Source organism: Schistocerca piceifrons, chromosome 4 (genome assembly GCF_021461385.2).
Source record: "Schistocerca piceifrons isolate TAMUIC-IGC-003096 chromosome 4, iqSchPice1.1, whole genome shotgun sequence".
NCBI lineage: Eukaryota > Metazoa > Arthropoda > Insecta > Orthoptera > Acrididae > Schistocerca > Schistocerca piceifrons.
This window is the reverse complement of record NC_060141.1, coordinates 631,264,509-631,386,404: the sequence shown is the minus strand read 5'-3', so window position 1 is coordinate 631,386,404 and position 121,896 is coordinate 631,264,509. Positions and strand designations below refer to the sequence as shown.

General features: G+C 43.1%; 1 protein-coding gene across 1 annotated transcript; it reads right to left on the bottom strand.

Moving 5' to 3' along the window:
- Positions 1-1,054: 1,054 nt before the first annotated feature.
- On the bottom strand, positions 1,055-108,559 carry LOC124794908 (trypsin-1-like). The gene is made up of 7 exons (XM_047258610.1): positions 108,376-108,559; positions 45,828-45,942; positions 39,243-39,405; positions 28,926-29,134; positions 17,744-17,943; positions 10,002-10,059; positions 1,055-2,233 (listed from the first exon to the last, which is right to left on the bottom strand). The coding sequence occupies exons 1-7, from the start codon at positions 108,478-108,480 to the stop codon at positions 2,109-2,111; spliced, it is 975 nt and encodes a 324-aa protein (XP_047114566.1). The 5' UTR covers positions 108,481-108,559; the 3' UTR covers positions 1,055-2,108.
- Positions 108,560-121,896: the final 13,337 nt, after the last annotated feature.

The window sequence follows — 121,896 nt, the reverse complement described above, 5'->3', positions numbered from 1 at the left end:
GACTCATGAAGCTCATAGCATGACGCAGCACGAACGTCATGGGGGCGAAATGGGTTGCTGAATGCTATTAGGGTGGTGTATCTAATGCCGTTACTCGTAGAGTAATAACTAGCTCACTAGTAAATCATGTGTAACTCAGATCTAGTAATAAGTTCATCTTTGCAGAGGAGTAAACAATCACTTTTTACTAAGGGTTGCCAATCAGAAGTATAAAAAAGTTTTGTGAAGTCACAGGGGAGATGCACTGCAGTTTTATGGAGATATAGGAGAGATGTGCTGCTAAAGACTCATAAGGAGGATGTATGTCACAAGAAAAGTGTAACTATAAGGGCAGAGCAAAACGTTTTCGTTTGAGGGCGTTGCTGCAGCGTTTATGCTACGCAGCACGACTCCGATGTGGGTGTGGAAGCAGCTATATGTAGGCAACGGTCTAGAGCGGCATTCGTCTCTTTCTGACTTGTGCGCGGTAAATACGGAAACGTGAATTATGGCGACATTATCACCAGATGCTGTTATTCTTCCCTTGGTTGCCGAATGACAAACACCGGCGGGCATCCATTGGAGAATGATGAATGTGTAGGGGGCAGCATGTCTATAAAAAACCACCAAGTGAAATGGAGCGCCAAGGGGTGTTACTGCTTCATGATAACGTATGTGCCCATATGGCAAATGTCGTAACGCTGAAGTTACGCCAACACATGTGGTGGACTCTCCAGTATCCGCCCTATAGTCCTTATCTTCTCTCTGCGACTGTCTTGCCTTCGCTCCCACAAGAAATGGCCTTGAACGGTCGACGATTTCTTTCTGACGAGGACAGCACCGCTTATTGTTAGACAGATACTGGAGAAGAGGGATGTGGGGGGACTGTCCGTGATCTTGTCGGAGGACCCATCCCAGCATTCGTATGATATGAATGATGGGAGCCACGGAAAACTTACTGTAGAATGACGGTTGTCAAGCGATAAATTGATACAGGCGAGTTTTTGCAGCTTTATTAGCCTGGTGTTTGATATGAGACACACAGATTTTCTAATACCAGGTAAAAAAAAAGAGGTTATGCAGAAATTTTATTCTGGTTTTATAAAACGAGACTTACAAAACTGTCGATGCTTCTTTTCCACCATTGAAAACATATACTTGCTGGATGGAAGCACAATGCATTGATATTTTTGTAATAAGTGTCACAGAAATTTGACAGTTTTTTATAAGTTCAATTTTTTTTATTAGTAAGAGGAATGTAAGACTTTCTTCTTAAGATTGCATTATTTTTTCTTGTGGAAGGAAGATGAATTCCGTTATCTCAGTCAAAGGCTGAAACCCACATTTATACCAATGGATTTCCTGACACGTAGTGGGAGGTCAGCCTTGTTTTGATTAAGAGTACTGAAACATGTTTCTCTATTTAAAATATAAAAAGTAAAAGTTCCTTGTGGCCTCTTAAGCAACATAAAAAATTAAATTCACTGACAACGAGAAAGTGTTTCTCCGATATGAATAAAAATCTTCCTTCGCTTTCTTATTTCACGTGTTTTCTGATGCTGAACGTCCGAGAACAATCCAACAGGACAAAAGTCTGTTTTTGGATGACAACAGTGGAGACTGTAACAGCAGTGACAAAATTCTGTCTTGCTCCTTTGGCATCGAGCTGTCAGCATCGTGTCAGCAGTACGTAGTGAGTGATCTCAATGAACGGTTATAGAAGTTTTTGTACTGATGATGTTTTGCTTTGTGGGCTGCTCAGCTGCGCGGTCCTCAGCGCCCGTACAAAGTCCCAATTTTCACAGTCCAATTTTTACACAATCCACTCTAGCCACTTTCACGAAAGATGATGATGGTGATGACGAAATGATGAGGACAACACAGACAGCCAGTCCCCGGGCAGAGAAAAATCCCCAACACGGCGGGGAATCGAACCCGGAACCCCGTGATCCAGAGGCAGCAACGCTAGCCACTAGACCGCGAGCTGCGGACAAAGTTCTTGTACTGGTGGGGGGTGTCGAATCCTCTACTCCAAGACACCGATGCAACTCACAGCGAAGTCCGTTGTGCATGGTGTGTTGTCTCCTTCCCGGATGATCCTCGCCGGTGCCCTTGTTGACAGGGCGCTGTCACCTGTAGTTGCAGTCGCAGGTGTCCCTCATGTTGCCGCGCACCCAGTCCAGGTAGCGGGACACCCTCGTGTACACGCCCGGGTAGCCAGGCCGTCCACAGCCCATGCCCCACGATACCACGCCTGCAACACAATCACACTCACAGCAAACAGTTTCACTTCACATAGTTATGGTCATGTCACATGGATCATGTTCTCAATGTCTTACTAATTATCAAATAATTTGGGATATTCAGGGTGTCCCAGATGTTGCAACTAACTTCTAGTGGAGGTGGGGCACATCTTAAGGATTGAGAATTGCACAGCAACCCATGGCCACAAATGTCAAGGGTAAGTGGCAACAAAGGTCGAAGATCGGAAAGGAAAGAACAGAGTGATTCACTGGAAACATTTATGGGATATAATGAGTACTCATGGTGTACATGTACGACATGAATATAGCTCTAACGTTACAACAGGTGCTCGGAGTTTGCCCCATCAGACGCCATGAATGCCAGACACCGACGAAGCATGACTGCCAGACACGCTAGAAGACACCGACAGTTCTCTCATTGTAGTTGCTGCGCAGACGATTCTTGCGACGAGATCCATTTCAGACTCCGCAGGATCGCGATACAGGAGGGATTTCAGGGCTCTGCACACAAAAAAATTCAAGGTTCGATAAATCCGGTGAGCGTATGGACCAGGTGACCTTTCCAAAACGCCCAATCCACCGATGCGGGAATGACCTGTTCCCATGTCTAGAAACAGCCAGTCCAAAATAAGCAGGCGCTCTATCATGTTGGAGCCACGTGCTGCGCCTCAGATTTTCTGGAACATCTTCAGACTGCCGAGAAGAATCTGCTTCAGAGAGATCTGATAAATCGCGATGGTCAATCGGGATAGTAAAAATTACGGCCGATCTAAGTAGCTGGCGACCAAACCCGACCACACTTAACTGTGAAGTGAAGTGACGTTGTACCGCTCGGTGTCGCACATCACGGGGGTTTTCTGGTCGTCGAAAATGCTCGTTGTGATGATTGATTACGCCATGTCTAGTGAATGTTGCCTTATCAGTGAACAACACATGTCGTTGTTGTTGTGGTCTTCAGTTCTGAGACTGGTTTGATGCAGCTCTCCATGCTACTCTATCCTGTGCAAGCTTCTTCATCTCCCAGTACCTACTGCAGCCTACATACTTCTGAATCTCCTTAGTGTATTCATCTCTTGGTCTCCCTCTACGATTTTTACCCTCCACTCTGCCCTCCAACACTAAACTGGTGATCCCTTGATGCCTCAGAACATGTCCTACCAACCGATCCCTTCTTTTTGTCAAGTTGTGCCACAAACTCCTCTTCTCCCCAATTCTATTCAATATCTCCTCATTAGTTACGTGATCTACCCATCTAGTCTTCAGCATTCTTCTGTAGCACCACATTTCGAAAGCTTCTATTCTCTTCTTGTCCAAACTATTTATCGTCTATGTTTCACTTCCATACATGGCTACACTCCATACAAATACTTTCAGAAACAACTTCCTGACACTTAAATCTATATTCGACGTTAACAAATTTCTCTTCTTCAGAAAGGCTTTCCTTGCCATTGCCAGTGTACATTTTATATCCTCTCTACTTCGACCATCAGCAGTTATTTTGCTCCCCAAAAAGCAAAACTCCTTTACTACTTTAAGTGTCTCATTTCCTAATCTAATTCCCTCAGCATCACCCGACTTAATTTGACTACATTCCATTATCCTCGTTTTGCTTTCGTTGATGATCATCTTATATCCTCCATTCCGTTCAACTGCTCTTCCAAGTCCTTTGCTGTCTCTGACAGAATTACAATGTCATCGGCAAACATTGAAGTTTTTATTTCTTCTCCATGAATTTTAATACCTACTCCAAATTTTTCTTTTGTTTCCTTTACTGCTTGCTCAATATACAGATTGAATAACATCGGGGAGAGGCTACAAGCCTGTCTCGCTCCCTTCCCAACCACTGCTTCCCTTTCATGTCCCTCGACTCTTATAACTGCCATCTGGTTTCTGTACAAATTGTAAATAGCTTTTCGCTCCCTGTATTTTACCTCTGCCACCTTCAGAATTTGAAAGAGAGTATTCCAGTCAACATTGTCAAAAGCTTTCTCTAAGTCTACAAATGCTAGCAACGTAGGTTTGCCTTTCCTTAATCTAACTTCTAAGATAAGTCATAGGGTCAGCATTGTCTCACGTGTTCCAATATTTCTGCGGAATCCAAAGTGATCTTCCCTCGAGGTCAGCTTCTACTACTTTTTCCATTCGTCTGTAAATAATTCGTTTTAGTATTTTGCAGCTGTGACTTATTAAACTGATAGTTCGGTAATTTTCACATCTGTCAACACCGGCTTTCTTTAGGATTGGAATTATTATGTTCTTCTTGAAATCTGAGGAAATTTAGCCTGTCTCATACATCTTGCTCACCAGATGGTAGAGTTTTGTTAGGCCTGTCTCTCCCAAGGCTGTCAGTAGTTCTATTGGAATGTTGTTTACTCCCGGGGCCTTGTTTCGACTTAGGTCTTTCAGTGCTCTGTCAAACTCTTCACGCAGTATAGTATCTCCCATTTCATCTTCGTCTACCTCCCCTTCTATTTCCCTAGTATTGTCCTCAAGAACACCGCTCATCTCGTTGCGATGATTGATTACGCCATGTCTAGTGAATGTTGCCTTATCAGTGAACAACACATAACTTGGGAAATACACAACTCGGCCAGTTTGTTGCAGAAACCGTTGTGCGAAACGCACACGTGCAGGATAGTCATCACGATGTAAAAACTATACCCTTTGGAGATGAAAGGCTTGTAAGGATTTGGCGACGAAAACGCTCTGCACAGTGCAGCGAGACATTTAAAATCCGAGATAATGGCACGTATGTTGGTGTTTGGATTGGGCACCACGGCATCCAAGACACTTTCTTCCTTTACGACCGCCCGCATCTCGTGGTCGTGCGGTAGCGTTCTCGCTTCCCACGCCCGGGTTCCCGGGTTCGATTCCCGGCGGGGTCAGGGATTTTCTCTGCCTCGTGATGGCTGGGTGTTGTGTGCTGTCCTTAGGTTAGTTAGGTTTAAGTAGTTCTAAGTTCTAGGGGACTGATGACCATGGATGTTAAGTCCCATAGTGCTCAGAGCCATTTGAACCAATTGAACCTTAACGACCGAACGCGCCGATCGCGGTGTGCTCTCATTATCCCTGCCACTTCCTACTGACCTATAATCACACAAATTTCGATGCAGACTGGCAAACAAACCTTGGTGCAGTTGATGTCTGCCTGGGAAACGTTGTCGATTAATACGTCAAACGACTTGCCCATTGAACTCAGCTATTGCATACAAAAGTGCATATATGCAATCGCATCGTCTGTGTACCGAAATTCTCACGTTCCCGTCCGGTAGTCTCGTGTACAGCACCCCCTAGCGGCGTACGACGACGTCTGCAGCCATAGGCCGCTATACATTTCTCATACCTTATGTTGTGCACTGCCTCACATATAAGGTGACTATCCGTCCCGTTTTTCTCCCACACGGCTCCTGTATGAACTGATCCCCTTCCCCCACCTCCTCTTGTTCCTCCAACATCTCCGCATCCTTTACATTGTTCGCAGGGTTGATCCCCCCCACCCTCTGGTTTCCTCCTTCCTCTCCACCCCTCGCCCGTTGCCGCGCCTCTGTCGCTGTATCCCTCCCTCTCTCCACCTCCACACCCTCCATCTCCTTCATCAGGGCAATTTCCAACGCCTCCCCCTCCCGGATGACGAACTTCGCCGTGACCTATACCCTTCCTTCCAACTATAACCCGGCCTTGTTCCCCCCCCCCCCCCCTCCCCAGGGCCCCCTTCTCCTCTTTCCTCCTTCTCCCCTGAGACCCTGCACCCCATACTTGCCTCTCTCCTTCCCACATCCCTCCCTACCTGGCCCTCTTCCGAGCGACCCCCATTCCCCTCCCCCATCTCTTCCCCTCCCTCCCTTCTTCAGGTCTCCCTCATCTCCTTGAACCTGGCAGATCCTCTGTATTGATCATCATCAGTGTGCCACGTCAGTGTTGTGTTTCGTGCTATTTCTCGTGTGCGTCCAGAGGTGTGATTTTAATTGTGTACTGCCTTGAGGTTCGCCGTCAGTGTGCTATGCCATCCGTCAACACCTTCATGCTCCAGTCATACTGTGCCTTGTGTTCTTTTAATCGTCGCAGAGTGTGGCTTTTTGTGTGTGCTACTTTTAAACAGTTTTTTTATCTCCATTTTACAGTCACCCCGTTTTTTTTTTTTTTTTTTTTTTTTTTTTTTTTTTTTTTTTTTTTTTGTATATTGCCTTCCATGATGTTCTCCCTTTTGTATATCTATGTTCGCCTTCTTCTCTCCTTTGCTGTCTTTAAATGTCTTCTATTGTTTTGTTCTATGTCTTTCGGCTGAAGAGCAGCGCATATGCTGCTGCCAGCCCGCCCCGATAGGGAATTGAAATACAATAAAGAAAAAAAAAAAAAAAAAAAAAAAAAAACCCGTTTTTCTCGGGACAGTCCCGATTTTTGTGTGTCTGTCCAGAATTTTTTCAAAGGTAATTTGGGACACCTGTTTGTCCCAAAATTAACAATCATGACCCAATTTGTTCCGAATTAGACATTCATTTCACCCCTATCGGTCGTCAGATATTTTGATTACAAAACTGGTGTAAAAGTAAGATTATTACAATTAAAATCGTTGCCTAGGGAAACATCTACTATTGTGAGTGGCTTTTTAACAGACTGCCTCAGAAAAAAACAGCCTAGAAGAAAAAGTTGTAGGACTGTGTGCTGATAACACTAATTGCAATTTTGGAGGCGCCGAAAGGAAAGGTCAGAATAATGTTTTTACTAAACTACAAGTGGAACTCGGTCATTGGCTGATAGGGGTTGGTTTACTGATAACGCTAATTGCAATTTTGAAGGTGCTGAAAGAAAGGGTCAGAATAATGTTTTTACTAAACTACAAGTGGATCTCGGTCATAGACTGACAGGGGTTGATTGTGCTGCTCATATACTGCATAATACTGTTCGATATATTGCCTGTAGATACAGAAATGGTAGTTTCCAAAATATTTCTATATTTCAAATCATACACTGTGAGACTTGAAATTCTGAAGGACTTTTGCAGCTTTGTTGAAACAGATTTTGCAATGATTTTGGGTTATGCTCAAACAAGATGGTTAGCACTGTTGCCTGCTGTTGAGCGAGTCATAAAAATGTTTAAACCACTAAAATCATACTTTCTGAAAATAAGTGTCCATTGTTACTTCAAAACTTCTTTCAAAACCCTTTGTCTGAAATATGGCTATATTTTGTTCACAGTCAGGCTTCATCATTTCATGAAGCAGTTAAAAAAGTTGAAGGACAGACAGTCACTATATTTGAAGTGGCTGATTGTATTAGTAATTTGGAAACGACATTGCCGTCCAAAATTGAAGACCAGTTCCTTCCCTCAAGAGTTAAAGCAATTCTTGAATCTCTTGAAACAGAGGTAGGTCTGCTTCCAGGAGAGGTAAAGAGTTTTCATGGTGCTGTATTATTTTTCTATGAAACTGCTCTATCCTACTTAAAAAAGTTGACTGAAAAAAGTTTCCAGAACGTAGACTGCTGCAACTGGGTTACCTTGAATCAAATACCTGTATGCGATGACATTGAAAAAACTTCTTCTCTAGTTAGCGAAACTGTGCCATATGTTCAGTTTGCAGAAAATGTAATGTATGATGAGTATGTCAGTGTCAAACAGTTTGTAACCACTGAGAAAATAATTGAATGGACTGCTAACAACACTGTTCCAGGTCAAAGATGGGTTGAGATGATTTCTCATTTCAGCCAGAATCATGTGCCATTCTGAAATGTACTCAAGCTAGTGGAGTTTCTTTACTCCTTTCCTGGCACTAATGCTGCTACTGAAAGGGTATTTTCCCACATAAACAACATATGGACAAGTGACAAAACACAGTTGGCTGAAGAAATCATGAAAGCAATGTTAGGAAGTAGAATAAATTATGCTGAAACTTGTGTCGAGTTTTTTCATATGTTCTTGAAAAATACAGACTTGATAAAGAAAATTCACAGCACTGATAAATACAGTTGCACTGATCACACTCATTCATCTTAGAAGGTATTAATAAAATGTAAATGTGCTTTTCTTTGCAACAAATTTAATTGATATTTTGTATTTATTACATTTAAGTGAAACCTTCTTCTCATATAATAAATAAATAAATAAATAAAAATAGCCTATTTTGGAAAATTTTTAATGTGTCCCGGATTTGGGCCTAGGAAATATGTTAATGTCCCGAATTTGAGTGTAGAAAATATGGTCACCTTATCACATAGCAGTCGGTCGCAGCATTTGTAGGACACCCTGTGTATCGCCTTTTTCGAACGCAATTACGTAATAAGTCTTAGAGCAGATGCGTTCCGTTTTATGTTAAGCATATGCAGTGGTCACTTTAACAATGCGGTTTTTCTTACAGATCTCTTTGGTGAGATCGTAAACTATTCTCATGTTTTAAATTACTATTATCAAACAGTTTTCATGAAACTAACTGTAGCAAAACGTGTCATTAGGCGTTATTTGTTTTCTTTCCGAATATATTAAAAAAATCATCCCCGAAACACAACTTACCAACCCAGTTCGATAAATAAGATGTTCTACCAAACGTATTTTCACAGTTTACATGATAACCGAAGCCCAGAACGATCTCGTTATGGAAGAGTAAGCCGTAGAATGCCCTACGAAGATACAACGCCAGCTATAGCTGAATTCTTGGGCTGCGAAAGGCGAGTGTGGTGATCATGTTCCAAGCACCTTTCATACACTCTGACTGTGGCATACCAGTGTAGGCTTTGCCCCCTTGCCAAGGTTTTCAGTAGACTCTAGCTTTCCGCAAATCCGGATAATCCTTTATGAGAGCCTTTTATAAAAATGTTTACTAGCAGAGGCCAGAGGGGACTCCTAATGACAACACTGTCAATTTGTTCAAAATGTTCATCAATATAGAAGATTCAGTGACATGAATTGGTAGCAGTACAAATGTATTTATAGTTGGAAACATCAGTGACACGAAAGTTTGGATCAGGGATGCTGCAGCATATTGGTCAATGCAGCTGTTCGCAATAAGCAGGGAATCAGGGCCCCAGCCGTTGTCTAACACAAATGTTGTATAGTCACTACAAGTTTCTTTCAATACGAGCACGAGTGATTCAGAATATTGAAAAGGGAATTCATACAAAATTGAAGGTGCTGTAGTATACCAACCTCGGTAGACTCTCATCATCTATAATGACTACTAGCTGTTCGGTATGAAGTGTGCCGTGTTCCTTTGTTATGGTTCGCTTGAATCCACTTGCCACAGAGATAGGAAAAGAGTCTTCCTGCAGGAAGAAACAATATCTGTTTGGCTATAACCGATGCTGGTGCCGGATCCCAGACTGACTGCTTGGCTGATGGAAGGGACGATAGCTTGAGGCACAGGTTGCTACAGCGAAATTGATAGCACACAATGAGAGATAAATAAATAAAATTAAAACAAAGTGCAACTATGGAACGTGTGTTCCTAAAACAAGTCTCGCAAATGTCTTGTTATAAAATCATATTCTCAGTAATTTCACGTTCTCCTCTGCAAACATCCTCTCTCGCCAAATTTCGTGAGGTTAAGTATCTGTACTCGTAAAGAAAATGTAATTGCTGTTTAACTTGAGATCTGTTCATTTGTATAAACCCTGCAACGCATCTAAGTAACACTGTGATGTTTCTACTTGGGTTACCAAGCGTTTCAATACTAACATACATTTCGCACCCGCTAAGGAAATGCAGTTGTCTTGCCTCTATCAGCTACGGTAGATATTTACCCTCTCAAAATTTGCTTTGTGACTTACCAACTATTTCATGACGATCGTCAGTTCTGGTCACTAGCAGCGGACCTCCACTGTCCCCCTGTCAACAGAAATAAATATGTTCAGTGCACATTTCACAGTTATTTTAGCATACGTTGCAATTGGAGAACAATGTAAAATGTAATCTCTTATCAAATAATAAGACACCAGTCCACTCACAACTGTATATGAGACCTGAGTTTGAGAATTCAGTAAGGTGTGAATCCCCTCGAGCTACAATTATGTCATGCGTGGTTTGAAAAGGTCTCTGAATATGTTCTTTGCAATACATTTCCACGAAGTTTCTGTACGAGTTCACTAACGATCAACACACGTTTTTGGAGAACCGTGCCAAACAACATGCCAACCACTAGGGTTTCACGCATGTACAGTCGTGGACAAAACGAGCGAGACCTCTTGCCTTTTCGTTATGTTGATCCGCACAGCTATGAAGTCTACTACACAGCATAGCAGGCAAGGCGACGAAGTGCTACCAACATAATATGCACAGGCGTGAAATTGAGAAACCATCCGAACTTTGTCAGACTATTTTTAATCATGTCTAAGACTATATTAATGCTGATTAGCGTGTTAACACAACACGTAAATATAAGATATAAATGAAAGAAGAAACTCTAATTAGTATGAACTGTACTAATAAAACTAAATTCAGCTTATCTAGATAACATAACTGTTTTAGTAAGACAAATTACCCCAGATCGTTACGAATTAGCAAATTATTATGTACATTTGGCCGCGAAACGGTCTGTGTCAACGTTCAGACTAATCATACTGGATTACCGTTGCATAAATTTTCCTTACATAAACATCCGTATCTTTAGATGGCATTCACATAGAAGCTCACTTTTTTACACCACCAAGGGACCGTATACCGCAGGAAGTGCGATACATTTCCGCTTATTATGTCTGCCAGTACTCGAGGTAAACGGGTTTCAAGGGTTGGGTAGACACGCAGATGGTCAAGAAAGTGAGACTAGTAGGGTTCCATTTTTACCTATTTAGGTGACTAAATCCTAAGAACGAAAATAGCTACGACAGTTACTGAAGATGAGGGCCGCATAGATAATTCCACCTACTCTTTATTCGAAATGTTCTAGCTGAAGTCGATACATCAGCATATTAATCGTAGCTACGCTTTCGATCCAAATCACGTTTACAGGAAAGCAAATAAAATCCATTTGCCTGTACACGTGGTAATTCAGATCCTAGGATTAATGCCACCGCGTTTTAGAAGTGTGATCATTCCCATAGCTTAAGAAAAACTTCGGCTAATGAACGTTTCCTGGCTGTGGCGAGTCTAGTGGAGAATTCAAAACATTGTAGAATACGTTTGGCAGCTATGTCGCCGTTTATTTCCTGGGGTGGTGCAGAATTATCCTACTAAATTTACTCGCTAAGAGCAGTATTTGGTATTTCGATAAACATCCCGAATGATTGTCACATGAGCGGTGACATAACGGTAGAAAATTCATGTTTTCGAATCCAGAAAGCTCTGTGCAACAGAAAATGCAGATCATTTTGCCATTTTCATTGCGAAATTGCCGACTTATTCATGTCTGGGGTAATAATAGAGGGTTTTTTGCCTGGGCTGTCTGTTAGCGTAGTGAAAGGTGTTTGCTACTGCGAGGGATGTTTGGATTGTTTTCGGTTCTAATCTCGATGGAGGCAGATAGACTATCAATAAAGCAATTTTAAGAATTTCTCGCGCTACCTTCATTCTGTACTGGCGCCCTGTGGATGTCAATATGAAAATTTTGTAGAATTTCATACTTGTTACTGCCTACTTTTTCCGTTTCTGCCACTAATTGAATTGATTTTTAAATGAATTTCGCTAAGAATATTCACGCATTGCTAAATTTGCACAGTTTCATGGTAGGTCAGCAACGATAATCCAGTATGACTGGTCTGAACATTGATACAGACCGTTTCGCGGTCGAATATGCATAATATTTTGCAAAATCGTATCGATCTGGGGTACTTTCTCTTACTAAAACAATTGTGTTATCTCGATATGCTGAATTTATTTTTATTAGTACAGTTCATACTAATTAGCGTTTCTTGTTGCATTTATATCTTATAATTACGCGTTGTATTTAACACACTAATCTGCATTAATATAGTCTTAGACATGATTGAAAACAGTCTGACAAAGTTCGGATAGTTTTTCAATTTCACACCAGTGCATAGTATCTTGGTAGCACTTCGTCGCCTTGCCTGTTATGCTGTGTAGCAGACTCTAAAGCTGTGCAGATCAGCATAACGAAAAAGCGAGGGGTCTCGCTCGTTTTGTCCACGACTGTACTCTCAGCGTCAGAGACAACCCGGGATAACGTGCAGGCCTGTAAGGCAGTTCTTGTTTTCCACATTTTTCTCTATAAGGGACCGCACAATGGCGTGCTGGAGAAAAGCATTAGGAGAAGTATAGCTCCAAAATAATATGACGTACCAGTCGCTATTCAGATAGTCCTCAATACGTATATGTCGAGATGAAGTTCTGTACCATTACAGTACGCCAAACCATCACACTTGTCATTCATCTTTCTTTTTGACCATTATTGTTTTTCGTTGGCTGGCAGAGGTATGATACGGTGAATTTCAGTCAGAACCATTTTTATTAATATAAATAGTTTAAAACAGTAGAAGAGGTAACGAAATTCCATGGCTTTCAAAATTAATTAACTGTTTAATGCACACTGATGAAACTTAACTTAAAACTGATGAAGCACTTTGCTGCACTAAAGCTGGAATGATATGCAATGTGAGGGGGCAGTTTGCGAGAGAACAAATTGGGTGGTTCTGGTAGTGTAAGGTACTCGGTGTGCATGGAGCAGCACAGCTTGCATTTGGGAATGGATGTGGTATGTGGGGCGGAGTGGGGGGATATTGGTTGGGAAACATGGGATCTGGGATAGGTATAACTACGATGGACAACAGGTTTGGATATGAGGAGATGAGGGCAGGAACAGAAGAGGGAGCACATTTGGGGCTTAGATCTGGTCAATAGGATAAATACCAGGACAGATTTCATTGTCAGGGTGTGTCTGTTAAAATTGCATAGGGAGAGGGTAAGGAATTGTGTAGATGTAGGTTTGGTGGCATGTACTACTATAGGCGTGACTGTATTCGAATATTCGAAATTAAAAGGGAAGAAATGGGGTTTTGGAGTGGAGTATGCGGGATGCACAGCATAAAACAGGTGTTCAGTGTGTGTGCGAAGGGGAAGAGGAAAGTGATGAGTTGGTAAAAGATTCGTACAGATATGAGTAATGTGTGCGGAAAACAAACGGGGTGCTTGGCGCTCAAGGATTTCAAGAGAGAAGTCTGGTGAAGACGATATACAGGCTACAGAAGCATACCACAGAATGGGACAGATCAAGGATTTGTAAGAATGGGAGATGGGGGAGGGATGCAGTCTTAATCTTCGGAATTTTGATCAGTTGTGCCTTTTCGTTGGATAGTTAGTAGGTGGGGTTTCCATGTTAATTTACTGTCGTGGATTAGACAGAGTACTTTACTATGTGCGGCCGTCATATTTGATTAGGAAGATGTCATGGAAACAAAAACTGCATTTGGTTTACCTGTAATTATTACCAGGGTTTTGGTCAGGTTTATGTTAAGTAGCAACTGGAGAGAGGAGAGATGAGTGAGGTGGAGCTGAAGTATCCTTAGAATTGCCGGCGGAGAGGATAGACCTCTAGGAAAGCGCTGTTTCGGCATACTAGAGGATTCAAACAGGAGGAAATGGCTTGAGCACGTGAGTAATGTAAATGACATAGAAATGGAAAAAGATTCAGTTCAGTGCGCCGCTCACGAACGTAGGCTTCAGCCAGCACGGTTGCACCTGACAAGCGCGGAATAACTGTAGAAAAAGTTCAAACGGAACTTGTCCAAAGATATCAATCTTTCTACCCGTCCATCTCCCTCCCCCCCCCCCCCCCTCTCTCTCTCTCTCTCTCTCTCTTACGGTAACGTTGAAATAATTGATATCGGTGAAGTATAGGAACTAGCGTTTCTTTCAGCGTTTTCACTCCGCTTAACGGTTCTTTGTTAAATCAATGTTGCACAACACTGACTTTTGCACTCATTGAAGGGACAGCTGATTCTATATGTGCGACATTTCTCTGGAGTCTCAATCGGTTGTTGGTTTACGCTGCTGCACCTATAGCCAGAGTTTGGATTTATTCGACAATTCTGAGTGTTGAAATTTTCACATACCTAAGTGCATAAATGAGTAATGTGTTACTGTGAAAGATTCTTAGCCACTCGGAGGATCTTCCGTATAAGATAAAAGGAGCGTACGTAAGGTAAGCAGTGCGGCATGTTTCCCCAAACTCTTCTTAGCATGTTCGTGTCTCCTGTCTTTGAGGGCAAGAATAATAATATTGTACTTTATATATCCATGTTAGAAATAAAGAAAGTATTATAAATTTATCTTGATGGTGGACAACGTGTAGGGGCCTTGAGGAGGTCAGTTGGACGTTCAGTAGAGCGTCGAAGCAAAGGAAATCACAGAATTTTATGAACTGAAAATTTATTGATCGTCATTGTCATTAAATTTTGACAAAATTTATTAATATTGTAAAATATATTACTTATCATAGAGACATACGCTGTTTGAGAAAAGTCTATCCAAACAGTTTATTTCTAGAAGAACAGAGTGTACTACAGACTACAGATTGACCACAACCTTAACTGGAAAAAATACACCTGCAAATAAAGCGTTGTAGTTCTGCTACATCTGCATATTTCCCTCCAGTAACGAGTTACGTAATCATATTGGGATAACGCGTTCAGAGTGCAGAATAGCGTTGTACGATATATAACAGCAATGTACAACAGATACCACCAGAAAACATGATATTATGACAACTTTTCTCTCTGTGTCATGGGTGCAAAATATTAACATTAATTACATACGAGAGGTCTAAAGGAATGTTAGAAGCACGTGTGGAGAAAAATCTCTTTGGTTTCAAGACAAACGTAGGAACGTATAAAACAATACTTACTCTACAATGTATTTTAGAAGATTTTTGAATAAAACAAAACCACATTTATCACATTTATTGATTCAGGAAAAGCTTTTAACAATGTTGATTGAAATGCGTTCTTTAAATTTCTAAAATTACCAGGGATACGATGATGGGTGAGAAAAGCTACAAGCAACCTGTATATAAACCTGTCTGGTACCGTAAGAGTCGGACACTAAAGGGCAGCAATAAATAAGAAGGGAGTTAAGCATGATTGTAACCTATCACAAATGTTATTCACTGTGTACATAGATCAAGCAGCAACTAGCAGAAACAAAGGGGAAAATTAAGGTGCATGGAGAATAAAACAATTTCTCGGTGGCATTGTGAAATTGGAGAGAAATTCCACCTTATGCAAAACTCTGTTTAATTAGATTTGTTTCATTCAAACCTATTTCAGCACTTTCCGTTGCTTCTTAATATTTTTGAGATATTAATTAGATTAGGAAGTTAATTAGATTAGGAAGTTAATTAGATTAGGAAACGAGACATTAAAAGTAATAAATGAATTTTGATATTTGGGCAGAAAAAGAATTGATATTGAAGAGAGTGAATATAAGCTATTTGAGAAAAGGTGAACTTCTTAGTCGCTTATAAAGAACCTTGATTGTGGATTACCGGTTTACGGTGATCTCCAGATCACGATAAAAGTTTATTACATGTCTCCTATAGTAGTTGTAATAACCTTTTATCGAGATCTAAAGATGGTAACCATGCTTATCGAAACCAGCAATCGGCAGTAAATGTTGTTTACAACAAATCTTGGCTAAGAAATTCACCTTCTCTCAAATAATTATTACAGATGGCACCTTAACACTCAAGGTGGGTTAACTAATAAACTCCAGAATGTTGACAGCGTGAAAAGCGATTCTGAAAAAAAGATAAATTTGTTAACATTAAATATAAATACAATGTTATTCGTAGGTTTCCCCAGGGTTTCTGAAGACGACTGCCAGAAAATAAAACATACAGAAAATGAACACATACCAGTCGAGCGAGCATCTATCGAAGTTTTCAACTTACATTATTTCAATCTGGCTTGAAAAATGGCTGCAGACTGGCTGAACCTTGAGCAAAGAGAGCTCATTCTGAATTACAACTGGAAGACTGAGAACGTAAGTGAAGTGCAAAGTCAATTCAGAATGATGTTTCAACGAGATTCATCAACACGACTGACAATTACTCGTCTGCATCACAAGTTTGGCGACGGAGGAACTGTACAGGATACCAACAACAACAATTCAGGAAGGCTACGATCATCCACAAGAGAAAGAGAAGTCATCGAAAAGTTCCAGCAATCTCCTAGAAGATCTGCGCTGCAAGTAGCTTGTGAACCGAAGATCCAAAACAAGCGTGTTCAATGGAAAAGTTTTATTCCTAGATTACTCCACGCTGTGACTGAGGATGATCATTGAAATATAAGCGTCTACTTTGACAAATATCTACCAGACAGATAGATAGAACGACGGTGCTGTTCCGAGTACCCTCTGCACTCACCAGATTTGGCCCCCACTGTTTTCTTTTTTCTCCAGGGGCACGTGAAGTACAATGTTGGATTCATTTGGTCAGTGTTATCAGCTATGTCTGGGCCACAGTGGCCAACAATTTGAACATATTCGATAAATGGATGGTTTCTACATTTGTTCGCAATATTCTAGATGTTGAAACTTCCCCGTATCTTATTAAATATTAGTGTTACAATCATAAAAAGAGTGTACACTTTTTGGGACACGCTGTGTTACATAGAAGGGAAATATGGATGATAAACAGTAGAGGCAAGAGATCAGAACAGAAGCTTATGATATGTGATACTGTACAGCAGTGCTGAAATTTAGATGGGTAGATCAGATAACTAAAGAATAGGTACTGTTTAGCATCGGGGAGAAACGAAATGTTGGCAGAACTTTTCCTTAAAGTTGATACACCACATCCTAAGTCATCAATGATGAGTTAATTTGGGAACTGACGTAAGTATGAAGGACAAAATTTGTAGAGGCAGAAAAGAGCTTGACCACAGATGTAGGTTGCAGTACTTATGCAGAGACAGAGAGATTTGGTGAGTTGCTGGGAACATGCCCTTCAGAGTGAAGACCACGATAAGAACGATCTTTCTTTCTTTCTTTCTTTCTTTTGCTTGTGCCTTTTTTCCCGCAATGATGCAGGGTCGGTATGGGTAATCGGAATTGGCAAGGTTAATTTAAGGGTGGCCGGATGCCCTTCCTGTCGCCACTGCGTACCCCCCCGGGACAGAATTAGTGTACCCCAACTGTCTGTGTCCAGTGTAATCCATGGAAAAGAGCAAATGTGTTCAGATGTCTGTGAGCCGTGTAACTGAGGCGGAACGTGGGGACCAGCCCGGTATTCACCTAGTGGGACGTGGAAAACCGCCTAAAAACCACATCCAGGTTGGCTGGCGCACCGACCACAGTCGTTAAGCCGCCGGGCGGATTCGATCCGGGGCTGGCGCATTTACCCGAGTCCAGGAAGCAGCGCATTAGCGCTCTCGGCTAACCTGGCGGGTCACCACGATAAGAACGATGCGGTGTAGTAAAAGTGTTGTGGGTAGTATACGTGCCAGGAGACTTGTGGTGGTGGTAGTATTGTGGGTATTGTACCTGGCAGGAGACTTGTGGCAGAAGTGTTGTGGATAGTGTGCCTGGCAGAAGACTTGTGTCAGAAGTGTTGTGGGTAGTTTACCTGGCAGGAGTCCTTGGAGCCCTGGCCGGCACAGAGCATGTTGTCGGTGATCCTGCCGGCCGGATAGCGCGAGGCGCGGCACTGCTGCAGACTCAGGATGGGCACCTGCGCCTCCTGCACCACCGACGCCAGCGCGCCGTCCTCTGCGGTGCGCCCCCAGCCCACCACCGTCCCCGTCCGGCCCGCCGGGTCGCCGCCGCCTGTAGACACGTGTCAGTGGCTGCACGAGATGTGTTTCGCACCGGGAAGATGTGTTTCTCACCTTTCTCGTCGCGTATACAGGGCATAAGCTATAGGAAAAGCGGGTAATATACAAAATGTACACGAAGGCAGAGGGAACAATAAGACAGGGAGACTGAAGCCCGCTCCACACGCAACGATCTGTCTGCGCCGATATCGGCGCAGATGTTTGTAATGAAAAAGATCGCTGCGAATGTGGTGTGTTCACACGACACAAACCCCAATCTACTACTCGCCTGTCATCTGTCGGTGTAGAAAAGAAATATCAGTGGCAAGCGTCTCTGCTCCCCGTAAACGTCAAAAATTTAATTCAGTTATTTTGAAATATAGAAATGGAGGAAGTACTGTTGTGGTCTGTGTTCGCAACTTGTGTTGCAAAAAAACATTCATACCAACCCCAGGAAACAGAGAAAGCGGTCAAAATGGTGTAGACAGTGACTGCTAAAGCGAAAGCAGTTTTCTCACGTAAATTTACTGCGAGAGTTGCAGGGTGAACCTGTTTTATTTTACATTACCTCGTGTTCCATTTCCTCGCACATTGACACTCCAATTTCATCTTCAATTGTACTCCTGCTTGGTCTTGGCGTTTCTTGATCACTGAGAAAGCCAAGCAGATCAAAATACCATAACGTTGGCTGCTATACACCTGATCTTCTAGATTTCTGAACTTTGGATAACTCTTTTCGGTAAACAGTTCGCTGACAGACTCATTTTACTTGACTTGCCTTCATGAACTCATCCTTCAGGACAGCGTAAATAACTTCACATGTGTTGGGTATTATTTCACTCAACGCTTGTTTCGATGTTGCAGTTGAAAATTCCAAATCCTTGTAGCTCCTTCATGTAGCTAGGAATCTTAATGTTACCGCCAGCCGTTCATGAGGAGAAACTGCCCTTCTCATACAGGTATTTTTTCTCATAATACGAGGGGTTACAAGTTTTAAGAGATAATTATAAGTTTCGACATCCATCCGCAAATAATTTCGCCAGTTTGCAACGAAATTATTTTTTTTATTACCGTTTCCCTGTTTGCCGAGAGGTCAACTGCCCGCAATTTTTCAATTAGAGCATTGTATGCTGCTGTCTTTTTGTCTCGGTCACTATATTCTTTACTTTTAATCTTCCACAAACATGGGTGGTTTCTATATATTTCAATGAATTCACTTACAAACTCTCGAGAACACTGACGAGTATCAGCCAAATTTAATGTCCTGTGCGCACAAATACATTTTAAGTAAAATAACCATCACGATCTACACTACTTTTTCACAAATTTTATATAGCATACAAGATCTCTTTTTCCCAAAAATGTTACTAAAAATATTCAATCTAGATCACTTTTCAGATGCTGAAGCACTGTGAACGAGTGCTAGGTGTATCATTATGACCCTAAGACAAAGAAGCAAAACAGGCCGTGGTAACATGTGGATTCATGACCAACCATTCACCACCCAACCATCATTGGGCAGGTTGACACTGAGTTGTTTGTGGGACTGCCGTGGTTGATGCCAACAGATTATGCCCATAAGGGGCACACTACCTCAGGAGCATACTACTGAAATATCCAATGAGGCCATCAAGGTGATACAATGTGGACAGCTATCCAAAGGAGGTATTTTCGCCTCATGACAGTGCCCCAGCTCATTCTGCACAAGGCACAGTTACTCATACTGTTTCTACGGACTGTCATGCTTTGGCTGACACCCTGTTTCTCCTGACATGCGACCCAGTAACTACCTGTCCATTCTTCGTGTCATGTGGCAACTTTTCCCCAAAATTGTCTCGAAACATATTTCATGATATTATACAGGGTGAATTCGTCCGCCGTGTACAAACTCTTGGGGTTGATCGATGAGAGGATACGGGACAAAATGTTCAAATGTGTGTGAAATCTTACGGGACTTAACTGCTAAGGTCATCAGCCCGTAAGGTTACACACTACTTAACCTAAATTATCCTAAGGACAAACACACACACCCATGTCCGAGGGAGGACTCGAACCTCCGCCTGGGATACGGAACAAAAAAGGTCTAAGGACGTATGTCTGGAATTGCATGGTTTCCATGCTAGAGACCATTTATTCAATTATACTTTGCTACAGAAACTGCGGTATAATACGGGCAGTACCACGCAGCCACACTTACAGTATGTGTGTTTTCCTTCTAGAGAGTGGTACTGTTCCTCACCCTCTCCTGTCATAGTAATTGGTGATGTTTGTCCGATTCACTTCTCTTGCTGATTCAACTTGTATTGGATGTGCTAGAGCGTTGTACACAGTGGTTCCGTATTCGAATCGAGAGCTTGCCAACATGATGTTTACGTACGGAAAGGCTAGTGGCGAGGGGTGGCGGGCGGTAAGGTTGTATCAGGATATCTATCGCCGCCGACAACAACCACCGCATTCAATGTTCGCAATGTGGTTTCGCCTTTTATTTGGGACAGGTTCGTTCAAAGAAGCAGAAAATCTTGAAGAACATAACCGAAATGTTCGGACATCAGACTTGGAGGAAAATGTGACTAACACTTTGAAAGGTGACCGCTGTGTCAGTACCAGGCAGTTGGCTCAGCAGAACAGGCTAAGCCAGACGACATGTGGAACATTCTCCATGACAATCGTTACCATCTTTATCACTTACAGCGTGTGCAGGGGTTACTAGCGACAGACTTTCCACATCGGGAGCGTTTTGTCACTGGCTTCTTCACCAGGCAACCACGATTCCGGGATTTGTGTCGTCCGTCCTATTCACAGATGAGTGGTATTTTCAACTTTCATACATTATCTGTGGGATAGTATGCAGAACCCACATGGTATGGTGACAGCACATCATCAGCTTCGGTGCAGCTGGAATATGTGGGCCGGGATAATTGGCAACAGTATTTTGGGACCAGTCTTCCTTCTAAGCCGTCTAACAGACCGGAAGTATCAGCGTTTCTTGCGGGTTACTGTCTCCCCTGCTGGAAGAAGTGCCATTGATGATTCGAAGGTTTATATGGCTGCTACATGATGGTGCTGCAGCCCACCTCGCCACGTCCGGACGCCTCTCAGTCATGTCTTCCCTGACCGATTTATTGCACGAGAGGGTCCATTTGCATGACCAGCTCGTTCACAGAATCTCAATTCGTGTGATTTCTGATTATGGGGCCATCTCAAAAGTATCGTGTATGCAGAGCCCATTTCAGATGTGGAGACGAGCAGCGTATTCATGCCTCACCGATGTGAATATGTGACACAGAACATGCTATGGTGCGTACAAGCATGCGATGAGGCGCATGGAAACCACTATCAGCACATACTGTAACTGTGGCTGCGTGATAAGCGCCTATTAGACCGCACTGTCTGTAACAATGTATGATTGAATAAATAGTCTCTAGCATGGAAAACACGCATTTCCGGAGATAGGTTCGTTGGACCTTTTTTTTTGTTCCGTATCCTCTGATTGATCAGTCCATAGAGTTTGTACACGGTGGAAAAAATCACCTGAATCTAGTCGACCCTTCATGCTGCATCGTAACTGCAGACAGTATTCAGCGCCACCAGTGATTGCCCAGCTGATTGCTTCTTCTCTACCTTTATGTTATTATGGCGAGGATCTTGTTATTTTTTTGTAGAGTTGAAAGCTTCCATGTTGGCTGGGCCGACATAGAAGTTTACGTAAAAGGACCAGGAGAAGCCATAACCGTATTCAGGGCTGAGTCTGGCTTCAGCACATGTTGTCGAAAGCGGAATTCGCTATGCCTACTCCCGCACTCCGTGTGGTAAAGAGGACAGCTGTCTGCCAAAAAATAGTATTGTTCAGGACACAGGGAAGAATACTTTTAGAAAAAATAAAAATCTGAGCCAGGTGCAGCCTTCCAGAGATGGAACAGCGTGAGAACCGCCGTTTGCCTCAGCAGGCGTGCCACGGAAGAACCTTGGTTTCAAAGTTTTGTGACATGGTTTCTTATTGGTGCATAGTGTTTATTTCTGTAGCGTGCACGCTTTCTCATGCACGTCTAGGTGAAAGCCTTTCTGTTATCAGCTTTAGAATGGTATCAAGGGGTGGGGAATATTTTCTGGCTTCCTCCTCACACTGGTTACTTACAGCAAAATCCGCAGGAGTAGGAGTTTCTTCTGCCTTTTTACAAAATTATTACTGAAGAAATTCACAGTGCTTACTGATATTGGCCGGCGAGGTTCCTGCCCTGGGAGAAACTGCTAAATTTCAAAGCGTTAAGATAGAGAATCACTTGCTGCTGGGGGACTGAAGGGGAAGACTTGCTGATGGGAGACTGAGACGAATCTTGCAACCGTATAGAAGGATGTCTCTTTTAGTACTCAGTATAGAGGCTGAGCTGGACTCGGAATCTCTAGCCATCGCTGCTGCTGACTTCCACATTCATGCTGTATGTGTGTCAAATGTTTTTTATTCCAGTCTTTGATCACAATATGGAGTCCTTCGACGATGACCGGTTTCAGTCTGTAATGACCATCTTCAGATCTACAATATAAAAATATACAACTGCTGGGCAGTCTATCTATCAAAACAACCCAGTATTTTATATCGCAATATACTCTCATACAAACTGGGAATGTACAGATAAAATAAAGTAAAGCGTACCTGTTCTACACCATGTCGTAATGTGATAAAGCTGCAATGGCGTAGTAAAAACATATAAATACACTCAGCAAAGCATCGTCACGCAGAACCGTATGTGTGTAGTAAGAATAGGTCGGCATTGCAGGCGCCTATTCGGTAGGGACACAATGATACTTAACCCCCATCAGGAGCTAATTGCGCAATTTTAACGTTTTGCACCCAGCTGGTTGCTTCCATCATGCATTTTGACGATCTTCCTAGCTTTCATACTTATTTTTCCGAGCTATTTCTTTCCGCAAATTATTCTCATAATTGTGCTTTTATCATGCTCACACACCTTTTCCAGGGTTATATTTCACAATTAGTAGCCTTTTTCTGTTTATTAAATGTTCATTTGCTTATCTCAATGGGTAATTCATATGTTGACGCTTTTCCGTAATAAACCTGATATTTACAACGACCACTCTTTTCTGTTATAGATAAGATGATACCTCTTCCCATTAATATATCCATGTGTGACGTGGTACCCATACTTTCATACTTGATTGGGTCATTCAATGAGGTGTTTCTGTTGTGCGACGTTGTCATTTCCACAAAATTCCCGTGTTGTTCTGGGGAGCTTCCCTTCTCTGTAGGAGGTCGCCATACGTCGCACTATAGCATCTTACGTGTGCACTTAACTGTTCAACTGACACTCCACACTCGTACAAAAAAACACTGTCTGTCAGGCATTTTCAGAATGACGATGTGTTGATTTTCGAGACTGAACGTTGCTGAATATCGAAAATGCAGACTGCTATGTCCGAGATAGCTGCGAGGTCATTCAACATCGGGAAAAAATGTGTCGTATCGAACGGCGAATATATACGAGTAGTTCACGAATAATGTCATCATCAGTTTTGAGCTTGATTTGTTCCCAAGGATATAATTTAAACTTTATGACTATTCTTATAAGCAGCGTTAGTGCAGAAAACAGGAAACAAGTGCAGTACTAAAAACTACGTACCATTTGAAGTGTAGAAAAAACATAACAAATTTCATCAATATATATCAGTAATGTTAAGTATGTAACCACTGGGCAGGAAAACTAGTTCGAATAGTTAAACGTATGTGAACAAAATGTAGCTACGGAAGGCCTCTATAATTTTATTAAAATATATTTCTCAAGACACTTTTCTTATTCTGAGTTACTTTCCAGCTCACCTCAAAAGGAGTCCCAGCACTTAGAATTTCTTACAAGCTGAGAATACACAGACTGGCCCGAGCACAAATGACATTGCTTTTGTACAGTGCATATGACAACAGTCTGGAATATTTGTAATTTAATGCGTATATCTGTGTTTGAAATGATGCTAAAGCTGGTGCATGCAAACATAACATTATTCTCAAATTTCGCATGTTTAGTAAATGAGAGCATTTGCATTAAAGATTATATTAATGGAACCAATGTTTGAATCTGATTGTGAACTCAAATCCGTCCCTGCAAACATATCATAATTTTCATATTTCATCTTGTGTTCTAGTTAAGACCTTTTGTGTTAAAGAAAAGATTAAAATTACATAAAAAATCAGTCAATACCTTCAGATACAGTCAGTATGACTAATGCCACGAGGTTAACAAAATATAGATACAATTTTAGGAACTGCTTTTGACATAAAGTATCGAATCGAATGTGGTATTATAAAGTTCCTGCGCATGACCAGAAGAAACACCTTAGAAACAGGATATTTAGGGTTTTAATATCTCCTCCCGACAGTCACCTGAAATGATCTAGGGACACCACAAAAAGCCTAAATCAAAACTCCCAGCTGTGAACTTTAACGACATTCTTCCAGAACGCGAGTGCACTGTCGTAATTAAATGCAGCCATTGCAAAGCAGGACATCTGTGCGCGATTAGGAAATGTTCTGCAAAAAATGAATACAGTTTGCGTGTTTCGTTTTCGATATGACTTCATGTCAGTGTCACCAGCGTGAAATTTTGTGATGCATTTGGGAACACAAGGTTCTAGAACTGTTCCACCTTCATTTATCATTGCTTTTGCAGTTGTATATTTTCACTTTTTTATCATGTATCTTTTTGATTTTTATCTAGTTTACTAAAACACGGGGAAAGTACTATACAGTACTGGAGTCTGGAGTATTTCCTAACTACTGGAACACGCTGGTTTCAGGTAAGGCTTTTTAGTCGTGAATATTCGATATATTGAACAGAATTCTCCATTTCCTCCTAATACTTCAAACTGAGATTACCTGTTGAAAAAGTAATAAAGTAACTACTGATTTGAGAATCGAAGTAGTAAATTAAATAATGAATTTAAATCGTTTTTCTCTGTGGTCTTGTGTCATATTTCTGAAAAATCGTATCGTCTTAATAGAAAGTTGGAAGATTGGCTCATGCCAATGATTCTCGACTCTGCAAAAATTAGTTAAACAACGATCTTAAACAAACATGTAAGCCACTTTCGAAATAAAATGAAATGAGAGTATGGCATTGATGGCCGGGAGTCCCCAGCCGGGGAAGGTTGCCGCCGCGTTGCAAGTCTTTTCAGTTGACGTCAAATTGGGTGACTGGCATGTCGACGATGATGAAATGATAATGAGGACAACCCAACACCCAGTCCCCTAGCGGAGAAAATCTCCGACGCGGCCGGAAATCGAACCTGGATCTGCCGCATGGCAATCTCACGCACTAACCACTTAGCTAAGGAGGCGGACTAGCCTATCCTGACAAAATGAAGTATCTCGACTGTCTCTTTATTTCACATTTACTATCACATTCCTAATATTTGATATGAGGAATATTTTGAAGCCAATCTCATTAGAATACCAAAAGTTGAGAACTAGTGACAAAATGTTAGGGCAACTTTGAATGGTACAAGAATGCGTTCACCAAAGCGAACGTCACAAACAGCCGAGGGTCAAATGTTGTCGGCGGCCCATTCAGAAGTGAGAGCTAGTCCTCCGGATAATGTCGCGCAGCCACTAGGTTTCCTACTTTCACATGTTTTCCTGTTTATTGCGCTTCAACCGCCTCTGAACGGAGAAAGAAAGATACTTTTGTCCATCACTCAGAAACATTTTCTCCCAAGGGTTCTCTGAGTGGTAAGTACGCTGCAGTTGTCACTTTCTTCAGCCACTTTATTTCGAGTTTCACCCAGATTTTTCAGGTTTTCATTTGTGAAATGTTGACTACAGCAGAGGAGGCTCTTAATATGGTGCTATGAAAATGAGATTCAAGAGAAAGGAAATGCGAAACTGCTACAAGTTTACGAAATGTCAGCGCATAAGTGACTCTGTAAGTATGTCGCATAAAAAATATTTTCCACGCATTTGGCAAAAATGGTTCAAATGGCTCTGAGCACTATGGGACTTAACTTCTGAGGTCATCAGTCCCCTAGAACTTAGAACTACTTAAATCTAACTAACCTAAGGACATCACACACATCCATGCCCGAGGCAGGATTCGAACCTGCGACCGTAGCGGTCACGCGATTCCAGACTGTAGCGCCTAGAACCGCTCGGCCACCCCGGCCGGCCGCATTTGGCATCTAAAGTGATATATGTCACATACAGAAGGAAACGAAGAAAAGCGCCTAAGAATTGTTTAAAAGACAAAACACGTATCAAAGCGAGACCTATTCGTCTGGGTTTGAGGAACTTAACTTTACACAGATGTTTATTCAGTAAGTTAAAAAAAGGACACCAGACAAAAATTGGTCACCTTCAGTTGACAACAGTTTTTTACCGTGCAATACCGCCTCTAAACTTCAAACGGCGTCAGTTAGGAAAGGACAGATTGCGTAAGATACTCCTAACTCCGACCGAACAGGCCTTGAAGGCTGAACGGTACCTCCCGCCCCCCGTGTCATCCTCAGCCCATAGGCGTCACTGGATGCTAATACGCACACTGCTCTCCTGGCCATTGTCAGTTTTCGTGACCGGAGCCGCTACTTCTCAGTCTGGTAGCTCCTCAATTGGCCTCACGAGGGCCGAGTGCAGCCCGCTTTCCAACAGCAGTCGGCAAACCCGACTGGTGACGCATCCAAGTGCTAACCAAGCGCGACAGTGCTTAACTTCGTTTATGTGACGGAAACCGGTATTACCACTACAGCAAGGCCACTGGCTATAAGATTCTTCAGGAATGCCAATATTTAGCTGAAGGTGCTCTTTGATGATGAGATCTGTTGGAGCTACGAAACTGTGGGGATGTTGATTGCAACGTGTCACTAACTGTTCCAAAGACTATCCGACATTTCCTGTGGAATTCAGATCAGGCAATCTAGTAGGCCAATCGATGTGCGATAGAGTGCCTGACTGTTCGTCACAATAGTAACATATCATACGAGAAGAGGCAAAACAGTGTTTCGTCGTAACACGCTGCACGCCTGTAGTCACCTACTGTCCAGTATCTGTATATTTTGGCCCGTTGAAGAGTGCGGGTCTGTGTGTCGCTATGAACCCTGGCCTTTTACGAGGTAAACTTCAAATGTCAGTAACATGCTGATCCCTTCGCAATTGTCGCTCGGAAAGCGGCTGAGATGGGCACGCACTCTCCGACGGCAGCAGTTCTTGTAGGGGTTCAAATGGTTCAAATGGCTCTGAGCACTATGGGACTTAACATCTGTGGTCATCAGTCCCCTAGAACTTAGAACTACTTAAACCTAACTAACCTAAGGACATCACACACATCCATGCCCGAGGCAGAATTCGAACCTGCGACCGTAGCAGTCGCGCAGTTCCGGACTGAGCACCTAGAACCGCTAGACCACCGCAGCCGGCTGTAGGGGTTCAAACAGGTTGTCAGTGATTAGGCATGACACCCCTCTCTGATTCATATTGGTTAGGATCTCTGACGATCACTGTTCTTACGCCGTGGTCCATGGTTGCGTGTGGTACACCATTCGTTACAGACAAATTTGACAGTAAATGTTGAAACGCGAACAAATAGGACAGCTAAACTGCCAATGCGGTCATGGGCACGTCCATCACTATATCTCCCTTTGTCCATTCTTTTTCACGTTTCCATGTGAAGCTGATTTATGACAGGGTGCACTGTCATGCTAATAGGACCACAGTCTCCGAACTGTTCCACTACTGTCGGCAGCACACAACGCTATAAAATGCGTTCATACTCCTACGCATTTAGAGTTTTCTTAAACGAAATAATGGGACCAGACTATAACCAAAAGAAACAACCATATATTGTAGCATCCGGCAAACCCAAATCTTTCCATCGGATTGGCACAGGGTCCAGCGTGATTCATCACTCTAAATCCCTCATTTCGAGTCATCCACTGTTCAGTAGCGTCGCTTTTTACACCAGATCAAACGGCGTGTAGCATAGACTACAGAGATATGTGTGACTTATGAGAAACTGATCGACTATTGTACCTCATTATTTTTAACGACCTATGTATAGTGATTCTGCTAGCTGGACTGCTGTAGCATTTGGATTTCACGAATGACTCTTTCCATTAATTTCATGCGAATTTTACAAACACTCTCCACAATTTTCGATCGTCCCTGATCGTCAGTATATGCCTAGTCTAGATTTAGTCGTCGTTATTTCTTCGCGTTTCCACTTCATAATCACAACAGCTTTAGATTGGTTGCAATGTTCCTGATGCATTTGTTACTCAGGTGACAATCAATGACTAGTCCACGTTCGAAGTCACTGAACCCTCCTGACCAACCCCTTCTGCCGTTATTGATTCCCTACTGACAGCACAATATTCCTGGCTTCCTTTAGTACTGCTGGGTTCGCCTCTCGTGGCATCTAGTGTCCACTTCAGCGCTACATACGATTGTTCGGGTACTTTTGATCAAATAGTGTACACACTTCACTCCCATGACTTACCCTAAGCAATGAAGGGTCATGTGAACACTTGTTGGTTGGTTGATTTGGGGGAGGGGACCAAACAACGTGGTTATCGCTCCCATCGAATAAGGAAAGGGTTTGGACGAAATCGGCCGTGCCCTTTGAAAGGAACCATCCCAGCATTTGCCTGAAGCGATTTAGGCAAATCACAGAAAACCTAAATCAGGACTGCTGGTCACGCGTTTGAACCGTCGCTTGAGACCAAATGCGAGTCCAGTGTGCTAACCACTGCTCCACCTCGCTCGGTGAACGCTTGTTACCAGTTCTGCGTTCAAAAGCGACCAATTTATCCTTTTAAGGGAGTGACTAATATTTCGTTCTGTAATCTTGGCTGGAAACGATCGAACAGTTCAGAAGTAGCCATTTTCTGCTGTTGATTTTTGAATTCATAGTTGACTCTGAGGTTTACGGCTATTGCTCGTCGCAGCTTGCATGAATTATGAGTGTAGAAAATTGCTGGTACCTTCTCTGCGCTCAACCTTACCTTTGGGCGGCAGACAGACGGGCCGGATGCGCTTGCTGAAGTTGACGGGTTTGCGCAGACGCAGCAACGCGATGTCGTGGTTCCATGTGTTCTCGTCGAAGTTGCGGTGTCGGATCACCGAGGAGACCGCGCGCATTATGGCCGGCGTGTCCGTCGTCGACGTCTGGTCGTGGTCGCCCAGGAAGATGCGGATCTTTGACCGCTTCAGTCTGCAGAATACGTGACACCGACAGATAAATCTCTGTAGCCATGTCTCAGCAAACATTCGTTGCATGATTCTCATCAAGAGCAAGGCTTAACGAATTTTCAAACAAAAATTAAAAAGTGTAACTACTCTTGACAACAGATATTTGTCTCTTACTGAATATACTATGTTCTTGTCGAAAAATAACTTAATTCTATTGTTTCATGTACAAAGCACATATTTTTGTTGTAATGTTTGGTTTCTGCCACATTGGGCCATCTTCATATCACTATGTAGAGACGAAGATACCAGTTACCAGAATCAGCTGTTGCGCATCCTGAAAACTGAGTGAAATTATAAAGTAAGATCAATGTTTCTCCTGCTGACACACTGCCCCTTTCTGTTAATTATTTTGTGTATTGTTTCGTACAAGCACGAACGCGATTCACACTAGCAACTTTTATCGAACAGCTTTGGTGCAAACATAATTTCCCAGAACTGTCATCATTATTTAGCTTTAAGGTCTTTTGCATGGTGATAATGGCCAAGACTTCATTCGTGATGTTAGTTTGAAACAACAAATGGAAACCCATGTTCTTCGCACGAAAAGGGAAACCGAAGAAAACAGTTATTTCAATCGTGTGCAGGCAGTTACAGAACACCTTTGGCGACAATGTGTGGAAACTATTTGTGTGTGTGTGTGTGTGTGTGTGTGTGTGTGTGTGTGTGTTTGTGTGTGTGTGTGTGTGTGTGTGTGTGTGTGCGTGTGTGTGTGTGTGTGCGCGCGCAAGACTCATCAGCCATTTTATTACCGTTTTGTTTTTATTGAAATATTTGGAGAACTGAAGTATCAATCGTTGTGCCATTTTTTCACATAAGGCGTTTACAGTGCTGTTATGTTCTCGGCACTCTGTTGCATGATTATAGACTTGTTTTAAGCCGCTACTCATAGAGAAAATGTTTCAAACATTCATTACTAAATGACTCATGGTCTTCGTCCCAAGCAGTTCTGGAGTTTTAAGTGCCATGAGTCAAGATATCCTTCATTTAGTTTGTTTGGTAAGCAGAGTGCATGTAAGCTTTTGTTTGTATCAAAAAAACAAAAATGGTTCAAATGGCTCTGAGCACTAAGGACATCACACACATACATGCCCGAGGCAGGATTCGAACCTGCGACCGTAGCAGTCGCGCGGTTCCGGACTGAAGCGCCTAGAACCGCACGGCCACCGCAGCCAGCTATCAATAAAACATCTTTGTAATGGAAGGAAATAATTTGGGTTTCAAAAGGAGGGTAGAAATTGAAAGCAGTGTGATCAAAGTGTGTCATATCGATCCATCTGAACTATTTATCAAAAATTCTTAGTTTGAAACAGAAGAAAAGAAAAATGTCAGGCCGGCCGCGGTGGCCGAGCGGTTCTAGGCGCTTGAGTCCGGAACTGCGTGACTGCTACGGTCACAGGTTCGAATCCTGCCTCGGGCATGTATGTGTGTGATGTCCTTAGGTTAGTTAGGTTTAAGTAGTTCTAAGTTCTAGGGGACTGATGACCTCCGATGTTAAGTCCCATAGTGCTCAGAGCCATTTGAACCATGTGAAAAAAGTCAGTGTATTCAAATGTGGTAAGACCATGGCTGATGTCCGCCACGCCAGCATTGTTTATCAGTTAGCAAACAGAAGAATCTGTTGTAGGAGTTGTTATTTCTTCCTTGGCAGAGCCGGGAATTCTACAGTAAACTTTGCAGCATCTGATCCCGGGAATAGTATTGTGTAAGGAACAGAAGTTAACATCATATTTTTTCTTGAATTTAATTTTTTTATTCTCTTGTAAAAATTTAAAAGGAATAAGAAATAGTTTTTATTGACTACATTTCTACTAGTGAACATATTACTACTGTTTTTCAGTGTTTGTATTATCATAAATAAAACGTAGAGCCCGGTATTAATGTCACCTGAAACAAAAATATTTTTATTGGCACATATAACTAGTCAGTTGCCTCGTGTGGCACCAAGGACATTTTTCATGAATAATTTATTCTCTAATTTGTAAACATATTTCTTTACAGTGAGGAGGTGAAGAGCATAATTCTCTGCCATGGGAACACAGTCTTTTTTTTTTTTTTGGTGCAAGTGAGTAATGTGCAGAAGGAGATACTTTTTTTATTCTCTTGAAAAATTAGAGGTTTGGAACTTGTAAAGGTTGATTTTTCCACTCAAGGCCCACTACGCATAAATGCGAACGCTTATGATGTAGTCAATGCGCAACATTATCGCATTAGACCACGGCTAGGTCATTTACGCTCGTTGTGAAGGACATCCCATCTCCCAGGTCGCATTGGAGTCGGATTTTTCACATGTCATATGTAATTCGTTTCTGAGAAAGTTCTCAGCACCAAAGTGAACTGCCGTGTACAATGGCATATTGATGGAAGGGACCATCTCGGAATGTATCTGCGGACAGGAGGAACACGAGATGGCAGCTCATTTGTCAGTTCAGTGCTGGACAACAAAAGTTCGTGAGCAGCCACTTATTATGGAATAGAAAAACTACAGCTAGGTACGTGTGCAGCGTCACACAGCAAATGCGTTCCGGACGCACCATCAATGGGAAGATTAATGTTTCGGTAGGCTAAGGTTTAAAATCTGTGCTGCACCTCTAGTCTTGAGTTTCATATTTAATGATCTGAAACAACACGTCATTGTTAACGGAGAAAAACCTTCAGATGTAAAAGCAGCTTCGGGTATACCCCAAACTTTATGCGAAAGTTGCCCTTGTTTATAGAAAAGTAGAAACACTAGGAAACTGTAGCGAAATGTAGGAATATCTTCAGAAGACCGATGATCCGTGCATGAATTGTCAGCTGATCATGAAAATAAACAAATGGAACATATTGCGTATAAATAGACGGAAAAGTTCGTTATTGTTTGACTGCACAACTTCTGAATCAGTCACTGGAATCAGTCACATCCATTAAATGTCCGGACGTAAGCTTGTAACGCCGGAAATAGTGATTTGGAACAGAAGAACCGCATAAGGCTAATTAGAAGAAAGACGGATGCTAGACATAGATTCATTGATAGAAACCTGTGGAAATATGGTTCACTCACGAAAGACGTAGCATTCGACCGATATCTGCGTATTGCTCCTGAGTCTGAGATGCTTGCCTTGTACGGATGCAGCAGAGGTCTACAGAAGAGTAGAGTGTTTTGTGACGTGTTCGATCAGTAGGCGGGACCGTTCGGAGGTGCTTATCTAACTCAACTGGCAGACGCCACAGGAGGGACAATAACCATCATGGTGTGCTTTACTGCTAAAATTGCGAGAGCGTGAATTTCTACAAGTTTCACCCAATGTATTGCTGCCTCCCACATATATCTCGCTAAAAGGCCATGATGGATGGAAGATGCCAATTACTATGCGGGGAGGAGCTGAGCCCCTTCTGCTGCTTGTTTCTACTAATAGGCCAATACAAGGGTCTCCAGATGCGTGAGTATCAATTATTAATTCAAAATGAAGGAACATATCCTATGGCCTTTAGGCTGATCGGTAGCTATCTTTTATTTAAAAGCAGGTTTGCACCACGGAATTGTTAAAAGAAAACCGTCTCTCACATGTAAATATATCTGATGGCTGTTGCTAATATGTATTTATATGACATGGGATTAATCAATTGTCGAAATGATAACAAAAAGAATTCGTTTACTATACACTTATAAAGATCTGTTACATACATGGGAGAAGCTAAACATGGGGAAAGTCCTAGTACAAAAGTAACAAGAAACACATGAAGTATTAAACTGTCTCCGTTATAAGTAATGTACGTGTAGTGGGTCTGCAAGATATTGGGACGGGCAGCGTAAAATGGGCGTTGCTTCCAGAGATAGTGTCTTTAAATGATGTCGCAGAAATAACTGCATTACCCTTAGCATTATGGCGAGGTTAGAAATGCACCAGGTTAATACGGGCACCGAGCAAGTTATCGAGCAAGTCATGGTTACTCGAAACTCCCAGTGACAAATGTTCACTCCCGGATAGCAAAAGAATTGAAACGAAAAATTAAGAATCATGACTACGCCTGTGAAAGGACTCTAACTGGATCGCAAGGTTCTTAACCGTCACACGATGCCGATCTCCGCTACTTCCTACAACTGCAGCGAGAACGCTCACCATTTTGGCTGCTGCCTCGGATCTCGACCGAGCGCCAAGTGCTCTCCATCGATCTCAGGACCAGACAGCTGCTGTCCTTAGACACCGAAAGTTCTCCCCGTTGCTTTCCAACAGTTTAATACTTTATACATTTCGTGTCATTTTTGTACGAACACTTTCGCTGTGTTTATTTTTTCCTATGTCATTTCGTTAGTTAATTAATCCCATGTCGTTTGAATGTAGACTAGCCAAGGCCATGATGTAGACTAGCCAAGGCCATCAGCCATACTTATGTGTGAAGGACATTGTTTTCTTTTGACGATTCCGTGGTAGAAATCATCTTTTAAACAATAGATACCTTCCGATCAACCTAAATGCCATAGGACATATTTCTTTATTTTGTGTTAGTCATTGATGCTCAAGCACCTGGTGACCGTCGCACCGTCTCATTGACAGAAACAAACAGCAACAGGATGCTCAGTTCCTCCTCACATAGTAACTCACGTGTTTCAAGGTAAATTTGGAGTGATATAAGCCAGGACGAACGCGTACCATGATTCGTTTATTCCGCGAAACACTCGCGACAGGATGTTCCAGGTGAAGGGTAAACGATAGTGTTGCCCTCTGTCACACAGCGGAAGGTGGCTTGCGGACTGTCGATGTATATGTAGATATACAATCCTCTCCTCCGTCAGTGAACCATCATTAAATCACTCGCTTCTTGAAAGAATCTAACTCCCGTGTATAAACAGCTTCAAATGTTAATATGTTACATATTTGACGTAAAATACATAACGAGAAAAAGGTTCGAAAAGGTTTGAAGTTAGGTTTCAAGTTCGTTGGTAGTAGCTAGTGCTCTCAGTCTCAAATACTGGATTAATATATACTGATCAGCCAAAACTTTATGACCACTGTCTACCCCTATGTTGAATGCCTCCTGGGGCGTTGCCGGCACGTGACGCGGTAGGAAAAATAAGTATTCCGAGCGGAAACGGACGTGGGATCACCCTAGCGAAGATACGGGCTGCAAAAGGGGAAACATATTGAGATAAGCGACTCTGATAAAGGGCAGATTATTATTACACAAAATCTGTGAACGTGTATCTCGAAAACGGCAAAGCTGGTCGTATATTCAACAGCTACTGTCGTGAGCACCTACGAAAAGAAGTAGAAGGACGGTGAAACTTCCAATAGGCGCTAATTGGTTGGACGTCCACGACTCTTCACAGAAAGTAGGGTTCGGAGGCTTGTCTGCTCTGTAAACTAGGATAGACGGTGATCTGTGGCATCTCTGCTGGAAGAGCACAATGTTGGTTCACGCACAAGTGTTTCGGAGCACACAGTGCATCGTACATTGTTGAACATGGGCCTCTGCAGCAGACCACACATACGTTGTTGACCCAACGACGTCGTCAGTTACGATTGCAGCGGGCACAGGACCATCGGGATTCGACCGTCGATAAATGGAAACGTCTTAGCTTTCCGGGTGATTCACATTTTTGTTACACTAGGTCAATGGTCGTCTTTACAAACGCCGCCATCGATGTGAACGGCGGCTCGAAACGTGCAGCGCGCTAGGGACACACGCTGGTGGGAGCAGTATTATGCTATGGCAGACATTCTCCTGCGCTTGCATGGGACCTATGGTAGTAATCAAAGACACGCTGAGAGCTGCAAATCACCTACATCATGCTTGATGTCTTCTCCGACGTCTATGTCATCTTTCAGCAGTATAGTTGTTCGTGTCTCGCCGGCCGAAGTGGCCGTGCGGTTAAAGGCGCTGCAGTCTGGAACCGCAAGACCGCTACGGTCGCAGGTTCGAATCCTGCCTCGGGCACGGATGTTTGTGATGTCCTTAGGTTAGTTAGGTTTAACTAGTTCTAAGTTCTAGGGGACTAATGACCTCAGCAGTTGAGTCCCATAGTGCTCAGAGCCATTTGAACCATTTTTGTTCGTGTCTCGGAGCCAAAACCGTGCTACAGTTATCTGAAGAGGATTATAGTGACCTGTGCGTAGACATCTAGTGCCATATGCCTTCACAAACCTACCAAAAAACTTTCGGATCCCTGATTCGCAGAACCAATTATGTATTACTTTCCAAAGACGGACAAACACGCTAATACGCAAGTAGTCATAATGTTTTGGCTCACCAGTGTATTCTGGATATTTGGTGCCGTCAATTAAGCTGCTTCAAGTCAAAGAGTTTCTAACTGTAATATTTGTCTTACCGTGTTAGAATTTTAACGCAAGATGAAGAAACAGTATTGGTTGCAGAGATGTATTTATTATTTCTAAAGTGTTGGGTACCTAGCTTTCTGTCTAATATTCAGAAAATCAGCTTGAATCAGACGAAACGCGTCATTGATAAATAAGTAATAAATTCAGCCCTGCAACCAGGACAGACTGTTTCTTCGTCGTATGTTGCCGGTTGATGGTACACCAACCAGTACTGTTTGTTAGAAATCGTTTAACATAAGGGTATACTGTACATCTTAATGGGTAGATTACGACAGCAATTTAAATTCGATTAATAATTACAGGAAATACTGCAAATAGAATTTTCGTTGCCGCTCGAAGCCGTTAGATACGCAACCTCCAACCGGTACCGTGTTCTGGGATAGTCGCTTAGTAATATAGATAACAATTGTCTTCTCAGTAAACTCTTCTTTCGATAACAAGTTTGTTTGTGTGGCCATCGTCCGCAGCAAGCATATAAATACGTGGCTAAATGGTTCAAATGGCTCTGAGCACTATGGGACTTAACATCTATGGTCATCAGTCCCCTAGAACTTAGAACTACTTAAACCTAACTAACCTAAGGACAGCACACAACACCCAGCCATCACGAGGCAGAGAAAATCCCTGACCCCTCCGGGAATCGAACACGGGAACCCGGGCGTGGGAAGCGAGAACGCTACCGCACGACCACGAGATGCGGGCTATAAATACGTGTTTTGTAAATAAAATTGCCTTTTCCTTTAGCATACACAACAGACAATTCTATACAAAAATACACCCCAAAACTGACAAAAACAGAGACATATACCAGAAAGCAGGTATATATCAACTACAGTGTAACACTTGTGAAATGACATACATAGGACAAACAGGTAGAACATTTAACGTAGATACGAGTACAAAGAACACATGAGAGCCTAGAAATATGGGACAAACCACTCCACATTTGCAGAACACCTAAGAGAAAATGTCCACAAACCAACCACTAGAGAAGATGACATGAAAAAATTAGAATCAACAATAGAAACACCTCCTATCCATGCGAGAAAATTGTCACATACAGAAAACCAGCCAGCCGGAGTGGCCGAGCGGTTCTGGGCACTACAGTCTGGAACTGCGCGACCGCCACGGTCGCAGGTTCGAACCCTGCCTCGGGCATGGATGTGCGTGATGTCCTTAGGTTAGTTAGGTTTAAGTAGTTCTAAGTTCTAGGGGACTGATGACCTCGCAGCTAAGTCCCATAATGCTTAGAGCCATTTGAACCATTTTGAACAGAAAACCAAAGCAGAAGGGAAAATCCTGTTGAACGACCAAGTACACATGCCAAGCAATTCATTATTTACACTAATAGATAAAATAATAGAATAACGTTCGCAAAAAGGATTAATATAATAATACTGTCCAATATAGTAATAATAGAACCCAACATCTTTACACTCACTCATCCATGACCCCCTCCACAAAATGATGAAACGAAAAGCCAAATCAGCTGTCACAAAAGTTTTCAACCACTCACTAGCAGCTAATCAACCCCCCCCCCCCCCCCAAAAAAAAGAAAAATCTCTTGGGTTCTATCCCCCTCACTCTCACTCATACGCACACACGGTATAAACATCATAAATAGAAGTTAGTGTCGAACATAGACTTCGTTAGGTTGGCACGAAATAGGTAAACATTCCACAGAAGATGAAACACGTAATGGAGTCGCAATATTTACTTTGTGAAAAACAGTGTACGGAGAAATAGTTCTATCGAGTGACAAAAGAACAATAGTACACCACAAAAAAGAGTGAGAAACATGGTGAACAGTGTGAGGACGGCCAGAAAACGAAGATGTGATTATATGGCAGTGATAAAAGTGGTAGTGCGATTCTCCAGACCAGATTTGAGGAAATGCAGATCAGAAAATCGTAATTACTTTTTTACAAAAAAATCGCGAAGTGAGCTGTTTAATAATCTAAAACTAACTAAACTGTATCGTGATAGATCCCACTGATGATGCCTTAGAACAGGAGAAGGCGGAACGCGTATGGGATAAATAAAGTAACTAGCAGCAGGAAAAGGCAGTTTTGTAAATAAAACAAATATCTTCTTTCGATGCCTCTCAAACGCCATGAAAAAGGAGAAATTTCCATATTAAGAACCGTTGGTGCCTTATTATCCCATTAAATGAAAAATGTGTATAAAGCAGTTACATCCTTTAACTAAACAGAAAATAATTTGTCTTATGCAGGGTGTTTCCGTAAGAGCATGCAAAAGTTTTAGAGGGCACAGAGGATGCTCCACTGAACAATTTGAGGTAGGGAACCTGGGGTTGCAGGAGCCACCTTAAGGCGTTAATAGGAATAAAATCACATTCTCTGTACTTTATTACTTACATTACTTAATTGCAAATACCATTATTGACACAATGAACGTACCGTTTGTACTGTACGTCACAAAATATGCCGAAACTGATGGCGATCAGCGTCATTGCAAGTACGACAGCGTCGAAAAAGTTTCTGGCGTGCCGTGACAAATATCCCTGGTATGTTTCGAATCACACGACAGGCAGCTACAATTCTGGCAACTGATTCTATCTCCGTGTCTAATACACAAGTAACTTTAGATATCCCCATAGGAAATAATCAAGAGGACACAGGTCAGGTGACCTCGCAGGCCATGGAGTAAGACCTCACTTCCAATCCATCGACCAGAAAATACAGCAATGGGAGGGTTTCGAGTATCCACAATGAAATGAGGCAGTGCACCGTCATGTTGTAGCCACATCATCTCACGAACTGCCAAGGGTACGTTCTCCAACAAGCAAGGTAAAACTCTCTGCGCGAACCTCAAGTACAGGTGGCCATACACACGGCTAGGTAGAATCTATGGCCCAATTAGATTGTCGCCTACAACGACGGCCAAGAAGGTGCATGTAAATAAACAGGACAGTACGTGTAAACTTGTACACATGTTAGTTGTAAATAAGCTGGGGAACAGTAATGCTTGACCAAAATAAAAAGAATGGTTCAAATGACTCTGAGCACTATGGGACTTAACATCTTAGGTCATCAGTCCCCTAGAACGTAGAACTACTCAAACCTAACTAACCTAAGGACATCACACACATCCATGCCCGAGGGAGGATTCGAACCTGCGACCGTAGCAGTCCCGCGGTTCCGGACTGCAGCGCCTAGAACCGCACGGCCACCGCGACCGGCGCTTGACAAAACATTAGACAATTTTATTTCCATATCTCCTGAAGCTGGCTTCTCCGACCCCAGGTTCCCTACAGCAAAGTCAGTGGCGCATTCTCTACGTCCTTTTACATTTTTGCACGCTTTTACACACAACCTGCGTGTTGTATTACCTGCCCAGAACTAGTGCCGATGTACACAGCAGCTCAGCAAATATAGTCGGAGCCGGCCGGAGTGGCCGTGCGGTTCTAGGCGCTACGGTCGCAGGTTCGAATCCTTCTTCGGTCGTGGATGTGTGTGACGTCCTTAGGTTAGTTCGGTTTCATTAGTTCTAAGATCTAGGCGACTGATGACCTTAGAAGTTAAGTCGCATAGTGCGCAGAGCCAAATATATTCGGTTGTCAGCTTTGAATACCATAAGGGATAAGAATATCGAATAAATTCATGGCGTTATACGGAGTACAGGAATGAAATGAAGTAGCGCTCTTCGCAGAAGACGAAGCCACATTTGGTTAACCAGGCACCCCGATAGTGAGCTGGTGAAGTATGGCATGGAGTGTAGTGTGCAGCATACCTGCGGAGGCAGTGTGCGGCGGTGAGCACGTAGTCGCCGTTGAGCAGCGAGGCGCCGCACTGGAACCGGCCATCGTAGACGAGGCGCGCCACCCACGGGTAGCGGTTCACGCCAGTCGGCCGCCCCCCTACGATGCGCACCTCGTGGTTGGCCACGCCGCACTCTGCAACAGCCGGCACACATACAGCTACTGTACAGTAGCAGCGCCACGGAAACCTACCCGTGTCGCTAGGGACAGGGCAGGCGGTGAGGGCGCACCACGGCAAACCTCTGCCTCACCCCTCAACGCTCCACCGGTAATGCCGTCAAGCTGGTACTAGGCAAAGCTGCGTTATTGCTAAGGTCATATGTGGCGGTGAACAGTTTTACTTCTAAAGACGTAAATATCGAAGACGTTACACAAGCAGTGCTAGGTAATCGTTACTTCTTAGTTTTTGTAACAAAAAAAAACAAAAAAAAAAAAAAGAAACTCGTGCTCTGAGAGTTCCTTACTAACTTAATTATGTATACAGACACTTCATCCAAATATTGGCGATTGCTTGCTATTGACATTGATAGTGGCAAGATATCAGTCCCGGGAATGTTTTAATTTTAAGTTTCAAGTCGGATTACAAGTGACAAAAGAAAATTTTTTGTGTGATATATCCGAAAATTAAGAACTTCCTGATTTTCCCCCCTTACTTGCAATGCAACCTTGTTTCTTGCCAAATTTCAGGATGTAAGTAAACAGTAAGTATCCCACAGGTTTCAATGAGTGTGTTTGCAGATATCAAAACATATGACAAAAGCCCGTATCTTTTAATTGCGCTGACTTACAAGCTTAAAATTTTTACACAACAAAAGGACTATAGACCTTAGTATGTAATTTCAGCTTGATACATCTATCCGTTCCTGAGGAAAAGGGGTCTCAATAGACAGTTGGAGAGACATATAGTCGGATAACAAAGCACAAAAAAATTTTCTTATAAAATAATTACGAAGTCACAATGTCCGGATTTTTTCTTTAGTTTTACTGTGAAATGCTGATTCCTGCTAAATTTCATGCTTCTAGGTCAACGGGAAGTACACTACAGGTTTTGATGAGCTAGTTTCTGAGTTTCAAAATATGTGATATAAATGGCCGTATCTTTTGATGCATTGACTTAGATGCATCAGTTTTCACCACCGCTAAGGAATCGCAGGCCTCAATATGTGACATCAATTTCAACTTGAGACATCTACCCGTCTTTGAAAGAAACGGTTTTTAACAGTCGGAGAGACAAACAGACAGACAAACGGAAAACAAAGCGATCCTATAATGGTTCCGTTTTTACCAGCTGAGGCATGAAATCCTAAAAATTAAGTAGATATCAGTAAAATCTAGTAGTTCTGTCGTTTTTGAATCTCTTAATTAATCCTTCCGCGGCCGCATTTTTTCCCCCATCTAGCGACGCAACGAAGTTAATTTCTTTTGGACCGTATTAGGATTGTGATCAACTGACTTTATTAAATTCTTGACAATTTAATTTTTATATTTTAGTACAAAAAATTATGGTGGTAAGTATTTTTCCCACTGCCCTTTTGTGAGCTGTTATGGCTTGACCTTATACAAGCTTCGAAATACCCTTGATGACGCTAAACATCAGTATCAGGCGACTTGCTATGCGCTGGTTTTAAAATTTGGCAACTTCCGCTCGTTCCCATCAGTATATTAATACGTAGCAAGTCACAGTACAGTAGTATGTACTGTAGAAACGAAGTAATGTGTTTCACTTTCACAACTGACAACAGCAGTGACCTCAGGAGAGATAGGTGCAGATTGCTGCAAATTTTTTTAAATAGCTGGTACAGTGTACTACCACTAGATGTCAGGCACATCCACAGGTTGTAACACATATTCCCATGAGCGCAGTGAAACAATTAAATAGGTTCTAAGTTTGCGTACCGCAGTCCACATAAAGAAATATTACTTTTGAAATAAGTATACTTCTCTTGTCTCGTGCAAAAATTACTTTGGTGGTAACCTTACTAACGGTAGCCATACTAGCACCTGGCCTTCAAAACAACATTATTCAGTGGTATGTATACTTCCCACTAACCTCCCGGATGATGCCCTCTCTCCCTCCATTTATCGCTTCTATCAACTCTGATCTTCACTTCCCCCTCACTTTCTCTGTCATTCTCCTGGACTCGCTCTCCCCCCCCCTTTCCATCCTGTTTTTTTCCCTGCCTACCCTCTCTCTCCCTCCCTTCTCTCCCCTGACTCCTTTTGCATTCCCCTCCTCTGCCTTTCCCCACTCCCTCTCGTGTCTGCCCTGCCTCCCCCCCCCCTCCTTACGAGTCCTCTCCCTCCATTGCCCCCCCCCCACTTCGATTTTCCTCTCCTGCCCCCCTTTTTTTCGCCTCATCTGTCCAGGTCCCCCCCATCTGCCCTTGGCTGTGGTGTGTCATCTTTGTGCCAACCTTTTAGTGCAGTGTTTCAAGTGAGTGTTAAGTGTTGTGTGTGTTATCCGAAGTGTTGCGAACAGAAATCATACTGCCGCTGGGTGTGATTTTTATATCTCTTGCGAACAGAAACCAGACTGTCGCCGTGTTTTTTAATTGTCTGTTATTTTACCTGTCTGCTTCCTGTATTTTTTAATTAGCATTGCCAACCCTTTGTTTTATGTTTTAACACAAACACTTGACAGAACTACAAGATCAAACTTTAAACACATAGATTTAACAAAATCACTATATTTCAAACCTGAAGTGAACAGATAGTTTGATCAGAAGCTCAAGCCAGAGAGTGTGCTTGATGAAAACAATACTAACGAGGACCATGAAGTGTGGGGACAGCTCATAGTTGAAAGGGTGTAGTGCATGTCTCATCATTACATTCTGATTCTAGTTTCACATTAATTAAAAACTGTACAACAGTAAAAAAGACATTATCGCCACTACCCTACATATGAAAATTTTGTCGATTAACATTTATAACAATGGTCCTAAATATTAACGAAGATTTCATAAAGTGAGTTCATTATTTTTTTGTAGACAGCTAGCTGTACTGGTTTCCACTTTGCTGTGGCTCAGTCTGCTTAAGGGGGGTAGGACGTCAAATGGGCCATCTTGGAGCAGGAGAGACACCACAGGACATTTTAATTTCCACTGTCTATACTTTAAGGAATAAATTCATAAAACTTTATCAGCATGACCAGGAATTATTCAGGACTCACAATCATAGCAGTGGAAGTTAAAAAAATAACAAAATAAATTTTTTTTACATGTGAAAGTTCATCATTTTTTCACTTCTATTGGCTGCGTTTGTTGCTATAGGTACACGTTTCTTCATAAGTAAGAGAGATTCTTCGATGAATTTTCCACAGCATACAAACCATACCTACAGGTGTATGAAACTCTAGTAATTATTTAATTTATGAAAAAAGGAATGTGCTGTTACATTTTAAACTTTATGTTTAGAAAAAACTCAAATATTATAGTTAATTATCTCAATTTTTACCACAGTTTTTAATATATTTGGAAAATTCTAGAGTTTCATACACCTGTAAGTATGGTTTGAATGCTGTGCAAAATTAATCGAAGAATCTCCCTTACTTATGAAGAAAAGTGTACCTATAGCAACAAATGCAGCCAATGGTAAGTGAAAAAAGGTGAAATACAAATGCAAAAAAATAAATTATTTTCTTATATTTTTGAACTTCCACCACTATAAGTGTAAATCCTGAATCATTTTATGAATTTATTTTTAAAAGTATAGATGGTGGAAGTTAAAAATTTCTGTGGTGTCTCTCCCACTCCAAGTCATCCCGTTTGACGTCCTACCCCCTTAAATGGAAAAGAAAAAAAAAAGAGAATACGTTTCTAATATGAATGGCAATTGGGTGTATGTCCTAATTTCCTTGTCTCCCCCTGTCTCTATCCATTTCCTCCCCTCTTTCTTTGTCCATCTCCTACTCCTACTCTTTGACCATCGACTCCTCCCCTCTCTCTCTGTCCATCTTCTCCTAATGCCCCATCTCTCTGTCTCCTCCCCCTCCTCCTCCATCTCTGTGTCCATCTTCTCCACCTTTCTCCCCTTCTCCTTCTGTCCCCTCTATCTGCCCATTTTCTCCCCCCCTCCTTCCATCTCCTCTTTCTCCCATCTCTCTGACCTCGACCTCGTTTATTGTTACTGAAAATTCAGATTCTGTAGTAGTATTCTAACCATAAACCTATTACAACTTTCCTGTTTGCTAACAACGTTTCTCTACTGTATATTTTATATATAATTTGTATATTAATGAGAACATAGTCAGTGTGTGTCTAAACGTTTATTACATTAATGTGTAAAAATTTGAGGTAAATCGGAAAGGTACATTTTGAGATTTTTAATAACAGTGTGTTAGCCATAAAATGCTTTATAAAAACAAAGATAGTTTGGTGGCGGCACAGAAGGAGTTTCGATAATTTAGGACATCATGATGCCGTTCCGTCGAAACACGCGATAAAATGTTGGATTAATAGCTTTGAAAAGACTGGTTCTGCCCTCAAGAAGAAACCAACAGGACGACCAAGAAGTATGCGTTCTCCAGCGAACATTGATGTTACACGCGAGTCTGTCTTACAGAGCCCACGGCGTTCAATTCGTAAGCAAGCAGCAGTGGTTGGAATGTCCCGGGAGACTGTTCGCAGAATTCTTCATTTTGATTTAAAATGTCATCCGTACAAACTACAGATGGTGCAACAAATGAAGGACAACGATTACTGATTACGATTAGGATTCTGTGAACAACTGAATATAAGTTGTGGATGTCAGATGAGGCACATTTTCATCTCACAGGTTATGTGAATAAACAGAACTACCATTACTGGGCAAACACAAATCCTAATGACGTTCATGAGCGCCCTTTACACGATAGTAGAGTGACAGTATAGTGTGGTGTTTCATTACATGGGCTTATCGGAGCGCATTTTTTCGCAAATGAACAGGGAAACACAATAATTGTCAATTCCGATTGTTACGTGGAGATGTTACGAACATTCCAAACGTTCAAGAAGCCTGGTTTCAACAGGACAGAGCTACATCGCACACTGCACGGCAGTCAATGTCATATGTGCGAGGATTGTTTGGCAACCGTGTGATCTCACTATTCGGTAACATTCCCTAGTCCCATAGATCGCTAGATTTATCCATTTGTGATTTTTTCTTGTTGTGCTACCTCGAGAGCAAAGTCTACATGACTCGACCAAGAACCCTGGATGAATTAAAACAGAGAATTCGGGATGCAATACACACTATCCCAGCTGAGAGGAATCTCAACAGGAGATTTCAGGAATGTATTCACACAGGAGGACGCCATCTAAAGGACGTAATTTTCAAAAATGATAACTGCCATCAGTGTTTTGTAAATGGCAAAGATGTAAGGTTTCAATTACTATGAATACAATCTCTGTCCTTCATCGCTTCTAGTTTTATTGGACTGTGGAAATGTTCCCTTTTCTTGTGTCACCCTGTATTTTATATATTTATTGAAAATGTTCATTCATTAAAGAATTCTTTTTCTTCTTTTGCTTGTGCCTTTGTCTCACAGGTTTCGCTGGGTCGGCACAGTTATGGTCTAATTTGGCATAGTTAATTGAAGGGGTGGCCGGATGCCCTTCCTGTTGCCACCCTGAACCCGCTGGGATGGAATCAGTGTTCCCCAGCTGTCTGCATTTACTGTAAACCATGAAATAGTGAGAACATGTTTCAGATGTATACGAGTTGTGGAACTGAGGTGGGACTTGGGGACCAGGCCGGTATTCACCTACTGGAATGTGGAAAACCGCCTAAAAACCACATCCAGGCTGGCCGCCACACCAGGCCCTAGCCATTAATCCGCCAGGCATATTCGATCTGCGGCCGGCTCGGCTATGCGAGTCCAGGAGGCAGCACATTAGCGCTCTCGGCTAACCTGGCGGGCTCATTCATTAAAGAATAAAGAATCTAAATACACACCCATATCAGAATTCATCTACATCTACATCTACATTTATACTCCGCAAGCCACCCAATGGTGTGTCAAAATTTCAAGGCAGTCTTTTAAGAAATTTCGGAGATTAATGTTGAACAAATCAACATTTACGTTTTTATTTATATAGATAAAGGAGACTATGGGTAAAAAACAACTCAAACCTGTGAGACTAGTGGTTTGCCAAAAAAACTGATTTTCATAAACACCTGTTTTTCTCAAAACTTTGTCTATGTTTTGGGGGCGGGCGGGGTGGCCGAGCGGTTCTAGGCGCTGCAGTCTGGAACCGCGCGACCGCTACGGTCGCAGGTTCGACCCCTGCCTCGGGCGTGGATGTGTGTGATGTCCTTAGGTTAGTTAGGTTTAAGTAGTTCTAAGTTCTAGGGGACTGATGACCTCAGAAGTTAAGTCCCATAGTGCTCAGAGCCATTTGAACCATTTTTTTTAATGCTTTGGGCGCTTGTGGTTCTCAGTGCCTCATATGATAAATAAAGTGGCTAGACTTGCAACTAGTCCTCCACACTTGTGTGATTCCTGAATGGTTAGTCTGCAGTCGAGCAGTAGCAGCTGAGCCGCTCCCTAGAGTCGTCTGTATGGAGGAGCGAGTACTCACGGCAGGAGCAGTTACGCAGTAGAGTCTCCTCATCGTCAGAGTCGGACCCGCCCAGGCCGAACAGCGACAGCAGCTGGTTGAACAGCACCCGGCCACCGGCTCCACCTTCAATGGCCTGCAACAGATGATCTTGCTTAAGCAGGCTCACCGATCAAGGACAGCAACTTCGTTCAAAAAGCTCAGAGGAAAAGTAATTCACTGTCATAGACGTCTTATGTTAGCTGTTGCCTCTCATTCCTGACGTTATTCCCATTTCCAGCGGCTACGCAAGAATCGCTCTAGATCATCCCAGAAATGACATGGAAGGTTTTCGCGGTCGAACATTCGAAGATAATCAATATCTTCTTCGTCAGGACATGCCACTCTGCCAGAAGCAAAGCTTGTATCTGTCATAGCGGCATACAAGCTTGTCACAGGTCAGATGAAGTCGCTTGGTACTCCCAACTTCCATTAGCTGTATGAAATCATCTCCAAATCCACAGCAAGACAGAAAGCTCCCCACCAGGTGGCGATTGAGGGGTGGAAACGGAATAGAGACCAAAGGGTTTTATTTATTTGAAGAGGTTCAAGTGTTCATATCCAGGCACCAACGCGATTGTCGCCTCCAGGGCTTCCAGGAGACGAGCACTTGAACGTCTTCAAAGAAATAAAGCAACAAAAATGTAATTCTTAAGGTGTAGGTGGTATCAATTCCCCTACCATCCATCAGTGGTTGCCCATTGGGGATTTCCCGCATTTCCACATGCGAATCCCGCACTACATGTGACGTCACTCTGCCAATTGGAGATGGAACACCAAGCTGCTTCACTCAACCAAAGACAAGGCTGAATGGCACTATATGGGAGGCTGACTTTTATCCTAACAGTCAGTCATCTCCTGAAGAAGGTGATGATTATCTGTAAGTTCTTCTTCCTACAGAGGGTGTCTGCCTGCTTAGCTGAGTGGTAACGTGTTTGCCTACCATGCCGTGGGCCGGGGTTCGATACCCAGCCACGTTAGAGAGTGTCTCCACTCGTGGACTGGGTGTTGTGTTGTCCTTATCGTCCTCTCATAATCACTGGCATGCAAGTCGCCCAATGCGACGTCACCTGGAATAAGACTTGCAACTCTTTGGCCGAACTTCCCCGAAACGGGCCCCCTGGGCATCAATGACACACGATCATTTCATTCCATTTTTATACATATGGTTGTGGGACCCCGGCTATTCAGTACAAAATGTCAAATCTAAACACCTTCATCCATCTAAATTTCCAGTTGTTATTTTATTTGAGCAACCAGTTTCAGCACTACATTACGCCATCTTCAGGCCCCCTGACCGACATGTGGAAGGATCCCGCCTCTGGTTCAAACAAAATAGTGGTGGTCCAGTCGGCAAGTGATGATCGAAAGGATCGTTGTGATAAGAAGAAACCTACGGGTACCAGGCACTGAATGCTAGCCTCTATTTTGACTGGGCCAGAAGTGGGATTCTTCCTACACGTCGGCCAGGGAGCCTGAATATGGAGTAAATTAGCGCTGAAACTGGCTGCTCGAATAACATAACAACTGGAAATTTAGGTGGCTTAAGGTGTTTTGATTAGACATTTTTTGATATTAATTATCTCCGAAAGCTCGAGTTTTAATTCAGATTTGAAGTTTTAATCATCTTATAGATTATTGTTTTATGTAAGTGGAAGTCCTGTCACCACATCCTAAATTAATCAGATGTAAGAGGGAATGACCTTGACATCGTCTCTCTGTTGTAAGAAACATTGACTCCTCGGAATTTCGCATGTAACCGAAATGTTCGATATCATAGAAATTGTGGCCAGTCTTCGGTTAATTTTCTTACTTACATTACATATTTCTTTTCTGAAGATATCTCTGAACAGAGAAACTGTTTTTCTGATGAGATATTTTCATCATTCATGTCAATCCATTTCGTAATATCGAGCTTGTACGATGAAAATTATTAATCACAACTGTCAATTTAAATGATCAAAAATAGTAATTCATAGTAAATATAACACTGTTATGCTTGTTTTCATGTAAACAAAATTTCTGACATCATTTATAATTTTTTAAAATTTTATTTTTGATAGTGAAATCGATTTTATAAAATAACAGAAAGCTATTATTTTCATGTCATCAAAATCTTCAGTTTTTGTTATTAAACACTAAGGCTATCACTCTTCTATTTTCAGACAAGACTTAAATTAAATCCAAAAAGCAATTTCAGTTAAGACAGTCATTTTAATACTACGAGTTTCCCAGAAAGTAATACACCGCATTTTTTTCTCAGCCGGAAACCATGCCACGAATGCGGAACGTAGCGTATGTGTTATTTGAAGTCTCCTGACTGAGTGTACCAAGTTTCCGTCACTTCCGACAGATATCGTGTCTACAGGACAGTTTCTAAATGGCGTCTGTAGGTGATGTACGTTACAAGCAACGTGCCGTCATTGGATTTCTCACTTGCGGAGAAAGAAACTGTGGGGAATGCTCATAAGCGCTCGTGCGAAGTCGGAGCGTCTGCTGTCGACAGAAGTACAGTTAGTCGCTGGGCACGGAGGGTGAGGTCATCAGAAGGTGGTTCGGCGGAGCTCCACGATTTGCAGCGGTCGGGGAGACCATCCACAGCTTTCACGCCAGGCATGTTGCAGTGGTAGACACTTTGAGGACGACGAGGAGGTGATTCACACAGTGAAGCACTGGCTCCGCCACCAGAACAAGGGTTGGTACCCACAGGGCATACACGCCCTTGTTTCTCGCTGGAGGAAGGCCATAGAACGGGATGGAGATTGCATGGAAAACTAGTCTGACTAGATAAAACACCATTCTTTCGTGTGTGTAATTCTCATTATGTTCAATAAAGAATTGTTGAAGAAAAAATTCGGTGCATTACTTTCTGAGGAAGCCTCGTCATTTGAACTATATCCTGTTCCAGAAATGATCGGAAGCTGGGTTCATGATACTTATGCAAATGTTTGGCTCAAAGCGCATCAGAAAGGGTTTTCCATCTACTGAGTTAAGTACATGTTGTTCTCTGATCGATTATGTTCCTTGTATGGCTCAAGCAAATTCCACAACGTATATTTGAAATGTGTCAAATATATGGTGATAAACTGTGTTTCAAGAACACGTAGATAAAAGAAGAAAATGATTAAAATCAACATAATGTTCCAGTGATTTTTCATTTAAACATCCCTGGACATAATGTTTTCAACAGGTTATACAGGAACAAAGGAACCAGCCCTTGCACTGAGGCCAACTTTGCAAGAAAAGTACCTTACTTATCCGCAAATGTAATGCATTTGCTGTTACTGTAAATTGCATAATAATTGTGCTTCATAATATATGGACGGGTAGTAAGAGTGTACATTATCCTATCTTAATGCAAATTTTGGTCTGGTTGTATGTCTTACAAAGAACTGCTTACATGTTATGAAAGATATAACAGCTGATGTCATTTTCAGTGAAACATCAGCAGTTAATGTCGCCACAACATTTTGTGTTCAGTAGCGTACATTACCAACCATTTAAAGCTTATTATAATCCGCCGATGGTTCATTATTTAATGTTTCCATAGATAAATGACAAATTAAATTAGTTTCTTAAGGTCTGGGGGGTGTAACGTCCATTGTCACTACTCATCTTGAATAATCTAATACTTGCATGTTAATCCTACGGAGCGAGAAGTCCGTCTCACGTTAGTGTTTAACTCATGTGGTATTTTATAAACATATTCGGACATATGAACCAAAACGAAACATTCGAGAAATAATCGAAATAAAACTTTATTAGTATGGGAAATCACATGGCAGCTTATTGCTGCACCCCAGAAACATACCCTGGGTAAATATAAAATTTCTGAAGTCCATCCTTGGTCAGTGCTGAGCCAAGGCAAATTTGTGCACAATGTTTACATCAGAATGTCAGCCAGATAGGAAAGTTGATACTGCAGACAGCGTGGCACACAACGAACGCCATTGTTATAAATCACTAATTATAGCTGATTGAGTCGCCAGTTCTGCAGTATGTCAAACAGAAGGGAGCATAATGCCATTCTGTCAACCATACATCATTGAGTAACAACTCCTAAATCATATGCAAGAACGACTTTTAGTACACTGACGCTGCAGGAAGTAACAAGCTGAAACCTGAAACTGAAATTGGATGCACTGAAGTATGGTGAAGAATGTTGATGGGCTCAGAAAACCAGACCGCATTCAGTCGTCTTCACCAGAGGATAATGTCATTGCTTCCACTGCTACTAATCCTTAGGCCTCTAATGCCTTCTGCTGTTCAGGTGCAATGAGCCTGTGTCTATCAAAAGAAACCTGTGACACTGCGCCTATCATACGCCTGATGACTACCTCCTTCGTGACAGCATCTAGTATGCCCTGCTGGACTTAGCCGTTGTGAGTTGCCGCCTCGTCCTCCACTGACGTGAAGACTTGGAACCTTCTACCACTTGCTCACTTGGGGTCAAACTGATGTTTGGCATATTGTCGAACTATATTTGTTTTGGGTAGGCACACTAGGTCCTGCTCCTCCTCCGAACTGCATCTGTGAGTGTACCCCACTGTCTATGGACTCCTCTGGTGAAGATGCGGTGACATAACCCTGCATGACTACCACCGTCCCGTGCACATTTCCTGGGAGCTTACGAGGGTGTTACCTTGAAAGCCCACGAGTGCGCCCTGGTAATCTGTGTCGTTATGGTGTTGTGCATCGCAGCCAAACTGACAACGCCTGTTGCCCAATGGCCCAGTGGGTCGGCTACTCTGCAGCTTCTGCTGCGTTTTTGAACCTGATCATGCCACTATCATAGAGACTGCTGAGTGGGTGTGTCAGCACGTCCCAATTCCGTGTGCCTGCTGATGCAGACGGCGCTGACACGAAGATGACTCAATTCTAAAACCAGGGGCGATTAACGTACAAACCACTAATGGGACAGCCCCAGGGCAACCGAAAGATGCCCACCGCCGCACCCCACATTTCGCCATTCTGTACCCGTAGGGGTTATGCTTCACCGATTCCTGTAGTAGGGTTACATATCCAGAACATGGTTTCGATCAATGGGGCATCAGTTTTTTACATCCCTAAATATACTGCTGATTTTTCGTGTTGGATATCTATTATTGTCTCTTTCGTACTGGTCAGGAAACAACATGAAAGCTTATGTAGCCCAACTTAGGAAGTATCCAAACATTGGATTTCTCCTCCATGCTTATTTTCGCCCTTTATCATTACAACACACGACCTGCCTTCGTTGGTCTGTTTATCTTGCCCTGTAATAGCAAAGACATTGTGTAACATGGCCATGTAAGCCGTACCAAAGATCCCAAAGCACTCCTCTACAAGCATTGATTGGTATAGTTGATAAAATCACGATCTTTAAATTTAATTTTTTAAATGCGAGCTATTGGCTGATGAGATAACTGACATCCTTCAGTCCATGATCACAAGTTTAACCGTTGCGCAAATTCAGTTAACAACCCGAAGAATAAGTGTGGTTATAGTAGCGCGATGCAGGGTGGTTTTAGGTGACGTGTAAACGTTACTTGGTAGGTTCTAGGACGCTCTTATGCAGAGATCCTGCCGCCGGGATGAAAGCACTGGGTACACATCTCTTGTAAGAATGGACTCTTCCAGAAAAAGTAGTGCAGCAGTCGCCAGGAAAATATTAATTGGCTTTAAAATATATTTTACAGCATATTTCCTTGCGAAACGTGATCACAAATATTCTGTCGCTTTTGCCATTAACGGAGATAGATAAAGAATTAAGACTCAGCAAGTAAGAGTAATAACAAATATTACGTCTCTAAATAAAGGACAAGGCGAACCTGTAAGTAAGAGTTGCCCTGGGTATCCTGTGGGTCAGTGCGCCTACGGTGCGTTCAGCGAGGTCAGTAGTAAAGTAGAGGGAATACTCCATGAATCCAAGTCGTGACGCAAGACGTCACAGCCGCCATGATAGGTTGGGGTAAGTAGTCAGATCGTCCTATTAAACAAGGGGACTGAAACTGCTGTTTACTGATACTACGTGATGCTGTCGTAGTTCACTGAAAGGGCCCCCAGAAGTCGCAAACACAAGCAGTGCCAACAACCACGGATGTCCGTCGCCAATAAGAAGTACCCGCCAATCAGCCTAGCGGTTTTCTACGCAAAGACGCCTTTGAATAGTCTCCCCATTTTAGTACCGAGCTCACTGGATGCACGTCACCAATAGTTCAGCGTTCTGCAACAGTCCTGCGCTATGTGATGTGTGCAGTAAGCATCTCTGGATCTCTGAGCCAGATGTTTCTTACCAATCGATTTTTTCCACGTGACCATCGGCACGTTTTCCGTTTCTCATTTCGAAAAGTCCTAAACGTCTCACGCGCTTTTTTGAAGACGTCCTCTCTTCTGCGAAGCAGTACCTCTGCCCCTTTAGAACTACCATTCTGCAGTTTTTCTGCGATCCTATACTCACATTCGAGCGACGCGATCATATAGGAACGACTGGCAGTCACAGAGAAAATACTGCCCAATGTGATTTTATAAAATAACTTAACTGGGTTAAATGTTGATCTCAGTGGTTAGCAAAGATACTTAACTTTACAGATGCTTTAGCGTTTGTCAGTTTCATTCGCGCTAAGTTAATAGAAAATAATACCTTATACGTAAGTGAGACATACTTCCATTGATATCACGACACCAGATGCTTGACAATTGCAGCCGATGACCACTGGCAGAGCACACACTTGTTTATACCATGGTTCAACTTATTGTTAGGTAAACAGAGCATAGCTATCTATACGCACGTTCACTGATAATTTCCATATTACAGGCACACAGGCACTGCGCGGGGGGAAGGGGGGGAGGGGAATTATCCTCGAATTCTTTTATAGTTGCTCAGCAGATCGTGCCAACCGAAACTTCGGAGAGCAGGAAAATTACTTACTGGAGGGGCAAGTAAATTAGAGGTCCCCTCCACCTTTTTTGCTTGCTTCCTCCATCTTCGCGTTACGCAGCAGCCTCGGCTAGCAGACCTCGACAAAAACTGGAAGCCTTCAGTCAAACGGCGTATTTGTTTCAGCAGTCAGTACCCGCTCGTCCGTCTTTGAGATCCTGCCATACTGTAACCAATTAGCAACAAGAAGTGCATTGTTGAACGTCAGGAAGTTGTTTAGGCGGCATCTGTGTGAACCAAGCACACTGTTGCCATATAAACTATGTTAGCGAGACATGTCTGTTCACAAGCTGAAACAGCATGGATGAAATGACACTGTGACAACAGCGTGCGTTGTAGATTAGATTTACTTTCATTCCAATTGATCCGCAGTGAGGAGGTCCTCCAGGATGTGGAACATGTCAGAAAAACAATAATACATGACAAATATTTACAACTGAAACAAATAAGCTAATGTACCTTCCACAAGTCCCAAGTGGAATGATCGTCATTTTTTTAATGAACACTGTATGAAAGAATCATTTTGCACTAATCCACTGATTTTAAAATAAAAAAGTTTTTTTTATTTATGAGGTAATAAACATGTAATATATATAGCCTTTAGGCTTCTGTTAAACTGAATTTCATTGTTTCATTGGCTGTTAAGCATTTTATGGCTGCTGGAAATTTATTGAAAATGTGTGTTCCTGGATAATGGACACCTTTTTGTACAAGAGTAAGTGCCTTTAAATCCTTGTGAAGATTATTCATATTTCTAGTACTGATTCGATGAATTAAGTTGTTGGTTTGAAAAAATTATATATTTTAATGACAAACTTCATTAAGTAATAAATATATTGGGAAGCAGTAGTTAGTCGAGGGACAGGCTTCTCCTCGTTGATAGAAGATAGGAACACAAAAACTAGCATAACTCACGTACCTCTTCCGATTGGTCTTTTTTTTTTGACAGTTTTTGATCATTGTATTTTTTTTTTTTTTCAAATAAAGGTTGAAATGTATGGTTCGTTCTTCCGACAGTATATGACCACAAAAACAAACTGCATTTGTTCATTGTATTGATACCTCCGTAACGATACATTCAAGTAATGGGCTTTTGTATTTTTTGTTTTCAAGTAAAAGATGAAATGTGTGGTTCTTTCTTCCTATATGACCACAAAAACAAACTGCGTTTGGTTAAAATGGCTCTGAGCACTATGGGCCTTAACATCTGAGGTCATCAGTCCCATAGAACTTAGAACTAACCTAAGGACATCACACACATCCATGCCCGAGGCAGGATTCGAACTTGCGACCGTAGCGGTCACGCGGTTCTAAACTGAAGCGCCTAGAACTGCTCGACCACTCCGGCCGGCAAACTGCGTTTGCTCTTTGTATTTGATAGCTCCGTAACGACACTTGCGCCCGAAGTTTGTCCTTAATCCATTGACACACGGATCTTGCGTTAGAACGTTGAGCGTTGAGTGTACCAAGTTTCTGACGTCATAGCGTCGAAAAACCACTTTGGAGAGTTTTTTTCCGAACTTGCAGAGCAATATCTAACAGAGCAGGTATATATCTCTCTCTCCGAGCGGGTCCACATCTCGTGGTCTAGTGGCTAGCGTTGCTGCCTCTGGATCACGGGGTCCCAGATTCGATTCTCGGCCGGTTTGGGGATTTTCTCTGCCCGGGAACTGGGTGTTTGTGTTGTTCTCATTATTTCATCATCATAATTCTGAGAGTGACTAGAGTGGACTGTGTAAAAAATTGGACTGTGGAAAATTGGGACTTTATACGGGCGCTGATGACTGCGCAGCTGAGCGCACCACAAACCAAACATCATCATCATTTCACCGAGCGGGTAGTGCAGTGGTTAGCAAACTGGACTCTCATTCGCGAGAAGACGGTTCAAACCCGTGTCCAGCCATCCAGATTTAGAATTTCCGTGTTTCCCTAAATCACTCCAGGCAAATGCCAGGATGGTTCCTTTGAAAGGGCACGGCCGATTTTCTTCGCCGTCCTTGACAAAATCCGAGTTCTTGCTCCGTCTCTAATGGCCTTGATGTCTACGTAATTTCAAATAAAATCTTCCTTTCTGCTATATGTCTCCAGTACAGAGCGGCAAAACGCCGTATTGGCTTTCAAAAAAAATGGTTGAAATGGCTCTGAGCACTATGGGACTCAACTTCTGAGGTCATCAGTCCCCTAGAACTTAGAACTGCTTAAACCTAACAAACCTAAGGACATCACACACATCCACATCCATGCCCGAGGCAGGATTCGAACCTGTGACCGTAGCGGTCGCGCGGTTCCAGACTGTAGCGCCTAGAACCGCTTTTTTTTTTTTATTCTGTTCGCTTTTGTTCGTTGCATCTGCTCGGGGCGGACGTCGTAAGACATCCTTGTAAGTTCGTTGTTGATCGATTAACTCAGTTTTTTTACTACAGAGGGCAGCTAGCCCTCTGACCGAACACGCTGAGCTACCGTGTCGGCTGAACCGCTCGGCCACCCCGGCCGGCTATTGGCTTTCAGTTGGAGCCGATATGTATATAGTCCGTTTCTAAGCACCGGCAAAATGAGGCTATCGCGAAAACCCGTTGTTAATTGTATGCTATGTTCCAACAACATGGCTGAAAATGTTATATTGATGGATAAAGAATTGTTGTAGCTTGCATCTTATGGAAGTATGCCGTTTCAAGGCAACGGCACAGTGAGGATCCATCGAAAAACGCTTTGTTCTTGGTACAATGTGTTATAATTAAATGCCATTTAATAACACATCTTCGATTAAAACTTTCAGGAAAGGGCAAGATTCCAAATATTGTCTTAAGACATTCACACTTGGTGTTGGTAATGAGCAGCGTTGTAGAGTTGTAACACAGTACGTAATGTGTTGCTGGTTCGTGCCCCACCGGATCCAAATAAATTTAACTGAAATTCGCGTTTTATGATGGGTTTTGATACTTTCGTATTGGTTTTTAAATTTATATTCTATTACATTCGATGTGACGTAAATACACTCCTGGAAATGGAAAAAAGAACACATTGACACCGGTGTGTCAGACCCACCATACTTGCTCCGGACACTGCGAGAGGGCTGTACAAGCAATGATCACACGCACGGCACAGCGGACACACCAGGAACCGCGGTGTTGGCCGTCGAATGGCGCTAGCTGCGCAGCATTTGTGCACCGCCGCCGTCAGTGTCAGCCAGTTTGCCGTGGCATACGGAGCTCCATCGCAGTCTTTAACACTGGTAGCATGCCGCGACAGCGTGGACGTGAACCGTATGTGCAGTTGACGGACTTTGAGCGAGGGCGTATAGTGGGCATGCGGGAGGCCGGGTGGACGTACCGCCGAATTGCTCAACACGTGGGGCGTGAGGTCTCCACAGTACATCGATGTTGTCGCCAGTGGTCGGCGGAAGGTGCACGTGCCCGTCGACCTGGGACCGGACCGCAGCGACGCACGGATGCACGCCAAGACCGTAGGATCCTACGCAGTGCCGTAGGGGACCGCACCGCCACTTCCCAGCAAATTAGGGACACTGTTGCTCCTGGGGTATCGGCGAGGACCATTCGCAACCGTCTCCATGAAGCTGGGCTACGGTCCTGCACACCGTTAGGCCGTCTTCCGCTCACGCCCCAACATCGTGCAGCCCGCCTCCAGTGGTGTCGCGACAGGCGTGAATGGAGGGACGAATGGAGACGTGTCGTCTTCAGCGATGAGAGTCGCTGCTGCCTTGGTGCCAATGATGGTCGTATGCGTGTTTGGCGCCGTGCAGGTGAGCGCCACAATCAGGACTGCATACGACCGAGGCACACAGGGCCAACACCCGGCATCATGGTGTGGGGAGCGATCTCCTACACTGGCCGTACACCACTGGTGATCGTCGAGGGGACACTGAATAGTGCACGGTACATCCAAACCGTCATCGAACCCATCGTTCTACCATTCCTAGACCGGCAAGGGAACTTGCTGTTCCAACAGGACAATGCACGTCCGCATGTATCCCGTGCCACCCAACGTGCTCTAGAAGGTGTAAGTCAACTACCCTGGCCAGCAAGATCTCCGGATCTGTCCCCCATTGAGCATGTTTGGGACTGGATGAAGCGTCGTCTCACGCGGTCTGCACGTCCAGCACGAACGCTGGTCCAACTGAGGCGCCAGGTGGAAATGGCATGGCAAGCCGTTCCACAGGACTACATCCAGCATCTCTACGATCGTCTCCATGGGAGAATAGCAGCCTGCATTGCTGCGAAAGGTGGATATACACTGTACTAGTGCCGACATTGTGCATGCTCTGTTGCCTGTGTCTATGTGCCTGTGGTTCTGTCAGTGTGATCATGTGATGTATCTGACCCCAGGAATGTGTCAATAAAGTTTCCCCTTCCTGGGACAATTAATTCACGGTGTTCTTATTTCAATTTCCAGGAGTGTAGAAGTACGCTCTTTTTAGGGAGTGAATTTGTTCGATTGGCTTAATCTACAAGACAGCTTGCGCTACTTGCAGTGACATATTTTGCACTTTGTTGTTTTAAGTTTTATACTTCACATGCCATGAAGACTCTGATACTGAATAGGAACAGTGCTCAAGTAAGAACGACCTTACCATTTTACTAAATAGGGAGAATGATAAAATAATTTTTGTCTTATGTCGACAACTATTGTAAATTTATATCGCAGTATTTGTAATGGAACTTTTATATGCCTTTGTCCTTATGGCTGGATATGGTACTTTCCTTTTTGCTTTATAACTTGTTTGAACGTTTTATGTGAACTACAGACAGAACAACATGACTACTATAGGGACAATGGAGGAAATGTGCGTTTTAAAAAAGCGAACATAGGAATTTTACGTACGTCCATTTCGCAAACACTGTGATTTGTGGCACAGATACATCCGACAGCTGCCGCTGGAGAGATCTGCGATCGCATATACCACGTTGTGGCACACATACCGTGTGCACAAGTAGCGTTGTTTCTGAGGCTTCAGCAGAACGTCGAAATCGGAACGCTGAACGTCGACGTTGGAAAGCACGGTCTGTGTGCCGGCGACTCCACGCGGCGTTGAGTTCCTGGTTCCGGGACGAGAGGGCGTGTCGGGCGCTGGTGAAGAAAGCAAAGGGCCAGCGCATGCGCGTCGTGGAGAGCGCTGCTACAAACGAGGACACCAGTGCAGAAAACTGTGATTATCTTTCTGCTATCTTGCGCTCCGCAATCCTTGACATTGTGTTATCTGGTTACTGATTACGTGTGGTGGTTGTACGTCGTGCTAAAGGGTGCAGACGTCGCTCTGTCCTTGCCTAAAGCTAACATTGTGCTGAACAAGGGATAGAAATCACTGCGGCTGATATATTATTCTGAATCCTAAAGGTGATTCCCTTACTACGTCCGTTCACTAGCGTCGTTCTCTTAGCAAATTAATGATGCAGCACTTCTCATCGGGATACTGAATAACTGTGTTGATTTTTCTAACTAATGGCATGATAAAAAGACAAGACGTTTGCCTTTAGAAACTTAAACCTTGCAGAAATCTTTGGGTGTGCTAATTTTTTTTTTAAATTGGTGGTCAAGTTAAAAAAAAAGGCAAAAAATTGCCGTTGGCTAATCTAACTGTGCAGCCTTTCTTATCGGTGCACCGAATAACTTTTTATATGATAATGCTTTTAAATTGCAAGGTGGAAATTATGCAGCACGTAGCCTCACGTTTTGTAAAGTGTTTCTGGTAATGTGCTTCTGTCGTAGGCAGTACTTTCTCAAAGAGTTACTGATTGATTTTCTCTGTTTTAGAAAGTTGTATTTTCCTACTGTGACGCGCTCTGTTTGCAGGCTTGACTGGCTGTGTGTTTAGTTAACGCCTTGTGGAAGCGTGAGGTGGGGTTGCCTGGATCTCGGTCGTGCCTGCCTGTTGGTCGGCCGATGTATAGTCGTTATTGTTTATGTGGTTTCTGAGACTGTTGAAATGGGTTCTCCTTGGCAAGAGGGTAAATGCTAACTGATTTAGCAGTGGTGCAGTTGCTTCTGATATTTTTATGATTTTTCTGAACTCTTCTTATACTTTTTGTAGAAATATTTCTAAGAATAATTAATTTTAAGGTTTGGAATTTTCTTAAGAAATGCTTTTTTAATTAAATAGCTTTTTTAAGTTGGGCCCTTCCTTTAAGATACATCCTGGCCAGAATCTTGGGTCGTCCGTTGTGGCCGAACGGTTCTAGGCGCTTCAGTCTGGCACCGCGCGCCCGCTACTGTCGCAGGTTCGAATCCTGCCTCTGGCATGGATGTGTGTGATGTCCTTAGGTTACTTAGGTTTAAGTAGTTGTATGTTCTAGGGGACTGATTGACCTCAGATGTTAAGTCCCATAGTGCTCAGAGCCATTTGAACCATTTTTTCAGAATCTTGGTTTAAAATTCCCTGTATTACACAGTTTCCTTAAATGCAAACGAGATTATTGCTAATCACTCATTTATTGTGTATGTGACAGGATGAACGTAAAACAGATAAACTGCAGGGACTGATTCGTGACTGGAAATGGAAGAGAAAAGTCTTATGATCATGTGTCCGGAAATGCTTCGTTGTCACGGTAGATGCAGTTGACGAATGACAGTTCCTCTGACTGTATGATTGACGCAGTGTACTGTGAGCAGCAGAATTGTGCAGTATTCATGTCGGGTAGAAGCCGAGATGATGTCTGTGTACTGCCAAGCAGATGGAAACAGCTGAGAGGCAGCACGGCTGTAACAAAACAAGTACTCTCAGACATCAGTCATATCACACAACATTTCAAGCCCTACGCTGTTTTGTCGAAAACTGACATTCTGAGCCCGTGGCTGTGTACGAAATATAGATTAACTCATGCATAGAAGATAACAGCAACCAGCCACTTTTTACAATGCTATTTATTTATTTAAATAGCGCCGTTACCGGTTTTGAACCGACGACATGTTCATTTCCAGACGGCTGGTTCAAGTTAAGATACATTTTACATTAACTTTCGCCTTTCATTTTCCCACCTGACCAGATTTCCTTGGGGTGGTGGAGCCGATGAAAAATATGCGCCAATACATTCCAGTGCAGACTGCTTGTGATCTTCCAGCAGCGAAAACTGTATGATGCACTTTTTTATGTATATGTACGCACATAATATAAAGCACCACTCACTCACTAAAAAGTTTCACCACATGGAGATATGTATACAAAGATTGCGATGTTACAACCACCTTTGTATACATACCTCCATGTGGTGAAACTTAGTGAGTGGTGCTTTGTATTATGAGCATTCATATACATAAAAAAGTACAACATACAGTTTTCGCTGCTGGAAGATCACAAGCAGCCTGCACTGAACGTATTGGGGCGGATTTTTCATCGGCACCACCACCCTAAGGAAATCTGATCAGGTGGGAAAACAAAAGGCGAAAGTTAATGTAAAATCTATCTTAACTTGAACCAGCCGTCTGGAGATGAACATGTCGTTGGTTCAAAACCGGTAACGGCGCTATTTAAATAAATAAATAGCATTGTAAAAAGTGTCTGGTTGCTGTTATCTTCCATGTAAGAGTCAATCTGTATTTCAAGGCATTCTTGGGCGCTTATGTGATCATGAGTCTTTTCAGACAGGCGAACTTTCAGGAAGGCGGCGGACTGTGCGCTGTGCTTACGCCAGATTTGGAGGACGGGGTTCCAAAGTATATCGAGACGAACCCAAATACAACCTCCAGGCAAGTCGCCCGCCAACATGGTGTAAGCGAAAGAGTGCGGCAGTCCATGATGCGATGTGTGAACGCGTGCATTACATGCTATGGAGGCCACTTTGAACATCATTTGTGACATGGATGCGGTGCAGCTCTGTACTGAGTTCCAGGTCGATTTGTTGTTGCACACACAACGTCCATTTCCGGACACATGTGCATGGGACTTTTCCTCCTACATTTACAGTCAGGAATCCGTACCTGCAGTTTTTCGGTTTTATTAATGTTCACCCTGCATATTATTGCGGTTATCAATTATCAAGTGTACTTATTACTGGCGTCTAAAGGCTAAATATTGTGTGAAGTAAAGATTGTTAACTGTCTCTTGCTTCTATAGGCTCCGTGGTCCCCACTCTCGGATCCCCATGTCCCTTTATCACATCCCTGTATCTATATTTTCTTCTGTTTTCGAATGAAGTTCATTTATTTTTTGTGAAGATGACTTTCACATTATTTTGGCTCAATATTTTATTCAAGATCTTTCAGTGCTTTCGTTCTCATTCAGCCAGCAAACATGTTTCACAGAAGACACAAGCATTTATACACAAACACACACACACTGGCTTGCTAACAGAATTATAAAAATGAATTTTGATATTTCTTTTCTGGTTTGGAGAGCTCTCTACATTTATTATTTTAATTTTTAATAATAACTTTTTTGTTATGTAAACATTATAAATGGAAAAAGTTTTCCAAGCTATGGAAACACAAAAGAAAGCGCTTTTCTCTATAAGTACCAAATACGTTTACCAGTAAAAATTATTAATATCGTTATTTCAAGCAAAACCTTACAATATAGAAGCGCCATTGGTCACATAACTAATAAAAGTCTTCGTCAGAGTGTTAGTGCACCACTGATGTTCGACCTTGAAGAGTATCCAATTACTGAACGTTCAACTTGTGCGGTTAACTGAGTGGTGGTGGACGTGTAGTTTTCTAAGATGAGTTCCTTACCAAAAGTGGCGAGGCTTCTGTAAAATTTGGAGGAAAACAACACGCAAAAAGTTGTGAACAATGGAAGGATCTAATATATACTTATGTGGACTCAATTAAGAAATACTTCTAAGGCTATCGCCACTAATTAAAGTCAAATGATAGGTACACAAGTTTGCAGTACACATCTCGATCCTTTGTGTTCATACTATCGGAGGGCGAAGCCAAGTGTCAGTTTTTCTGACTAGCGTCCTACCTACCTAAGACTTTCACTTCCAAGTTTGCATGTAAAATCAATTTAATTGCTTGTTTTCTTTTTTCTTAAGACATACAGCCTCTGGAGTCATTGGGAAGTGGCTATGTATTTAATACCAGATGGTTGCAATGATCCATCTGGGAAATCTATCAGATAAGTCTAGCGTCGGTATGTTCCGCTGAGTCGAGGTGACAGAACGAGTTCTGACACAGATACACAGTTGAGAAAGCGAAAGAGAGCGGAATACATCCACGGGTCCCTGGTTCCTGGGAGGATTTTCCATGTCATGCACACTCAAACGTTTTACCATTTCCGCTTACATATCCGGCACACGCACGCATGTTCGTTGGTTACTTATCAGTAATTTTACCTGTTTACTAACGACAGCACATGCCAACATGTTGTTTCTAACCTGGATAAGAATGCAGTAAACACCTCCGTAACCGCGGGATATCGATTTCAGTTGTGTTTAGTATGTTTTCAATAATTTTCATCAAACTGATCAAGTTCCTGGAAAACTTTTTTTCGAGGTGGACAATAAAAAATACGGTTTTTAAAATGAATTAATTTTTTAGTGAGTGGAAAATTAACGTATTTAATTCGAGTAGTAATGTTCAACGGTGAAGTCATCAACAATTATCGTAAAACACAGACACACACACACACACACACACACACACAAGAAGACTTAAGGAAAGTAGTTGTTGACATTCGCTCTATGAACCGGTTCGCTTTAAATATGTAAATCTTGGATTTACCAGACATTTGGAATAGCGGATGTTTTTCTAGAAGTACGTTTTGGGCATTGATTTGACTGCGGTAGTGACATTAATTCACCACCACTGTGTATCTTTCTTACTTCTTGAGAAGGATGAAAATCACAGCTTTCAGAGGAAGAAAGTTCATGAAAGATAGACCACAAAAAAGTGAAGAAAACTTCCATAGAATTCTCAGTTCCATGGAGAAAACTGATCAGAAATGTAATAAAAGTAATATGAGGATTTTACCAATATTTTAGGTTGGACTCCATGAAACAGCACATTTACATTAAAGGTAAGTGATTTCTCGGAGTCTCGGGAGAAATGTCTGTACTTTCTCTGACTTAATTTGTATGAGGCATACAAGTTATAAGCGGCAATAAAAAAGTTCCCGTTTGAGGGCGTTGCTCCAGCATATATATAACATAGCGCGACTTCGATCTGGGTATGTAAGCACCGACATGTACCGTAGGTCGGGGATCAGTGAGGCATTCGTGTCTTACCGACGTGTGTGCGGTAAAGACGGAACGTAAACTATGGTGACGTTATTACCACATACGTTCAAACAGAACCCACGTGTGGTTATTATTTTCTTAGTCGCCCAAGGACAAACACCGGCAAACAGCCATCGGAGAAGGAAGAATGCATATGTGGCATCATGTCCGTTGAAAACTGCGATAAGGCGTGCTGCTGCTTCATGATAACAAACTTCCGAAATTTGACAAATGTATCGCAGAAGTCCTGATCTTTCCCCAAGCAGCCGCGCAGAATTAAAATGGTTCAAATGGCTCTGAGCACTATGGGACTTAACTGCTGAGGTCATCAGTCCCCTAGAACTTAGAACTAGTTAAACCTAACTAACCTAAGGACATCACACACATCCATGCCCGAGGCAGGATTCGAACCTGCGACCGTAGCGGTCGCGCGGTTCCAGACTGTAGCGCCTAGAACCGCTCGGCCACTCCGGCCGGCTCGCGCGGAAATAATCGAGCGGTTTAGGGCGCCGCAGTCATGGACTGTGCGGCTGGTCCCGGCGGAGGTTCGAGTCCTCCCTCGGGCATGGGTGTGTGTGTTCGTCCTTAGGATAATTTAGGTCAAGTAGTGTGTAAGCTTAGGGACTGATGATCTTAGCAGTTACGTCCCATAAGATTTCACACGCGTTTGAACATTTTGAACATAATTCTTGGCAGCGTGGGTCAAGAGAATGTACGGGCTCAAGAAGACCGGTCTCCGAACGGCCACGTAGCACTACTGACAGGGAAGATCATCGTGTTCGGCGTATGGCTGTGGCGCATCGCACTGCATCTGCAGCAGCAGTTAGAGCAGCAGTGTACCAAAGGGACGCAACGAACAGTTACAAATCAGTTAGTTAAAGTAGAGTTCCGAGCCAAACACCCTGTAGCACGCATTCCACTGACCCCAAACCATCACCATTTGCGACTTCAGTTGCGTCGAGATAGAGCTAATTGGAGGGAAGGATGAAGGTCAGATGTGTTTTCTGATGAAAACTGGTTTTGCCTCGGTGCCAGTGATGATCGTTTGCTGGTTAGGAGACCAATTGAGGGCCGGCACGCAATCTGTCTTCGTGCTAGGCACCTGGAGTCATGATCTGGTATGTGACTTTGTATGACAGCAATAGGAGTCTCGTGGTTATGACACGCACCCTGGCTGCAGATTTGTACGTCAGTCTGGCGATTCGACCTTTTGAGTTGCCATTCATGAAAAGCATTACAAGCGTTGTTTTCCAGCAGGATAACGGTCGCCTACATACCGCTGCTGTAATGCAGCATATTCTACAGAGTGTCGACATGTTGCCTTGGCCTGCACGATCACCAGATCTTTCTCCAATCGAACACATAAGGGACACCATCGGACGTCAACTCCAGTGTCATCCACTGATAGCATTGACCGTCCCTATGTTGGTATACCAAGTGCAGCAGGCATGTTTGCAGATGACGCTGTTGTTTATCGACTAATAAAGTCATCAGCAGACCAAAACAAACTGTAAAACGATTTAGAAAAGATATCAGAATGGTGCGAAAAATGGCAGTTGGCCCTAAACGACAAAAAGTGTGAGGACATCCACATGAGTACTAAAATGAAGTTAAACTTCGGTTACACGATAAATCAGTTTAATCTAAAAGCCGTAAATTCAACTAAATACCTAGGTTTTACAATTACGAACAATTTAAATCGGAAGGAACACATAGAAAATGTTGTGGGGAAGGCTAACCAAGACTGCGTTTTATTGGAAGGAACACATAGAAAATGTTGTGGGAAAGGCTAACCAAGACTGCGTTTTATTGGGAGGACACTTAGAAAAGGTAACAGATCTACTAAGGAGACTACCTACGCTACGCTTGTCCGTCCTCTTTTAGAATATTGCTGCGCGATGTGGGATCCTTAGCAGGTAGGACTGACGGAGTACATCGAAAAAGTTCAAAGAAAGGCAGCACGTTTTGTATTATCGTGAAATATGGGAGAGAGGGTCACAGAAATGATACAGGATTTGGGCAGGACATCATTAAAAGAAAGGCGTTTTTCGTGGCGACGGAATCTTCACACGAAATTCCAATCACCAACTTTCTCCTCCGAATGCGAAAATATTTTGTTGACACCGACCTACATAGGCAGGAACGATCACCACGATAAAATAAGGGAAATCAGAGATCGTGCGGAAAGATAGAGGTGTTCATTCTTTCCGCGCGCTATACGAGATTGGAATAATAGAGAATCGTGAAGGTCGTTCGATCACTTAAATGTGATCTGCAGAGTATCCATGTAGATGTAGATGTAGATGTGGATCCCACAAACTGACATCCGGCAACTGTTCAACACAATACATGCTCGCATTCAACATTCTGGCGGACACATCCGTTATTAAGGTAGCGTCATTTCACATTTGCAACGGCTTATCTTGCGCTTACATTAACCTGTGATCTTGGAATGTTAATCAATGAAGTATGTTACACAGACAAATGCATTCCTGATATTTCATTACTGTACAGTAATTAATTTTTGGTGTTGCGATTTTTTTTTCTCAGTGTAGCTTCCGATGGAGCTCCGCAGCAGACGGCAGCAGTTGTCCTGATGAAAAAGTAAGTCCTGCGTGCGGCCAGCGCCTCCTGCGGTGCGGAGAAAGCGAAACCTACTTCTGCCTGTTGCTGCCGACCTACGTCACGGAAGCTGCCGGACGCGCTGAGCGACCTTGGCCGCGCCCGAGGCTGCCGCCTCGACACTGGACAGCATGTGGGGCCATGTGTCTGACAACTGGCTGTGCCTTCCATCAGACAGGTCCCTCACTGCACGAAGCGCACGGTTGCAATCAAGATAATCACCATGCTTTCGGCCGTTTTAATGCTGACTTTATCCCTCCCTCGGCGCGGATCCAAGGTTAGATTCTAGGAAGGAGGTCAGATGTTCGCTACTGCCTTCCCTCCTCCCACCTCCCAAATACAATCGTCACCAAAACTTTTCCATGCCACTGATGTATAGGATTCTTATAAAGACACTAAAACATATCATTACTATAAAATTAATACCCCTAGCTGCACACAGACGTTGATATAAGTCAACGGGGACAGTTGAAAAAATGTGTGCCCCGAGCGGTATTCGAACCCGGGATCTCCTGCTTACCTGGCACACGCTCTGTCCATCTGAGCCACCGAAGCAGAGACGATAGTGTGTCTGCAGGGACTTATATCTGGCACACCTCCCGTGCGATCCACATTCCCAACTTATTGTCCCGCACTATATTCATAGTGCTTCTGCCCAGTATACTCATTACTCGTGGCTTTTTGCCGATTCCCGTAAGAGTTCGGACACTGTTTGTGCATCTGCACAGAAGAAGATGGTCAAACGCTCGGTCAGCCATAACTATACAGGGTGGTGCATTGATAGTGACCGGGCCAAATATCTCACGAAATAAGCATCAAACGAAAAAAACTACAAAGAACGAAACTCGTCGTCTACCTTGAAGGGGGAAACCAGATGGCGCTATTGTTGGCCCGCTAGATGGTGCTGCCATAGGTCAAACGGATATCAACTGCGTTTTTTTTAGATAGGAACCCCCATTTTTTAGTACATATTCGTGTAGTAAGTAAAGAAATATGAATGTTTTAGTTGGACCACTTTTTTCGCATTGTGATAGATGGCGCTGTATTAGTCACAAACGAATAAGTACGTGGTATCATGTAACATTCCGCCATTCCGGACGGTATTTGCTTCGTGATACATTACCCGTGTTTAATGGACGGTTTACCAATGGCGGAAAAGGTCGATATCGTGTTGATGTGTGGCTACTCTGATCAAAATGCCCAACGGGCGTGTGCTATGTATGCTGCTCGGTATCCTGGACGATATCATCCAAGTGTCCGGACCGTTCGCCGGATAGTTACGTTATTTAAGGAAACAGGAAGTGTTCAGCCACATGTGAAACGGCAACCACGACCTACTACAAATGATGATGCGCAAGTAGGTGTTTTAGCTCCTGTCGCGGCTAATCCACACATCAGTAGCATACAAATTGCGCGAGAATCGGGAATCTCAAAAACGTCGATGTTGAGAATGCTACATCAACATCGATTGCACCCGTACCATATTTCTATGCACCAGGAATTGCATGGCGACGACTATGAACGTCGTGTACAGTTCTGCCACTGGGCACAAGAGAAGTTATAGGACGATGACAGATTTTTTGCACGCGTTCTATTTAGCGACGAAGCGTCATTCACCAACAGCGGTAACGTAAACCGGCATAATATGCACTATTGGGCAACGGAAAATCCACGATGGCTGCGACAAGTGGAACATCAGCGACCTTGGAGGGTTAATGTATGGTGCGGCATCATGGGAGGAGAATAATTGGCCCCCATTTTGTCGATGGCAATCTAAATAGTGCAATGTATGCTGATTTCCTACGTAATGTTCTATCGATGTTACTGCAAGATGTTTCACTGCATGACAGAATGGCGATATACTTCCAACATGATGGGTGTCCGGCACATAGCTCGCGTGCCGTTGAAGCGGTATTGAATAGCATATTTCATGACAGGTGGATTGGTCGTCGAAGTACCATACCATGACCCGCACGTTCACCGGATCTCACGTCCCCGGATTTCTTTCTTTGGGGAAAGTTGAAGGATATTTGCTATCGTCATCCACCGACAACGCCTGACAACATGCGTCAGTGCATTGTCAATGCATGTGCGAACATTACGGAAGGCGAACTACTCGCTGTTGAGAGGAATGTCGTTACACGTATTGCCAAATGCGTTGAGGTTGACGGACATCATTTTGAGCATTTATTGGATTAATGTGGTATCTACAGGTAATCACGCTGTAACAGGATGCGTTATCAGGAATGATAAGTTCACAAAGGTACATGTATCACATTGGAACAAGCGAAATAAAATGTTCAAACATAAATACGTTCTGTATTTTAATTTAAAAAACCTACCTGTTACCAACTGTTCGTCTAAAATTGTAAGCCATATGTTTGTAACTCTTACAGCGGCATCTATCACAAAGCGAAAAAAGTGGTCCAACTAAAGCACTCATATTTCTTTGCGTACTACACGAATATGTAATAAAAATGGTGGTTCCCATTTTAAAAAACACTTGATATCTGTTTGACCTATGGCAGCGCCATCTAGCGGGCCAACCATAGCGCCATCTGGTTTTCCCCTTCAAGCTATACAAGTTTCGTTCTTTGTAGTTTTTTCGTTCGACGGTTATTTCGTGAGATATTTGGCCCGGTCACGGTCAATGGACCACCCTGTATATAGATGGTAACTGTTCTTTCGGACATTCACATATATATAAAACATATCATATACTTTAACGTAACATTCACGAAATTAAAGCTCAGGGTAATACAGGGTGTCCCAAAAGTCTTTCTGTGATTACAGACGTTTGTAAGGCATAAAACATAACACAGATAAATACTTTTTTATCTTGAATTGCATGTGACATGTTAAAGTTTAAGTACGTACTTGCTGTTGCTTTCTTACAGCGCCCAGTGACACCATCGCCAAATAACGTGTACTCAAACCAGGTGAAGGCCAATGTGTCGTCTGGTATCTCGGGACACAGTCATCAAAAGCAGTCCAGAGAAAATTCCAGGAACCATACCAGAGACCGCCACAAGATGTTAAAAGCAACAAGATGTGGAATGTAAAGTTTAAGGAAACACAGACCGTCTGTGATCTCCCTAGAACAGGCAGGCCGGGACCTAGTACGCAGACAATTCAGCAGTGAGAGATGCCTTTGTGAGATATCCAAAAAAACAGTCTGCAGGCTCTCGCGTTAGTTGCAGATTCCGAAGACATCAATGCAACGCACTCTGCATAAACATTTCTTTTCCGGGCATACAAAGTCCAACGGATTACAGTGCTCGTTACGACTTTGCTTTTGCTATGCTGGCTGAGACTCAGGAAGGTGACGATTATCTGAGACGTGTCCTTGTCTCATATCAGGCCACATTTCATTTGAACAGGTTTACCAACAGACACAATGGTAGGATCTTGGTATCCCAGAATCTCCACGCTGTGTCTGAGATGGTCAAAGACAGACCTAAGCTGAACGTGTGGTGCCCAACAAAGAGTGTGCACAACAAAATCATACGTCCTTTTCTCTTCAGTGAAACAGTGAAGTCAATAACTATCGTGATACGTTGCAGTTATTTGTTGTGGATTCAGAACATTCCGGACTTAATTTTCCAACAAGATTGCGTGTCACCTCATTGTCGGTTACTTGTTCGTGCCTATTTGGATACAAAATTTCGTGGAAGATGGATCGGGCGTGGTGGTCCCATCAAGTGGCCTCCGAGATCACCCAACATAACTCCACTGGATTTCTTCCTTTTGGGTTGTGTCAAGGATCAGGTTCATCAAACACCACTGAATGACATCGTAACATTACGGTGCGCAGAACTACAGACATCATAACATCCATCCCTCACGAAATATCAACCAACACATGGGTGGAATTGGAATATCACCTGGCTGTCATTCGGGCAACGAAAGGAGCACACGACGAATTTTATTAATTTTGTGTGTGTGTGTGTGTGTGTGTGTGTGTGCATACACAGAAATTTTAATACGTTTCCTGCACTTCAAGATAACAGATATGTGTCTGTGTGTGATATTTCCTGCTTTATGCATGTCTGTAATCTGGGAAAGACTTTTGTGACGCCCTGCACATCGTTTGTAAGAAATTCGTCTAAAAGATGGAAAAGTGTATGTGTCGTGCAATTGGTCTAAGATACGTAATAGCAACAAATTGTCACGACTTCGATATCATAATAATGTACACGATATGAAATCGAGGTATGCATTCACGTGTCATGTTTCACGTAGCACTATTATAGTGTACAAAGGTCTGCAGACTAATGTTAGATGAGCGTGTAAATGGAGTAATGTTGTTTCTTTCAGACATTTCCATCAACGTTCGGTAAGATCATTCTTCCTTTTATTTCTTTTTCCTTATTGGAGGACATTTTCCTATTTATTTTGTATTACTCAACTTGTGATCTGCCTGTCGTACTTGTGGACCTACGAATCATGTCAGATTTATTGTTGATATCAGGTGTCGACCAGTACTGGCTCTTCCCTTGAATTTATAAAGAGGGGAAATATCGCTGTAAAACAAAAGATAAGACAACACCACTTTTTTAAATATATCCACTGCTATGATTGTAAATACATGTGACATATTGCGAATACAAACACAGAAAGACCCTTCATTGTACGAGTACACGATCGCAGAACAGTCCATGGAAGCAGTTAATTCCATAAAATATCTAGGAGTATGCGTATGGGGCGATTTGAAATCGAACGACTTCATAAAATTAATCGCTGATAAGACAGGTACCAGAGTGACATTCGTGGAAAAATCCTCAGGAAATGTAATTCATTATCAAAGGAAGCAGTTTACGAATCACTCGTTTCACCAATACTTGAATACTGCTCGTCAGTATGGGATCGACACCAGACAGAACTGATAAAGGAAATAGGGAAGCTCCAAAGAAGAGCAACACGTTTCGTTACGGATTTATGTAGTAAGAGCGAAAACATCACGGAGATGCTTAGTCAACTCTAACGGCAGGCGCTGCAGGAGAGGCGTCTTGCGCCATAGTGTGATTTACTATTAAAAATCCCCAGAGAATAAGTTGCTACAAGAGTGAACCAATGTATTGCTTCCTCCTACGTACATCTCCCGAACAGAGTATGAAGATAACATTAGAGAGATTCGAGCTCATACAGAGGCCTACCAGCAATCGTTCATCCTGCGAACCATACGCGACTGATGGATGTAGATGTAGACTGTTGTCTCCCACCCGTCTCCCAGACTAAGTTATTGATCGCCGTCAAATATCATTCCATCCATTGTCACAACAAGAGACCGTTTGATTCGTTTGAACGCAATAATGAAGGAGGTGAAATGTCCGCAGAGACTTATTAACGTAACCAAACTCTTACAGAAACTACACTGTGTGATCACTAAATTATGATCACCGTATAACGTCCACTGTACGGATGCATATTACCAGGTCGCGAATCGGTGGTAAACATCTTAACCCAGCACCTCGTCACTAGGTAGTGAGCATTAAAGTATGAAGTGTAAACGAAATGAATATTGTTTGGTTACAGGTAAGTAATCGTGGGCTATATTTTTAGTACCCTGATCTCACATGCGACTTTACTAACGTTCTCTGAATGATGCTTTAAACGAAGTTCTGTGGGAATCAATTCAATATGAGGTAACGAAGTTTGCGATATTTAAAGAAGCTTGGTAATAGGTTGACAATCAAAGTGAGCCGCGATTTCGGCGACTAGTGATTATCTAATGACGTAGCATTGTATGTAACTGACCAGACAGTTGAACAGCAGTTCTCGTAGTCAAATATCTGTGATGACAATGCGCCACTATTCTAACGTACGGGACATAACAGTAGAGGACTATTATCTCACATGCTGCTCATCAGTGAAAGTTAATTTTGTGCAAGAGACTGAGTGGATGGTCATTCACTTATGGTGTTCTTTATTTCCTTCATTTAATGTGAGGCTATATGTGTCTTTGCCGTCATCTGCACTGCGCTGTGGGTTAATGGAGTCTTCGTACTGTAGATAACTGGAATTGTCTGTTGTGCGACACGTCTACGTAGTAAGAGTTTGAATGTTTGAGACGTCTACAGAGGAACTCTTGACTGATTTCCGGTATCGCAACCTCCTGGAGGATTTAATATTTCCTTCAGTTATTCGCTAATGAAGATGGCACTTACTCAAGACTTTTATCGTCGTTGCCTTTGTCCAGATTCAATTTAGAAATAATCTGTCATCCTCCCCCCACTAATCAGTTGCGCGACTTCATCGTGCATAACATCCCGTTATCACGTCTACGTACGAGCCACAGCTACGTTATCAAACTGAATGTTGGTTTTAGCAACCTCAGGAAATGTAGTGAGAAATTAGTGTCGGCACCTCATTACAAAACAGTTGGCCATTTTTAATTTTCTTTTTGCTGAACACATAAGCCTACATAGGTATAAATAGTCACAATTCAGTAGTACAATCACTGTTCACAGAAACTAAAGCACTTGAAGAGTTTCTCCTGACTTCTGCGAAGTATGGAAGGCAGGAGCCGGCCGGTGTGGCCGAGCTGTTCTGGGCGCTTCAGTCTGGAACCGCACGACCACTACGGTCGCAGGTTCGAATCATGCCTCTTGCATGGATGTGTGTGATGTCCTTAGGTTAGTTAGGTTTAAGTAGTTCTAAGTTCTAGGGGACTGATGATCTCAGATGTTAAGTCCCATAGTGCTCAGAGACATTTGAACCATGTGAGCTTTATGAACGTTTACTGAAAACAATGTTCTTAATCATTCTTACAATAACTGAAGAATAGTTTTTGCATTTTGCACTCTCATTGTATAGAGACAACAAAGCTGTATAATCCCACGGAGGTGAAACAGCCGATAGAAAATAAAGAAAGCTTAGAACTTTGAAATTCAATGAAACTCAAGATACAAAGTGCCTGTGTAATGCATTAAACATATTTCATTCTTGAAACTCTTTATTAACTTAACCATACCAAAACATACCCTTGAAAGCGCAGAAGATGAAGCATACATTCTTTACAGGTAACTTACGCCTCAGAAAAATTCGAACTATAAGAAATCCAGCTGGAAGAACCATTGAACGTTATGTGGAGTACAGCAAGCGGAAATAACTGAAAAAAGTGATGAAAGGAAAACTTGAATATAATGACTATGTTACTCTCTCATTGTGCGAGATGTGATAAGAATGTTATTCTAAAAGAAGTCATCCGCACATTCACCCCAAGCACTTCAGGTAAGCCACGGATACATCTCTATGAGTGAACGGAGCGAGGATTTGAAGACAGTGTCTGCCGAATTCTCTACTAAGTACCAGATATGAATTACCTCCTGAGCATTACGAATGTTACTTGGTTCAGCGACAGCTCTAACGCTTTTGTCTGTTCGTCCAATGAGTATCTAATATAAAAAAGCTCTGTTAAATGCAATGTACGAGTAAATGAAATACAGTATGCAGACGACACATGACGATAATCGGAAGAAAACTTATATTCTTCAGTCAATAACGTCTCCACCACCCTAACCACTAAAAATAATTACACAGGATATTTAAACCTATGCCCTGACATAAAAATTGTAATGGCAACTTAGGAGCTACCAAATACGTGTAACAAAATTTAGTATTACAATAAATCATGAAGTATTTAAAACCTTGACATACTGACGCTTTTCACGATGAAAATATTCAGTGCCATTCAAATCGACGGTTAATTAAGCTTTCAAATTTCTTCAAGCGTCAACTGGAAACATAAATTTTGTCCATATGTGTCCTGTGCCGCGTAAAGAAGGCGGAAAACGTGAATCTGCAAAAAATGTTTGGAGTTTATTTCAGATATCATTTCTCAGGTTGCTGATTGTATTTGTTTTCTCTTGATACCCGTCTTGGATCGCCTGTTTACGACTAGAGGGACGCTTTCAACATCCCGCAGCAAGTGGGTTAATGACTGTGATGGTCGTCCTAAATTAGGAGTAACCATTTTCTCCCGAGATGAAAAACATCTGCCTCCGATTCAAGGCTCTCTCACGTTCTCCTCCTCTCAGGCTCTCGCACAAAACTGCAAAAGTGGCTCTTCTTGTCACAAGGATAAGATGGTGTGTGGTTGAACGGAAATCGAAATATGGTGTCCAGTGACAGAATATATTGTGTAAGATTAATTTTCACAAATAGAATTAGCTGCCTTAGTAGGCGTCTGCGACAGAAGCGTCATTATACACTACTGGCCATTAAAATTACTACACCAAGAAGAAATGCAGATGATAAACGGGTATTCATTGGACAAATATATTATACTGGAACTGACATCTGATTACATTTTCACGCAATGTGGGTGCATAGATCCTGAGAAATCAGTACCCCGAACAACCACCTCTGGCCGTAATAACGCCTGAGCAATGAGTCAAACAGAGCTTGGATGGCTTGTACAGCTTCAAACGATACCACAGTTCATCAAGAGTAGTGACTGGCGTATTGTGACGAGCCAGTTGCTCGGCCACCATTGACCAGACGTTTTCAATTGGTGAGAGATCTGGAGAATGTGCTGGCCAATGCAGCAGTCGAACATTTTCTGTATCCAGAAAGGCCCGTACAGGACCTGCAACATGCGGTCGTGCATTATCCTGCCGAAATGTGGTGTTTCGCAGGGATCGAATGAAGGGTAGAGCCACGGATCGTAATACATCTGAAATGTAACGTCCACTGTTCAAAGTGCTGTCAATGCGAACAAGAGGTGACCGAGACGTGTAACCAATGGCACCCCATACCATCACGCCGGGTGATACGCCAGTCTGGCGATGACGAATACACATATGCGTTCGCCGCGATGTCGCCAAACACTGATGCAACCATCATGATGCTGTAAACAGAACTTGGATTCATCCGAAAAAATTACTTTTTCCCTTTCGTGCACCCAGGTTCGTCGTTGACTGCACCATCGCAGGCGCTCCTGTCTGTGAGGAAGCGTCAAGGGTAACCATAGCCATGGTCTCCTAGCTGATAGTCCATGCTGCTGCAAACGTCGTCGAACTGTTCAAATGGCTCTGAGCACTATGGGACTCAACATCTGTGGTCATCAGTCCCCTAGAACTTAGAACTACTTAAACCTAACTAACCTAAGGACATCACACACATCCAGGCCCGAGGCAGGATTCGAACCTGCGACCGTAGCAGTCGCGCTGTTCCGGACTGAGCGCCTAGAACCGCTAGACCACTGCGGCGGGCTCGTCGAACTGTTCGTGCAGATGGTTGTTGTCTTGTAAACGTCCCCATCTTATGCCTCAGGGATCGAGACGTGGCTGTACGACCCGTTACAGCCATGTGGATAAGATGCCTGTCATCTTGACTGCTAGTGATACGAGGGCGTTGGGATCCAGCACGGCGTTCCGTATTACCCTCCTGAACCCACCGATTCCATATTCTGCTAACAGTCATTGGATCTCGACCAACGCGAGCAGCAATGTCGCGATACGATAAACCGCAATCACGATAGGCTACAATCCGACCTTTATCAAAGTTGGAAACGTGATGGTACGGATTTCTCCTCCTTACACGAGGTATCACAACAACGTTTCTACAGGCAACGCCGGTCAACTGCTGTTTGTGTATGAGAAATCGGTTGGAAACTTTCCTCATGTCAGCACGTTGTAGGCGTCACCAGCGGCGCCAACCTTGTGTGAATGATCTGAAAAGCTAATCGTTTGCATATCACAGCATTTTCTTCCTGTCGGTTAAATTTCGCGTCTGTAGCACGTGATTTTCGTGGTGTAGCAATTTTAATGGCCAGTAGTGTACATATTCTGGTTTGCGGCATATGTCCTTACCTGTGGCACAGCCCTGCTCCGCCGGAACAGCTAATCCAGCAAGGTCAGACAAGTGTCTAGGGACTCTAGAAGGGTGAGTGATACGTAGTTGCCAATTGAAGCTTTGATTTCGATGACAGTGAGTTCACGAGCAGCTCCCTTGGCAGCGCTCTTGCCGCGAAAGTGGGATCAGGATTGGGGTCGCCGTCCGAGGCAGAGACTTATTGCGTCAGCGTAATGTTTATGTCAACGGCCTGTCAGATCACTGGGCGCGGCTGGCACTTGTATGGGTGACCACCCGCGCCCCATGCGCTGTTGAACTACAGGGATGCCCTCATCCTCTTGATGCTAGTTGAGGAGTTGCTTGACCGAGTAGTATCTGTTACAGTTCACGAAAACTGATAGTTGGCGGCAGAACGGTGTGCTGGTCCCACGTCTCTCCATACCCACATCGAACGACGCCAGTCGGTTGTGGTTCACACGGCGGTCGGTCGGTACCGTTGGGCCTTCCGAAGCGTGTTCGGACGTTGCTTAGGGTATGACATTTATGAACAGTTGTATTATCAACAGGTGTCACGATGGAAAGATAGCTGCCGTCTCACCTACTCCACTGCCGTCTGATACACACCTGGAAAGGGCAAGCTACTTATTTAGCTTCTTCTGTGGTTTCCAAGTAGTGCAGATCTTAAACATCGTGTGCGTTTTTTCTCTATTTAAGTGGTTTACTCTCGCGTTTTGTAACGACGTGTAAATTCTGTCAGTCAGTAATCACTTGTTTGGCTTGAAAATCAGGGGTCGTTCGTTTTGAGCCTAATAAGTGTCAGTCTGGCTCCCACTGTGTCTGGTATACACCTCTGAAAGGCAAGTTACGATTTAGCTTCGTCTTTGTTTCTTATTAGTGTAGTTCTTAAATTTCGTGCGTGGTTTTTTCTCTGTTTAAGATGTTTATACTCACATTTTTGTAACCGTAAAGCGTTTTCAGACAGTCTGTAGTGGAGTTTTCATTTCTGCTGAACAGCCAGCTTCACAGCTCTTAAGGCATCAACCTCCATTGGCGACACGTCAGGAGGTTAGCAAGTTATGTATCTAGGTTTCTGTCTGCTCTTTCATAGCCAGTTTTTAAGTTAGTACTGGTATGGGCAGAACGTTTGCAAGCTGTGTGCGGACGCAGTAGGAGCTGGCCGAAGTTCTCGAACAGCTGAATATGCTACGGGCAGTCGTCTTTAGCCTTCTTCCTCGGGGTGTAGCGGTGACGGAGGATCTGGCACGTCGCTTGAGACACCTCAGATGTCGCTTGTTTCGTCCACAGGCTCTGCTGCCGAGGCATCTCAAAGTGTAGTCGAGGTGGTGGAACCATCCTCACAGAAGGATGAGTGGCAGGTAGTAACACATTCGCGTCGCTCGAGTTGGTGGGCCAGTGTGGAAACTGGCAGTCTGGCCTCGCCCATTCAACCTGTGAGAGGACACGTGGCCGCTCCTGCAGCAGGGTTCGAGCAGGCACACGGGGGATGAGTTTAATAGTTATTGAAAGCTCCTACCTTAGGTGCGTTATGGAGCCCCTTAGGCAGATAGCGTTCAGGGCCGGAAAGAAACCCAATGTGCACTCGGTATGTCTACTGGCGACCTTATCCGAATGAAGCCTCGCCTGTGGCTATTGAGCATGCAGGGTCCCGTCATGTGCAAGTCGTGAATTTAAGGAAAGTATAGTGCCGTCATCTGCAAGTTGTGAATTTTCGGAAAGTATAGTTCATTTGTAGACAGGTACAAGACACTAGTGCGGATCACTGTTGAGTACTAATCGAGTCCGCACTAGACCAGATTAAATGAATATACAGAAGCAATTTAGAGTTGGGCTACTGGATTCGAACAACAAGCAAGTGCGGCGGAGATGCTTCGGGAACTTAATGGAAATCACTGGAGGAAAGGCGACGTTCTTTTCAAGGACCACTATTGAGAACGATTCTACTGCCGCTAATGAATATTTCGCGTAAGGACCATGAACACTAGAGAGCTTAGGTCTCGTGGGAAGGCACACACACACACACACCCACACACACAGACACACACAGACACACATACACACACACACACACACACACACACACACACACACAGTGTTTCTTCCCTCGCTCTATTTGCGAGTGGAACAGGAAAGGAAATATCTAGTTGTATTACATGATACCCTCCACCAAACACCATACGGTGGCTTGGGGACCACGTATGTATGTCCGAATGTGCCTCGGAAGGCCCAACGGTAACGACCGACTGCCATGCCATCCATAACTGACTCGCGTCATTCGATGCGGATATGGAGGGCGTGGGACCAGGATAGCCGCTCTGCCGTAAAATGTAAATGTAGTGCTAAATGTATAATGCAACAATTCCGGGTCATACGTCAGTGTGATGATGGCAGACAGTTTACTGGTCGTGAAAGTTGCAGTCGCCCACCAGATAGGCAAGAAATAATGTCTCACAAAATCTCTGTGCGGTGACGTCATCCGTAGCAAACACGTTGGGCTATTCATCTACGACTGCCAAGAGGTTGTCTTCCCAAGAGCCAATATGTCAAACAAATATTGATCGATTTGAGTAAGACCGCTGTCTTCTGGAGTGACTGTCAGTCTGATGAACGTGAGGATGAAACGGGTCATCATGGCTTCCTTGTGTCGTATGTAGGACATTAAGAAAGTTATGTCACACATGTCGTACCACGCTAAGAATTGTCAGAAGAGAGTACGTGTTGCTCGTTTCCTGTTTATTCAGTTCTGCCACTGTACAACACGTGCATCACAGCGGCACCTGGAAACGTATTCCTGAGTTGAAGTATGAGGAACAGCATTTTTCTTGTGAGCAATCATCCAAATTCCATATGGACTCACCGTGAAATTCGGGCTATGTATGGACCAAAAGCAGTGTCGTATCCATCCGTAGTGCAATAGTGCCAACAATTTGACCAAGGCCGCACAGACATTAGTGATACTGATCAGAAAGGGAGGCCATCTACATCGACAACAGGGAGCACTGTACAGGCAATCCCCGAAGAACATGTGGGGATGGGAGAATAGTCTCTAACCGTGTGGATGTTCACACAGCAGTTATCGGATGATTCCGTGACCACCGAACGGACTCTTACTATTGAGGAACCGAATGGCTGGTAGAAGGTTCAGAACGTTGTTTACAGAGACTTGTGCAAAATTGTGTAATTGATTTGTGTCATTTTGAAGTGTAATGAAACATTCAATAAATGTTACTTGGTCTGACATAACAATGTGTAACTTGCTTTTTGAAGTCTCCTTGTCACAGTGTACAAGAGTAACAGTCTGAGTTGACATTTTAGTTCTGGACAAGAACATCTGATTTGAGATTCTAGCCACAGCCATCTGCTATGTAATGGACAAGCAGTACATTATTGTATTTGTGAACCTCATTTAAATTCTCATCACACGCGGCGCAAAAGTTGACATTGTTACAGAAACTCACCCGACTGGCGTTCGAACCACGGAAAAAGTCTCAGTGACTGACGAGTCACTTTATATATTATCTGATGATAGCAGAGCGCAGGCGGTTGTGGATTCACTTAGTGAAGAGGAAATAGTAATTTGAAGTAAAGTAAAATGAATTGTTGGTGATGAAAGAAATCTTCCACAAAGTTTTGTTAATACAGTCGTTAGTGGTAGAGGCCGTGAGTTATTTCGAAAGTTCTCTCCTTTGAAGCATGATAGTATTACTCTCCCTCTATTCTAAATTCACATCTTCCGGCAGTGTCATGAAGGACATAAAGAGAACAAAAATGCTGATATGTGGAGTAAGTTTAGGTACAGTGGAGATTACACCAATTTCAAGTCCCAAAACGCCTGAAAACTGGAACGTAAATGGCAAGCAGAAGAACTCAGCAAATGTATGAACAAGTTAATAAGGAAATAAAATAAGTCCGGTAGTATCGTACATTTTTGCCCTCATTCATATTGTAACACGGTCTGCAATGTGATGCGCGATGATTTCAGAGCGGAAAGAAACACTGGGTGCTTACAGTATGGAATATACTAGCGCCTTAAGCATGATGTCTGAATAGGGAACAAGGGAAATCTTAATCGTAAGTCATGCAGTATATAACGATCTCCAAAGCATGTAATTACAAAACTTCTGAACTTTTTATTTTTAAATGAATAAAAAAACTGGCAAATATATTGTAGAATAACAAAACAGATGGAATAGTATATGAAAACGCCTAGCAACCACATACGCTTGGGAGCTATGTGACACAATACATGTGAAGTAGTTGGATGTCCATTTGGAGTTGCTGAGAAAGAGCTGTGTGCAGGTATGTGAGAATTCCTGGGGTGGCTCGTGCGTTTCAATTCATCTGTCCACTGCCTTCCAGGAGTGCTCCCCAAAATACAGGGCCATGGTTTCCGTAATTACTTAATCTCATTTTTATCACTCCTTTAAAATTTTGAGAAAAAAATTCAGAGTAAATGCAGTCTCCTCAATGTGAAAAACAAATATTTATATAAATTTGTTTTTGTTGAGAAATGGCATGGCAAGACAATGGCTGTGTGAAAATACGGGCATATTCTCTAGAAAAAGAAAACCACAGCGTCCAGCCACTGTAGCTGTTTCATTAGGAATAAATAACATTAATAATTATGAGTGACAGCTGTTTTCATCTTAATGTAAAAATTAATATGTAAACATAACATAGGATGTTCTCGATCACAAGAAAGTCTACTCAGTACCTAAAATATTCTTTCTTTTGATGAAGGATTCTCGGGTCTCCAGCCGGGTGGCAGCGTTGATATCTCGCGACGTTTCAGGAAGTGTCAGACTACCCATCTTCTTCGCCAGAAGATGGGTAGTATGACACTTCCCGAAACGTCGCGCGATATAAAGACTACATCCCGGCTGGAGACCCGAGAAACCTTCATCAACAGTTTACGCCGGGAAAGCCTAGAGTCACATTCTTTCAAATGACTCTGAGCACTATGGGACTTAACATCTGAGGTCATCAGCCCCTAGAACTTAGAACTACCTCCAGCTTGCAGTCACTTGTTGACAACTTGGGTTCATAATTTCGTCGGGTCTGCGCCACACTCGAACCCTACTATCAGCATTTACCAACTGAAATCGTTTGCTGCAATAGGCCATTAACATCATCGTCCTAACAGATACATTCGGTGTACGTCCCACACTTATTTCAGCCGATTTTTTAGCTTTGACAGCTCTCAGAACTACCTAAGGACATTACACACATCCATGCCCGAGGCAGGATTCGAATCTGCGACCGTAGAGGTCGCGCGGTTCCAGACTGAAATGCCTAGAACCGCTCGGCCACTTCGGCCGGCGATGATAAGATTCGCTGATGACATTCCTGTTCTTAGTGAAAATGAAGAAGAATTACAGGATCTGTTGAATGGAATGAACAGTCTAATGTGTACAGGTAGGGGCGAGAATATGTTGAAGAAAGAGGAAAGCAATGAGAAGTAGCAAAAATGAGGTTAGTGAGGAACTAACATCAAGACTGTTGCTCACGAATTAGATGAATACATTCTGCTACCTAGGCAGCGAAATAACCCATGACAGACGGAGCAAGGAGGACATAAAAATCAAACTAGCACTGGCAAAAACGGCGTTGCTGGCCAAGAGGAATCTGTTAGTATCAAACGTAAGCCTTAATTTGAAGAAAAAGGTTTCTGTGGATGAACTTTTGGAGCGCAGCATTGTATGGTAGTGAAACATGGGCTGTGGGAAAACCGGAACAGGCAAAATCGGCGTGGAAAGGAACGTATGGAAAACAGTGAGAAGAATAAGAGGCAGGATCATAGGACATTTGTTAAGATATCATGGAATAACTTCCATAGTATTGGAGGGAGCAGTAGAGGGTAATAATTGCAGAAGAAGACAGAGATTGAAATACATCCAGCAGATAATTGAGGACGTAGGTTGCAAGCGCTACTCTGAGATGAAGAGTAAGGAAAGGAATTCGTGGCGGGCCACGTCAAACAAGTCAAGAGACTGATGACTCAAAAAATAAATACATTAAGAGGAACTGAAGCAGGGTGATTAATAACATTCGGTTTCTCACACAGGTGAGAGGATCGCAGATAGAACTACATAGGCCGCCTACCTTGTTAAGGCTTGGAGATACAGTTTTTGTTAAAAATTTTTGGGCCAGATTCCTGCCAAACGTTTGCCGCATTTCGTTGGTCGATGTGAAATTCTAAAGATATCCACCACGGTAAATCTCCAAATCAAGATTGTAGCTACCGGTAATATCCACAGAATTCATCTGTTATGGTGACAAAGTCACGGGATAGCAATATGCACATATAAAGATGGCATCACTTACACAAGATATAAAAGGGTAGTGCATTGGCGGAACTGTCATTTGTATCAAGTGAGTCATGTGAGAAGCTTCTCAACGTGATTACGGCTGCTCTATGGGAATTAACAGAATTTGATCGCGGAATGGTAGTTGGAGCAAGACGCATGGGCATTCCAATTCGAGAATTCTGTATTCCGAGGTCCACAACGTCAAGAGTGTGCCAAGAGTACCAAAATTCAGGCAGTACCTCTCAGCACGGACAACACAGCGGCCGACGGCCTTCACTTAATGAACGTCATAGCGGGGTTTGCTTAGATTTGTCAAAGATAAAATATCGGCTGAAATGTGGGACGTACACCGAATGTATCCGTTAGGACAGTGCTGCGGAATTTGACGTTAATGGGCTATTGCAGCAAACGACTGACGTGAGTGCTTTTGCTAACAGCGCAACATCCCCTGCAGCACCTCTCCTGGGCACGTGACCATCTCGGTTGGACCGTAGACGGGTGGAAAACCGTGGCCTGGTGAGATGAGTCCCAATTTCAGTTGGTAAATGCTGATAGTAGGGTTCGAGTGTGGCGCAGACCCGACCAAGTTATGGACCCAAGTTGTCAACAAGTGACTGTGCAAGCTGGTGGTTGCTCCATAAAGCGGTGGGCTATGTTTACAAGGAAGAGACTGAGTCCTGTGGTCCAACTGCACTGATCGTTGACTAGAAATTGTAATGTTAAGCTACTTGGAGACCATTTGCAAACTTTCATTGACTTCATGGCCCCAAATATCGATGGAATTATAATGGATGACAATGTGCCATATCACTGGGCCGTAATTGTTGACGATTGATTTGAAGAACATTGTGGAGAATTAGAGCGTATGATTTGGTCACTTAGATCGCCCGACATAAATCCCATCGAACAATCATGGGACATAATCAAGAGGTAAGTTTTTGCACAAAATCCTGCTTCCAACATTTTCGCAATTGTGGACGGCTATAGAGGCTATACATTTATGCAGGGGCTTACAATAACTATTTGAGTCCATGCCACGTCGAGTTTCTGCACTACCCCGGAGAAAAGAGGAGGTAACTCAAGACTTTTGTCACCTCAGTATATTACTCAAGTTAAACTGGGATGCTTATCTTGTGCTGATGATGGTGAGGCCAGCCAAGAACAATTAGGCTGATTCATTCACTCGATCCCTTCCCCCTCCTCCCCTCTAGAGTTTGACGTTTAGGAGAGGGGGGAGGGGTCCGAGTTGAGCCTTGCACACTTTCGAGATGTGATTGAAAGAATGATAGAACCTCTCGACCAGTTGCCAAGCAACATTCTGCACAGCGACCCTCGTGAATGGGCGCACGTGGTATGATACTCCACCTAAGCCCCTGAGAGTCGGCACGTTCTTGCTGACCATTAAACGGAAGATGGCCATCAGGCAGCGAACAGTGTCGGGTGAGTGTGTTTGGAAGGCTGCAAGAACACACCAGAATCGAGCCCCGTTCTGAACAGGTTGTCTGCACTGTCAAACTGCCGTTGATGGGAAATCGCAATACGTCTTTCCTTCGACCCTTCATTTTTCTCCTGTGCATACACAGACAGCGAGAAGCGGCGGCGACATACGGATTGGTTTGATGAGCATCTTATTCTGTGCTGCGGTGTGCTGCACTCTTTACTTTACTTACCACACTTGCTAACAAGAGTTTACCGGTAGCTACGCTCGTGGAACTGATTTGATCTTACGCTTATGAGCGTCTGTTGCATTTGCCTCTTGTGTATTGTGGATGATTTACAACGATTGTGGGTTGGTTGTAAGACGGGTTAGCATGCAGACGAGGCAAATTTCCTTATTTTTACTAAGCTCATTGTGGCGTCCTGCTTTTGATTGTATCCCTGTTATTTTTATCAAACCGTCTAGAATGGAAGTGTATTTTAGTAAGAATCTTATCCGGCTGTGTTATACTTTTTGACTGGGGTTCGAGCCTGATTCTAATTTGAACTATTACTTGTTCTGTCTTGGATAAAAATATTATGTTATTGGAAGTCAGTTGGTGCGTTTGGTTTTAATTTTTTGACACCGTTGCCGATTTTTTAAATATTTTTTTAACTGGAAAGTTAATTTCAAGTGTAACCGTGAAGTGAATAGTCGTTGCTCAATTGCGCGGCAGCCCTTGAACATACATGTTGTATCAGTGTGAGCGTCTGGCTGAAGTTAATTATTCGTATCCGTAAGTGTCACTGCAATCAGTGGGTTCTCATTTGTTGAACTGCACTTGTAAATTTGCTTGTTATCCACCGTTCTTGTAGCTATAGCCAACTACCTGATCTGAACCGAAGACTAAACTTCCACTTGCGCTCGTTTCACTAGTACAAATTGTCTGATAAAGATTCTTTTCTCTGTTGTAATGTAGATGTGTTTGTGTAATACGAGCAAAGGATGGATACTGTAGAGCTTGAAGTTCTGTTCTGATCACTTAACCCATCTGCTAAGAAGAGTTTTTTTTTTGTTTTTTTTTGTTTTTTTTTTTTTTTTTGAAAGGTGGATGAACCTTTTGAAGAACAGTGGTAATGGAGCGGATGATGCCTCCAGCAGGGGCAGCATGGCTTTAGGGAGTTATGTGAGTGAACGATAGCGATGCAACAGCCAAGTAATTTATATATTAAACACATATTGCCTTAACATGACGTTGTGATTATAAAAGTCGTATTACATCTCATAATTACACGTGTCCGTTTCATAAAAACTTAGTCAAAAATGAACTAAAATATTCAGACTTGGAATTCAGATTACAAAGAATAAATAAATCTGGGTATAAAGTTAAAATATTATTGGAAGGCAGCTCCATCTTGCGGAAGAACCAGTAACTTGCTTCAAAGCAGATCGGTCGCCGCTCAAGCACTTATTTTAGAAGTTTTATGTTTCCGTAAGTGAACTTTTTAAAATATTTAATATTTTCTAACCTGATCATATATAACAAAATCCTGTTGTTCCTTTAATCTTAATTATATGTCTGATGATAGCAATAGCCGAAACGACATTATAAAAACACACATATATAAAGCGATCTAGACCATCTGCATACTTTTCATCTTTTAATACGAAGGCTATTCGTAAAGTAAGTTCCGATCGGTCCCGAAATAGTAATCACTGTAAAACTCAAAAATATTTTATTTGCATCATTTAACTACACCTTCCAACCATTTCTCTACATAGTCATCACACTTACTTAAACGTTTGTCGTAGTTTTCCAACATCCTCGTCATAGAAGGCAGTCGCCTGTGCTTTCCACCAATTTTCTACGCTTACGTATAGCTCGCTGTCTCTGACAAAACGCTGTCTTCATAACCAGCAGTTCATGTAAGCAGAGACGAAGTTCATGGGGACCCAATTACAGGCTGTATTGCAGGTGATCAAACACTTCCTATTGAAAACGCTGCAGGAGCAGCCTCATTGCCCTTGCAGAGAGCGACCGAGAACTGTCATGAAGAAGGAAATGCGTGACAGTTACGTTGTGTGGACCGCATGACATCAGGGGAAATCTCTCACCGGGCCCTCATACTTGCCGGGAGATGCTATTTCCTTGGCATCTTTACGTGCTCACTGTACACCCATAACTGAAAAAGAACGAATTAACACGTTCGACAGGCATACTAGAGACACTGCCCAACACATCTGTGAAAAGTTTCAGAGAATTTTCACAGTGGTTTCCATTTTGTGAACTTACTTTCCGAATAGCCGTCGTATTTGGTTCGCGGTTGTCTATATTTTCAAAAGCTCTTGTCTGAGGCGTAGAATGTTAAGCTGCTGGTAGCCCAAGCTCCGCCTATATGGAGTGAGGGGAATGGAAAAACAACAAGAAAAAAGTGATCTAGGTGGTTTTATTCAAAAAATATTCGCAATGATCCCGGACTCACCGAGAAAATTTATTTCCTTTGTTAATATCTTTCTGCGAAGATATGGACATAGTTTATTTTGCTATTTTCTAGAGAATTACAGCAAGGAGCTGTAATCTGTTAAACAGGAGATTTATTCTATCATGTAGCTGACGTATTTAAGCCAACCGTATAGAAATTAAATGAAATCAAATTTCTACCAATTTTAGTCAGAGCGCCACAGAAATTCAAAGTCTGAGGGTGAATGCAACAGGCGCAATGAACTGGCTGGATTCGGATGGATGTTATGTTGGCAGGATATTCATTTAAGTGGGGAATTCAAACGAAAGCCCATTTTCTTGAGTACAGTGCTGCTCCTAAACAGTCTGCTGCTGATGCTGGAGTCACGGAACAAGCTCCTTCTATGCGCTATTTGGACTTGTGGGTTCGATGACGTAAACACGATTTTTTTTAGAGAGAAGAAATATACAGGTACTAAAATTGGGGACTGTGCGGGCCATTTCTGAGGGCCAAGGCGACCTAACCATCTTCTGGGAAATCTGTTGCTCAGTTCTTGTACCACCCACGCGCAGAATGGGCTATGTGACCATCGTCTAGCATAAACATACGGTCTCTAATGTCTAGACCAACTTTCCCGACGAGAGCACTTCGGTTGTCAACAAATGTAACTTCGTATGTTACTTGTAAGTGTACCGACGAAGTAATATGTACCGATAGTCTCGTCTCAAGGGACTGCTTACGACACATCCATTGATGATTGATATGACGTACCCACCTAGAATTTTTTGTAGTCCAGTTATCATTATGGTGATATACAGCACCATGGTTTGTTAACGTGAGTTCTTCAGGGGACAAGCACTTTGAAAGGCGTCCAGAATGAAAGTAATCACGGTTTATTCCTAGAAAGTAACTCTTCAATTTATTGAAATCGATGCATTGCAGTTCATTTGTCAGAGACACTTGGTACTGGTGAAACTGGTGACCGTGTATTACATGCTACATGAATATAAGGCTCATACCAGTGACTGCAGCAACATTCTAACCTGACAGGACGTCAAAAGAAACACCTTTCAGTCGTCTAGTTTCAAACATTATTTTATTTGGCAACCAGTTTCTGCGCTTTACTGCGCCACCTTCAGGCCGCTGGCCGACGTGTAGAAAGATTCTATCTCTGTTGTGATTAAAACAGGGGCCAGCATACAGTTATTAGTAGATTTTTGCTATAGAGATCACTTCAACCATCGTCTGCCGACATTCTGTGCCGAACAGCCGGGTCCCGCAACCATCTCTAAAAAGATGGACATACAGAGACTTCTAATCTGACATCGAAGCTGTTGTTCTGCACGTAAGAACGTAATGGCTGTTGGAGCTCTATGACCGTGACATATTGTGGCATAGGCCATGGCTGCTTCATTAGCACCGTGTCGGCAGTCATCGAGCATCAGCAATATGTCAACAAACTCATTCACGTGTATACCATTCCTAACTGCCTTGGTTACTGCAGCGTAAGGATGCACTCTACGATCTAAACGAGCATAACTGCAAACAGCGCATTAAGAAAGTTTGACACCAGAGATCTTTACATATGGCCCACACGTCGTTCATAAGGCGCATTAAGGTGTGCAGTCATGAAAATCACTCATCTGAACACCTCACTTAAAAGAACATTCCGCCACCATAACATCCATCTGAACACAGAGAGTTATGTACGGCATGTTCCATGCAGCACTAAAACTTTGAACGTTTCTATCTCTGTACTTAAAACTGGGTTTAAATTTATTTGTTATCTACTGCTTTAAATACATCAGCTACATGATAGGATGATAATATTAGAAAGATATAATTCACTGTTGGAGCTCTCTGGAAAATAACTGAGAAAACTATGTTCATAAATCTACAAAAGAGTGTAGCTTCTTACACTCACTTATCTAAATAAATATTCCTTCAACTTATTATTTTGTAAGTTACGGAGTAAAATTCCTATTATGAAGCACCCTGTATGTTGCTTTAATTTTTTAGTCTGTGCAAGCGTATTGCACCTTATGGTCCATGTTGTATTGACACGCGCAGTAATCAAATACAGTAATGGAATTTCGTTCCGTCAATTTTCTTATCAAAGCGAAAAAATGACTAATTTATTGATATAATAATGCGACACAAATCTGTGGTTAGATGTTTAGCAAGTAACAAGTAATTTCACAAAGATTGCATACTGAAGTGTCTGTAGTCATTTAGACCAGGAATGTGACAGAAACACATAACAGGTCCTACCACGCGCTCTGAGTTTGATGGAGGATCAAAACAGAAAAACCTGGTGTAAGCTGGACGAAAAGTGTTGACGGAGGTAAAAGGAAAAGAGTGGGCTCGGACTCGTTCCCTGACCCACTTGCGGTCGCAGGGACGGCCGTCGCGTGCGGAGAAAGTTGCGTTACGCGGCTGTGATTGCTTTTTAGGCGTCGAGGGCTGGACTCGGTGAAACTAGCGGGCACGTGTTTACTTTCTGTTTCAGGGGGCCGACAGCGCATCCAAGCCCACGTTTCAGTATGGGGCTCTGTTTGCGCTTCCCGACGCCGAAAATGTGAGGCTATCAGATACTCTCATTTAATTCGTGTGATAGTAAGATTCTTTACGGGATTCTTAGAGAAGAAACAAGGTGAAAATTGAATTGTGAATAATAAACGACACGTTTCAGTTCTGTTGAGACAAGGTACTGTTTGTACTCTTATAGTTTCAGACGAAATCATCACTGGCCAAAGACAAATATCTGTCGCTAATAGAAATGAATCTTGAAGTTAAAAATCATCACGTCAGCCTCACAGAATATTTAACAGACTGGTAAACTCTGTGTAACTATTACTTGCTGTTGGATAGGGGCAAACATTTTTCTATTCCAGATGTACTACAGTTTATAATAAAAAATACTGCTTATAAATGACAAGCACAATGTTGTGTGTATTCTTTAGCCTTAACTTATTTTCCAGAACGAATTTTCGCTTTGCAGCGGAGTGCGTGCTGATCTGAAACTTCCCGGCAGGCTGTGGCTAAGCCAAGTCTCCGCAGTATGCTTTCTTCCAGGAGGACTAGTCCCGCTGGGTATGCAGAACTTCTGCGAAGTATGGAAGGCAGGAGCCGGCCGGTGTGGCCGAGCGGTTCTAGGCGCTTCAGTCTGGAACTGCGCGACCACTACGGTCGCAGGTTCGAATCCTGCCTCGGGCATGGATGTATGTGATGTCCTTAGATTAGTTAGGTTTAAGTAGTTTTAAGTTCTAGGGGACTGATGACCTCAGAGGTTAAGTTCCATAGTGCTCAGAGCCATTTGAACCATGGGAGGCAGGAGATGAGTACTGGCGGAAGTAAAGCTGTGAGGGCGGTTCGAGAGTCACACTTGGAGAGCTCAGTCATCAGAGTATTTGCCAGTGAAAGGCGAAGGTCGCTGTTTCGGATCCCCATACAACACACAGATTTAATCTAACACGAAGTTTTAATTTATCTTGTTTAGCGGATCCAAACTTACAAAGGCATCATCGTACTTTAAAGTCTGGTTATGGACTTGTAAGCCGAAACTTGTTTACAGAATAAATTAATACTGTTGGTCAAACACAATATTTATAAAGATGGACTTCTATCAAGAAATGGTGGAAGAATACTTTAAAATCTGAAACGGAAATTTTCTCAGCTGTGATACTGGATAAGAGATGCTTTTCAAGTACCGATAAGGCAGTAATAATAGTTCTAAAGAAATTAGTTGTGATATTTTAGAGTTACGTGTCATCTTTGTTCATGTATGAGCACTACCCCGTTTCCGTTGTAGAGTCAGTGACACAATAAGATTAAGTTAATGAGGAACTTTGCTTTCAAAATATCTAATGTCAGGTTTGAATTCCAGTACAATTAATTAATATAGAGGTTATTGTGAAAGGAGTAACGTTCAAACAATGTTCCAAGTAGTTCTGGTTTAGGCGTAAATGTTTATCTCCTACGACAAGGACAAAACGAAACCTTAGTTGTGGGCCGCGCCTCATTCAGTTAAACATCCTGCCTAGCAAGTGTTTCTTGTTTGGCACAAATTAATCCAATAAAACGAAGCTTGTATATGTTAATGATAAAATTGTTTTCGAAATGCAGAGCAGGCAGCCTCAGCCGGTGAGACATAGACTGATCATAGAAGACACCTACATCATACCCCTAAGAAAGTAAAATGCTTAGCTCGCTGGTAACGTGCTTGCAATCGGGCCCGGGTTCGATTCTCGGCCAGTTTGGAAATTTTCTCCGTTTGGGGAGTGGGTGTTGTGTTGTCCTCATCATCATTTCATCCTCATCGGCGGCGCGCAAGTCGCCCAATGTGGTGTCGAATGAAATACGACTTGCACTTGGCGAACGAACTTCCTCGAATAGCGGCCTCCCGGCCAACGTTTCCATACGCTTATTTCCATTTTTTCCATTAATAAAAAAGTGTTGTGAACCAATTTTAAGCAGATAAATCCATCATCTATCATCTTAGAAAACGAGGAGAGCGTACAGCACCTGTTCAAGTCTATTTGAATATTGTTCACAAGAATAATCTCGGCAATGTGACTGTATTTAATGTGCACAAGTGAAGGATTTTTTCATCTTAGTTTTTACATCGTGATCTTGTGCGTCTTCCACCTTCTGCCATAACTGAAAACAGACCACAACACAACAAAGAAATCTCAGTGAAGATATAAATGCTCTGAACATTCCAAGTTAGAAACTCTGAACTGAGAAATAAATATTGTTTATAAAGAGAAAATATTTGCCTTTTTTTCGATCTGTCGGGAGAACTGGTAGCTTGAGAGAAACTACTGTTGCTTTCATTCTATACGTTCTTCACAAGTGTCAACAGGAACGAGTGCCTTGATGAATAGCAACGTCAAGAAAGCAAGCGACAAGGTGAGAGCTTGACCGAACGGAAAACAGTCACGTGTTTCTAATTTGCATCACACAGCGTCTATTTCACACTTCGTGTCTTTTCATCCTCTTGTTACAGTTACTTTAGTATTTGTATCTTTACATATTATGTTGATATAGATACAAATGGGATTGACAAGTTACAACACACGAGCAAATAATCGATCTTAATCGTTTGACAATCTAGGCATAAGCACGTTTCGCAGGGAAAGTAGTGAATGGGGTCAAAAGTGAAAGTAAAGCCACGCCATACAGTTCTGACTTTCAGTTTTGCGTTTTTGTTTCTAGTAGGAGTGGCAGAAATGAAAAGCCCCACGTTTCATTCCCAACTGGAAGCTTATTTGCTCCTACGACAATGCGCCCTCGTGTGATTCATAATTTTGAGAAGCCTTGCCATTCCACCTTCATAGACTATTAGTGCCATATCCAGTAAAACTTTGGTTAAGCGAAACTGCAAAACGACAGACTCAAAATTCTTAGAAGAAATCCATTCAAAACAATGGACAGCGACTTCACTGTTGACAAAACTGGAAATGTTTACTGTTTGCTTCCATTACGTCACCCATCGATGACTCCTGTGGACCGAAAACGTGGTAACGTATACCTTTATATGGGTAACCCATTGCCAGCACAATGGATACCCACAGTCGCTCATGTCATAAACTAAAAATGGACGACAATCTAAAGGCACGTACACCAAAATTAAAAACGTACTTTTCCTCGATTGAACACGAGTACACCCTGGAAATGTGCAGGAAATGACCAATGTTCTCTCTGTTCGTTAAACTGGCAATCAGTGCCTAGTAATCAGTGTTCAGTGCTCAGTTACAGAAGTCAAACACCAACTCTGATTCCGTATCTATTCGTTGCGACAGGTATCCTAATTATTCATAGTTCATCATTATTGTAAGACAGAAACGCAGGGGAAATTATAATATACGAAACTTTGTACATCCCTTAAACCAGAGGTGGGATTTGTTCTCGCTCAGAGATATCACAACATAGACAAAGAAAAGAGAGACATAGGTAGTGATTCACTATCTGAACATTTGTGAATATAAATTTGCTCTCCATAACGGGGAATATCTTTGCCAGAATTTTGCTAAACAGGTTTCGGAATAGTTTCTAAAATCTATTCCCTGCCTCTCACCGTGGCTTCCGCTACTCCAGAGTTACCATTGGCATGATAGTCTGTGCCAGACAACTGCACCAAAATGTTGAATAAGGAGGACCCCTGCGACTACAAAAGTCTTTATTCAAATACACGACCGGTTGCGTGAACTATATTTGCATTGTCAGCTACCTGTAGTCAGTTTAGAGAAGCGATCTGTTTAAAAACCGGAGAAGGCACTATTTCCTCTTTTAAGCAGATTGCTTCTATGGAATAACAACAAACACCTGATAATGCATATATAGTATGTGAAACCGTTCTTGTCCTTGAATAAAAATTTTTAGCAGTCACAGCGATTCTTTTTTATTCAAAACGGAATATTTAGACTGTGGATGGCCTACAAACAAAGTGTCATGTAATAGAAATGTTAACGATAACGCAAGCCTCTCTTCTTAGTGTAGTATGATCTAGAAAAGGCCTTTGCCACCGTACTTAGAGATGAGACAGGGATGGTTTGTAGGTTTATTGTGTGCCCTGCGTATTTTGTAAGACTGATATAAGAACTCCTTGCAGTATTATTGGTCAAATTCCGAATCAAATAGACATCTCCGAGAACATTCTGGTCGAGAGTTAGGTCTCATACAGACTGCGTACTCATACCCCCGTTCACGGCCCTATTTTTATTGGCCATGCTCTAAGAGACATAATCTACAAACAACGTTAATGTTGAAATTAAATAATGTGCTGACAGAAGACTTCTTAAACTAGCTAGACTTCACTCAAATAGATCGGTCAAACTCGTACAGATAACAGAGGTGATTTCAATGATTCTGCAGCCCAAATACGTGAAAAACTGTTTCAAGAGTGTTCACAAGCAATTTGGCCTGACTATGAACTTTCAGAAAAACAGTGTCGTACAACCTCTCCATGAACCCCTCTTTAAGAATACAAAATCGCCACCGTAGGAGGTAAATCACTGATCCTTCGATGAAAGTATTTCTTCGGAACATTGCACATCTGAAAGAGAAGTGGAAAACAGAAACCTTGTTTCCTCCACTTGCTTTGGACACTACTCTCAGTAGGCCCTTCTCAATAAAGCACTAAAATGAAGGTGACCCGGTGAGATGCAAACGAAACGCAGTCAGTTGCAGAAGCTTTTGGGAAGGAAATCATCAATGTCCGTTTAATGAAACCATCCCCGGTTTTCGCCTTAAAAAGATTCAGGAAATTTATGAAAAGTCTAAATATGGATGAAAAGTCGGGGTAATCCTGAGACAACACGAATAAGCAGTATAGATACCTTCGTCCTTAGCATCTTAAAAGATAGGAAGCTGAAGCTCGGCGAATGCGGAATATGGAGCAAATCCAACCACTACCCCCACGTAAAGTTAGGTGTAAAATCTGTGGGTGCAAGATTGTGCCTGATTTGTTTCTTAAACTGTCAGTTTCACCAACATCAACAATTTTCACACGAAAATACAGAAGAAGAAGGGATACTCGATATCGAGTGGCAATCGACGATGTCTCTGAATGAAGGATTTCTTCCAAGGACTTTCAAAGGCAGTATGCAGACAGTCAAGTTAATAGGAAATAACATTTTCTTTCAACACTAAACAAGAAAGAGAAAGCTGAAAGGTGGAAGGAATGTATAGAGGGGATGCAAAAGGGACATTAATTTCAAGGCAGAATTGCAGAATGGGGAAGCGGAAGTAGATGATGAGATGGGATACATTATACTGCGAGAAGAATTTGACAGAGCACTGTGAATCCTAATCCCAAACAAGGCCCAGGAGTCGACGACATTCCCCCAGAGCTGGTGATAGCTTTGGGAGACCCAGCCATGACAAAACTATTCCACCCAGTGTGAAATCTACACGAGGAAGGGGAAATGCCTTCAGACTTCAAGAAGATTGTAGTAACTAAAGATCAGAAAAAAGCAGGTGCCGATAGGTGCGAATATTACAGAACTTTCAAATTTGCAAAATATTGACACGAAATCGTTACAGAAGAACTGAATAACTGCTAGAAACCGACATTGGGGGAGATAAGTTTGGTTCCAGGATACATTTTGGAACACAAGAGGCTGTTCTGACCCTACGACTTAAATAATAAGCTAGATTAAAGAAAGGCAAAGCTAAGCTGTGGACTTAGATAAAGGTTTTGTCAACGCTGTCTGGAATACATTTTAAAGACTGCAGCGGTAAAATACAGGGAGCGAAAGGTTGTGTACACTACTGGCCATTAAAATTGCTACACCAAGAAGAAATGCAGATGATAAACGGGTATTCATTGACAAATATATTGTACTAGAACTCACATGTGATTACATTTTCACGCAACTTGGGTGCATAGATACAGAGAAATCAGTACCCAGAACAACCACCTCTGACCGTAATAATGGCCTTGATACGCCTGGGCATTGAGTCAAACAGAGCTTGGATGGCGTGTACAGGTACAGCTGTCCATGCAGCTTCAACACGATACCACAGTTCATTAAGAGTAGTTACTGGCGCATTGTGACGAGCCAGTTGCTCTCCCACCATTGACCAGACGTTTTCAGTTGGTGAGAGATCTGGAGAATGTGCTGGCCAGGGCAGCAGTCGAACATTTTCTGTATCCAGAAAGGCCCGTTCAGGACCTGCAACATGCGGTCGTGCATTATCCTGCTGCAATGTAGGGTTTCGCAGGGATCGAATGAAGGGTCGTAACACATCTGAAATGTAACGTCCACTGTTCAAAGTGCCGTCAATGCGAACAAGAGGTGACCGAGACGTGTAACCAATGGCACCCCATACCATCACGCCGGGTGATACGCCAGTATGGCGATGACGAATACACGCTTCCAATGTGAGCTCACCGCGATGTCGCCAAAGACGGATGCGACCATCGTGATACTGTAAACAGAACCTAGATTCATCCGAAAAAATGACGTTTTCCTATTCGTGCACCCATGTTCGTCGTTGAGTACACCATCGCAGGCGCTCCTGTCTGTGATGCAGCGTCAAGAGTATCCGCAGCCATGGTCTCCGAGCTGATAGTCCATGCTGCTGCAAACGTCGTCGAACTGTTCGTGCAGATGGTTGTTGTCTTGCAAACGTCCCCATCTGTTGACTCGGGGATCGAGACATGGCTGCACGATCCGTTACAGCCATGCGGATAAGATGGCTGTCATGTCGACTGCTAGTAATACGAGGCCGTTGGGATCCAGCACGGCGTTCCGTATTACCCTCCTGAACCCACCGATTCCATATTCTGCTAACAGTAATTGGATCTCGACGAACGCGAGCAGCAATGTCGCCATACAATAAACCGCAATCGCGATAGGCTACAATCCGACCTTTATCAAAGTCGGAAACGTAATGGTACGCATTTCTCCTCCTTACAGGAGGCATCACAACAACGTTTCAACAGGCATCGCCGGTCAAATGCTGTTTGTGTATGAGAAATCGGTTGGAAACTTTCCTCGTGTCAGTACGTTGTTGGTGTCACCACCGGCGCCAACCTTGTGTGAATGCTCTGGAAAGCTAATCATTTGCATATCACAGTATCTTCTTCCTGTCGGTTAAATTTCGCGTCTGTAGCATGTCATCTTCGTGGTGTAGGAATTTTAATGGCCAGTAGTGTACAACTTGTAGAGAAACCAGAGAGCAGTTATGGGACTCGAAGGGAAGCGATGGTTGAGAATGAAGGGAAGCGGTAGTTGACAATGTAGTGAGACAGAGTTGTAGCCTATCGCCGGTGTTATTCAATCTGTACTTTTGAGCGAGAAATAAAGGAAGCCAAAAGAAAATTTGGAGAATGAATTAAAGTTCAGGGCGAGGAAATAAAAACTCTTAGTCTTGTCTGTGACATTGCGATTCTGTCTGAGATAGCAAACGATTTGGAAATGCAGTTAAACGGACAGGATAATATCTTGAAAGGAGGATATGCGATGAATATTAACAAATGAATGGCAATGGAATGTAGTCGAATTAAATCAGCAATGCGAAGAGAATGAGATCGGGAAATGAGACAATAAAAGTAGTAGATGAGTTTAGCTGTTTGGGCAATAAAAATAACTGATGAGGACCGAAGTAGAGAGGATGTACGCAATGCGTCCCAGCTCCGCTAGGACTGCTTGTATGAAATTCCAAACTCCAATGCTATCTCATGGAGAGTTGCGGCATTGCGATCCTTGGGTTTCAAGAACAGCCGTATAGAAGGTGATCGGCAACCTGAATGAGACTGTAGCAGTACCTGTCTGGTACTCGTTGGAAAGTGGTGGTGGAGCAGCTAGGCAACATCATGTTAAGTTAGTCAAATCACGCCAGGGAACATCTGATATGACGAAATGTGTTTATGCTTATGACTGTTTAAGTTGTTCAACTGTTTTTCGGTGGTATGCTCTATTTAACGACTGGATGAAGGACATTAAGGACGTGCTACGAGCATCAAAGCCGCTAACAAGTCGCACAGACGAAAATGTGCAAGAAATAGCCGACATCATTACATCAGATACATGTGTTTCTGCACGACTCTTCGAAGAGCTGTCAGGAATATGGAAAACTATTGTGCACACAATTCTGGCCGAGGACTTGGGCAAAAAGAAAGGCTGTGCGTGGTTAGTGTTGCACGCACTTTCAGGTGATGAAAACCAGGGCAGGATCCAATACTGCAAAGACCTGTTACAAAGAGCCCAGACTGATACTCATTACACGAAATAGATATTAACTGGCGACGAGAATGCTGTTTCCAGTACGAGCCTCTTAAAAAGTGGCAGTTGAGCCCACAGAAGCCAAAACCAAAGACAGTCCGCTTGCAGAAGAACAGTGTGAAGTCAATGCTAACAGTTTTCGTCGATCACAGGGAGTCTGTATGAGAAGGGCAGACGGTAAATTCTAGTCGCTTGTAAGCGAGAATTCATCGAATTCGACCGGAATACCGATGGGCAGGTTCCTGGTAGCTCTCGCCCATAAAGCCAAGACCTTGCGCGAGATTTTGGCCAACAAACGGATCACAGTCTACGATCATCCGCCGTATTCGCAGGATTTGGCCCTTGCCGATTTGTAGTAGTTCCGCAAAGTGAAGTTGGCAATGAAAGGACACCGCTTCGACGCAGTTAATGACATCCAAGAAAACTGTGTTGCAGTATTAAATGAAATTCCAAAAAAGGACTAAGTGGCTGTTTCAAATCACTTCTAAAGCGATTTCAGCACCCTTGCAACTGCCAAAGGTTTGCCACCGCACTATTCACCCCGATGTCGTTTCTATTTTGACGACTACCCCTCTTCAGGGGTTTGATTTTCGACTATGACCGTCGGGGGCATCTGTGGTGCGTTAATGTGGCACTGTTTTCACCTGAGGATGCTGCTTTAATGCAGCGAAACCAGTTGTCGGAATAAACACCAAGTACAGCTACCCTGAGGTTCATTTTACTTCCATTCATTATGAAGTTTAACGGCTGTGGCTGCCCGCATTACAAAGCCCTATGCCTGAGATTTAGGTTTGAACTCCGCAGCACGCCAATCAGCGATGCTAACCGCAACTTTCCGCTGCTTGAACCACAGGTCGCCGCATATTTTAAATTGATACCCCGCCGCGTTTTTGTGTCTTTATGTGAAGGTTAGTGTTAGGTTTTTCTATTAGACGGACTAATTCACGAGGAATGTTTGTTTGCATTATAAATAAATCTTACGGCTATAAGTACTGATTGGCTATAATTAAAGTGCAGCTACTGACGCATCTGGCTGAGAAAATTGTGAGATATGCTACTTCGTTCATGCAAAAGCGATTTACGCCGAAAGAAAAATAGTTCCACTTCTGGACACCAAGTGTAAATCTGGTGGCGCTGTACACCGTTTGTACGACAGTATGACATCCATGCTGTTACAATGAAATGAACACCCTTAGCTGCTTACAGGCGTTGACATACGTCAACGGGGACAGATGAAAATGTGTGCCCCGATCGGGACTCGACCCCGGGATATCCTGCTTAAATGGCAGACGCTCTATCCATCTTCTTCTTTTTTTTTTTTAAATCTCGTTTTGTTCTATACTGTTCGTTGAATTTGTTCGTGGCGGACGTCCGACGACACACGTTCAGGTTGGTTGTTGTTCCGTGTACTCAGTTTTTTTTATTTTTTATTTTTTTATTACAGAGAGCAGCTAACCCTCTGACCGAAATCCATCTGAGCCACCGAGGACACAGAGGATAGCGCGACTGCAGGGATTTATCTCTGGCACATGTCCGAAAGAACAGATACCATCTTAGTAGCCGGCCCAAGTGGCCGAGCGGTTCTAGGCGCTTCAGTCTGGAACCGCGCGACCGCTACGGTCGCAGGTTCGAATCCTGCCTCGGGCATGGATGTGTGTGATGTCCTTAGGTTAGTTAGGTTTAAGTAGTTGTAAGTTCTAGGGGACTGATGACCTCAGTTGTTCCGTCCCATAGTGCTCAGAGCCATTTGAACCATTTTTGAACCATCTTAGTATGTATATAGTTAAGGCTCACCGGCCACTTGACCATCTTCTTCTTCTGTGCGAAAGCACAAACAGTGCCCGAACTCTTACGGGAATCAGCAACGCACCGCGAGTAATGAGTATAATGGGCGGGGGCACTACGAATGTAGAGCGGGACAGTACGTTGTGAATGTGGGTTTCGCGGGAGGCGTACCAGTGATAAATTCCTGCAGTCGCGCTATGCTCTGTGTCCTCGGTGGCTCAGATGGATAGAGCGTCTGCCATGGAAACAGGAGATCCCTGGTTCGAGTCCCGGTCGGGGCACACATTTTCAACTGTCCCCGTTGACGTATGTCCGAAAGAACAGATACTATCTTAGTATATATATCCATGCCATTGTTCGACAAGCCGTGACGTGAGTGTACAGTATGGCTATTGAAAAGAGAGACGTGTGCTGTAGTGGAACTGTTTAATGTGACCGGCAGCGGTTTCAGTGCTGCACTGACAGAGTTCGTCGACTGAAAGGTCTGAGAAAAGGGCCGATGTCACTAAATCGATGAAAGAAGATGATAATGAAATTCGAAAACACAGGTGATCTCGGTGTGGCGCCTGTAAGAGGATCGGGTCCTCTCCCTTTGGAAGTTACTGAAGAGGTTGCAGTTGCTGTAACTGACCGTACAGCATGTGCTGCGGGTTGTCATAGTGCCTGCGTATGTTACGACTTGCGCATGTTACGAGAATTGTCCATCCCATGTTCAATAGTACGGGAAGTTTTTCGATTTATTTTACACTGGTACCCGTACAAGAACCAGACGGTGCAGCAACTGACACCTCGTTATACGCAGCAACATTCTGCATTATTGCTCTTCGGTTTCTGGTACGTATTGAAGTTTATGATATGTGATCGGGCAGTGTTCTGTGGAGTGAGGAGGCACAATTTACACTAAAGGGTGCCGCGAATTCACAGAAAAGCGAAATATGAGGTACAGTTAAACGGCGAGTTAGGCATTGTCATTCTACTCGCCGTATGTGACTTTTTGGCGGGTGCCGGCCGGGGTGGCCGACCGGTTCTAGGCGCTACAGTCTGGACCCGCGCGACCGCTACGGTCGCAGGTTCGAATCCTGCCTCGGGCATGAATGTGTGTGATGTCCTTAGGTTAGTTAGGTTTAAGTAGTTCTAAGTTCTAGGGACTGATGACCTCAGAAGTTAAGTCCCATAGTGCTCGGAGCCATTTGAATATTTTTGGCGGGATGCCAAAGCACTTTTACTCTCGGTCCGTTCTTCTCTGAAGAAAACGCAACCAGAGGGTTCAAAATGGCTCTGAGCATTATGGGACCTAACTTCTGAGGTCATCAGTCCCCTAGAACTTAGAACTACTTAAACCTAACTAACCTAAGGACATCGCACACATCCATGCCCGAGGCAGGATTCGAACCTGCGACCGTAGCTGTCGCGCGGTTCCAGACTGTAGCGCCTAGAACCGCTCGGCCACCCCTGCCGGTGCAAACAGAGTCTGGAAGGTGTACCGTGAAGTCTGCATGTTTCGAGACCACTTTGTACAGCAGGTGATTGCTGCTTTGGAAGAGCACAACTGTGCGCAAACCAATGTTTTCCTTGCAATACGGGAGAACACCTCATGTCGCTCGCCCAGTGAAAGATCTGGTTAAACCTGCTGTCCAAGACCGTGTTATTTACATAGGTTTTTCAGATGCTTCGACAGCAAGATGACCTAATGTGAATCAGTGTGACTTTTGACTCTTGGGGATATCTAAAAGAAAGCGTTTACTAGGAAAATGTTCTGTCTCTACCTGATCTGGTTGCCAGTATAGAGGAAGACGTTTCTCAGATTGCAGATTGTTGATCAAGTCATTTTACAAATACAGCATCTCGCCGCCGTTTCGGGTGTTCATATTGAACAAATTGTGTAAGTAGCGGGTAAGAATAAAATCAGCATTGTGCCTTTCTCACTTTTCCTATCTTTTCTGCTCACGACCCGTTCCTCATGCTTTGCATATGGGAACATTTCTATACGTCTTTCTTCCATTCACAGCGCCAGATTTGCAGCTAGAGGGTACAATCGGATTTTTTTTTTCAGCGTAAATCGGTTCACATTAACGCATTATAATATTTACCAAGTTTTTTTGTAATACGAAAATTACTGCTCACACTGCTGTACTTTCATCATACCCGTCCGGCACTTAGTTCTACCAATGTGAGGTCGGGGTGAGCCGCTGGTGTTAATAGATGAAGTTTCAGAAAGCAAGATTAACCAGACTTACATGTGGCTGACTTTTGACTTGTCCATCACCAACTGCAAAATCTTGGGTTGTTGAGTTTCGCTGGGCTCGTAACGTCTGGTCGCGGAGGATGCCGAATTTATTGCAAATCACTCGAAAGAAGTACGAGGAAAATTCCCTTTGTGATACGTTCTAGCAAGCCTGATGCCAAGATGAAACGTAGTTCAAAATTATGATTGCAACATATTCAAATAATTCTTGTTGTTTGTAGTGCGTTAGGGCCAGTCAGTTTTTATAAAGTGAATTTAGCGTGGCGTGTACTCCTTATAGTGTTTCTTTGTTATAGCAGCGAAAACGTCTAATGAATTTTCAGAAACATTAACGAGGTAGATAATGAATTCTTGGCGTGAAACAACACGAAGTAATTTTGAGGCGCCAATGGCTCAATGGTATACTGTTATTGTCGATTAAAATATTGCTTATCTCTCAGTACATATTACTAAATTAATTTTTGTTTCTGTATGTGAAAGTTGGTCTCAGAAATTACTGCAGAGATTTTGATGCGATTTAGAATAATAGACAAACAGATTCACAAGTAAAATTTGTGTATACGCCAGACAAACTGTCTGGCCGTGCATATGCTTTGTGGTACCTTTGTGAATCCTCCTCTTCTAGCCGACCAAACACTGGCAGTGAAAATTCCAACCACCACCTGGATTCAAATCCGTTACCTCCTAGTCGATCGTCACCGCACAGACATGCGTTACGACCTCGGCAAAGTGCAGTTTGATGGCAGTATTCTCCGACACAACAAGTACTCCAAGAATCTTGATATCACACTTGACCGTAATATAAGGGTGTTACATAAAGGTACGGCCAAACGTTCAGGAAACATTCCTCACACACAAAGAAAGAAAATATGTTATGTGGACATGTGTACAGAAACGGTTTCTTTCCATGTTAGAGCTCATTTTATTACTTCTCTTCAAATCACATTAATCATGGAATGGAAACACACAGCAACAGAACGTACCAGCGTGACTTCAAACACTTTGTTACATGAAATGTTCAAAATGTCCTCCGTTAGCGAGGATACATGCATCCACCCTCCGTCGCATGGAATCCCTGATGCGCTGATGCAGCCTTGGAGAATGGCATATTGCATCACAGCCGTCCACAATACAAGCACGAAGAGTCTCTACATTTGGTACCGGGGTTGCGTAGACAAGAGCTTTCAAATGCCCTCATAAATGAAAGTCAAGAGGATTGTGGTCAGGAGAGCGTGGAGGTCATGGAATTGGTCCGCCTCTACCAATCCATCGGTCACCGAATCTGTTGTTGAGAAGCGTACGAACACTTCGACTGAAATGTGCAGGAGCTCCATCGTGCATGAATCACATGTTGTGTCGTACTTGTAAAGGCACATGTTCGAGCAGCACAGGTAGAGTATCCCGTATGAAATCATGGTAACGTGCTCCATTGAGCGTAGGTGGAAGAATATGGGGCCCAATCAAGACATCACCAACAATGCCTGCCCAAACGTTCACAGAAAATCTGTGTTGATGATGTGATTGCACAATTGCGTGCGGATTCTCGCCAGCCCACACATGTTGATTGTGAAAATTTACAATTTGATCACGTTGGAACGAAGCCTCATCCGTAAAGAGAACATTTGCACTGAAATGAGGATTGACACATTGTTGGATGAACCATTCGCAGAAGTGTACCCGTGGAAGTGAATCAGCTGCTGATAGTGCCTGCACACGCTGTACATGGTACGGAAACAACTGGTTCTTCCGTAGCACTCTCCATACAGTGACGTGGTCAACGTTACCTTGTATAGCAGCAACTTCTCTGACGCTGACACTAGGGTTATCGTCAACTGCACGAAGAATTGCCTCGTCCATTGCAGGTGTCCTCGTCGTTCTAGGTCTTCCCCAGTCGCGAGTCATAGGCTGGAATATTCCGTGCTCCCTAAGACGCCGATCAATTGCTTCGAACGTCGTCCTGTCGGGACACCTTCGTTCTGGAAATCTGTCTCGATGCAAACGTACCGCGCGACGGCTATTGCCCCGTGCTAATACACACATCAAATGGGCATCTCCCAACTCCGCATTTGTAAACATTGCACTGACTGCAAAACCACGTTCGTGATGAACACTAACCTGTCGATGCTACGTACTGATGTGCTTGATGCTAGTACTGTAGAGCAATGAGTCGCATGTCAACACAAGCACCGAAGTCAACATTACCTTCCTTCAATTGGGCCAACTGGCGGTGATTCGAGGAAGTACAGTACATACTGACGAAACTAAAATGAGCTCTAACATGGAAATTAAGCGTTTCCAGACACGTGTCCACATAACATCTTTTCTTTATTTGAGTGTGAGGAATGTTTCCTGAAAGGTTGGCCGTACCTTTTTGTAACACCCTGTATATATGGGAAACACAACAGCCAAGATAAAGACTCGCAACGGCATCATTGAGAGGTTGTGTGGCACGATCTGGAGGATTTCGATGGAGACACAATACACAGTTCAACAACACGATGCCTATGACTTCTGGTACAATCACACCAACTCCTGTCTACTGGCTTCCCCTGCTAAGCAATATCTACGCGCCATGCATTCGCACGATATACAAGAGAATAATGAACTACCCAGTCATCACGACATACCCGTCTCCCAAAGAAATAGGCTTCGTTAGAGACACCCCCCGCTGTTGTACGCTGAACAGCTAGCTACAAGTAACACCAATGTAAGAGATCTCTGGAACAGGAACTGCCAGTACATCGGAAATGACCGAGAACGGAAATAGTTCGAGAGATATAATTCTGATTCTGTGGGTGTCGGGCTTGACAGGAGACTGTGAGTCAAACTGAATAGAATTCGCACGGAACGTGCTCGGTGCTTTGACTCACTCTATAAATGGGGTATTGTGGAATCTCCGCATTGTTACCGTGGTGCGCTGAAACAATCTGTCAGACATATAAGAGAGGAGTGGTTCCTACGATGCTATAAGGGCATGTGGAATGATTTTATATACGCCAATGTCACAGTGTTGGAATGGGTTAGAAACCTAGATACTAATATTTAGTCTATTTATTTTTGTTTTACATATTATAAATGTACTGCATTTGTGTGCTATACGAATAATGACGATGATGATGAGCGACCTAGGTTGTGGTGGCAGGTTCAGTAACGTATATCAAGTGGAAAAACTGATCTGAGAACAGAACGAAGTGTGCAGTTTAACGTTGTGTAGATGACAAGGTCTTAAGTAATAGTGACGAATAGTCTTGTTCATATATTTCTCTTAAAGTTGTCATTTTGTGTGTTTTGTGCAAATGGAGGAAGTGGTGCACAATGCAGGGTGTTTCAAAGTGTTGCCGACAAACATTAAGGGGTAAAAGACCATGTCATGGGGAACAACTTTTGTTTGAGACAAAATGTTCTCTGGCGCTTTCCAGCGACGCAAGACATCCTTTAGTATTCGTCGAGCCTCGGGCGACAAGATTTCACCGAACTAGCAGGGTCTACTAACCGGGTGTGCTCCTCGCTACCTACTACAGTAAACTGATAGTGATTTACAAAATAAATAAATAAATAAATAAAATGAGTATCTTAAGCGGAGAAAGATATTTCACATGACTGGAAGACAGAGAAAACACGTTGCTTACAAACGTCGCAGTGTGCCTACGTCCTGCCGCCTGTCAGGGGAATAACAAAACGATAGCCAGTGTCGCTGGGAAGCGTCAGCGAACATTTTGACTCTAACAAAAGTTGTTTTCCATGACGTGGTCTATTACCCATAAATGTTTGTCGCAGAGACTTAGAAACACCCAGCATAATGAATTGCTTCAGACGATATACCACCAACAGAAAAATATTAAAAATTGGTGAAGTTTTATAAGCAGTTAATATCATGTCACTATGCTTTATTGGCTGAATTCAAATGTATCCGAACTCACTGAGTTCTTCCTCTGCAACCGATACATTTTCGCACGTACGCTGCTGTAATTTTCCTCTTTTGAGTAATCTTTGTGTATTGATAAGCAAAAGATGGACGTAGAAGCTGAAATTAGCGGACTGTATTTGACGTGAAGAGATTTCTCTAATACACTGGACAGTCATATTAACGGCACCAACCGTTAAAAGCTAGAATAATCGCCTTTGGTAGCGCAGGACGTGAAGGAATAGAGTGAACTAGATTCTATAGGTACCGGTAGGGATGTGGAGCCATGCCGACGGAAGTGCTGCGGCCAGCGTTTGAGGATCCATGGCGCGAACTGCCCTACCGAGGTGGTCTCCCAGATTCTCAATTGGTTTTAAATTCTGGGATGTCTGGTGGCCAGAGGAGTACGGTAAACCAATCGTGGTGCTCTACGAACCACGCAAGTACACAGCAAGCTGCGTGACCCGTTGCATTGTCCTGCTGATAGACGTCATCGTGGAAAGGAAAAACACTTAGGGTGAACATGGTCCTCAAGGAGATATGCATTCTTGATCCATTGTGCCTTCCAGAATGATGAGATCACTCACGAAAACGTTCCCTCCTGTTTGCACAGTGTTTTAGATGTTTCATTCAAACACACCAACGGCCGTCTGTCAGGTAGAGCATAAAACGTCATCCAAGCCCACTTGTCACCACTCAATGGACGACCAGTTGCGTTACTGGCGTGCAAATTCCAGTCTTCGTCACCGATGAATAGCAGTCAGCATGGATGCATGCTGCGGAGGCCCATACGCAGCGAGGTTCAAAAAATGGCTCTGAGCACTATGGGACTTAACATCTGTGGTCATCAGTCCCCTAGAACTTAGAACTACTTAAAACTAACTAACCTAATTACATCACACACATCCATGCCCGAGGCAGGATTCGAACCTGCGACCGTAGCAGTCGCGCAGTTCCGGACTGAGCGCCTAGAACCGCTAGACCACCGCGGCCGGCTCAGCGAGGTTCGCTGAACGCTCGTTGAGAAGACACAGTTTACAACCATCCTTGACCTGAAAGCCAATGATCATACCCTTTTCGGCGTCAGATAAATCACTTCATTTCCGCACTACAACAACGACTGCACTGTTGTCTGCGTCAGCCCGACACGCTTTATACACCCTCCTCTGCTAGAGCGATGACCTGCCGCCTGTGAGCTGTTACTGCATGTCTACGTCGAACATAGGAGATGGTCACATTAATGTGACTGGGCTGTGTAACGGCAGCTGTACTTCTCTTGGAGATGATAAACAAGAAGTACTTCCCGAAACTTCAACTACAGATGGTATAATAACGGTTTTCGGCTCATAAGCTGTATAAAATACCTGACGTCATAGGGATCTCAGTAAAAAGGGTGCGATACATTTTTAACAAGAAGAATTAACAATGAGAAATAGGGGTGCCACCTAGCCAAAGGTAAATGTAACGATTTGTTACTGTGAATGAGACATGGGCCCATAATTTCACGCTGTCAGTCTAAACTGTTGGTGAAGACTGTGGTCCTTATTCCAAAAAGACTGAATATTCAACTGCTGAGAAGATTAAAGATCACGGTTGATGTTTTGTGGAATGCAAAATGAGCTTCTTCCTATTGGTTGTCTTGTAAAACAGTACCTGGCAACAACTATAGAAATCTCTTGGGTCAAAAAATGGCTCTGAGCACTATGGGACTCAACTGCTGAGGTCATTAGCCCCCTAGAACTTAGAACTAGTTAAACCTAACTAACCTAAGGACATCACACACATCCATGCCCGAGGCAGGATTCGAACCTGCGACCGTAGCGGTCTCGCGGTTCCAGACTGCAGCGCCTTTAACCGCACGGCCACTTCGGCCGGCCTCTTGGGTCAAACTGTTGAAAACTACCCTGGGAAAACGCTTACATTGCAAAAAAAAAGAAGACTCTCTTCAACGGTGCTTTGGCAACGGGAAAACTGACAGATTTATAATACCGATTGCTCGACCTACACTATCTGTTGAAAAGTGTTCGGACACTCCTTTGTAATTCGGAACTGACCACAGGATGCCATGAGAGGCGAAACCGCCGTTATAAAAGGAGGCGGGGAGTCTTGTATCAACAGTAGAAAAGCATTAAAAGCGGAACGGGTCGATCATGAGAGCTCAGTGAATTGGAATGTGGACTAGTCGTTTGATGTCACCTGAGTAACAAATCCATCAGGAACATTTCAACCAATCTAAAGTTGCCAAGTCTACTGCTGATGATGTGACTGTGAAACGGAATGCGAAAGAACAACCACGAAGGAATAACCACAGCTTTACCATCACTAAGGAGACCGTATGCATTGACGGACAAGAAGCTTCGAGCTTTGTGGAAGGTGATTGTATAAAATTACATGAAATCAGCGGAACAAATGACTCCTGAGTTGCAAAGTACTACCAGCAGCCCAGCTATCATAGTGTCTTTGCCTAGGGAGTTGAAACAATGGGATACATTTGGTGACCATACATTTCTGTAATCAATACTAAGCAACGCTGGAGGTGGTATGAAGAGCGAGACTATTGGACAGTGGAGGATTGGAAACGAGTGATCTGAAAGGGTATGGCCAACTTCCTTCCCATCCTTCCCTAACCCACTGGGACCAATGTCCTCACTGTTTGGTCCCCTCCCCAAATCAACCAGTCATCCAACCAACCAACGAGTGATTTGGAGATATGTATGCCGCTATACCTAGTGGCAACCCGATGAAAGAGTTTGGGTTTGGCGAAAGCCTGGAGGCGTGACCTACCATTATGTGTAGTACAAACAGTGAAGTATGTGGGAGGTGGTGTTACAGTACGGGGCTGTTATACGTGGTTAGTGTGCTATCTTCTTATAGCCCTTAAGAAAACGCTAAATGTCGAAGGATATGAACACATTTTACAGAATTGTGTACTGCGTAAAGTAGGGGAACAGCTCGGAGACGATAATTGTTTTACCAGCGTGACAACGCACTCTGTCAAGAAACAGCATCTGTGAGGCAATGGTTTGTGGACAATAACGTTCCTGATATGGACTAGCGTAGACAGAGTCTCAAGCTAAATCCAACAGAACAGCTTTGGGATCAGTTAGAACGTTGAATTGTCTCCATATCCCAGCGTTCAACAGCACTGCCTGTTCTGGTTTCTGCTCTTAAGGAAGACTCGACGCATAATGAAACACTTCATTAAAAGTCTCCCCAGCAGAGTTCAAGCAGCCATAAAGATGAACAGTGGACTTTGGTTGAGGTATTGAACAGATTTGGCCTCCTTCTGATTGCCCTCGACCAACAGTTGAGGAAGTATATGACTTGGAAACCTTTTGAGCCCAATGACAAGTATACGAGATTTTTGCAGTCCTGCTAAGGATAGTGTTTACTCACTGAAAAAATGTCGGACAAAGTGCTGCTCAGCTTCGATGTATCTATGTTTGAAGAACTGCTTTTTGGCACCACTATAAAGTGCTGTACTTTATATTTATTTACATATGACAATTTTCCGTCAAGAGGTCATCTTCTAGTCACGGGTTAACATTATACCAGGTTAAAGGAAGGTTCCATGGCGTCAAGTACATAATTGTTTTCAGTCCTTATTCATGAGACTGCTTTGCACAGACAGTATGCTGAATACTGCTATGGACTGCCAGTTTTTGCGTATGGTGATCGATGAAAATTGTATGAGATAATCGATGCACCTCTATGTGACAGATGCTGCAACTAAAAGTAGTTAATCTATTTGACGACAGGAACCTTTCTTTAAACTGATGTGATTGTAATTCGTGACTTGAAGATGATCACTTGCCTAAAACTGGTTTTCTGTGAGCAATTGCAGAATACAGATTTTCTCAAAAGTACATTTACATAAGAGCAGACCATTGGAAATTGTTTTTTTTTTTTTTCTTCAACATACGCAATCTTTCAATCTCACGAGCGGAGATGTCTCGCCGACTGTGAGCGCTTGATGATGGTGGTATTTCCACTAATAGTAGTAGCAGAAGAAGGAAAACAATAAACAATAATTCGTACAGTGTAGTAATTGACAGCTGCTTCCTAGGGAATTTGGAAAAACGGGATGAGTATCTGTGATAACGATCGATGTTGTACGACAGCGGCAGAAGCGGTTCACCGGTATACTCACGTTGTCTGGAGCTGAGTCCTGGTGTTGGTGGTCGGTGGCGCAGCTGGCAGGGAGAGCCTGCAGCAGCAGTAGCAGCAGCGGCAACAGCAGTGCGCGGCGTCGCATCTCGCTACATGTCGCTGGAGCTGGAGTCGTCGGCCGTTGCCGGAGCGGCTGTCGGGCGACTGGAGGCTCCGCGGCTGGAGGCCAGCGCTTTCTCCGCCGGAGAGGGAAACCTGCCGCTGCCGGCGCCCGCCCCCACCCCGCGCGCCGTCCGCACCTTCTCGGTCGCGGCCGTGGAGGAGGTCACTACCGCGCCGCCGTGCCGGGTCGGCCTTTCTACACCTATCTGATCCTTGCGTAACTGCCACGTTACTTGCCATGTCGCAGCCATACCGACTTCCTCGTAGGCGGGAAGCGACGAGAAACTAGCGATGCTCTTTACCACACTAGTCGAAAGGCCAGCGAAAGAAAAAATTCGGGAAATTTTTGCGATTTTTTTCCGTATTGGATGCTCTTGAACTCTGCCACTGTTACTTTAAAGGATACTGTTGAATAATGTCTGCCACCAGTCTGAAGGCTGATTATTTAAATCACGACCATTTTCGTACTTCAGTTTCGTTTCCAAATTCACTGTTGGAGTTCACTGGCGCACCTAATAGGCCAATTGCGTGATTTTGACTGGGGCAACGTAAGTGATACTATTGCACATTTCTTGTGAAAGTAATCATTTGAACGACTGTGTTCCGTGCGGCTGGTCCCGGCGGAGGTTCGAATCCTCCCTCGGGCATGGTTGTGTATGTTTGTCCTTAGGATAATTTAGGTTAAGTAGTGTGTAAGCTTAAGGACTGATGCCCTTAGCAGTTAAGTTCCATAAGATTTCAAACATATTTGAACATTTTGAACAACCGTATTCCGATATTCAAACATTAAAGCGTTAAATGTTGTTAATTGTTGAGAGACGTGAACTCATAGCATCAAGCGTGTTTCCTTTGGAAAACACTAATTATTGTCAAAGAGATTAGACCTGTGAGGTGCACAGAGAATAAACACATTAAAGACCGCAATATATTACATAACTCCATAGCCACACTATCAGATTATAATAAGACGTCTCACATAAAACCGGTATTGGTGATTGGTATGCGTTGTCCATCATGCGCATTATTGGCCCCATGTTATTCAATTACACCTTAAACAGTGCCAGATACATAAAAATCTCTGAGTCTTCCTATGCACAGTCAACAGATTCAGAGAAGCTGTTTATACACTACTGGCCATTAAAATTGCTACACCACGAAGATGACTGCTACACACGCGAAATTTAGCCGACAGGAAGAAGAAGCTGTGATATGCAAATGAGTAGCTTTTCAGAGCGTTTACACAACGCTGGCGCCGGTGGCGACACCTACAACGTACTGACATGAGGAAAGTTTCCAACCAATTTCTCGTACACAAACAGCAGTTGACCGGCGTTACCTGGTGAAACGTTGGTGTGATGTCTCGTGTAAGGAGGAGAAATGCGTACCATTATGTTTTCGACTTTCATAAAGGTCGGATTGTAGCCTATCGCGATTGCGGTTTATCGTATCGCGACATTGTTGCTCGCGTTGGTCCAGATCCAATGACTGTTAGCAGAATATTGAATCGGTGGGTTCAGGACGGTAATACGGAACGCCGTGCTGGATCCCAACAGCCTCGTATCACTAGCAGTCGAGATGACAGGCATCTTATCCGCATGGCCGTAACGGATCGTGCAGCCATGTCTCGATCCCTGAGTCAACAGATGGGGACGTTTGCAAGACAACAAGCATTTGCACGAACAGTTCGACGACGTTTGCAGCAGGGTGGATTATCAGCTCGGAGACCGTGGCTGTGGTTACCCTTGACGCATCACGGACAGGAGCGCCTGCGATGGTGTAGTCAACGACGAACCTGGGTGCACGAATGGCAAAACGTCATTTTTTCGGATGAATCCAGGTTCTGTTTACAGCATCATGATGGTCGCATCAGTGTTTGGCGACATCGCGGTGAACGCTCATTGGAGGCGTGTTTTCGTCATCGACATACTGGCGTATCACCCGGCGTGATGGTATGGGGTGCCATTGGTTACACGTCTCGGTCACCTCTTGTTCGCATTGACGGCACTTTGAACAGTGGATGCTATATTTCAGATGTGTTACGACCCGTGGCTCTACTCTTCATTCGATCCCTGCGGAACCCTACATTTCAGCAGGATAATGCACAACCGCATGTTGCAGGTCCTGTATGGACCTTTCTGGGTACAGAAAATGGCCGACTGCTGCCCTGGCCAGCACATTCTCCAGATCCCTCACCAATTGAAAACGTCTGGTCAATGGTGGCCGAGCAACTGGCTCGTCACAATACGCGAGACACTACTCTTGTTGAACTGTGGTATCGTGTTGAAGCTGCATGGGCAGCTGTACCTGTACACGCCATCCAGGCTCTGTTTGACTCAATGCCCAGGTGTATCAGGGCCGTTATTACGGCCAGAGGTGGTTGTTCTGGGTACTGATTTCTCAGGATCTATGCACCCAAATTGCGTGAAAGTGTAATCACATGTCAGTACTAGTATAATATATTTGTACAATGAATACCCGTTTATCATCTGCATTAGAGTGCTGCAGCGTTCTGTGTTTGACCGGTCACGGCTCGCCTGTTGACGCGGGGACCGAGCCGCTCGTGTCCGGCCCCACACGACTCGGCTCGGACACGTACTCGCCCCATGTCTGATGTCCGGATTCCGGACACGCGGATAACCGAGCATGACCGGTCACCGCTGACGTCTCACTTCGCTCCGCCCCGGCTCGCTGCACTGTACTGTACAAATCCAAGGCCTCTCTCTCTCTCTCTCTCTCTCTCTCTCTCTCTTTCTCTCTCTCACACACACACACACACACACACACACACATATATATATATATAAAACACACACAAAGTATTTATCTCTGTCTCTTTCTCTCTTTTAATAGAAAAGTAACGTTTAGCAGAACGGGTACGTGACACAGCTAAATTGGAAAGTAAAACGATATTTCAGTACAATCGCGGATAGAAGACGAGTCTCATTTCCAAACAGAAGATTTATTTTTCCTTTCATTAACAAGAAACATTAAATAAGTGCTTTCCCTGTAATCTAGAAGACAACGATCTTCATAAAGAAAGCGTATAAAGAACATTAAACATTTACAAACGTAACTTGTCATACTTTTCACTTGTTTGCAACAGAAACAAAATTATAGTTATTGTTGATCAGCAGTAAATCACTAAAGCGTTCCGGATTTTATTGGCTGCGGCGATTTGTTAGTAACATGCCGGCTTTACTAAAGCATCTTTCACTAAGTGCGCTTGTTGCTGGGATACATAAAATACGTCTTGCAACTGCAGCCAGGCCTGGCAGATATGTTTCATGTCTGCTCCACCCCTTAAGATGTCATCCTCATCTTCGAGGTGCATTAAAATGTAGAGATCTACTTCATCTGCTGCGGATGATCTGTTGTTCCTCCATTCCTTGAAACGATCTCTCTTTCTAGGTGGTGATGACACAGTACTTGAAGGATGTATGACAATAAACAAAAGAGACAAATACTACAGAACTGATGTGGAAATCGTCGAAACGTCCCCGTGAAAACGAGATGTTATACGTTAATGAAATATTATACAAATTATAGCATTCCCATTGCTCTGTAATACACTATCCACCAACTATGCAAAAACGATTATGTTAATGATTGCATGTTGTACCTGCGTAAGTAGCACACATTCGTCGCACATTGCTAAGAATTTCCTGCTTTTCATTTATTTCAAGCATATTAAGATACCGGAAAGACGGCCAAAGAAACGAAGCAATTTTATCTCTGGAAGTGATCATAATCTTCTGACAAACGAAAGTCAAGGCTCGATTTTTAATCCTTTCTACCTCCTGTTGAAAAATACATATCTGTTAGTACACATCTATTACGGTAGATAATTATAAATCTATCGCGTATCACAATGAAACAGTGCTTTTAACTGCAGTAATTACTCACCTGACAGACAATGTCATAGACACTGCAAATTTGTTGCAGTTTGTGAAACCAAAGAAGAAATAACTGGACTGTCGGTTCTTTTTCGCCTTCTAATTCATCTGTGGCCTCTTTAAATGGCCTCAGAAATTACGCAATTTTTCAATCTCTAAGCGCCGTCAGCAAAGCAGCAACTTCGTTATACTGAGTGTGTAAGGATTCCAACATAGTGTACAAGCTGTTCCAGAGTGTACAGACCTCTTGTTTCAACGATGATTTCAAAGACGAGCAGAGGCCACTTTTCTTAATGTACCTTACGATGCATTTTGCAGTATTTATTGTTGATGCGATGTTCGGGGCATTATTTAACAAGAAGTTATCTTCATCGAAAATGTGGCTAGGTGCTGTGTTTATACAGTGAGCAGCACAAGGAATCCTTTAGTGATTTTCCAAAGCCTTTATCACATTGGCACCCTGGTTGGATGTTTTATTACTCCCGGATCCCTGAAGGAGGTGTATCTTTGTGAGGTTTCTTGCAACTGTGTTTCTTTAAATGAGTGGTTCCCGACTGGAAACACAATAATGTGGAGCAGTTTAGGCACGATACGTACCCAGTAGATGCACTGTTTTCGTCTACAACCAACAGAAATGTACTCCATACTTGGCTTTTTAGACCTTCCCGTTTCTTCAATGTGTAAACATTGGTTTCAATCTTACATCTCACTGCACTGGTTCCTCGCGCTGCATGATTCCATAGAGAGACACACCACAAATGAGAAGCCCGTACTGGCTGCAATGTCACACGGATAATGATACGTGTAATATGTTTGAAGTTACGTGCTACGTATTCGGCCACGGCTTCTATGCTCGGTCACTAGAACTAGTGCGGGCAGCCTATCCAGTTAGGGTGTGCTCGCCCCATCTCGTATTTTGTGCTCGATTACTCGGTCATGCAGGACTCTAATCTGCATTTCTTCTTGGTGTAGCAATTTTAATGGCCTGTAGTGTAGTATTCAAGCAAGATGCAGCAACCGCTCACACATTCAATAGAAATTAGACATTAAGCCTTCAGAATAAAATAATAAGGTAAATAAACCATAGCAAGCAACTACTTATGCACTTTTTGTTTTTGTGTGAAAATTTTCTGCTATTTTTCTTTTTGTTTATGTACGTATGGAAACCAATATCTTCAGCAGCATAAAAAGGATAACTGGTGGACATTCAGAGGATATACACTGAGATGAGAAAAGTCATGTGATACCTCCTAATATCGTGTCGGACCTCCTTTTTCCCGGTATGCGCCTCGGCGTGGCGTAGACTCAACAAGTCGTTGTAAGTCCCGCCCCAAAAATATTGAGCCATGCTGTCTCTATAGTTGTCCAGGATTTTGCGCACGAACTGACCTTTCCACTACGTCTCATAAATATTCGTTGGAATTGATGTCGACGATGTGTGTGGCCGAATCATTCGCGCGACCCTTCTGAATATTCTTTAAACTAATCGTGAACAATTTTGGCCCGGTGACATGGCTCATTGCCATCCATAAAAATTCCATCGTTGTTTGGGAACGTGACGGCCATGAATGGCTGCAAATGGGCTCGAAGCAGCCGAAAAAAGCCATTTCCCGTCAATGATCGGCTTAGTTGAAACAGAGAACCCAGTCCATTCGATGTGAACACAGGCCACACTGTTACTGAGCCACCACGAACTTGCACAGTGCCTTCTTGACAACTTGAGCCGTAGTTTTGTGATGTCTGTGCCACACTCGAACCCTACCATCAGTTCTTACCAGCTGAAATCGGGCCTCATCTGACCAGTCCACGGTCTTCCAGTCACCTTGGGTGCAAGTGACACGGTCACAAGCCAAGGAGAGGTGCTGCAGCTGATGTCGTGTTGGCGCACTCGCGTCGTTCGTCTTCTCCCATGGCCCATTAGGGTCAAATTTTGCCGCACTGCCCTAACGGGTACGTTCGTCGTACGTCCCGCATTGATTTCTGTGGTTATTTCACTTAGTGTTGCATGTCTGTTAGTGAAACGTACCCTTTGAACAATTATACATGACTGTGCTTAAACTGACACACAATATTTTGTTAGCACAACGCAATCTGACTTTCAAAATTCCCTACAAGAGAATGGCCCTGACTAACATTAAACTATACGTTTCACAAATCACTTACCTCACAAAAATCTTCGCTGCTCAAGCTACTGCAATACAGCGAGCGCCACTACTGCCAGCTAAATAAAAGATTCAAACTATGGAAGGCACTAACTACTGATAGGGATAGTTAGCAAACGAAAGATATTAATAGAGAACAAACAATGTATTTACCTTGATATCATCATATATAAATATAGCAGTTCAGACAAATTTCAAAACTCCGCCATCTCTCTCCCCACATCCACCACTGCTGGCGGCTCACCTCCAACTGCGCAACGCTACGCGCTGTTCACATCCAGCTGCCGCTGCCCAACACTACAATGGCGAGTATTACAACAATGCAAAGCAGCCACAGACTGCACACAGCACAGCCAGTGATTTTCATACAGAGGTGGCGTTACCAATAAAAAAACCTAAACAGCCTACTTACATTAGCACTGACAAATCTATGCAAAAGCCGCTGCTCTCGATCATTAAGTGAAGGCCGTTGGCCACTGCGTTGTCCATGGTGAGAAAGCCTGAAATTTGGTATTCTCGGCACACTCTTGACACTGTAAATCTCCGAATACTGAATTCCCCAACGATTTCCGATCTGGAATGCCCCATGCGTGTAGCGCCAAGTACCATTCCGCATCGAAGTCTGTTAATTCCCGTAATAAGTTCATAATCACGCAGGAAACTTTTTCACATCAATGACCTAAGTCCAAATGACAGCTCCGCCAATGCCCTGCTCTTTTGTACCTTGTGCATGCGGTACTACCACCATCTGTATACAGGCGTATCGGTGTCCCATGACTTTTGTCACCTCAGTGCAAAAGAAAAGAATGGATATCGTAGTAAAATCTTTTGTTTCTGCTGGTGCGTATTAGTGCTAATTAAAAACAGTTATTTAATTATATGTAAGGTTGTCCTTTAGAGTTTCTGTATTATGACATACCTTTAAAACTTTTTGTGTACTTTGCTTTTATTTGCAATATTGTGCGTTACTGGTGTTGGTTGTTATTATGCACAACCTCCACCACCTATCCTGCCCTTACCGGCCTAATACTGGTGTTGTAAGTGCCATCGGCCACCAGGATTGAAACTGGCTTACCTCCGAGCCGTGCGTTACTGCACATGCGTGCGTCAGCGACCTCGGCTACGGTGGCGGGTTTTGCATGCCACGAATTCACCTGAAGAATCGTTCTCCTGACAATAAAACTGTGGGCCCCTCCCTAGTCAAGGTGGGCACGGCAGATAATCCGTGGTGACAGTGCAACGCTGGTGCTTAGAATAACACCAACTTCTGCTGGTGATTACGGCGAGGATACACAGTATACCGCCTTACCGTCTTTTCTGGTGGTGTTTTCGTTTCACTGTTTTTCCTTCTAAGGCTAGTAAACAACCAACGTAATTAACATATCCTAAACTGACCAGGAAAAGGTTTTGTACCACCCTAATAATCTGCATACTTTTTAATAGATGCCGTACCACTTTCTCAATATGATTTTGACCAAAGGAAATCAGCAAATGCATAAGCTTGTGCGCAGTGGCCAAAAATAAACCGGCTTTCTCATTCAGCAGAGTCTCCAATTGTGAACGGTACAAAGCAGCTTGTGAATACGATCCAGTGTGTCAACATGGTCAAGGATTTTTTTCAAGTGTAAGCCGTTCACGCATTGTCACTTTGCGGAAGACTTGGTAGCACGGGAACTTACCTACCGTAAATCACGCCGAGGCACTGAAACATTAGCCACTATAGTGAGACATAAAACATCGAGGAATTGCCTCGTAATTTTCGCCCACGGACAGCAACATCAGCTGAAGACCGCTATCTGCAAATAATGGCTCGTAGCTACTTCAAGCAGACTGGAATAAAGATGTGCGCTGCCTTTCGGGAGCAACTGCTGGGCTATCTTAATCCAGACAGACAGCAACCGTGTCCATACCATCAACCGACCTATAGGCGTCGAATATGAACAACTAGGTGCAGTGCCTGGCGCTACCCGGTGTATTAAATATCAACCACACAAAGTGATTGGCCCTGTGCCTTGTTAATACTCATAGCGAATGCTAGACGCATGGGGAACTGTAATCGCTTTAAATAGAAAGGCATATTTGAGTCACTGGATGTCAACTGAATGTGACAAATGAATACATCTTCACCTGCGACATTCATAAATATCGGGTTCTAGGCTCCTGGATCTGACTTTCACAAACATAGACCAATTTCAGACCAAAAGTTCAGTAATAACAATTACACCACAGATTACAATTTGTTTCCTTTTTAAGTTGCAAATTACAGTAATATATCTGTAATGTATAACGTATTTTTGAGATGTTTGGTAACGACGTTTCTCAATTATATACTTTATATGTATATATTTATGTATTGTGTATAATAAAAAATATAGCTGATGTCCGCCCAGATGTTGATTAGGGGGACCGTGTAAAAATCTGAAGTCAATCGGACAAGACCGTTTAGAGATTTTGAGTAATAACTTTTCCTCTTTATATATTACATACATATATGTTTCAAGTGAAATTACTAAATCTTATGCAGACAATGATCTTCCTCTTTCTTGAAGATAAAGTCTGAAAAATTTCATCAAGACCAGAAGAAAACTATAGATTTGTATCAATTACAAACAAACAAAGAGGCAGACAGACTTTACGAACTCCTCAGCACTGTTGGCGCGCGAAGAAGGTTGACAAAGGAATATATGGAATGGAGCTTAGATGAATTTCGTCGTTTTCTCGTCACTGACGTGTGGTTAGTTGATTTAAGCACGCTAGCCGAAGCTAAGCAAGCTGTCTCGGACGTTAAGACAGTGATATAACCAAAGGTTAGCACATAGCATCAGTTTCATTTAACGCGGGTATAGGATAGTGTATTCATTCAAAATACAAATACTCATCAAAATTAACACACATCTCTACATCATTCAAAATTGAAAATCGTTAGTGAAAAAATGTCAAATCAAGAAGTTCTTAACATCACTCTAAGAATATATAACATTACAGTTCAGAGATACTCGCCAATATCTTTAACACTAATATCTTGCCAAAACTCAGAAAAACTCATACAATGTCTCAACAACTTTAAAACAGTTTCCTAAAGTCTTACCTGCCATAGAGTTCCAAAACGAGTTTTTAAACAAGAAGCATAACACATAACGTAAAACTTCAGGAACATTAGGTGAAGCTTGATCAACACAATACAAAACCATTCCGTAAAACAATGATGAAGCTTACAAATAACATGTCGGCTGGAAGGCAATTTTGTCTGCCAAAATCACAGCAAAGGTTACGTCATACATTTCACACATGCCGAAAATCTCTTAACGACCAGTGGGGCTCCTGAATTCCGGCCGAACACAATGCAGTCCGCTTCCTGAAACATACAAACTTGAGATACAGGCTAACGCTAGATCACACACAAACACGAGACTGACTGTAGCGGTTCCTGCGCAACAGTAGCTTTTTAAAATGTGATCTACTAAAAAGAGTGGCAACATCATTCCTTTAAGGTGTGCAATAGCTCCAATAAATCTCTATAAGATCCAACGATACATCCTAAACACTCGCCTCTAAAATTATAGTGAAACGTCAGCCTTAACACATGCTTTACGTTTCCTCGGCAAGCTTTACATTAGCCACGACAGTACAAACAGCTGGAAGAAAAAAAATTGATTGGTTGTTATCGCTATTTCGAATGTGTTCATAAACTATGTGCGAAAGTTTCTTCCTGTCTAGCCCGTGTAGAAATTATGCAGCTGTTACATGTGACTTTTTATATGATAGTGCTAGTGTAGATGGGTGGTTTTTGGTTCGAGGCTGTTAGTGGTCCGGAAATTTAGCTGTATATTTGTAGATCTGAATAATGCTTTAATTTTCTCCGAGATTGGATTCATAGAAGCAGTTGATACGTATCTTTTTTTTATTTTCTAGATACAGTTTCTTTGATTAGTTGTATTTCGCTGCGTACTGTATTGGGCTTTGATGCTAACCGGCGGGGATGGAGACGGCAAGGAGTAGTCGGTTCCTGCAACTTTTGGCCCTCGTGATAGCAAGACCTCATGGCGTTAAGGCTGGGTAACGTGACGTGGCGCCTGGACAACAAGCGCACGAGAGATGCGTCTCCGTTCGCGACGGCGTGCCTACAGCCTAAATTTAAGCACAACGGTTGAGATCCTTACTGATTTACACCATCTTGTGGCTTTCTTAATTTAACTGATCGACTGATAAAAAAAGGATCCCCCCTTCCCCACAACATTCGATGGTCGTGTATCGAGGAACCAGATCCAGTTAGCTGAGTAAAACTGGTATTACCGTATAAATCTGCGAAGTTTATCGACAGGTCCATGATTACTTGCGTTGGGATGGTAGTTAAGTATATTTTAGTAATTTATATTTGGAAACATATTTATTACGTAATCAAACACTCTTAATTTGTATGAAACTGGAATGCACAGCTGCTGAGGGTTTTCCATATGTATGTGTGATATACTGCGGGAAAGTTTCGAGTTTACAGAGTGCGAACGTCCTGAATGCTAACGGAAAATATTCTTGCGCATTGCTAGATCCTCATTTGGTATTAGGGCCTTTATTGAAATCTGTACTTCTGAATTGGAGGATTCTCCTGATGTCTCTGTGGGATAATATGCCAGCTAATAAGCAAAATTTTAGGTCACCATAAGTGAATTTTCCCTCTGGCTTCATCGTAACGTCAACTTAAACTTCATGTTTTTATCTGCCAGTTGAGTACGTGGATGTTCATAGATACCACACTTCATAATCAAACATTTATATTTCCGTACTTCATTTGGCTGCTTTCGGAATATATTTGGCTATTTTTATTGGGATGAGGTCCTGTATGTTGGTTTCTAGAAAGTCTTTTTAGAACGTAAAAAGATGTTATTAACCGATGGAGTGTTTAAGTTCATTAGTGTACGTTGTTCCTAAATGTAGTGTTTGCAGTTACTAATTTTGCTATCATTCTAGGTAAGATGTTCTCTCCCGACAAATGTGAATGCAAATTTCGCACATACACAGTATGCGACTTTCCTTTTGATGATGAACATCCACCGCAGAAATGAAGACATTGTTGAGATATCCTTGTTTCGAATCTGCTCTTTGCTAGAAAGGTCTCACAGCACTACGTGGGTGAAAGTTTACGGGACACGTTCTGCTGTCAGCCTCCGTGACGCCAACCGTTTACACAAAACGAAGCAGAGGCCATTTCTACTCCTACTGCAGTGCCAATCTACGTGTAAGCCTTTTACCTGAGTTCTGATATCATAAAACAAAAATGTTTCAAATCTCTATGATGAAGAAAGTTATTTCCTTTCTTCTTCAAGCATGGCGAATGGTTGCCGCTGGGCTCTTTCGATCAATCGGCCTCACATTCGTACAACGCTCTGATCATACCGAAAAAAGTATATTCGATGAGATTAAGGTAGGAAGAATGAGCAGGTCAAGTCAGTAAATTCATATGATATTCTTTGGTCACTCTACAGTGCCCTTATTTTGTATGCAGCGACATTTTTTTGCTAATACACAGAATGTCCAATTCCCAACTAGTGCAGCAGAATGGAAATTTCTTTGGAAATTTGTGGGAAGATCTTATGGGACCAAACTGCTGAGGTCATCGGTCCCTAAGCTTATACACTACTTAATCTAACTTAAATTAACTCACGCTAAGGACGACACACACCCCCATGCCCGAGGGAGGACTCGAACCTGCGACGGGGTGGGGGTCGGAAGACGCCGAGACCACGCGGATACCCCGCGCGGCAGCAGAATGGAATTTATTCTGTTGTTAGAAACTTTTTTTTTCATAAACACTAGCTTTTCAACACCTCTATGTGCAAACACAAAGTTATATATACAGGGTGAGTCGCGTAAGACGTAACACCCCCATTAGTTCGTTGGCGATTGCACGTATCGGCATGCGGTTTTCGGCGAATCATAGCGGACTATGGGGCACATACGTTGATACATGCACAATAATCACAACGTTTATATTGACCGAGATAATGAGGCAAGTACATGTTTTTTAAATGGGACGCTATACTTTTTTTTACCATCATTCTAACGCTCTGGAAAAGACGCCTATAGTGATGTAACGCATGTTGCTGTTGTGATTCAAACTTCGCTTAAAAGACGCTGGGAAATACTGTACGACTGAAGGTCGAGGCGGTCGGAAGCGGCTGCAGACTGTAAACACGCCTCGCGCGACCCGCAGGCCGAGTTGCCGTGCTCTATGCAGCATACATACACGGCCTACATTACGTAGGTAAATCCTCACCCGCCCTCTTTTAAGCAAAGTTTGAATCACAATAGCAACATGCGTTACATCACTATTGGCGTCTTTTCCAGAGCGTTCAAATGATGGTATAAAAAGTATAGCGTCCCATTTAAAAAAAAAAAAAAAAAAAAAAAAAAAAAAAAACATGTACTTGCCCCATTATCTCGGTCAATATAAACGTTGTGATTATTGTGCATGTGCCAACGTATGTGCCCCATAGTCCGCTACGATTCGCCGAAAACCGCATGCCGATACGTGCAATCGCCCCTGGAATAAAGGGGGTGTTACGTCTTACGCCATTCACCCTGCATATATGGCGCTGGACGAACATGTCACGTTCACAGACAGCATTTCACTGTCGGAGCTCGCTCTGGCAAAAAATGTTCGTCACGCTCCGCCAAGTACTGAGCCACGTCTTGAACCATGGCTTATCTCTATTCTAAAACCTCTCAATAAGTGAAGTTGCGAATTCATTGTCATCAGTGAGTCCGACTAGCAGCATGGCGATGAAAATCTATTGTCTCTCGAGAGACTGTTAAACACACCGATAAAACCTCATACATTATGTTCCAGTATCTTTATTTTGAGAAAACATTCACTTCAATCACTGTCAGAAAAATTTTCGTTAATGAAAAAATTTCGAGTACTAATTGATTGAAATAAAATGATACAGTTACTGTAGTAGTTCCGCTAGGTCATACGTACATTAGGGCTTCCAGTGCACCTCGCTAGAAGAGGGAAGTGTTTCATCGTTCAAGCGATGCACTGTGACTTACGCTAAGTACTACGCCGGTGTCACGAAAAATACACTGAAGAGCCAAAGAAACTGGTACACCTGCCGAATATCGTGTAGGGCCCCCGCGAACACGCAGAAGTGCCGCAATGTGCCGTGGCATCGACTCGACTTATGTCTGAAGTAGTACTGGAGGGAAACGACACCATGAATCCTGCAGGGCTGTCCATAACTCCGTAATAGTGCGAAGACGTGTAGATCTCTTTTGACAGTACGTTGCAAGGCATCCCAGATATGCTCAATAATGTTCATGTCTGGCGAGTTTTGTGGCCAGCGGAAG

What these genes read in the sequence shown, in the direction of transcription:
- LOC124794908 (XM_047258610.1), bottom strand. Translation starts at nt 108,480, where the DNA reads ATGCGACGCCGCGCACTGCTGTTGCCGCTGCTGCTACTGCTGCTGCAG. An exon ending in GCCGCACACTGCCTCCGCAG is followed by an intron (nt 29,135 to 39,242) that starts GTATGCTGCACA and finishes CGTATTCTGCAG; the next exon opens with ACTGAAGCGGTCAAAGATCC. An exon ending in GCTCCAAGGACTCCTGCCAG is followed by an intron (nt 10,060 to 17,743) that starts GTAAACTACCCA and finishes TTCTGTTGACAG; the next exon opens with GGGGACAGTGGAGGTCCGCT.